At 39.4% G+C, this 142,541-nt stretch overlaps 1 protein-coding gene across 1 annotated transcript; it reads right to left on the reverse strand.

Annotated features, from left to right (window-relative positions):
• Nucleotides 1-49,613: 49,613 nt before the first annotated feature.
• DTHD1 (death domain containing 1) lies at nucleotides 49,614-111,478 on the reverse strand. The gene is made up of 10 exons (XM_080671960.1): nucleotides 111,199-111,478; nucleotides 108,421-109,027; nucleotides 103,762-104,092; nucleotides 100,801-100,980; nucleotides 98,791-99,035; nucleotides 81,443-81,607; nucleotides 79,250-79,539; nucleotides 74,412-74,656; nucleotides 56,382-56,439; nucleotides 49,614-50,653 (listed from the first exon to the last, which is right to left on the reverse strand). Exons 1-10 carry the CDS (start codon nucleotides 111,467-111,469, stop codon nucleotides 50,334-50,336), a joined length of 2,712 nt encoding a protein of 903 aa, XP_080528086.1. The 5' UTR covers nucleotides 111,470-111,478; the 3' UTR covers nucleotides 49,614-50,333.
• Nucleotides 111,479-142,541: the final 31,063 nt, after the last annotated feature.

Consider the following 142,541-nt stretch of genomic DNA (forward strand, 5'->3'; position numbering starts at 1 on the left):
TATAATTTATTATAGTTGACAAGGCACTTCCTTCAATTATCTTATTTAATCATCTAATCCTCACAGTAACCCAATAAATTAGGTACTAGGTACTATTGCCTCTATTTTTAAAAGGAAGAATTTGAATCTTTGCAAAACAAAGTTCCTCACCCAACTTCACACAGCATTTAGCTTCATTTCTTACTCACAGGTTTTTCTATTAGAATGACTTTGTCTCACAGATGATATATCATGTGTAATGCTTCTGTGTCAGTCTGCTAGGAGACCATAACAATACCATAGACGAATTGCCTTCAACAATAGAAATTTACTTTTACACAGTTCTAGAGGCCAGAAGTCCAAGATCAATATAAAGAGAGGTCCAGAGAGATAAATTAACCTATTAACATAAACCATCAAGCAATGGCGGAATTGGGACTAGAACTCTGTTTTCTGATGCTCATTGCAGTGCTCTTTCCATTAAACAATCATGTCTGACAATACTATTATTCACATACGGTTTCACTATGGAACACATAAGACAGAAAGTAGATTCAAACTCACCAATTTGGAGGGGACTTCCAAGGAAACCAGTGAATTGATCTAAGCCAACGTGGCCCCCATGATTGCTGGCTTTATTTTGGTATCATAGCCTCAGTCTTTATAGGTAGTTGAATGCTATGAGCTTTCTTCCAGAGATCTTGCAGGTATCAAAAGCAATCATTAGAATACATTCTATTCACATGCAAGGGTTTATTAGCAAACCAGACTAAGGCAATCATGCAACCTATTCCCTTAAGCTCAAGGAAATCCCAGCTCTCTGTCCTTTTAAAAGCTTTTCCCATGGTTGGCATGAAAGCTTCTCTAGAAGAAAATGTGACAATATGCTAGAGACAGGAGTCTTCTCATGTACTTGTAAGCAATGAGCAACCATATTCTTTCAAATTAGTGAATGAATACTAGACTCTTTGGGAATAAAAATTTATGAATTATCAGAACCAAATGGACTGCTAGTCTCGCTATTCGTGTAAGGGACAGTATTTCTATAGTGTTTCTAACTAATTCATAAGTCTTGGCCACCACCCACTTTATTTATTAAGCCATTTTTGTAACATCTCTTATGCTAGGTAAATACCTCGGGTTTTTATTAGAGATAAATAAAGCTCAGGCCTCCTGACAATATCTGAAACCTCAACAACCTCTTTCTTCATCACTCATTCAGTTCTTAACCCCACTAGCTTTCTTACTCTTTCTTGACTGTGCCAGAATCCTTCATATATCTATGATGGTTCTGTTTTAATGGAGAACCCTGCTACATCTCTATGTGTCCCCAAACTTTGGACAACTGTAAAGTGATATATACCTATAAGATATTACTCTTACACTATTTGTATCTCTTTGGGACAACTTCCAGTTACATTATACTATGAACTACTAGAGGAGCCCAATAGCCAATTACTTCAAGAAAAAGGCTACAGTGATGAATTTTGATCACCAGGGGGCACCACTGGCTCATTAATGGGTTCTTTAATGCTAATATATTTTATTACTTGATATGTATATAAGGTTCCTTCACTTATTCAAAGAGCATTTACTGATCACATAGTATGGACCAAGCAATGTTCTATGTCCTGGGGGATAAAGCAATGAATAAACAAAATAAGATCTCTATTACTAAGCTTGTTTAAAAACAAATAGAAAGAAATTCCATGTTCATAGATTATAATTCTTAATATTATTAAAATGTCTCTACTACCCAAATCAATGTATAGATTTCATGCAATCCCAATCAAAATCACAATGACATTTTTTACCAAAAAAAAATAAAATCTAAATTTCATATGGAACCACAAAGTACCAGGGATAATTAAATCAATCTTAAGAAAGAAAAATCCACAACTAATCTTTGACAATGGTGTCAAGAACACACAATGGGAAAAGGATAGATAGTCTCTTCAAGAAATGGTGTTGGGAAAATGAAATATCCACATTCAAAAGAAAAATTGGGCCCATACAAAAAACAAACACAACAAAACAACTCAAAAGGGATTAAAGACTTAAACATATGATCTGAAACTTTAAAACTCCTAGAAGAAAACATGAAGGAAAGCTTCGTGACATTGGTCTTGGCAATGGCTTCATTGACATGACACCAAAGCACAGACAACAAAAATAAGCAACTGAAGGAAGATGAGTCTAATCACGAAAAGGGTTTGGTATAGAATAATGGTTGCCTAGGAAAATATAGGTTTTTTTCTTCATCATAATATGTATGCTAATCCGATACCTGATTTGGAGTAACCTCATCCTTCCAACAGCCCCAAGATCAATCTAGAGCTGTAAGACTTAGGACAAGACCTGGAATGTTGCTTGCCAAAACAAAGTTAATCTCATTGGGTTTAATTAGGATGAGACAAACTTTGGGTCTGTAATCTATATAATAACAGAGGAATATGCAAATTGTCCATTACACTGTCATGTAACAACCGGATCAGCAGGCGGTGTCCTGCCCCCTGCGCTGGCCCTGGGTAGGAGCCCAAATCCTAGCCTACCTAAAATGTGGCTGTGTGCCATCATATCAGTAAGAAAGGGACATCCCACATTTCCCTGGGGCATCTAAGTCACTGGCCTAGAGAATCAGGGTTTCAGATAAGGGGATGCAGCATTCCACTGCTATCTTGACTTTGTGGTTTCCAAGGAAACAGCCAGAAGGGATGATAAACCCTCCCACAAATGGCTCAGCCTGTATAAACTGTGGCTTCATTTAAATCAAGCCTTTCCCACAGTGAATGACCCCAACCCTCCCTGGATTAGTCAGGTTCCTGTGGAGCGCAATCTTCACGCAATACAACGGAGGCCCCAGTTTCGTCCCCGGTGATCTCATAAGTGTTAGCTCAGGGCAGCGGGGAAAGAAGGGAAAAGGCATCACATGGATAGCTTGGGCGAGCAGGCAGAAGGAAACCATGTCTGGCAGACGACTCCCCTGCCACCCCCTTCAACATGTAAGAAGAACCAAATAAACCAATACAAACACCCCTCCCCTGCCCTGGGAGGGATCCGGGACTGAGGGGCATCCCTCCCAGGCATTGCATACCTGCTTCCCACCCCCTTCATCCAAATGGACAGGTTAGGGGGTTAAGGGGAGGAGGAGGAGCCTCGCAAGAAGGGGATCCCTGGAACCGCACCCCTGCCCTCCCTCCAGACCTGACCTCTTGGAGCACAGGGCCTGTCCTTGCCCCCAGCAGATTTGCATATCCCAGACCCTCCAGTGCTTCCAGGCACTGGGCATTCCCACATCTTCCCTGCCTCCCAGCTGCTGACCCTCACTGTCTCCTACTCCAGAAGCACCCTGTCCTCCCCAACTTTCGGTCTTTATAGCCTAAATGCATGGTGGGCATAGTTGCTTTTTTACGGATTATATTTGAAAAGAACCCAGTGAAGTCACTTAGCAACTGAGCTGCTCAGACTTCATCAGGGACAACGAATTACACACCTTACTTGGCTTTGAGAGCAAAGCGAACTTATTCTTTTACTAGAGGCCCAGTGCATGAAATTCATGCATGAGGGTGGGGGTGTCCCTCAGCCCAGCCTGCACCCTCTCCAATCTGGGACCCCATGAGGGATGTCCAACTGCCCGTTTAGGCCCGATCCCAGTAGGATTGGGCCTAAATGAGCAGCTGGACATCCCTCTCACAATCCAGGACTGCTGGCTCCCAACTGCTCACCTGCCTGCCTTCCTGATTGCCCCTAACCGCTTCTGCCTGCCAGCCTGATCACCCTCTAACCACTCACCTGCCAGCCTGATTGATGCCTAACTTCTCCCCTGCCAGCCTATTTGCCCCTAACTGCCCTCCCCTGCAGGCCTGGTCACCCCTAACTGTTCTTCTCTGCAGGCCCGGTCACCCCCAACTTTCTTCCTCTGCCAGCCTGGTCACCCCTAACTGCCCTCCCCTGCAGGCTTGATCACCCCCAACTGCCCTCCCTTGCAGGCCTGGTCCCTCCCAACTTCCCTTCCCTGCTGGCCTGATCGCCCACAACTGCCCTCCCTTGCAGGCCTGGTCCCTCCCAACTGCCCTCCCCTGCTGGCCATCATGTGGTGGCCATCTTGTGTCCACATGGGGGCAGTCATCTTTGACCACATGGGGGCAGCCATCTTGTGTGTTGGAGTGATGGTCAATTTGCATATTATTTTTAATTAGATAGGATTAGATAGGATAGAGGCCTGGTGCATGGGTGGGGACCAGCTGGTTTGCCCTGAAGTATGTCCCGGATCAGGGTGGGGGTTCCCTTGGGGCATAGGGTGGCCTGGGTGAGGAGCCTGTGGTGGTTTGCAGGCCGGCCATGCCCCCCAACAACCCAAGCAGAGGCCCTGGTATCTGGGATTTATTTATCTTCTATAATTGAAACTTTGTAGCCTGAAGAGGAGCCAAGCCTTCTGCTTGCTCCGTGGTGGCAGCCATTTCTGCTGGGATTTATTTATCTTCCCTAATTGAAACTTTGTAGACTTAAGCAGAGGCCAAGGCAGGCCAGGGCTGCAGAAGCTTGGCTTCCTGCATTGCTGGGGGCAACCCTAGCCTCCTGCTCTCTCCAGCTCCATGGCTGCCACCATTTTTGTTGGGATTTATTTATCTTCTATCATTGAAACTTTGTAGCATTGAGTGGAGGCCTGAGCCAGCAAGGGTAGGCAGAAAGCTTGGCTTCCTCCATTGCCGGGGAAACCCAAACCTTCCTCCTGCTCTCTCTGTGGCCAGCCATCTTGGTTGGGTTTATTTGCATATTCACTCCTGATTGGCTGGTGGCGTGGCTTGTGGCGTGGCTTATGGATGTAGCAGAGGTATGGTCAATTTGCACATTACTCTTTTATTAGATAGGCTTTTTAAAAATAGATTTTTATTGATTTCAGAGAGGAAGGGAGAGGGAGAGAGATAGAAACATCAATGATGAGAGAGAATCATTGATCAGCTGCCTCCTGCACGTGCCCTACTGGGGATCGAGCCTGCAACCCAGGCATGTGTCCTTGACCAGAATCAAACCTTGGACCCTTCAGTCCTCAGGCTGAAGCTCTAGCCACTGAGCCAAACCAGCTAGGGCAAGCAATCCTATTCTTAAAGACTTGATTTTTGTCATAAACAAGTGGATTTGAATCGTATCAAACCAATATACATTTTTTAATGAAATGTCTCTTCATTTCTACTAATGCAATTCTACCTTAAAGCTTATGTTATATAATCTATGCTAATAAAAAGCTAATATGCTAATTAGACCAGATGTCTTCCGGACATCCATCCAGACATTCTTCTGGACAAAGCCACAGTGGCGGGGGTCGTGGCAGAGGTGGTTAGGGGCGACCAGGCTAACGAGGGAGGGAAGTTAGGGGTGATCAGGCCGACAGGCAGAGGCAGTTAGGGGTGATCAGGCCAGCAGGCAGAGGTGGTTAGGGGCTATCAGGCAGGCAGGCAGAGGTGGTTAGGGGTGATCAGGGAGGCAGGCAGGTGAGCAGTTAGGAGCCAGTGGTCCCAGATTGCGAGAGGGATGTCCTGGATTGGAGAAGATGCAGGCTGGGCTGAGGGACTCCCCACCCCCCCGTGCATGAATTTTATGCACCGGGCCTCTAGTAAGTTAAATAATGATATATGTGATTCATAAACAGCCAATAAAATAAAAAATATGCCAAAAGTTCAGAACAAGATCATAACACTACACAATCAAAATTGGTTTCATTTTAAATAAGAATGGCAGTTAGCAATCCCAAAGGTACTGGAGATTAGAGTAAAGCCAACAAGAAAGCAAGATAATGCTACCAAACTGAAGGGGTTTGTTTGCCTACACACATCAGATCCCAGTCAAATGCAAACAGGAGTTTGCAGCCAAGAAAGTAAAAGTTTATTAATTAAGGAAATGATGCCACACCAAGAGTCACTGGTGACCCAGTGTTCCAAGAACTGGCTCCATAGCATATGTCTTCTAGGGGATGGCTTATATAGAGGACTAAGGGAGTAGGGTCATGTTCTCTATTGATTGGCACTAGGGCAGGGAATAGTTGATCATTACATCTGGTCCTGGTGTCAGCCATGGCATCTCTGTCTGGTTTCCTAAGTCTGTGGTTGGTGGGGCCATTGCACTTTCCTGTGTCCAGAGCTAAACAAAACTGAGGCCTAGATGTTATCTCTAGTTGCTTGAAATTCTGTTTCTGTGGTCAACAGACCTGAGGCTTTTTTCCTAAGATTATTTTATGCTGGTCAGAACTTCATTGTCCTAGGGCAGTGGTCGGCAAACTCATTAGTCAACAGAGCCAAATATCAACAGTACAACAATTGAAATTTCGAGAGCCAAATTTTTTAAACTTAAACTTCTTCTAATGCCACTTCTTCAAAATAGGCTCACCCAGGCCGTGGTATTTTGTGGAAGAGCCACACTCAAGGGGTCAATGAGCCGCATGTGGCTCGCGAGCCACAGTTTGCCGACCACGGTCCTAGGGCTTAATGATTAAGGGAGTAGACATGCAAGGGAAAAGGAGGCATGCGAGTCAGGGTGCTGGATGAGGCTACTCTGAATCAAAAGGAAAGAAATGAGAAGAGCTCAGATTAAAGAAATGAAGGTCCTGTGCAGTGACAGTCCTCTCATGAATTTGAGAGAATGAGGAATCAGAGACTTTAGGTGTATTTAGTGAGCTTCCTGAATAAAACAATTAAATTTGTTATGTTTTGTTTCTTTTTTTATATATATACCTAAGAGATCATTCTCTCTTAAGCATGAAAGTGACCATTATAAATAAAATATATAATATATATTCTTTCATTTGGCTTCCTAGGAAACTGATTTGAGAACAGAATAAAATTAAAAGAAAAATTAGAAGAAAACATAAAAGAAAGCGTTATCGTAACTAGCTAGTTATTAATATTAATAGGAAAAGAGCAAAGGAAAGGCCAGGCATTATAAGTAAGGTCATCAGGGCAGTGTCACCAGAAGCTACAACCTCACTCTCCCCAAGGAACCACCAGTCCATTCCCTGCAGATCACTGGGGGAAGGATCTAACAAATGGGAGATGGGCACATGAGCAGTGAAGTCAGGGTGACATAGGAAAGATGCTTCTTTGTCAGTCTAGCCTGGAGAACAATGGATGGGTGGGTGGAGCCAATACAAGCATGCAAAATCTTGGGAGGTCAAATCCCCCAAAGAGTTCCCTCTCTCTTGAAATCCTTGCTTCTGCTTGCTCTCGCTTGTTCCATGACCCGCACTCACCAGTCATGTGGCCTTCAGTAGCCACGTGGCGCATGGCCATGCAGATCCCACACACAGTGGACTGCAGCTGGGAACACAAGCTAAACTAACCAGATGCTGGACTGGACTGGCCTTTAATATAGAACAGAAACTCTGGACAGTGGTCTTAATCCTAGCCCTGCTAAAGTCAAGATTGGACTTCTTCCATGGTGGGACAGATGGAGATGGGACCTTGGAGGGGATCTCTCTTAATTTTACATTATCAATAAAGCTTTCCACGCTACCCCATCCTCCCATGGGTGACTCAGAAAATTCCTTTCCAGTGGTACCCCAAGAATTCCACTTTCACCAATAACTGTGGATAAAAGAGACCACATGCTCACCTGACAAGCTCAGGGAAGGCCTGCGTGGCGGTCTTGCAAAATCAAAGACCTAAAGGAACTACAAAGGATGGTCTGAAATTAAACTTTAACTAAAAGCAGTTATGGTGGGTAGTCACCTCCTAGGCTGGGTATCTTTCCTGACAAGGTTGATCTTCACCTTAACTGAGTTTATTGTCTTTTTGCATCTATGATAATATATCATTGAAATGTTGAGGTAATTTGTAACTTCCCTTTTTTCCGGACCGCTCAGGACACAACCAAATGCCTGGGTGCCAGGACAGATACCACAGATTCCTTCGTTGTTATTGTTACCATGTTAATTGTTGACTGTTAACTATCCTGTACCCACCCATGTGATGTGTCTACTAGGATCATTTTACTTTTTATCCAATCCCAGAGATTTCCCTACCCTTTGCTTTCTCCCTCCTCCCTAATCTATCACCAATGGATTTCATGTAACCCACTTACGTCTCCTCCTTTGATGTAAGGTATAAAACTAGGTGAAAAACCACCATTCTCTGGAGCATTATCCCAATCCACTGAGATTCTGCTTTCCGGCAATTATTGATAGTTTGGCTCAAATAAACTCACAAAAATTCTTTAAAGATTTGAATATTTTTACATTAATATAACAAAAGAACTTATAAGGGCAGAAGAAGAAGACCAAATAATGTAAATATGGAGATAAGGGGAATAAAATTAGTGCATGCTAATGAAGTATGGTAGCAACCATCCTTGGGTAAAAATTGCTGTTTAATATTTTAACCTTGCTGTTTTGGGTTCTGTACTCATTTAAAAGTTATTTTGATTTTCTGAACTTATGTATGATTGAATACTCCATTGATGGTGGTTTGAATATCCCATTGATTGTGATCTCACTGGTTACTGAAGCACATTCTTCTGAGAACCAGGACAGCTCAATTATCCCAAATTGTCTCAGTAGCTACAGATAACTGAGTTTCAGTTGACTCAGTGATCCCAGAATCTGGACAGCAAAATTATTCTAAATTGCCCCGGTAGTCCCAGATAATGTGTTTCTGTTGATTCAGTGATTCGTAAATACTTTAGATAACTAACTTGCTTAATTTTTGCTTCTGTAAAGAATGCTTTTCGAGAAACAGGTTCCTCATTCCAGACCCAAAGATGTAATCGATACCTTTGTGATATTCTGCATATAAGCCAGATGTGGCGAGCTTTTCGGGGCTGCGAGGTCTGGAGCACTTTTGCTCCCTCGTATGCCACCAGCTTTTAATAAATGACTCCATAATTCGACTTTTTGAGGCGTCCTTTGTAAGATGGGGGTTACACTACAACTACCAATATTTTTGTCTTTTCAGTATAGCTTCCCCCTCCTTTCTCTGGTGACCAGACTCCTCTTTTCTGGGGAAAGTTATTTCATTTGTTCTTATGGAGCTGTATGAATATTCCTGTGACTCCGGTCTAGTCAAATTAGGTCAGCAATGATCTTGTGATCCAAGCCAGGCCTTTCTGTGTATTTTCCTTCAAGGACTCTTTAGAAAGATTATCCTTCCTCTGAGGCCAGTAAGCTTGACAGATGGGGGCAGGGCTTCTGGTGGACATTTGGTAAACCAATGGAACAGAAAGGATGGGAGAGACAGAATCTGAAGGAGCCCCAGGATCTAGTCCTGCGGAAAATCAGCTACACATCATATCCCAGAAATCTCATGTGAGGCTTTTTTTTTTTTCCACTTGCATGTAAAAATAATTCTGGTTTTTAAAAAGGATATCATATATTATAGCCACTTGGTATTGTCAATGTAAGACACTTCCAAACCTGTAAGGATTTTTATGAGTTTATTTGAGACAAACTGATGACAACTGCTAGGAAGTAAAATCTCAATGGATTGAGAAAATGCTCTAGAGAAGGGCAGTGTTGCACCTTATTTTGTGCATTACAATCAGAAGAGAAGGGGCTTATGAAAGTCATTGGTGATAGATTAGGGAGGTGGGAGAAAGCAAAGTGGGGAAATCTCTAGGATTGGATAAAGAGTAAAATGAATAGACACAGGCTTCTTTTACATTCCTAGTTAAAAGATAGTTAACATAATAACAATAATAACAATGAGGGGATTTGTGGTCTCTGCTCAGGTGAGGGTGGTTGTGCTTTGAGGGTCCAGAAAAAAAAAACAATTACTTTGATATTCCAAAGATACATTATCATAGATGCAAACAAAGACAACAGAGAGACTCAGTGAAGGTAAAGATTGACCCCTTTTAGGCAAAAATACCAGACTAGGACATCACTACTTGCCATGAATTGCTTTTAGTTTTTGTTTTTGTTTTTGTTTTTGTTTTTGTTTTTGTTTTTGTTTTGTGTGTGTGTGTGTGTGTGTGTTTCTTTTGTTGTTGTTGTTAATCCTCACCCAAGGATATTTTCCCATTGATTTTTAGAAAGAGTGGAAAGGAGAGGGGAGAGACAGAGAGAGAAACATTGATGTGACAGAGACCCATAGATTGGTTGTCTCCCATACATGGCCCCACTAGGGCCAGGAATCAAGCCTGCAATCAAGGTAAGTGCCCTTGACCTGAATTGAATCAGGGACCCTTCAATCCGAGGCCCATGCTCTATCCACTGACCCAAACCAACGAGGGCTGGTTAGGAAGTTTTAATTTCACACCATCCTATGTGGTTACTTTTGGTCTTTCAGTTTGGAAGGTGGTCATGCAGGCCTCTCCTGAGCCTGTCAGGTTTATCATGTGGCCTCCTTTTTCACCTACAGTATCTACATTAAAAACAAAAACAAAAACATTTTGAATTTCAATCTTGAATATTTTGTTAAGGAATAATAAAGTCATTAATTTCTCCATTCAGAGGCAGACATGTCTAATGAATTCTGATTTGTTTATTTATTTATTTTTTGCATTGTTGTTAAAAGATATCTAAAGTAGTTCAGAAACAAAAGAGAAAAGCAGGTTTATGAGCTATCAGACTACAGGGCTTCTGAGATTATTCAACCAACACAATGGCTTGTGTTTGATTTTGAGATCATGAATCTGGTATCAAGATAAAAATACATACAGGAAATAAGGTGGATTAGTGAGTGAATGGAGAGAGACTAATTTAAAATTCATTGTAAAATTTACCCATTACTGACCTAGGACACTACACTTTCATTTATAAGTGTATCTTGATAGACTTCAAAATGAAAGTGAATTTATGACTGTTTAGCTCCCAGCATAAAGCTGTTGGAGTTGACAAGTTCATTTTTAATATTTGATTTGAAAATCTTGGTCACAGCGGTAGCAAGTTAAGATGCAAATTACCTTTTTCAGGCCATAGGAGAGGTGCACACTTTAATTGCATTTTCCATGAATAGCAATTATAAAGTCCCCTACTGGATAGAAAGAGGCATCATTGTTTCACAGCCTGAATTTTACTTTGGATGGTTTTGGAGGAAGTCTTAATGGTCTTCTCTTTTGTCTTGTTTTGTTCTCCAGTTGCATTAACAATCTCCCCTGCTGCATCAGGGTATTGTCAAGAAGGACTAGCAGGAAATGAGCTTTTTAAAAGCAGTCAGTTAGGTTCAAATGAGACAAAGTGAATGGGTTCCATGTGAGCTGGGATCAGAAGTGAATGCCTAGATAAAGGCACTTCCCTCAAGGACACCTGCCCAGAAAATAATGAGCTTGGGTTTGTATTTAAATGCAATCCACAGATTTCTCCTCTAAGACATATCAGTGAGACTGAACAAAAAATTAAATCCCTCCTCCTGTGACCAATCAAGGACAACCAGCTTTTCTCCTGATGTAGCTATAGCTCTTCACAGCTTCATGGTCAACTCTTAAGATAAACAAAGAAGCTTTAAACAATGCTGTTAGCAACTCTATTACTGTTGTAATGAATTACCATATTCTCTCGCTGGGAGACCCAGAGGCCCACATGTGATAGGCTCCCATCTCCTGTCTGTGGCTTTCCCCATAACACAATAATCATACAGATGCATAAGCATTTGCTAAGAAAAGAGCAGTAGAAGGAAAAATGACATTGGGGATTAAAATTTGAAAGGGGAAAGACTACCTTATTTCTTTCATGATGACACTGATGAGATTTTAGATTGAAGGTCCCAAAGCAATATCAAGAGAAGTTATAGGATGGGAGGTGAGGACCAGTGGCTCAGGTCCAGGGCCCAAGGCTCTCATGTTATACTGTGATAGGCAGTTAGACAGACATGAGCAGAGCAAAGACAATGGACCAGGGATAGAAGGTCATCAGGGCAGAAAGTCCTGGGTGCCTAGCAATAGACAATTGTTCCCAAGGTGACCTTTCCTCTCTTAGCATATCACTGGTCACGTAGTTTGGACCGCCTGACCTTTCATATCACTGGCCATGCGGTTTGGATAACCTGACTTTGTCCTCCCTAAAGATAACATCTAGGCCTCAGCTATGTTTCAGTTCTAGGCTCAGAAAAGCAGCAAAACCAGACAAATTATGCCACAGCTGACCTCAGGACCAGCTGCATTGAATGATAACCCTGCCCTGGCACCAACCAATCAGTGGAGACCCCCAACCCTGAAAGCACACACCTTGGAAGCTGCTGAATATTCTATTGAAATCTCCCCCTGGGACCTCCCCTAAAATCTCCACCCTTAAAACCCATAGGATGGAGGATCCAGTGGGCTCTCCCTCCTGGGAGCACCCCCTCCTCCAACCCAACCTGCCAGAAGCCACTTCCAGCATGTCAGCAGGGCTGAATCATCTGGGACTGGGACGGCTAAAAAGCATCTCCCCCAAACCTGAATAGGACACTTCCCCCAAACCTGAATAGGATTGTCTGCTGCCAGACAGCTCAGGTCATTTTATTGCCTCCTGTTGGCCAAACACCTGAACAGCTGTAGGCTATTCCCCAAACTGACAATGCTTCTGAACTCTACCCTTTGAAACCTTACCCTTTGAAGTGTATGTCTCCACCTTGCCTTAGGACAAATTGTGTTAATAAAAGCAGGGTCCTGAGTCAAGGGGTAGTCTTCTAGCTCCTTTAGCTGAAGATCCTCTGACCCCCAAAGCCTTTCAAAATTATCTTCCGTCTTTGGACTTCTTAATCATCTATGCATCAGCCCCTTTCTCCAGATTGCTGAACCCTTCGTAAGGCTGGGACAAGAACCTGGGCACCAACCCACACATCACCTTTACCTTCCCCATTTCTAAGCTCCAAGGGGCCCTTCCTTTACCTCTATAACTTGTTTCCTAAGCCCATTTCTTCTACAAATTACTTCTCCTAGCCAGAACTCAAGTACTGAGGTTGTTGAGCTCAGGTCCAGTCTGACCCCACCAGTCTAATACCTGGTGCCGTTTCCGCTGTATACAACAGTACTTGTGTAGTCCCATCCTTGCTGAGCTGGTCACCACAGTGGTAGCTGGGACAAGAGACAAGTGAGGCTGAGAGACTCCAAACAGTGCCAAAAAGTGTCTGATAAATAGTGACTAATAATAAACTTTGAGTTACACTTGTAAATAACCAGTGCAGAGAATTTATGGATTTTGTATATTAACTCCATTTGTTTTCTATTTAATTTTGGTGCTTTCCCCATACTTACTCAATTTTTTTTCTTTGCCTCGAAGCAAACAGGACTTTGCAATTATAACTAAACTTATAACCAAAAGAAAAAGAGTATTAATAGATGCTATACCATATTCATTGTATAAAGGACAGGAAAAATTCAATATTGCAAAACAAAGAGGAAATTTTACATTTTGATATGTCTGAGATAGTTGGAATTTTACTAATACAAACCTCTGACATCCGGAGCTTCCTTCCCTTCCTATAATCAAAGACATTTACTATATTGAAAATATCTTTTAGTTTTTACCTTTATATCTCATTTCTATTTTAGGTCATCTTAATTCATTAATTATTTCATTATTTCTGGAATGTCCACAATGAAATTTTTGGATATTTAGAGTATATGTGTGTATGTGCATACAGGTTATGAATGCATACACATATGTAGAGAGAGGGGACACATATACATATGAGAGGATTATATAAACTTTGTAATTTCCTACTCTGATAAAACATGAAGCTGATGTTGCTATCAATACTCTAATTGGTCTAATGCACATCTTAACATATTACAGTAAACAGAAAGTCAGTTCCACTTCAGTAATGGTACTGTTCTCATTAACAGTGATCCAGAGAAGAAATTACATTTTAACAATTTAGTCTGCAGCTTATTCCTGGGAAATTTAAGTCATTACTCTGTGTTACATTTGCATATTTAAATATTTATGATCAGTTTCTAAATATTTATACTTCTGTAGATTAACAGTAAATGAAAACCTGCTATTAATGTATACTCTAATTGAACAATTAAGCTGAATAAATGGTGAGTGATAGGTGCCAGGTTTCTCATTGTTGTAGTGGGAGGTTACAGATAAGCAAGGGGAGGAGGCTAGAATGATCCACGTGGTAGTGAGTTATATTGGATAAATTAATGTGAACTGATGTAGCTTAAGATAAATTCAAAAGCTGGAATATGGAAATAAATGTAGATATGTGTACATGCCTAGGATGGTTGCTTTGTCAGCTGAAAGGGCCTAGAAACAACTCTTTAGTGATGAGCACATCTGGTGCCCTGATCTTAGTTGCTAATTCCATTCTCTAGGGAATAGAACCCGGACTCCTCAGATCCTTGAAGGAAGGCTTGATATTATACTGGGAAAGGAATTATAAAAGACTAGAGGCCCGGTGCATGAAATTCATGCATGAGGGTGGGGGTGTCCCTCAGCCCAGCCTGCACTCTCTCCAATCTGGGACCCCATGAGGGATGTCCGACTGCCTGTTTAGGCCTGATCCCGGTAGGATCGAGCCTAAACAGGCAGTCGGACATCCCTCTCACAATCCAGAACTGCTGACTCCCAACTGCTCGCCTGCCTGCCTTCCTGATTGCTCCTAACTGCTTCTGCCTGCCAGCCTGATCACCCCCTAACCACGCTCCTGCCAGCCTGATTGATGCCTAATTTCTCCCCTGCCAGCCTGTTTGCCCCTAACTGCCCTCCCCTGCAGGCCTGGTCACCCCTAACTGCCCTCCCCTGAAAGCCTGGTCCCACCCAGCTGCTCTCCCCTGCAGGCCTGGGTCCCCCCAACTGCCCTTGCCTGTAGGCCCGGTCGCCCCCAACTTCCCTCCTCTGCTGGCCTGGTCACCCCTAACTGCCTTCCCCTGCAGGCTTGATCGCCCCCAACTGCCCTCCCTTGCAGGCATGGTCCCTCCCAACTGCCCTCCCCTGCTGGCCATCTTGTGGTGGCCATCTTGTGTCCACATGGGGGCAGTCATCTTTGACCACATGGGGGCAGCCATCTTGTGTGTTGGAGTGACAGTCAGTTTGCATATTACTCTTTTATTAGATAGGATAGAGGCCTGGTGCATGGGTGGGGGCTGGCTGGTTTGCCCTGAAGGGTGTCCCGGATCAGGTTGGGGGTTCCCTTGGGGTGTGGGGTGGCCTGGGTGAGGGGCCTGTGATGGTATGCAGGCCGGCCATGCCCCACAGCAACCCAAGCTGAGGCCTGGTATCTGGGATTTATTTATCTTCTATAATTGAAACTTTGTAGCCTTGAGCGGGAGGCAGGAAGTAGGTTTGATATCTAAATCCAGCCTAGCACCAGGAATGCTCAGGGCCTATTCAAGAATGCAAATAATCTCCTTTTGTCTTGACCTTTTGATGAAACTTCCTGGTATTTGGGATATAAAATAAACTCGCTTGACTGGCTCTGGGTCCCTGTCTCTCCATCAGAGAGGACGGTGGTCCCACCCGGTCCCAGCTTTTTTCATCTATCTTTGTGTCTTGTCTTTTTCTTTCTTTTATTTCTCAATCCCCAGCTCCTCTACTGAGGAACTGGACCCGCTCTCTTTCCGTGCTGGATGCGAAAAGAGAGAAACACCTACACAGGGCTGCCTAAGCTTGGCTTCCTCCATCACCGGGGGCAACTCAAGCCTCCTGCTCTCTCCAGCTCCGAGGCCACAGCCATTTTTGTTGGGATTTATTTATCTTCTATAATTGAAACTTTGTAGCCTTGAGCGGAGGCCTGGGCCTGCCAGGGCAGGTGGAAAGCTTGGCTTCCTCCATTGCCATGGAAACCCAAGCCTCCTGCTCTCTCTGTGACCACAGCCATCTTGGTTGGGTTAATTTGCATACTTGCTCCTGATTGGCTAGTGGGCATGGCTTGTGGATGTAGCAGAGGTATGGTCAATTTGCATATTACTCTTTTATTAAATAGGATAAGGCTAGAGCATTTTGTGATGTCAGAAATTAAGAAAGTAATAAAAAATGTTTTAATAAAAATAAAACTATGTTGATGGGAGTATGTTAAAAGGACATAAGAGACAAATGAAAGCGCTCCAAATGGCCAAAGCTAAACAACAAAGTGAAGTAGCATTGGATTTTAACCTAAAGCGTAAAGTAAGTGCCAATGAGTTCATATTAATATAAATAAATCAGGTAGACTAGAACTCCTCTCTCTTTAAGTGTGTATTGCACATAGCAGCTGTGAATGGGTGAATTGTGTCCTCCTCAAACTTCATATGTGAAGTCTTAGCAGTACCTCAGAACTAGACTTCATTTAGGTTAGGGTCATTGCAGATGTAATTAGTTAAGATGAGGCCATACTAGGGTAGCATGGGCCCCTAATCCAATAAGACTAGTATCTTTACAAAACAGAGGGGTTTGGACACAGATATAAGCACAAGGAGAACACCTAGTGTCTATGAAGGCAGAGATCTAGGTGATGTGCATACAAATCAAAGAACTCCAAAGATGTCAGCAAACCACTGGGAGCTTGGAGAAAGCACGGAGCAGAGTCCCCTTATCACCCTCAGAAGGAGCCAACTCTACCTACATCTTGATCTTAGATGTTCTTGCCTTCAGAACCATGAGATAATACATTTCTGATGTTTAAGACAGCCAGTTGGTGGTACTCTGTTATGGCAGCCCCAGAAAACTAATGCAGTGACTTCCTTTCAAATAATAGAGTATGGAAAGAGAGAAAAAAAAAAAAAAGAGTGACTTGACAGTGGAGAACTTAGACAAACACTATCTCAGCCAGATGGTCAGGGTTAACATCAACAGTGATGAGCAGCATTGATAGCATGTACCTTAATTTGATGTGCTGAAAAGAACACTGTACCTCTGTGGGTTTCCTCACAAAAACCCATAACCCCAGTCCAATTGTAAGAAAAATATCAGACAAATCCCAACTGAGGAACATTCTACAAAACACCTGACCAGAACTCCCCAAAACTATAATCAAAATCAAAGTAATTCTTAGGGACTGTCACAACCAAGAGGAGCCTAAGGAGGCATGACAGTTAAATGTAATATGATGTCCTGGATAGGGTCCAAGAACAGAAAAGAGAGAGACTGGGTTAAAAGTAAGGAAATCTGAGCAAATTAAATACCTTATTTAATATGTCAATATTGGTTAATAATGCATCATATAAAATGTTGATAATAGGGGAAAATAAGAATTCTCTGTGTTCTCAATTTTTATATAAATCCCAAACTGTTTAATAATGAAAAATTTGTTTAATAAATTAAAAATATTGGATCAGTAACCCATCTGGTAATGGACTTAAAATGCATAAAGCAAAGTACTGTGAAATATAGCTTTATTTTATAGGAAATTTAGTTTGCAATAATTCCCAAATGCTCATAAAAGCTAATGTACACATTAAATAAAAAATAGCACCACCTTAAATTATTGATATAAATTACACAGTTCTGTGAGGCAGGATGTATATTTCAAAATGGTCTCCAACAGTTCTTTTTATCCTTTTAAAACCATAACTAATAAATGTTTTTTTTCCTCTCAGTTTACTAGGAATCATAATGTATTTTGACATATCCTCTGACAGTTACATAAACAACTTGTGGTTCATTTAATTTCAGCTGAACCATTTTTTATGTTCTAAGGTAATGACTTAAGAGAAAATAAAGGAGTACAATAAAATATTTATTAGTAACTTTTTACCTTTTGAATTACATACAAAATGAAACTTGTCTGAGGGTTTGGGGCAGACTTGTTCTGTCATTCCTTTCCTTGTCAATTTCAGGCCATTGCTTGTTAAAATCAACATATGAGGCAGTAAAAATACCAAGTCATATGTGGTATATTAACTTTCCCAATAATTTTTTTCATAATTACTGTGTGTGTGTGTATGTGTGTGTGTGTGTGTGTTCACAACATTTAAGGTCTACTCTCTTAGCAATTTTCAAGTATATAATACAATTAACTACAGACACTATGCTGTACATTATCCCCAGAACTTATTCATCTTACAATTAGAAATTTGTACCCTTTGACCAACATCTCCACATTTCCCCACTACCCAGTGCCTAGCAACCACCATTCAACTCTGTTTCTATGAATTATATTTGGAATTACATTCCAAATATAAGTGTGACTATATGGTATTTATCTTTCTCTGTCTGGCTTATTTCACTTAGCACTTGCCCTCAAGGGCATTGATGTTGTCAGGAATGGCAATATTCCTTTTTTTTTTTTTTTTTTTTACTGCGGAATAACATTCCATTGTCTATGTATTCATTCATCTATTGATAGACACAAAATTTTGGCTATTGTGAATAATGCTGCAATGAATATGGGATTACAGATATCTCTTTAAGATAGAGACAATATTTCTCAAAATTAGTCTCAATTTTTACTCAGAATTCAATATCTGGAAATAAATAATTGCCATCTTGCTTTCTTTCACTAATAATTAAGATTTTTCTTTGTTGGTGAAGCCACCTAGACTTTATCAGTGAACTGTCAGTTTGAGTGTTTTGGAATAAGAGAGTTATCATAGGAAGTAGACCTTACACAATTGTTGGAAAACACAGGTTCAGAAGAGGGGTAAGACCAGAGATTGAGTCACCAACTACTCAATCAGAGAAGCCATAGATGCAGAGCCAAAAAAGGTGAGTTTCTGGAGAAGCCTGTGAGTAGCTACTGAATCAATGAATTTATAGCCAAGTGTGCGGGGAGACCCTGAGGTCACTGTTGCTCAGCATGCCAGGAGTCTGGAGGGGTAACTGGACACAGAGCAAGCACCTCTGTGCATGTCTGTCCCCATATATGGTTGGGAAAGGGCCTTCACAAAATAATGGACCCTGCTGTATTTCTGCATCTCAAGTGCACACAAATCCTTTAGACCAGTGGTCGGCAAACTCATTAGTCAACAGAGCCAAATATCAACAGTACAACGATTGAAATTTCTTTTGAGAGCCAAATTTTTTAAACTTAAACTTCTTCTAACGCCACTTCTTCAAAATAGACTCGCCCAGGCCGTGGTATTTTGTGGAAGAGCCACACTCAAGGGGCCAAAGAGCCGCATGTGGCTCGCAAGCCGCAGTTTGCCGACCACGGCTTTAGACAAACTCTGATTTGGAAGCTTATAGGGAAATGGAGCTTCCAGCCTAACCACTTTGACCACAGTGAATGTCCTATGTATGCTCCATTCTTATAAAAATCAGATAAAGCTGTGAAATGTGTCTGTGCTTGAAGGCTTAGACGAGCTATAGACCAATATGCAGGACTTGATTAGAACACACCTTTTTACCATCCTGGTACTAGAAAACATTCTTTGTTAGACAACTATATGGGCCTACATGATGATATTTTAGTGAGGTTCCTACAAATTAGGGTTTCATAAGTGCTCTCATTAGAAATATAAGAAAAGGAGCGCTTATTGGTGCTACTATGATTCTGTGTATGTCTGGGTGGAGTCAACAAATAACACCTATAAACAAGTCTATTATGGAGTGAACATATCCATGGACAGAGCAGAGGAGACAAGGCCACACTGGTACCCTGAGATTAGAATTCACAGACCACAAATGGGTATAGTAGGAGGTAACACAAATAGTGTTTAAAAGTGTTAGACCCCTAGACTTTGGAGTCAGGCAGGCCTGGGTCTGCAACCCAGCTCCCTTGTTACTGGTTCCTGGACCTGGATCAGTGACTTAGTCCTTCTAAGCCTCACTCTTTACATTCTGTAAGTGTACAGTGCTTTCCAAAGAGAAAACACCTCACTGTTGTTATGAGGAATCTATAATAATCGATAATAATAAAAGCATAATATGCTAATTAGACCGGACATCCTTCTGGACGAAGCTGGGGCTGCGAGGGAAGCCCAGGTCCCGGGTGCCAGAGGGAAGCCGGTGCCAGCAGCCGGGGGAAAGAAGGCCTCCTCTTGCACGAATTTCGTGCATCAGGCCTCTAGTAACAGTAATAAATGTCTATGCAACTCAATAATGTCTAGCACAAAGTATTTCATAATCATACATTCCATGAAGGTAGGGGTTTTTCTCTGCTTTGTTCATTGCTAGTTCCTCAGCTCCTGACACCACCTACTTACCTTTTGTATGATTAATTGATTAATTGATGGCAGCTGCTTATACTGCTGTTCTTATATTTGTTGTTAATGTAAGGTCCTGAGGTGCAGGACATTCATAAAGTGAGAGATGGGTTTATTTTAATCTTCAACTCACTTAAGCATGTATTGCCCTCAAAATGTTTAGGGAAGACAGCTTTGCTCTTGGGTTTCCAATACACCGGGGGTCTCTACATTCTGAGTTTAGCCATGAGAATCAGTCTTTTCTAACATCCTTACTGCTCAACAGCATTTCCCCAAAAAACTCTTCACATGAATGCTGTCTTAGAGGTTTATGGTGATCACTTTAGACTTTTGCTTCTGGCCTTGTGCATTGTAGCATTTCTTTGGTGAACAAAATGCTGTATTTCCCAGCTCCCAGAGGCTATTTTATGACACTTAACGTCATGTGCCATGCTGGCTCCTTTTTTCCTGTTAGTCCTAGGAGCAGCAAATGCCAGTGTTGTTTCGTGTAACCCTGGCAGTGTCTTGCTTATAAAGTGGTGACAAGAATATGCCATTTTAAAGGTTGCAGCCACTTCTAAATTCTAGGGTGAATTGGAACATCCTCCATTTGCTCTTATCGCTATCTCTTTAGTGACCCTTTCAGACATGCATATGTCAGACAGCAGAGAAATGAAAATCCAGATGCCTCAGACCAGGCTGTTGTTGCATAATTAATCGTGTAAAAGGCTTTTTATTTTGAATTGTTAGTCTTTGCAGAGATTATTATGTCCTTAACACCTATTGATTTTTCTCTGGCTGAGGGATGGTATGAGGGTGCATAAAGATTTGAGAAACAGCCCAGGCAGTGTGACTCAGTGGTTGAGCATCCACCTATGAACCAGGAGGTCATGGTTCGATTCCCAGTCAGGGCACATGCCCAGATTGCGGCTCTATCCCCAGTGTGAGGTGTGCAGGAAGCAGTCAGTTGGTGATTCTCTCTCATCAGTGATTTTTCTACATCTCTCTCCCTCTCCTGTCTTTTTCTGAAATCAATAAAAATATATATATTTTAAAAAGAGCTGATAAACAATGAATTTATCCCAAAGAAAAGAATTTAAGCCCCAGTAAGATGGAAATAAGGCCCTAACCGGTTTGGCTCAGTGGATAGAGCGTCGGCCTGCGGACTGAAGGGTCCCAGGTTCGATTCCGGTCAAGGGCATGTACCTGGGTTGCGGGCACATCCCCAGTAGGGGGCGTGCAGGAGGCAGCTGATCAATGTCTCTCTCTCATCGATGTTTCTAACTCTCTATCCCTCTCTCTTCCTCTCTGTAAAAAATCAATAAAATATATTAAAAAAAAAAAAAAAAAAAAAGATGGAAATAAGCCAGCAGCTGAGAAAGACTTGTCTAGTGGGAGAACTCAAAGAGAATGGCATGCATTAGAGGAAGAAAGCTATCAAAGAGCCGGTTTTAAACTTTTCTACATCATAATTCCCTTTTATTTAAGAGAATGAACTCTACAGCACAACTGCCTGGAATCACTTATGAGTTACATGTCTTTGGGAAACTTACATGGAAAATGAGGATAATAATAATACCTATATTATAGAATTGGTGGGATCATTAAGTGAATATATATGATCTAGTTCTTAAGTGCTTCAGATGTGATTGTATTACCAACACTATGTTTATCCCCACCCCAAGAGATAATAATACCTTAAGCATGAGAACATTGCTCTAACTGTGTTTGGGGCCTGTGTCCATGTTTTGGAGTGAAGTATGCTCAGGAGTGAGACAGTGGTGATGAGACAGCTGGAGGTGATCTGTGAGGGAGAGAAAGAAGTGACAAAGAAGATGGTGAATTTCTAGGACACAATCAGAGTAATCTCAGAACTACTTGGGAAGAGAATTAGACTTCCTGCAATCATTCAGTATGGGCGCTCAGATTATCATTGTATGTATGTTAAAAGTAATAAGTACCCTAAAGGTCCAGAGCACTTTGGGACACTGAGGTGTTAACCACTGTATTAATATCAGTTTATTTAGGTCACAGACATAATTTATTGATCACCTGTGTGATCCTAACACTTTCCTAGGTGTTGGAGATATAGCCAGAACTCACATTTTGGTTGGGGAGAAAGATCATGAACAGTACACAAACATATACAGGACAAATACAAATTGTGATGTGCTATTAAATGGGGCACAATGATACAGAGTAATTACAGAGCACATACTTTACATGAGGATATCAGGAAGGGAGTCTCTGAAAAAAAAGGTATTTAGACTGAAACCTGAAATATATAACAGAAGAAGCTGATAAAAACCCAAGAGAATAGTTGGAATAGCAAGTGCAAAAGTCCTGAGGCAGGAAAAAGCTCAATGCATTCAAGACAAAAAGGAGGTCAGTCCGGCGGGAGTTGAGTGTGGCAGGGAGTATGGTAAGAGGTGATTGCTGGCCAAATCGGCAGAATCCAGGTCATGTTCAACCTTAAAGGCAAAGGTAAAAAATTGTGGATTTTCTTCTAAAACAATGAGAAAATCATTCACAGACTTTAATGGGGAGGGGGGCAATGAAATAATATGTTTTATGACTTAAAATGTAGTAGATGAATTGTCGGTGTGTCTAAAGGGAATCTCTCCAACCATGCCCTAGATCAAGGACATGAATTTGTTCTCTGTAATGGAAATGCATAGATACGTTGTTGTTTTTTTATCATTAAAAAATTTTTTTTATTAACCCTCCTTTTTACTTTATTTGCCATCCTATTATTTGATAGACTGAGTAAAGCAGATTGCTCTTAATAATGCGGATGTGCCCTAGCTGGTTTGGCTCAGTGGGTGGAACATCAGCCTGTGGACTGGAGGGTCCTGGGTTCGATTCCGGTCAAGGGCACATGCCCGGGTTGCAAGCTTGATCCCCGGTGGGGGCGTGCAGGAGGTGGCCGATCAATGATTCTCTCTCATCAATGTTGAGATAATGTTTCTATCTCTCCTTTTCCTTTCCTCTCTGAAATAAATAAAAATATATTTAAAAAAATAATAATAATGCGGATGTGCCACACCCAATCAGTTGTTCTAACTCAGGCCTGAATAGAACAAAAAAGCTACCTCTCCTTGAATAAAAGCAAATTCCCCCTGTCTGAATGCCTTCTAGCGAGGGTATTGGCTTTTTCCTGCATTCATACTGGAACTAAAGCATCACCTTTTCCTGAAGGCCAGTGGCTAAGTCTACACCATTAGCTCTCCTTAGTTGTCAGTCCTTCCTACTTGGACTGGAAGAATGCCATCACTGTCCTAGTCTCTAGCTTGATGAATGCAGATATTGAGATACGTCAGCCTCCATAAATGCAGGATCCAATCCTTATAATAAATCTATATATAATCCCATGGGTTCTGTTTCTCTGAAGAATCCTAACTCATAAATGAAGTTCTGGCTAATGTAAGAAAAAATAATTAAAACTTATCATCCTAAATATTAGCCATCAACAATCACTACGTGCTTGGCATGAATCATGTATTCTTCTATAAATGGTTTCTTGACCCACTGGGTATAAACTGTGTGTTTCACCTTAGCTTGAGTAAAAGCATAATCTATAGTGACGCATTGTATTTTCTCCCAACTGATTATGATATGGCCACTAGGGTACCACAAAACTCAGTATGTAGCCCAATGATGTCCACCAAATTGTTAGGGATCTGGAAGAGAAAGATAATAGTAAATTGATAAAACATGTGGGTGATGAAAAGCTTGTGAATGGAGGAGAAACCAAGATAGCAGCATAGGTAAACACCTAAACTGCTGCCTCGCACAACAATTTCAAAACTACAACTAAAAGACAAAACGTCTGTCACCCAGAACCACGGGAAAGCTGGCTGAGTGGAAGTTCTACAACTAGAAGGAAAGAGAAAAGAGCATTGAAACATGCACAAGCGCTGAAAAGCTGAGGTACGGAGGCGTGTGAATTGGGCTGGCGGCAGGCGACTGGGAGCACTGCTTTTTTCAACCCAAAGGGAGACAAGCTCCCGATTACTCCATACTCCAGTTTCTGGGGAGACACTGGGGACCCAAACTCCTATGGGGAGAAGCTGGACTGTCTACCATCGGGTTGGAAAGTGAGGGTGACTTTCTTGCAGAGGTGCGCCCAGAAATCATTCTTTACTGTGCTGGGGCACGGGACGCGGGGACTTGGAAACGTGGAAACGCAGAGATGGCTGACTGGCAGCCATCGCTGTTTGCCACGCCCTAGCCTAGTGACTCCCTGAGACTCCGCCCCGCACAATCTACAAACCCACCCAAGCTCCACGCAGTGGCTTTTGCATATAAATGGCCTGCCCTATCGCAGCTTAACAAAACAAACTGCAGCTCTGGTCAGACAGCCCCAAAACCTCCAAACCCCAAGCAAAGAGGAGAAAACTGTAGTTCTCGCTGTAGCTCCTGCTGTGTGGCCTCAGACAGTAGCTGACCTGCACCCCATTGGAGATCCAGAAGCTAGTGTATCTAGTGGTTAGTGTGAGATGACACCAGATTTCAACTACTCACATCTATAAGTGACACATTCAAGAGGCAGACTCAGTGAGCACCAAAGCCCCACTGAAACAAGTCCTGCCCCATAAGCGTGTCTCCAGCGCAGCAGTTCTTCCATTATAGACACAGCTGGTCCTCACAGCCAATTGGCCTGGAGGTCAGTTCCTCCCAGTGACACCAACAACAATCAAGACTTAACTACAACAAGGCTGTACACACAGTCCACAAAGGGGTGCACCAAGAGTGTCCACCTCAGGTAACTGGGAGGCTGACCCACTGGCCCATATAGGACACCTAGCACACAAAGCCACCCTACCAACTCAGGGAAGCAACAAAAATGCAGAGACAAAGAAACAGATCACAAATGAAAGAAATGGAGGAAAACAAATGACTGGATATAAAGTTCAAAACCACGATTATAAGGTTTTTCAAGAATTTCCTAGAAAAGGCCTATAAATTTAACGAGACCCTCAAGGATATGATAAAGGACCAACTAGAAATTAAACATACACTGACTGAAATAAAAAATATTATACAGAGACCCAACAGCAGACTAGAGGAACGCAAGAATCAAGTCAAAGATTTGAAATACAAAGAAGCAAAAAACACTCAACCAGGAAAGAAAAAAGAATCCAAAAATTTGAAGATAGTGTAAGAAGTCTCTGGGACAACTTCAAGCATACCAACATCCGAATTATGGGGGTGCCAGAAGAAGAGAGAGAGCAAGATACTGAAAACCTATTTGAAGAAATAATGACTGAAAACTTCCCCCACCTGGTGAAAGAAATAGACTTACAAGTCCAGGAAGCGCACAGAACCCCAAACAAAAGGAATCCAAAGAGGACCACACCAAGACACATCATAATTAAAATGCCAAGAGCAAAAGACAAAGAGAGAATATTAAAAGCAGCAAGACAAAAACAGTTAATTACCTACAAGGGAGCACCCATACGATTGTCAGCTGATTTCTCAACAGAAACTATGTAGGCCAGATGGGGGTGGCAAGAAATATTCAAAGTGATGAATAGCAAGAACCTACAACCAAGATTACTCTACCCAGCAAAGCTATCATTCAGAATTGAAGGTCAGTTAAAGAGCTTCACAGAAAAAGCTAAAGGAGTTCATCACCACCAAACCAGTATTATATGAAATGCTGAAAGGTATTCTTTAAGAAGAGGAAGAAGAAGAAAAAAGTAAAGATAAAAATTATGAACAACAAATACATATCTATCAACAAGTGAATCTGAAAATCAAGTGAATTAAAAATCTGATGAACAGAATAAACTGGTGAATATAATAGAATCAGGGGCATAGAAAGGGAGTGGATTGATAATTCTCAGGGGGAAAGGGGTGGAGGGTACAGGAGGAGACTGGACAAAAATCGTACACCTACGGATGAGACAGGGGGGAGAGGTAAGGGCAGAGGGTGGGGTGGGAACCGGGTGGAGGAGTGTTGTGGGGGGAAAAAGGAGAAACAAATGTAATAATCTGAACAATAAAGATTTATTTAATTTTTAAAAAAAGAAAAGCTTGTGAATGATGCACCTGAGGGCAAAGGGAAAAAATGATCTCAACATATCTGAAGGGGGTCTTTTTTAGTCAGAATAAACAAATTAGGATTCAATATGAAAAAATTTCCATATTGGTATAGCATGAAATGAAAAGAAAAAAAATTCTCTTAAGATATAAGCAGTCTTAGAATAAGGTATGACTGTCTTTTTCTGGGTGAAAGTTACTCTTTTTGTGTTTAACAGGAAGATTTGGTACCCAATAATAGCATTTCTTCAGTCTAGAGCACTGTCATAAATCTATAGGACTTAGACATTGATCAAAGAAACAAAATCAATGCCAGTGAAAGGTACTCTAAATTTTCCCTGTCCTCCATACATTAAGAAACAGAACAATTAGTAAACTGTGAGGGCTTGAATACCAGTGAAGAATTACTAGAATACTTATATTTAAAGATTAAGATTTAAATGTAAGAATATCTGATCTGATTACTTCTCTTTCAGATTGCTTCTTTTCTCTCCAAGCTATTAAATATATGACTACTTCTCTTCCCCTCAAACACATTAAAACATAAGCTATTTTTTCTTAAACTTGCTATTTATTCTCAAAGAAGACAGGGATAGTTCTTGGTGTTACAAGAATTCTTTCTTGAACTTCATACGCTGTTGTTCGTCTACTGGCAATAAGCAGAAAAACATGCACAAGACTTTGCATGACATCTGCTGGTTAACGGTGTACATGATGCAAAAACTCTTCCCCCCCCCCCCAGTATATCAGTAGATAACTTTCCCAAGGCTACTCAAAGTCCACAGGCCTGGAAGGTTTCTTTCTCCCAAAGTATCTCATAGGGTCCGTTCTTTTTCCTTTTTTTAAACTCTTGTAGTCTGTGTTTATTTTCATAAAAAATATATTTTGACAGCCCTAGCCAGTTTAGCTCAGTGGATAAAGCATTGGCCTGTGGACTGAAGGGTCCCAAGTTTGATTCTGGTCAAGGGCACAAGCCCAGGTTGCGGGCTTGATCCTCAGGAGGCAAACGTCAGTGATTCTCTCTCATTGTTGGTGTTTCCACCTCTCCCTCTCCCTTTCTCTCTGAAATCAATAAAAATATATTAAAATATACACTGAGTGGCCAGATTATTATGATCTCTGAACGCATAATAATCTGGACACTCCGTGTATATCCTATATAATAAAAGGCTAATATGCAAATTGTCCCCTCGACCAGGAGTTCGACCAGCAGGCAGGCCAGCCAACTGCCCATGTCTCCTCCCCCTGGCCAAGCTGGCCAGACCCCACCCATGCACGAATTCATGCACCAGGCTTCTAATATATATATATATATATATATATATATATATATATATATATATATATATATATCCTGAGTGGCCAGATTATTATGCATTCAGAGATCATAATAATCTGGCCACTCAGTGTATATATTGACGATTTCCCCATGCCAACAGTTATTCTCCTATACCACCACATTTGACCGCAATCTGGAAAGAATTGAAAGTTACAGAAATGTACAAACAACAACCTATTAGATACCTATGCACCCACCTGTATAATTAACAACTGTTAATATTTTGTTATAGTTACAGATCCATTTAAATCGCAGTGTTTCATTTTGCACAAATACACACTAATAAATTAGAGGATAGAATCTAATTGGGATACCCTAATCCCCTCGTCGCCTATATCTGATTATTTTCTTGAGCACTAGGGCAATTCCTCTGAAACACATTAAGTTAGTAAACCAGCAAATGGAGCCAGCTTGAAAGTTGAGTTCTAGTAACACAAAGGTCTGTGGTAGGGCTGTAATTATGACAATATCTAGTCATGTGAGTGTCTCTATCCTCCAAATTAATATTTTGTTCCTGGGGGTAATTTTTGTGTATTGCTTCATTAAAACTTGAGCCCTATGAGATCATGGTAGTTGGGTTTTTGTTGTTGTTCTTGTTTTTTGACTGTTTTGTCTACTTCTAACCAAATATGTAGAATGGAATATATGTATAGTAGCTCATCAATAAGGACTTATTAAATTGAAGAAGTAATTGGATTATCATTTGAAGGCAAAAATTTAGGGGTGAACGGATGGGTGGATGGATGAATAATCATTGATTATTTAAATAATCTAATAAATTCTTAGATTATTTTATTTAATCTATTCTTAGATGCTATCTTATGAGACACAGTGATATGCACTAAGGTGCAGTCAGGAAAAATAGGGGACCCTAAAGAGATGTGCTGTGATAGAGAAGGATTCTACTTAAATACATTTAACTTACATATATTATATAGCAATAAGGAAGTACATTAAACCTCCTGGTTCTTTCAAGAACAGTTAATATATTAATTACAGCAAACATAAAGACAATTGAATCTCTATTCTATCTTTTGAATAAATTACTTAACTTCTTTATGTTCCTATTTCCTCATCTATTTAATAGGATACTGCATAATATACTGGTTAAGAGCAGTGATGTACTGGTAATAAACTGTCTCTTCAGGAAAAATAAATAAAAGCCAATTTATACCGTTTGCTGATTCCTGTGGTGTAAAGACTCACACTCAACTCCTCATATATCTATTGCTGCCATGGCAATTTCCTTCTCATAATGCATCTCTCTGACTGTGCTCCTATTTTTACATCTATTTCTCTGACTTCAGTTAGGGGAAGGTTCTTCACTTTTAAGGATACCTGTGATTAGACTGACCCACCTGGTTAATCCAAGATAATCTTCCCAGGGTCCTTAATCTTAATTGTATCTACAAAATCCCTTTGCCATGTAAAGCAACATATTTACAAGTTCCAGATATTAAGGCATTGACAACTTTGGGAAGTCATTCTTCTATCTACAACACCCCCGACAGCCAATTTCAAACTAAGACTAGGACATCGACTGGTTTATGAACCAGAAAAGAAAAACCAGTTTCTGCTATCAGAATTTAGAGCATGCGTTCCTGAGTCAGAATGCTGGATTTATCTTGATTCTGCCATATACTATGTGACCTTGAGCAAGTTACTTAATCTATATATAAGTAAAAAGTAGTATTTTTTTGGGTACTTGTGAGAATTTTTAACAGAGATAAAACATGCAAAGGAATTAGAAAAGGCAAGTCCTTATACATGTTAACCATTATTTTAATGTTTGTATCATCTTTTCTCTTTTTTTAAAAAATATTTTTATTGGTTTCAGAGAGAGGAAGGGAGAAGTAGAAAGAGATAGAAGCATCAATGATGAGAGAAAATCATTGATCAGCTGCCTCCTGCACGCACCCCATTGGGGATCAAGCCCACAACCTAGGCATGTGCCCTGACAGGGAATCAAACTATGACCTCCTGGTTCATAGGTCGATGCTCAACCATTGAGCCACACCAGCTGGGCTGTATCATCTTTTCAATTGTTATTAGGAGAAAAAAAACATTCCTTATCCCAGTACACTGAAACATTAAATTCCCATGTATTCAGCTTTTATTTAAAAGCTCAAAGCACCTGCTTTTCTCCCAAGCAACATGTAGTTTATGTTCAAAATATTTACTCTGAAAGGTTTCAAGAGGCTCATGAGCCTTCTGAAATTTTAAAAAAAGATGCAATCAGCTTTGCAGTGTTTGTGTTACTTCTAATGTGTACCAGCCACATTTTGGGATATACTGTTTAGAATATTCTGATAGCTACAAGATTGAAGCTTAAGAAGAAAAAAGGACTCTAAAGTAGGTAATAAAGTTGGAGTTAATGGTCATGCGATATAGCCTTGAAAGAGAGAAAAAAACTAATTCATTTGGAATAGTCTCCTCTCGGTTGAGACGTGAGTGAAACATGAAGGAGGGGCTGAAGGTACCAGAAGACATTGCTCTTCTGTGTTCTACAGAATTCTGACAGTCCGGAGCAAAGGCTAACTTACAACGTTTTGTGTGTTTGACAAGAGGTTGGAGAAAGTACCCTATGTCTCTTTCTCAAGCCTTTGGACCAAAGATTCCTCAAAGATTTTTCTCAAGTATCCAAAATATCCTATATCTTTGGAGCCAGAACAAGACTTCCAGTTGGGACACAATTCACTCAATCATTTATTTAATTGTTCAACAAATATTTATCATGAAAATCCAAAAAATTATTCAAAAAAGAAGCCAAAGTAGGATAAAGGATGTATGAGGCCCAGATGGGATCTGTGAGTTGGCTTGCTGCTCCAGCTACAGGATGGCTCTTGAGCACCTAAGGCCATGGAGTGTGTCAGGTACTGACTCTCTGCCTAGTCCACATGATGGATGTAGAAGTGTGTGGAAGACACATCCCTGATCCCTAAAAATTTATGAATAAGGTGGGGAAAATATGAGATATGTACACCTGGAAGAGCTAAATAATGTTAAAAGAAATGTCTAGCAATCATAAAATTTTAAAAGGTCTGTTTTGTTATTCAGTGACTCATGAACCAGGAAGCACCTGCTATAGAAAATAGAAAAGCGCTTCAAAGCGCGAGAATTTTATAGACCAACTTGAGCAGGAACGAGGACGTTATATAGGGCATTTGCTGATGGGTTAAAGCAGGCTTTCTTCTCTCATATGGAGCAAAGAGAAGTCTTGGGTCTGGGTCAGGTGATTTGTCTGAGCAGGCAAGCACGGATTGCTTGCGCTGTCTTCCTTCTCCGGAGAGCTAACCACCTTATGTGGGGCTTAGCATACATGCCTGTGTTTTGAAGCCTAGTATGGACGCTTGAACAGTAATAACAGATGAGTGATCTAAAAGAATCACAAAGCAGCATGTGGCTAAACAGAGAAGTGGGTGAGAGAGACACACACAATGAGTTCAGAGGAGAGCACTGTGGTTGGAAAAGCCACAAAGGAGGGAAGAATGGACAAATGTTTCATTTGGCTAGAGGTCTGAAGGGAAGAGTTTATTCCAGGTAGAAATAATTAGCGTGTGCAACAGGCCAGTGCTGTGTATGACATTTGGGGGATAGTGAGGAAAGCACTTGGACTGACCTCTCTTCCTTTTTAGTATTGTCCCTTTTCAACCCCATGTAAGATTTCCATTTCAGTCACCTCACCATGCTTTCCAGCTTTTCTTATGAGGAAAAATCAGAACCAACCATAAAAATAAGCCATAGTTTGTTTTTTATTTTCCTCATGTCAAGTTCTTGGCAAGGCCTCTATTCAACACCTAGAAGGCCTGGGGTGGGGCATGCAGGTTTGCCCTCCCATCTGTTACCGGTGGTCCTGGTGCCACTGTCACCGATGTACACTTGCTGACTTTTCAGCTGCCAGGGAAAGTATTTTTGCAGAGTCCAGGGAGAGATGGATGTATTTTCAAGTATGTCTCTGGTGTTCAATTGTAAGATTAATGAATGGAACAGATATTTCTACTAAGAAAAAAAAATGATAGAAAGAGTGTCCTTCTCCAAAGCAAGAAGCACATCCATCAGTCTCACACTCCAGCTGGATCTCAGGGCGAGCGCACTCCTCTTACCTGCTTGGCCTCTGCATTGATCCAGGTGCCGCCTGCTGGGTAGCAGTCATCATTCAATAGTAGTGCCCTTTGTAGTCAGCCTGTACTTTGACTCCCAATTTCCAGGATAAGCCTGCTCAAAAGTGATGTTTTTTTAAAAGATCATTGATGTTTAGATTTTTTTACTCTTCAAAAGAAAAAAAAAGTCATGGGGATGTAAAGTTCAGCATAGGAAATATAGTTAATAACATTGTAATGACTATGTATGAGGCCAAGTGGGTGCTAAATTGACCAAGGTATTCACTTTGTAAAATATATGTGTCTAATCATTATGTTGTTTACCTGAAATAATATATTATTGTATGTCAACTATAACTGAAAATACGTTTTTTAAAAAAGAAAGTAAAAAATCAATTCAAGTGATATACTAATTTCAGAAATGCTGAAATGTGAGTCTTAGAATCAGATAAATACATTATTTTTATTTTTTATTTATTTAGTTTTAAATATATTTTTATTGATTTCAGAGAGGAAAGGAGAGGGAGAGAGAGATAGAAACATCAATGATGAGAGAGAATCATTGATTAGTTGTCTCCTGCATGCCCCACACTGAAGATCCAGCCACAATCAAGGTATGTGCTCGGACCTGGAAACAAACCTTGACTTCTTGGTTCAGAGGTCAATCACTGAGCCACATCAGCTGATCACATTACTTTTAATACTGACAAAAATTGTTTCCCTGAATCCTGGGCAGATACTAATTGCACTTCTGATCTACCTACGTGTTGAGAACCAAGATCAAAGTAATTAATATAAATGTAAGAAGTCCTGTCAGAAGGCTGAACTGGGCTCTTTGATATTCACAAGGTGAATATTTGCATTTTATTACCTACTGCTGACTCAATGGCCTAAAGCAAACTCCCCCAAACCTGATAATCTTGCTGTTTACTAAACATTACCATTGATATGTCTGTTTGCATTCCTAAAAGGCAATTGTGTATTCTAGTAAATAAAAGCAGACGGACCCGAGACTCAGTGGAACTTGACTACTACAGTTAAGCTTTCCCTGGCTTCTCCCCATAATTCCAAATTAATATTTCTTACCTTGTGTGTCAATTTGTGCGTCAGCTCTTTCTCCACGCCTTTGAACCCAAAAGCCACGCTGGCCGTGGTTTTTCACATCTACAGAAAACTGACATAGAGGTATTGTATTATAATTCTTCCACACTAGAGTGTGATCTTTTTGAGGACAAAACTGATGCATTCATCTCTTTAAGCCCGCTAACAGTAGGTATTCAATAAATGTCTGTTGATTGGTATAATGGATAGATGGAGAGAGAGATGGACAGGTGAGGGCTACTTGGCTTTATTACCAGAGCCAAGTAGCCCTCAACATGGAGACGGTGTGAAGAGGTGCAATCTCACTTGACCTAAATCCCAGAGATGTAAAGTAAATAAAACATCTCTCCAATTCTCAGAGTTGGTAATCTAGCAGATAAATGATGCAATGGCGAGTTTGCTCCTTTAATTTGCCTTCTGGAAACACTTCCTAGAAGTGGAAATTCTAGCAACTTTTTGGAAATTTGTACCTGATTGGTGGTCACAGCAGCATCTTTTTAAGCCAGGAATAAGCAGGTGCCAGGTGAGGTGATATAGGGAGGTGAGTGACTGCCCTTGGCCTCAGTTGGGATGAACCATGCCTAACTTAGCTTTATATGGTAAGTCAGAGGTGACTCAGAGCTTTCCCAGAAATCATGCCTGGGACAATTGCCAGGCTGAGAAACATTTGAAAATATGATATAGTGTCTTTTAGTCTCTCCTTTTCTTAAAAAAAAAAAAAAATCCTATGCTATAAAATAAAACTTTCTACTTTTCTATGTTCATCTGAATTCATTATCTTTTTCCTTTAGTAATGAAAATAATGGTAATATATTTTACTTACACAATTTTTGTCTAAAAATTGAGTTTCATATATGTTTTATAAATGATTTTAGTGAAAATATATGAAAAACTTCCAAAAAGAGCAGCCTTACAAATAGGCAAATTTAATAACCTTTCTGGTAAAAATTGAAAGAGGCCAGGAAGGCCTCTTGCCCATCCTGCCACCTGCCACTTGCCAAAATGTCTGAATTTGTTCATAGAAATCTATATATTTTAACATTTAACTTTTTCAGGCTTTCATAGGCCCCTTATGAGACTGGTAACACACATTAGTGTCAAATAGTGGTCTTCCAATTGACCTTACCAGGCGTGTGGCACGTGACCCTCCAGGGCATCATCATTTTCTCTCCTTCACCCTTAGATTGGTCATAGCACTCATGACCTCAGACTCCTCAGGAGAGGGGAGGAATTGGCCTGGGATTGGAATTAGCCTGCCAAATGCTACCTATGGGCTCTGCCAGCTCTAAGCAGATTTCGTGAGAACTAATAGAGGTGAAGAGATTCACCTACTTGAGCTCAATCCAAGGTAATGCAAATGAGCACAGAAAAAAATGCCCAAGATAATTTTGGATTTATCAATTATCAAAATGTTGAAGTCACTCTAAAGGAAAATCAACACTTGAGAGAAATTAGTAACATAAAATTAAAGAAAAGTGCAACGAAGCTTGCATCATCATATGAATTGATTTTGTGAATAAATGCTTTATATCCATTTTAGATAGTCATATAGGACCCCAAGGGCATTGAAAAAAAGGCATATGCTCTGCACTAATGAAGCTTCCAATCAGAGGGAAAGTTATGTTGCTGAGTTATAGAGTTATAAAACACCATTAAAGAATTGCGTAAAAATGTAGACCCAGGACCAAGAAATTCAGAATTTTCTCAAATAAATTTCTAATAGCATGGCATAGTATAATCCAGGCATCCTCAAACTACGGCCCGCGGGCCACATGCGGCCCGCCGAGGACATTTATCTGGCCCTCCGGGTGCCGCTGCCAGTCCTGCTTAGCAGCCGACTCGTCCCGGGCCTGCAGTGCGCATAGGAATTTGTTCATAGTTTTTTTTTAAACTATAGTCCGGCCCTCCAATGGGCTGAGGGACAGTGAACTGGCCCCCTGTTTAAAAAGTTTGAGGACCCCTGAATCACTTAACTGTTTTTGCTGCAGTATTCCCCAAATCTCTGTATTCCCATACCACCTTCACAATTTTTATCATTTCTTCATAATACTTGTATAATTATTTAAATGATATTTAAAATCAAAATTTTTATTTTTAAATAGATGTTTTATTTTAGAATAGTTTTAGATTTATAAGAAAAATGTGAAGATGATACAGAGAGTTCCCATATACCCCACATCTGATTTCCTCTATTATTAAGACCTTACAGTATCAATCTGATGCATTTGTTACAATTAATGAACCCATACTGATATGTTATTATTAACTAAAGGCCATAATTTACTAGGATTTTTATATATTTTACTTTATGTCATTTTTTTATGTTCCAAGATCCCATTCAGGTTACTATATCACGTGTAGTCTTCATAGGCTCCTCTTGGCTGCACCAGTTTCTTAGAATTTCTTTGTTTTTGATAACATTGACAGTTGGGAAAGTAAGGGTCAGGTATTTTGTAGTCTCTCTCAGTTGGGCTTTGTTTGATATTTTCCTCATGATTAGATTGGATTTATAGGTTTTTGTAAGCAAGACCACAGAGCTTGGTCTTGCTCATCATACAGTATCAAGATTTCATACCATCAATATGACTTAGCTCTGTTGCTGTTAACGTGTTTGGTTTTCACTTCAACCTCAAATAACAAGTAGAATTCATATCACACTTTGGGTGAGCTTTTTATATTTTTCTAATTCATTTCTCACTCTTTTTTTCTCTTAGTGTTTCAGTTTCAGTGAATTCTGTTGACCTATTTTCAAGTTCACTGATTCTATCCTCTGCTCTGTTGGATGCCCTGATGAGCCCATGGAAGGAATTCTTATCTCTGTTTCTATAATTTTATATCTAGCATTTCCACTTGACTTCTTCCTATAGTTTCCATCTCTCTGCTGAAATTCTCCATCTGTTCAGCCATATTATCCAACTTTTCCACTAGAGCCTTTCATGCATTAATTGTGCTTAATTTAAATTGTCTGATGGGTCATATGTGAATATGATTTTATTTATTGTTTTGTCCATTGACGGCATGTTGTTTTTTTGTTTACTTCTTGTGTGTCTTGTAATTTTTGTTGAAAGTTTAACATTGTGTATAGGACAATGGAGGCTGAAATAATTAATATTTATGCCTGGAAGTGAGCACACCTCTTCTGCTGGTCTTTTAATGTAAGGAGGAGGAGAAATTGTTTTCCACTTTCAGTGCATTGCTGGCTGCAATTTCTTCTAGTATTACATTGTGCTTGTGGGGAGGGCTGGTTTGCTGAAGGACTTTTCATAATGTTCTGTTCCACCCTCAGCTTTAGATCTTCCTATGCACCTGTGCTTCAGAGAAGCTTCCTCTCCAAGCTTCTGTCTATCTCCCAGCAGAAGACTGCTGCTGCTTGTTACTGAGTGGTTGCTAGTCGGATGGTAGAGGGAGGCAGGTTCATTGTTGCCTTGATCCTGGCTCAATATTAGACAGACTCTCTGTATCACTGCATCTCTGGTCCTTCATTGATCTTTCCCCTCCCCCAGTGGCAGGAGACTTCATGGTCTTGGCCCAGGGGATTTCCTGCCCCTGCCAACATGTAGAGAGTATTGTCCTATTTATTTTTCTAAGCCACAGTGAGTCTTGATCTGTGACCTGGGTGTAGCAAGATTTGTTCCCCTTCTCCCAGTAACATAAGGCTTGCCCCCCGTCGTGAGGAGAGGCATCCTGGTGGACTTCCTGCCTTTCCCTAGTCGAGGCCCTTCCACTTCTCCACACCTACACCACGAGGGAAGCCTTTTCTCTTTTCTCATCTGTTCTAATCTTTCTGTGAGCAGCCAGTAGAAAGCTATGAAAAAGAGCTGTGAAAATCCCCCATCTTTTCAGCTCCTAGGGGCTCTATACTCTCACACTTGCCCCCACTTCACTTTTAGGAGCTTTTCAGTGGAGTTTTTAGCTAAGTTCTTCCTATCAACTTGTGAGGAAGACCCATCGTCCACCTGTGATCTTTCTTGTGGGTTAGTACCTATGGTCTGTCATTTCTTGGCGGATTAGATGGTGAACCTGCAACCCTGTCTCTCCGATGGATTCAAGAAAACTTTGTGGATTATCTTGCTTTTTATGATTGTTAACGTATAAACAATGCCTTTCCCAGATTTTTCTATCCTATGCAGAAGCCAGAAGTTGCCAATACATTGTAACATAATGTATAAAAAACATTACATAATAGCTTTTTAAGTATTTATCCATAATAACCTGTAATAATCTAGTTTATCACCAACATTATGTCATTCTTTTAAAAATGCTACTATGCTGGAAGATAAATAAGTTTGATATCAAGACATCAACTTCCTGGCACCAACTTATGTGCTTTATAAATTGCAATAAATGGTGTTAACTTTAGGAAGTGAGATATTAATTATCTCACATAGAGTGCGTGTGCTTTAATGGCTGAGGAGTTCATTAATTTTAGCAATTGATTGAATTATTGGCAACATGTAGACAGCGGTAACTGCACAAATTGAAAAATTGTTAAAAAGTGAGTTTTTTTCCTAAATAATACCCATGGAACTGTGCCTCAGATTTCTAAGTAGAGGTGAGTTTATAATTCACATGAAAAAATCAAATTACCCAGAATCTGAATGTTTTCTTAAAAATATATGTATTTACGTGCTCATTTGTTATTCATTTTTATACTAATAATTATTTATATTAGTCTTATCAAGATTTCAGTTTAAGTCTTGATTTAGGCATAAATAAAAATTACTTATTGAATTTTTACTATAATAAGGCAGCACAATGTTTATTATAATTTACAATAGGGGAAAATATGTGCTACCCTATTTATTCCTTGATTTGTTATCTTACAGGTCTCCAGAAGCAATATTGAATTTTTAAACTACGTTGAGTCTCCTTTTCTAGTTTTAGTTGGTAAATGTTGACATAGAATTTGTGTGAATGTCAGATGTTACATTAGAAGTAATTTTGTTTATGTAGGTGAAATACAGGCTATAATCTGACCAGATGGCTGACCTATCATACTGAACATCTAATGCTCCAGGCTGATGGACAGGGTGGCTTCTAGGTGAAATGTGAGGTACAGATCCCTCGGTTCCAAAAGCAGACTCAGACTCTAGGTCCTTCCAAATGTGCTGGTCCCCATCCCCTCCCCTCCCCTTTGTGCTGCCGTGTCAAACCCAATCCAATTTTTTGAGTACACACTGCACAAAACAGCAAGCACAATGATACAGAGAGGCATATGAAAATGTGAGTAAGACAGTTTTTGCTTTTAATATGTTTACAATTTCAGGGAAAACAAAGACAAGAATTCAACCTGGTAAAAATGAGTGTCAAACCCAATCCAGACAAGTTCTGTATACTTTCAAATAGTGTACCATGCATTTTTGTAGTGCTTTATAGCCAGTGATTCTATAACCAACCGATTGTCAGAATTACCTAGTAACCTACTGAATTGAAATCACCAGAGCTACTGAAAGTTTGAGGGACACCACCACCATCACTTTTTGAGAACCATTGTACTGACAGTTAAACTAAAAAAATGTATCGGTGACAGCTCTCTGTAGCACAATTTAGAGTAGCAAAATGACATGAGAAGGTAAAATTTAATGTGTATTTTCATTTGTCCATTCATGTAGCTTGGTGTTTACCTGCTCAGTTGCAAAGGTAATTAGAGATAAACTTGACTAACACCTCCAGTGCTGTTGCTACCAGACCTCGACAGTGTTCGCACAACCAGAATGGTCCTGGTGGGTGGAATATGCCCTGATCTTAAAACCTTTATTATACCCATCCTTCGGGGAGAAAGTTCATATCTCCTGCCATGAATCCTCCTGGCAGATAGAGGAAGCCTATAAATTCTATTCAGAAGAATGTTTTCCATGTTTAATATAAAATACATAAAATTACAGAGGAGAAATTATATTGAAATACAGGCCACATTATATTTTAAATTAAGATTAATATGTGTTCTCATAAAATAAAATCTAACAAGATGAAAATAACCAATATTAGTGATATGGATCAAACACATGTCAAAATATCTGAAACAAGTGTGCAGTGTTATGAAAATATCTCTGATTTTTATTGTGGCAAAGTCAGGTACTACTAATATTTCTTGTTTGTTGCCTACATTCAGAGTAAAAATAAGGATACGATTTTTTAACCCATCTTTTTTATTTTTTGCAAAGTCTCTGAATTCTATCCATAGATGCCTTTGAGATCTATGAACTCTAGACTAAGGAATCTTCTCCTAGAGAGCAATGGCTCTCCAGATGCGATCCTTAGACCAGCAACATCACAATCACCTGGGATTGTTGTTAGACATACAAATTCACAGGTCCTACCCCAGACCTAATGAGTCAGTAACTGGGGGTGAGGCCCAGAAATCTATGTTTCATCAGATGTGGAAGCACTCACGTTTAGGAACCACTGTGCAGCAGTCAATTCTACTCAGAAAAAAAGAAAAGAAAAGAAAGAACTTCCGGAATTAAGGAAAGGGAAGCCAAGCAAGATACATAGTCAAGACCTGGAGCAAAATGGAGCCTTCTTAGAGTTTCATGCAAAATTCCTTGTACAGGAAGATGCATGCAAGAATTATTGAACAACAGAAAAAGAAGATTTGGAGACCTTCTATCCCAGAAGCAGTTCATGTTAAACAATAACATAACAATGTTAATAATTATATTGAAATCTGTTGACTTTAAGAAAAAGGGTTTTGATTGCATTTGAATATGTGAATGAACGAATTGTGTCATTATCAACTTTGTGTTATGGATGTATGTACAGCTGGAAGAAGAATAACATCCCTCACACAGCATATATGCTATTCCAAATATATCCAATTCTTCATCTTCAAATGGAAAAATAATGAGAGAGGGATATTAAGGTACATGCCAGAAGTTAACAGTGAATTAGTTTCAGATCCTGAACTAGACAGACATTCTATAGACATCTGACACATAATCTAATATGGAAACTTTCACCTATGTCACAGCCCAGTCTATGCAATTTTCATACACTCTAACCCAGACTCTCTTCAAAAAGCAGAATTGTTCCTCTGCAAGAGTTTGCAAACTAGGTAAATAATGCCCTTAGTGAGTAGGTAAACTCAATGATTAGAAGCAGGAATTTAACTTCTTTACATGTTATTCAAAACAGGCAAGTCACAAACATGCATGACATAAATGATTTTCTTTCAGGAAGACAACTTGAGACATTAATTGAAACAATGCTACTGAATCCAAAGGTAAGTACATTCACAAATACACAGGAAGAACAAAGAAGAAGGGGGTTCTTTTCTTGAATGGAGACATATAATTCAATGTAACAAGTCAAAATGAAAGAAAAGGAAATTGATCCTGGCTAGAGGGTATCCTGACAGTACATACGAATGAATAATGCAGCACACTTGGAGGGAGACACTAGAAGAAGACTCATTATACTTCGGTAGCACAGAATAGTTTCTCATGGCAAGGTGTTACTTCATAAAGCTGTTGGTTGGATGACCAATTTGTTACTTTTGTGCCCAATTTTTGCATTTTGTGAATTTAGCAAACTTTCAAGATCATGCTGCATAAACACTTTATACAGCTTGTTGTCTAAACCCCTCTAGTAATTCCAAGTAACATTTCACATAGATCTTTAAATAGGAAATAATTCTCTTAAAATAAAGGTCATTTATTTCCCATGTATTTTATTTGACATTTTATTATAGAAATGTATTATAAATAGAAAAAAGTAAAATTATTCATGAAGCTATTGCTACAGAAAATTGCTAAGGTTAAATAAAGACCATCTTGCATAAAAATTATGGGGACTTGTAAAAAATATGTCAACTATTCAAAGAATATTTAACCTATGAGACACAGATAAAAACAGAGGAAAAGAATAAATGAGGGGAGATCAAGGCTGTTGTAGGAACTATGGGCATTGAAGTAAAAGACTATGATAATAAAAGTGCTCATAAATTTGCTCACACTATTCTCGTGGGAAAGCTTTTGAACAGACCTGAGTCTCACATAGAAGGAAGAATGAAGACTTCTAGTTCAACTGCTGCAGAGACTTGCATAGTCATAACAATTTTGTTAAATGAAAATGTTTAAATTAAATGACTCATGGCCATGACAAATATTTCATGTTCCAAGTCCCATATTATGGGTGAACTACTAGTGCCACAAACCTTTACCCAGATTCAACAGCTCATAAGATTAGGTCTCCTTATTCTAAAGTTAGTTGTGTCATATAGCATAACCAAATCCTGGGAGTTAAATTAATTATATCCATAGTCCTGTGGATTATTCAGGGTATATATGAGTGGGAAATCCTGGAGGTTATCTTAGAATTCTACCCAGTACAGACTTCTATGGAATGGTGAGAACATAGACGTGGAAATCTGACAGAAAGAAGTTAAGAACCTAACTTTACCCATCTGGTGTATCATAGGTGCTTAATTAATACTTGTTGACTGAATTGTGAATAAGTGAACAAGTGAACAGGGAATGTATATATGAATGAGGTGAACATTTCAAACGTGTGTTATCATCTAAGAAAGAAAAATAATAGCATCTAATTAAAGGATAGCTATAAGAATGAAAGGAAATGATACATAAAAAGTGCTTGGCACATGTGACATTCAGTACATTGGTATCTATTATTAATCTTTCTACTTGGCATAACATCTGGACATACCATTTCATAATGACCTTTACCCCCCTCCCCCAACCCCATTTTCTGTAGCCGTCTGCTGTTAACAGTGATTCTGCCACTCTTCTTACCACTTTTTCTTCTTTTTGCCTTATTTATAGAGCCCATGGCTCTACTCTTTTTTATAAGTCTGATAGCATTGGGAGCCAATTCTTTCTTATGCTTGGTAAATTAATTGTATCAATCAGGAAAACAGAGTTATAGCAAGAAAAAAGAATAGTCTTCACATATATTTTTCATGCTGTGTGCCTCAAGTAGGCTGTGGACCTCTCCCACGTTCCCAGATCCAGACAATGAACCAGCCTTCTATGGGCCATTGCTGGTCTCAACGCAGAGAGAGAAGACACATGGGGAGCTACTCACTGGCTTGTAAACACTCTGTTCGATCATGGTGCTCATTTTCCTGGGGACCCTAAATCTCATGACCAGGGGTAGCATCCATGTGACAGGACTGTACAGTCCTCTCTGAAAGAGGAGCAGCACATGTTTTAATGCACTCGGCCAGCGTGCATCTTTGCATATTCTGCTACTCTCAGGCGTGCTGCTCATTTCTGCTTGACTTTTAAGTGTTGCTCTATTGCCAGCCCAATCGTTGGTTTGTGTTTTGTGATTCTTTGTGAAAGGGAAAATATCTTCTTTTAGAATTTTTCTCAGGAAACATTATTTTAGTAAAACACAATTAAAAATAATATTCTGAAAAATATTACTTGATTGTTTTTAAATACCATAATTTAGAGATCCATTTTAATGTATGTTAGCCATTTTTTATTTATTGATAAGCACAGCAATACTCCATTCAGAACTTTTCAAAAATTAGAAATTGTTTGAAAATCACAGCAGTCAATAACATTTATTGGAAAGTGAGGTGGGTCAAAAGTGCATTTATTCTACAGTATTGTCTATAATTTATACTCTCAATTTCTACTTCCAGACAATTTCAAAGAAATTTTACTTATCAGTTTCAATGATTAATAACAGATTGTATTATTATTTCTATTATTTTGACTGAAGAAACAGAATGTACAATATAATGTAAAGGCCAGGATAAATACAGCATTTTCTATATCCTTGGTTTCTTGTCAATTGGGAATCAGACATTTCAGAATATTAGAGAAGTTATAATTTTTTTACATTAACAATATATTAACCACAAGTCAAATTATGCCTCTTTACCCTAAAACAACTTTTTGAAAGAATCATGTAGAACAGTTCTTTGAAAACGTAAGAGAATTTCTCTGTAGTCTTGAAAGTTTTCTTCACTTTATCTGAGACACAAGTGCCCTCTTGTGGTATTTTGTAGACATTTGCAGTGACTCTTTTAATATGTTTCATTTTATTTTTTTATCTTTACTGTTGAGAATATAACAGATGTCTCCCCTTCCCCCCTCCCATTGCCTCCCTCCACCTGGTTCCCACCCCGCCCCAGGCCTTCACCACCTTATTGTCTGTGTCCATGGGCTGTGCATATATGCATATAAATTATTTGGTTAATCTCTTCCCTCTGAAATTCAGTGGCAAGTTGTCTGGCACAGAGACAGCCTTCCAGGTGGAGCAAGGGGTGCACCACTCAATCCTTCAGGCCCTCAGCAGATGCAAAAATTATCAAAAAGGAGTCTGAAGGGAAATAACAAAGCACAATGCATTTCTAAAAATTGTAGCACACAAAAATGCAATGGAACATAAATCTGTTCTTTAAAATGAGAGAAAATTTTAAGAAATGTTATTTGCAGCATATGATTGGGTATGTAGTCTATTAATGGGACCAGATGGAAAATATACAATAATCAGCTTCCAGGGAAGTCAGTTCATCTTTATGATTGTGGCACAGCTCTTCTCCTCAAGAGAGTAATAAAACTCTATATTTGGTTCCTCTGTTACAAGGAGGCCAGGGTCAAGGGTTCCTCCTTCGGAACTATCCCAGTTCCTGGCCTCAGCTCCTGACCCCACCCTGCTTAGTCTTGTGAACAGATAAATTGACTCAAAAGACAACTATAAACTAAGAGAAAAAAGCCTTTTACATTCATCACAGCACAGAGCCTGCTCTGTTTCCTTCTGTTTCTTTCCTGTGTTACTCTTGGTTCTGTGCTAACCATGAAAAATAAAAATAAAAATTGAGAGAGTGCTTTGGACAGGAAGTAGGCAGTCCCCTAAAACCTCCGGGTATATAAGCATCACTTCAAGTATTCACCAAGAGTACAGATTCCTCACGTCTGTAGCCATAGTTTCTGATTTAGAGAATTGAGTTGCCGTTCTATAAAACTGATTTTTTAAAATAATTTTTATTGATTTTTTACAGAGAGGAAGGGAGAGGGAAAGTTAGAAACATCAATGAGAGAGAAACATCAATCAGCTGCCTCCTGCACACCCCCTACTGGGCATGTGCCCACAACCAAGATACATGCCCTTGATTGGAATCGAACCTGGGACCCTTGAGTCCGCAGGCCCACGCTCTGTCCACTGAGCCAAACCAGTTAGGGCTATAAAACTGATTTTTAACATCCACTTCAGGTTATTTCTGGGTCCATTTGGCTACAGGCATAATTCTTAGACCTGGCTGCAGAACCAACTGGGGAGCTTTACAAGGCTGGCTCCCAGGATCCGCCCTAGAGCATGTCAATCAGAATCTCTCAGAACAAGTCCAGGCACCCCCTTGCTGGTTCTAACCTGCAGCCCATCTGAGAGCCACTGGGTTGGAGAGCACACAAGCCTTGGCGCCTGAGCCCAGCCGGCTTAAGGCCACCAGGGACACACCTAAAGTTCAACAAGGTCAGGTTTATTGATTGTGCAATGCGGGAGACTGCATGCCACAGGAACAGCGATGTCTCACTAAACAAAGGCAAAGACAGAGCTATTTTAGGACAGAGGAGTTGGGTGGAGCTGGGTTTGGATGGGCTGGAAAGAAAACAGAGCTGTGTAGGCATCAGCTTTAGGTCTGCCTGCAAAGTACCCAGAGCCCTGCTTTCTTGGAGCGTCGTTGTTGAGATGAGTGTGCAATGTTGCATCCAGAAACCGTGTAGCAGACGTTCGGCCTGTGGCTTGTCAATCAAGACTGCTGTTCTGTGTCAAGGTGACTTGGACAAGAGAGGGATATTAAATTCTTACTGATATAATTTCAAACAGCGACGTTTCTCATAGCCTGTGATTTTGGAGAACAAAGTTTTTCAGTGTATAAAAAAGAGCAGCAGTCACTCAAAGAAGGGGACGCATTACAGCTGCAGAGGTGTTTGGGGGGCAGGGAATATTGTATCCAGTTAACTTTGCAGCTGGCTTCCTCTGTGTCTGTTATTCCAGTCTGATAAATGGAAGGACAGATGTTTGAAATCCAAGCTAATTTTTACCTTTTGAAAAATAACCATGGGTTTTTTTTCCAGAAGGAAGAAGAAAAAATAGGAAAAGAGGGTCCTAGCATGTGAGCACATAGATATTATTCATGCATTTATTTAACAGAAACTTATTGGGTGCCTACTAAGTGCTAGGTCCTGTGTTGGGGTCCTGGAAATTTAGTAATGAACAGAAATCACTCTACCATCAAGAAACTTACACACTATACTGGTTAGAGAAAAACACAGATAAGTAGGTGATTACAGCAGGGTATAAAAGTACTATAACTTGAAAATAAAGCACTATAACATGCTTAAGAATAGGTGCCATGGACAATTAACCCAGCCGTGGGTATTCAGGGAACTGGGAAAATGTGACATGAGGTTATGGAAGAGTGAGGAGTAAGGTGGAGGGGAGGAGGAGCCAAGGGCAGGAATTTGGAAGTAGAGGAAGAAGAACTTTAAAAAACAGAATCATCTGAGTTCTCATCCAGGCTGTACCCACGGGTGAGTACCACTGTAACTCTGAGCTGCAGTTTTCTCACTTGTCAGATAAATATAACAAAACAAAGAAACATTCATGGGTGACAGGAATGTTTCTAAGTGATAGGATTGCATCAGTGAATACAAGATAGAAGCTTCCTAGCCCTTATATAGCATGCACCAAGGCAGGGGATTACCAAATAAATAATAATTACAATTAAAATGTAAAGTACTTATGTGTGCTATGTAATAAATGCAGAATGGGGGAAATTGGAAGTGCCAGGGGAGGAAACCTGGGAGAAGTACTGAGTTGAGGATTAAAAGAAGTGACATCTGTCATAACACCTAGACTTGGCACAGGGACATGCTGATGAGGTCAGACTGGTACAGGCAACTCTCTCAGACACAGGAAAGGTGTTATATGGGACAGCCACCTGAGTTAGAGGGAGAGGGCCGTCCCTACCTCAGTTCATGTCTTCTCACATGAATGAATTCATATGAGTGACTCGAGATGTTTGCATTGTGATAAAGCCACTTCATTAAGAAAGCAATTTATTGAGAAAGCAAAACATACAAGTTTATTAAAGAAGCAAGGCAAGCAAATCTATAATCGGGCATAATGCACGGATGGGCTCTCAGCTAATCTGAAGAGCGAGTAGAGTGGGTTTTTTTTTTCCTTATATATTTTTCTATCTATAGATCTTTAAATTCCTCTGCCAAATGAATATCTTGGAACAGATCGATTTTCTTTTTTCTTTTCTGGTGGTAAGCATTTTATGTTTCTTATTTATTTAAAAAAAAAAAACAACCCTTTATTGTTGAAAGTTTTACATGTGTCCCTTTCCCCCCCACCTCCAATTGACCTCTTCTGCCAAGCCTTCCCCTCCCCCTCCCCCCCCCCCCCCCCCCCCCCCCCGCCAGGCCTTCACCATCCTACTGTCTGTGTCCACAGGTTTCTATGTATGCATATAAATTCTTTGGTTGATCTCTTCCCACCCACCCACCTCCCTGGTCTGGAACAGCTCAATTTTCAAGGTCCCTCTTTTACTTTGTTGTGGCTTTCCCAGAATGTGTGAGCAGCACCTGGCAATTTTATCTTGCCAAGCCCCAAGACTGGTGGCTTTTCTGTTTAGTGCGTGGGATGAGATAGGACTGTGCTCTTCATCCCCTTCCTCCCCCTCTGCTGTCTTTGGAGAGACATTAACCATTTGCTTTCAAGTGTCCTTGGTTGGGGAAGGTAAGGGCTTGCTATTTACAAGCTAGCTGCAGGCTGCCAAACTGGCCTTGTTTAATTCTTTTTGTTTGTTTGTTTGTTTGTTTGTTTTGTTTCAGTTTCTCTATTCCTCCTGCCTTGGGATTTTTCTAGCTTCTCACTATCCTGTAAGAAAATCACAGAAGCATGCGTGTTTGGCTAAGCTACGGGGAACTAGAGAACCTGCAATAGCCACTATTTTGACCTAACCCAGTATTTTCCTTTTCCTCTGAACTATTTGCTCTTTGAACCCCAAGGAGCCTGCTCTGACCCTTAGACAAACTTCTCGTTCTATACCACAACTCTGGATTATAACTCAGAGGGGATCCTCATGGAGAATATTCCTGGGCAAGTCATCAGACAGCAGTTGACTTTGCTTGCAAACAGTGACAGCAGTTGGAGAGTTTAAGGTAGGGCCCTCCTTTGCTTATAATGTTCTTAGTTTCTCTTAATGTATTCTCCCTCTCCTCCTCCCCCCCTTATATTATGCTCTGCTTCAAACCAAAAGTTGACTAAAACAGTGATTCCCAACACCCTCCCTTAAGGTCCATGGAACCCTATTCTTAGTCCAGTTATAGCATTTCTGTGCTCCCAACCCACCCCCCTCATAACTAGAAATGTGTGGAAAGAGTTTTGTTTCTCGCACTTACTATGGGAGTGAGAGGCTCTGTCCATATGGTGAACAGAAGTCAGGGATGCTGAGTGCCCTGCAACGCAGGCACCAACTCAGGTTTTTACGTAAAAAATATCCCATTCAAAATGCCAATGACACCTCCATTGAGAAACACTGAGTTAGGAAAATGGAACTTTCCCCACAAAATGTAGCTGTTTTGAAAGTTGGATTATGATGCCGTCAAAGTCTCCCTCACTTGTTAAGGTGCTTCTATTTCACTCTAAAATGCTTCAGAATATACAATGTGATAGTGTGTATGTGTCCATTTCAGCTGCATTTTTTTTTTTAGGAATAGTCAATTGTTTTTCATCATAAATGTACACTGCAGATATGGTAAGCATTGGTGAAGGTAACTATGGTTTACCATCACAGGTTTTGTTCATTAGAATAATATACATTAGATCTACTTTATTTGTAAAATTTGGTGTTTAATAATTAGCAAAAGGGTGGTTGTAAAGGCTTTTCATTAATGAAATTCTTGTTATTCAAGATACAGATATGTAGATTGGCTCTCTATATAGTAAAAGCATTCTTACCCTCTGGTATAAAACAGGCACCTCAGTAACAAGGTATAAGGCTTAATTGCTAAATGGTCCTATTTTATAGCCACTGTTTTGAAGGGCTTTTGATGTACCTGAATAGTCAAGTTGTGGCAAAGTAGCTCTAATTATTGGTGACTACTGTTATCTGCTGGAAAAAAAAACACCACACAGTATTTATGCACCACCAATTTATGATTAAGTCAATTTTCAATATTGCCCTAACCTGTCAGTCCCTTAAACAATTAAGAACATTTAACCAATTGAGTTGGGACAAATATCAAGGATGTCAACATCACACTCCCCTCCCATCACCTCGCCCTCCCCCATCCGCATCCTCAAAACTTCTACCTATTTGTACCAATGATATGAATTAGAAATGTTGTTTTGCAAAATGAGAAGTAGAAATATAGAATGTTTAGGATAATGGGGAAAAATATATATCCTTTTCCTTTCTTCTTTTTAATTTGGTGGCAGCATGCATTTGAATCCTGGTTATGTCACTCACTTACTTGTGATTTTAGGCAAAGCACTTAATCTCTCCAATCTCCAGTTTCCTCTCATAGAATAAGGCAGTGTACCTACTTCACAGGAAGTTAGGAGGATTAAATGAATGAATCCCTGTAAAGAGCTAAACATAAAGAGCCTGGTTCATTACAGGCAATAACAGCATGTTGGTCTCATTCATTCACTCTTCCTTTAAACAAAAACATATCCCGAGACTGTCTCTTACTTGTTTTTGTTCTCCTAGCATAGAATAGATTTCCTGACCCAGAATTTGTGTTCAACATATATCCGTTGAATAAATGAATTTAACATCTTTTCATTGGAATTTGCTATTTTTTGATACCATAGCTCTCTGACATCCTGGGAAATCTGTCCACATGTCTGCTATATTCTTCTTCTTTCTGATACTTTTTGAAATGGCAATGCCAATGAAAAATACTCCATTCATTGGTAGAGGAGATGCTGCAAAAGATTTAAGTCAATATCTTTTTTCCTCAATAAAGCAATTGAAGACAATCCAGGCTTACCTGGGATGTAGGATTTCATATTATGTGCTTCAGTTTGATTCATTTATATATATATTTGAAAATACTGTTTTTCTAAGAATCTTCATAACCTGATGATTAGAATATAAAGTGGCAATGTGTCAATTTGTATAAAGAGCCTTAAAAATGTTCCTAGCAGGCAATCCCATTTCTAAAGGTTTAGCCCAAAGAAATAAATAGTTCACATGCATATGTAGAAAAGTGGTCATTGTAGTGTTATTTTTATGAAAAGAAGGAAGTCACCTAAATCCTATATAATAAAAGCCTAATATGCTAAGTGTTCGACCATTTGTTTGACCATTCGACCAGTTCCTATGGCGCACACTGACCACCAGGGGGCAGACGCTTCAACTGGTAGGTTAGCTTGCTGCTGAGGTCCAGCCAGTCAGGACTGGACAAGATGGGCCAGACATGCCCTGGAGCCCTCCCGTGGCCCCTCCCTGACCCCCAATCCTGCACCGTTGGGGTCCCTTGGCCTGGTGTGTGACTCTTGCAATCTGCAGGCCAGGCCGCGGGACCCCACCAGTGCACAAAACCAATCTTATACAATAAGAGGGGAAAGGTTAAGTTAATTATGATAACCACTTACTATGCTCTCAGCTACATACTGAGGAGAAATAACTATATATATTCACTAAAGGTAGGTACAGATGTTCACAAAAACACTGTTTATAATAGCTCCAAACAGAAATTTACTGAAATGCTATCTACAGTGAAATAGGCACTTATTTGTAGTATATGCATATAATGGAATATTATATATTAATGAGAAGGAACAAACTATTGCCAAGCAAGATGGATGAATTTCAACAACATAAAGTTGAATAAAAAAAGCCAGAAATAAAAAAAGTACTACATCATTACATTTTTCAAAACAGGTAATACTAAAATTAATATGGCAATGCTATGAAATGAGATTTTATGCAACCATTAAAATATTCAAAGACATAATGTCCCTTTCATTTCATGCTGTTCAGGGAGCAAAGGGGCTTTAGGTTTTTCAAAGTCTCAGAGCTTATGCATCAGACATTAACAGAGATTATCAGTGACGAAGGGGCTTAGATCATTACTATTTTTGTCTTTTAGTTTGTGGAGTTTTTTTTTTTTTAACCTTTTTAATAGGGCTCATGTAATAAGGTTTTTCTCAAACTGATTTATAAGCAGAGCTTTTTCCTAAGTAGGTGAATTCTTTCAGATCCTCTGCACTTCCCTCATCCCACTAGTAATAAAGCATGAGGTTTTCCCTATTCCAGGCTACATTTTAGTAAAAGAAAGGTTTGTGGCAGTAAATGAATGAAGTTTTCTGAAAGTGATTTGCTACCATCTATGTCAGGTCTCCGCAGCCCAATTTATTTGGCATTGTTACCTATGGGCTCCACCACATCACGTAATGAAGATTAGTTGCTTGGAATCCTGGATAACTATTTTACTTTTATGTATGTAGCTAGATAACAGTGTATTGTTGTCTATGTTGTTATTGTTAAAACAATAAAAAGGGATTCTATATATCATATATTTCCTTTACACTTAGAAAGCAACTTCACCTATTAACATGTGAGCAGAGCAAACTGTATTGCAAATGCCATTAAGTTTGGCTGGACCCAAGACGGTCATGCTTGCACAGCACATGTCACTGACCCACGAAGGAGCACTCAGACCTAGAAATCTTTTCATTGTCTGACTAGTGCTTTGCCCCTTGTCCCAGTAACACATTTACCAAACAGATTCACTTCAAACATTTCCAGGAGCCCCTAGGAAAATGTTGAAAGAAACCATCTTACCACCAACTCTGACCCAAAGGAAGAGCAACCCGCTTTACTCTGCCACATCAAACCTATGCTGTGGATCGGTGAACACTTTATTTTCCCACTTGAACTTGAGCTCTTCCGAAAGATCGCTCCTGCCGATCTTGCGGAGATGGCGAGCCAGAAGGCGAAGTTTATCGGTGGAATTCGGGAGTGATTTTTTCCAGGAGCAAAGAAGTTCGTGGATCTGCTCTGTGAGATCATTGGGGTTCTTCAGCTTGATGAGCTGGATGGTGCTGCGGCGAAGAGGGAGGGACGAGGAGAGACTCGTGGCATTTTCTTCTGAGAGCTCCTCAGCCAACCAGTAGAGCGAGTTATCCCACAGGGCTTCTGTGGGGCACACGGGGTACAGTGTTAGGACTCTTTCCTGGGGGATGTGCTCAGCTAATCCTCCATCCCTGCTCACAGGAATCTAAGTGCTCTCTGGTTTTCCTCTGAGCAGCAGAAAGATTTGGGAACACCCAGTTGGACCATTGAGAATTTCTGGGGTCTTCTCCTGCAGAGGGTTGAAAATGCTTCTCACATTGTAACTTTCCTAAGAGCCAAGTGGGCTTGTTCAATGGTTTGTCACCCTGCCTCAGAGAGTCTACTGAAATAGGATGAGGAGGGGGGGCAAAACTTGGCATTTTTAACAAGCCCCCAACCCTACTATAAGTAGCATGTGTGGTAAAGGATATTTTTAGGTTCAAAAAATACTTCCCTTAATTAGTACTAATCTGATGCATAAGTGTTAGAAGCATCTGGACAGCCCTAAACGGTTTGGCTCAGTGGATAGAGCGTCAGACTGCGGACTGAAGGGTCACAGGTTCGATTCCAGTCAAGGGCATGTACCTTGGTTGCGGGCACATCCCCAGTGGGGAGTGTGCAGGAGGCAGCTGATCGATGTTTCTCTCTCATCGATGTTTCTAACTCTCTATCCCTCTCCCTTCCTCTCTGTAAGAAAATTAATAAAATATTTTTTTTTAAAAAAAGAAGCATCTGGACAACGGTCACACACAGCCCAAATACAGACACCCACAAACTCACCAAGATCCACTACCCACAGATCAGTTCTGTGGAAGGTTCTCCACACCAACATTTCCCCTGGCCCCCGGACTAGTATTCAGAACCACAAACATCTCCTTTGACTAGATCCTGTGTGCTCAACATACTTCTTCCCTTACCCTGTGACTCTCATCCACCATCTAACTCACGATTCATTTTTCTGTTGTTATTTTCTTCATTGTGTAACTCAGACCCATCACTCTCAGTAATACCCCCAACCCTACTATCTCTCTCCTTCCATGTCCAGCACTAGCCTGCCTCACAGTCACTTTCCCACTCATGCTCACCCCCGCACCATTTTCCCTGGTCTTGTGCCACCTTTTACTCAAGTATTCCTTCCCATTGGCCTGCTCACTCAAACACACCTGATTTTACACTGTGAGTCATTCCACTTTTCTGTGAAGGCTACCAGGAAGTGGAGTCAACACATCCTTGCTCTCCATTGTCACTTTCAAACGAGCATTCTGCAGTGTATGGATTTTGATGTCCATTCTACAGGCCTTCCTCTCCCTGTCCAAGTCATCTGTCCGTTGCCATCAGCAGGCAGAATTACCAGCAACTGTGTTGGCCATCAGTACCATCACTGACCACATAGTTCCTAATCTTGTCAGCATCAATGATTTGCGTGTGACTCCATGTTAGATACTGACTCTCATGGCCAGTTTCATCATCAACCAGAATTATTCCACCTCCCGGGCCTCAGCTTCTCCATATTACTGCCCACCAATACCTCCTAAACTTCCACAGCCTCTGTTTCATTGCTCCTGCTTCATATTCTTCTTGCCCCCATCACTACTAATATAGCCATTTCTTTGATGTCATTCAGTCAAACCTCCTGGGTGTCACATGCTGCTTCTCTATGTACATCACGAAGGGTCTTGCATCTTCCTTAAAATATGCTGTCCTCTTTAGCTTTCATTGTTCTCAACTTGTCCATCCCCAATCCTGCTTGACTCACATTACATTTAACTATCAGCTGCCCAGGGTTATGAACCTATGGTGAATGTGATCAAGAAACTCTATGTTTTTTCCACTATTTAAGCCCTTAGAACTGTGGTTCTCAACCTTACTAATGCCGCGACCCTTTCATACAGTTCCTCATGTTGTGGTGATCCCCAACCATAAAATTATTTTCGTTGCTACTTCATAACTGTAATTTTGCTACTGTTAATGAATGATAATGTAAATATCTGTGTTTTCCGATGGTCTTAGGCTCTACAGCAGTGGTTCTCAACCTGTGGGTCATGACCCACAGGTTGAGAACCACTAGCAGGGTCACCTAAGACCATCGGAAAACACAGATATTTACATTATCATTCATTAACAGTAGCAAAATTACAGTTATGAAGTAGCAACGAAAATAATTTTATGGTTGGGGGTCACCACAACATGAGGAACTGTATGAAAGGGTCGCGGCATTAAAAAGGTTGAGAACCACTGCCTTAGAAGCTTACAAGTCCATTAAAAAATCTTCTTCCTGAACTCCATTTAAAGTTTTTCAGAGCAATGACCCAAATCTCTTCTACCATCCTTAAGCCCCAAGCTCACGCACATTCTGTTTCACTCAGCCAAGTGTCTGTTTCTCCTACTTTACCCAAAGCCATTTGACCTAAGTTCTCATAGCCAAGTGTCTGTTTCTCCTACTTTACCCAAAGCCATTTGACCTAAGTTCTCATAACCTTATTTTCATTTCAAAATAATTTTCTTACAAAATCTAACTCCTCGTGTTTGCCACATTCCATCTATCACACTGTTTTTCATCATCATTTCCCTTCACACCTGTTCCTTAATCTCCTTCTCACCACAGGTTCTTGCCATACTTCTTACAAACACTCTCAAGCCTCCTATTTCCCTACTTTTGCTACTCTTTCAACCTACTGAGCTATCTCTTCCTTCCCTTACCATAAAATATTTTATGCTTTTTTTCAGAGCTAAAGGACAAGGATCTTTATTTCATCTTTTTTTTTTTTTACTTTTAATATTATTTTATATTGGTTTCAGGTGTACAGCATAGGGGTTAGGCAATCACATACTTTACAAAGTGTTCTCCCTGGATATTGCCAGTATGCACCTGGCACCATTCATAGTTATTGCAATATTATTGACTATATTCCCTATACTGTGGTTTCTCTTCAGATTGTATAAAGGTTACACATTTTACCATAAAATCTTTTAATGCCTAATGTAAACTTGATGCCTTGAGTTCATCACTGCCAACTCACTCCTTAAACCCTTGCTTTAGGGATTCTGAACCCTCTTTTAAAACTCTACTGAAGCCTTTCCAATCTTCCCAGAACCCTCCTAATTACTCCTTACCACAGCTGATTCTCAGTCTGTCTTGTCTGACTTCACAAGGCATTTTACCGCTTCCCCTGGGTTCCCTCTTCTGCCACATGGCTCTTTCTGCGTTGCTGAGTCTCTTCCTCCTGATACAGCTGAATTAGTGCTTCCTGTCTTGGGCCTCTTCTATTTCTATTATCTCCCCTCAATGAATTCATCAACTCTTATCGCCTCAGCCATCTACTCCTTGTGAAACAGTCCAGATCTACTAGATCTTCACCTGTGGCTTTGTTTTCCTAGATCCTGGTATAACATATGCAATGTTCATCTCCCAATTATCTTTACCAGGATATACCACAGGCAATTCAAACTCTATATTTCTCAAATCAAAATCAGTTTTGGCCTTTCTTTCTCTCCACCTGATCCTTCATTCTATCAACTTTTTCAATACATGTGACCACTCAATTGAGTAAGCTAAAACATGTAATAGTATTCTAATTTCTCAAAGCCTATTTCTTATCCCCTGTACCGAAGTCCAACCAGCCCTAACTCTAAACATGTCTCAGCTATTTCCCCCAGTTTTCGGCCTTACTGACCCACTCTTGGTCATGACCTATCTCTCTTTTCTGGAGAATTGTAGGAACCTGGGTTCTAATTCATATCCCTGCTATCAGTTTTGCCTAACTTTAGTCTTCCATACAACTAATGAAGTTTTAGGTCTAATCAGATCTTATTTGTTCCTTGTTACTAAATCTCTTATAAAGTATTGTCTGAACGCCATAACTAACTTAGTATTTAAAAAGCTTTTTATAGTTTAATCCTGCTCTCACCTCATCTACCATCACCCTTCCTGCAGCGGCTCAGATGGTAGTGGTCCTGTAAGACCACATAGTGTAACAACCTAGGACTTCCTGGTGCAGGTAGGGAAGAGCGGGGCACCCTGTGCTCTCCCGTGGTTGTGACAATGGTAGTGAGAGTTATTTGAACATCAGATTCTTCAAAAGTTAACAAACTTCCTGGGCTTTCATCTACTGCTGTTGTTTTTCATTTGGTTTGGTTTGGTTTCTTGTTTGGCGGAGGTGTGTGTGTGTGGGGGGGGGGAGTGGGTTTGGTGTTTTTTGTTTTGTTTTTGCTGTATCACCTGCTGTCTCTTTGAAAGCAGTCTTAGTGCCTCTAAGAGGATATGTAGCAATAAGGTTTATTCCCAGCCTACTTTCTTCACGTGTAATTCCGGAAAGCCTGGACGTTTTCTGTACAGATCCATAAAGGTAACCCCTGAAGGGAAGGCTTTGCCATCAGCGGTGGGTTTAACACAGAAGCAAAACACACTCCTGTTTTCTGGAGACCAATAAATGATTAAAGTCACTATTAACATCACAAAATGAATTGTTTCAAAGCCTGAAATAGAATAAAACTGTCCAATTCTACCCTGCAATCCCCATCATTGTTATGTAAGTGATTTATGTATAACCACGATAAAAAGCACAGGTTTCTGTTGTGGTTTCACACCAATATACCTCCATTTAAAGTCTATTGCCCTCAAATGTAGATACGAGGTGACCAAACTTTAAGACTCACAATTAATAGTCAGCATTTCAGAAAATACTGCACTGGTCAACTTACCGAACTAAGCAATTACTAGTTATCTTAGTAAAATATTACTTAGTAGACTTCATATTTCTTGTAGATTTTAATATAAATTTAACTATGTCTACATATGAGTATGCTTTGAATTAAACATGCATGACTTCCAAAGGAAAACATTTATTAGGGTGATAAACTTAATGATTATTGAACTGCAAAGTTCTCTATTCTTTTTTATAAAAGGATTCACATAAAATATCCTATATGATAAAAGCCTAATATGCAAATTGACCAAACAACAGAATGACCAGTTGCTATGATAAACACTGACCACCAGGGGCCGATGCTCAATGCAGGAAGGAGCTTCCCCCAGCCTGCAGGCCTCAGGCCAGCCAAGGCGGGTGTGAACAGGGCCCCTGCCCCCCATCACTCCACTGGTCACCACACAGAGGGAGGCAACCAGTGGCATTTGTGGTGGGGGGTGAGGCCAGCGAGAAGGCGGTGCCAGGGCAGCCAAGGCAGGTGGCAGTGGGGGCCCCCCGATTGCCCCACCAGTTGCCCCACTGATCAGCCCTGATTGCTGGCCAGGCCTAGGGACCCTTCCCTATATATTGGGAACAGTCTCTTAGATTTAAAAATTAAAACCTGGCAAGGCTACTCTAACACTGATAAAACAGGATGATGCAGCGATGACACGCATGGACTCTGGCTTGCACATTTTGTGGTCAGCCCTGGTTCTGACATTTATAACTGTGTGACAAGGCCAATTACTTAACTTCTCTCTGCTTCAGTTTTTCCACCCATAAGATGGAAAAAATGATACTACTGCCTCAGAAGGATCATGTTATGTACTACTTTTTATAATCAGGGCAAAAAATGTAGCTGTCCATACAACAGCAAGATGCCTTTCACCTGTATGAAAAGTATGGTCACTGGTGCATGCAGCATCCTGGATTGCGAGAGGGATGTCCGACTGCTGGTTTAGGCCCATAAATCGGCAGTCAGACATCCCCCGAGGGGTCCCGCATTGCAAGAGGGTGCAGGCCAAGCTGAGGAACCTCCCCCACCCCCACATGCATGAATTTCATGCACCGGGCCTCTAGTGTAATATAAGAGAGAAAAAGCAGCTCTGTAGTGAGGGCACTCTTACCTAGAGGATCTGTAGAAATTCTTTTGGTACTCTGTGGCCGGTTGATTAATTTTTCATGCTATTGGGGGAAAGAGACATAGACTAAGTAGAAGAAATCATTAATTTGTGAGCAAGCCACAAATAAAAATCCAGCTGAACCTCACCCATATTTGAAAGCAGTATTGAATTGCATACCTTGCAAATTAGATTGTGTATTTGTGCATGCATACTCAGCAATTGCTTTCCTCAGATGAGGCAAAATACATTAACCCAAATCTTTCAAAAAATTTAAATCTGGGAATACACATTTAGCTCTGGCCGGTGTGACTCCATTGGTTGGGCATTATCTCATGCACCTAAAGGTCAGGGTACATGCCCCGGTTGCAGCCTCAATCCCCAGTATGGGGTTGTGCAGGAAGCTGCTGATGATGTTTCTCTCTCTCCATCTCTCTCCAAAAATCAATATAAAAATTTAAAAAAAGAACACAGGTTTAACTATTGTTATAGCAGTTATCTGTGATAAACATTTTTCCAAGTATAATTTAAAACTATTAAACCAGCAAGCTACCTCTGTGCTATAAACATAGTATTTTTGAAAGGACCTCATGGGGTGGGCACTTGTTTTGACACACAGGACCTGGCATTTAATGGCACTAAAACAATAGTGTTAAGGAATAAATGAGTGAATCCATGTGCATACAGGATGCTAAAAACTATCAAGTGTTTGAGCAGATACTATTCTAAAACCAATAGTTTATCAAGATGTAATAAAAAATATAATCATTACTTTTCTACACTGTCTGTAGAACAGTTTGTTTTCATTTAATCTGGGATCATTAGAAACAGCACAGGAAATAAAGTAAAAACATCTGGATTTGGAAACCTGTTCTGTGCTCCAGACACTTTATCTCCTTTATCTCAGCTCTGAAAAGTAATTTATATATTTTTTAAAAACACACATCACAAAAATCTGTACACAATGTTCATAGCATTGTAATAGCCAGAAAACTGAAAACAGCACATATTTTCTGCCATGGGTGAACGAAGTATGATACATCTACCTGGTGGGATACTTTCCAGCAATGAAAAGGACAAGTCACTGATACATGCAACAACTTGCATGGACCTCAGAGAACTCAGCTGAGTGAAAAGGTCACCCATTCCCTGGTTTCATTTACATGACATTCTTGAAATTACAGGCTTATAAAGATGTAGAACAGATTAATGATTGCCAGGCATTAGGGATGGTGGGGATGACCGTACGCGGAAGCACAAGGGAGATCTTTGTGGTGGATAGAATAGTTCTGTATCTTGAGTGCAGTGGTTCCACAAATCTCACACGTGATAACATGACGTAGAAGTGTGTGTGCACTTCAATGACAACTTACTGGTTTGATGTCATACTCTAGTTACGTAAGATGTAACCACTGAGGACAACTGGGTGAGGACTACATGGGACCTCTCTGTACTATTTATTTTTTTTGCAAATTTCTGCGAATGTATAATTATTTCAAAATATTTTTAAAAGCCTAATTTACAGCGATGATACAAGGAGGATGGAAATTCTCTATGCAAATGAGTAGAACACTGTCTAAATCAGAATGAGCGCTCAATACAAGTTGGTTAAATCTGAATATAATTTTGTTGAGATTCTTGTCATCGCCATTACATAAACTTTATATAAAGTTTTATATATATAAAACTCCCATTAAGAAATTTTAATCGGCCCTAGCCAGTTTGGCTCAGTGGATAGAGCATGTGGACTGAAGGGTCCTGGGTTCTATTCCCATAAAGGGCATATGCTCGAGTTCAGGGTTCGATCCCCAGTGTGGGGCATGCAGGAGGCAGCTGGTCAATGATTCTTTCTCATCATTGATGTTTCTATCTCTCTCTTCCTCTCTGAAATCAATAAAAATATTTTTTTAAAAAAGAAATTTTATCAGAGGCAATTAAGAAACAACATAAGAAGAAGCTTAAGTTCAAATATACTAATACTGTAGCACTGCAAAATACATAGAATTTTCAAGACTGTGTTCTTAAAACTCTAAGAACAAGAAGAGAAATGCCAAATTAAATAGTGCAGCAAATTCTACCATACCCATCAAAGGGCACATGGACTTGATTGATTCCAGGATAAGAGATACATCTTGCATTTTTTCTTCTCTTCACACCAATAATTCTCTCCTCAGTCATTTTTTATTTCTTCAGAGATATCCCCTAGCATCTTGATGCATTCAGAGTGATTCTAGTATTTAAATATATGTATTTTCACATGCATGAAAATGCAAGCCAAGCCCTTCATCTGGCACAGAACCATGGAGGCGGCGGAGTGCGGCAGAGCAGCACAGGACACCCTGGCTCTTTAAGACGTCTGGGCACTGCTAGCCTCACACATGACCTCTTGGTCAGGGAAGTTCAATGACCCCTCCCCTTTCCCTCCTGTTTCCTTGTATTGCTGGATTTTTATCTGTGCATTATTTTTGCCTTGCACAGTACTTTTTAAATCTCACTGGTGCTCAGGGTCAGCTCCAAGGCAAACCAGGAAGCCTTTGCTTGTCCTATACACTATCCCCTCCCACAGATCCCCAGCATCTACACGTGGTTCCCTAGGTGACTCCCTTGGTGGGACTGGCTCTAACAATTCCCTACTTTCCTCTCCCAACCAAAAGGTGCTATCCTGTTGTATCTTCTCAGGTTCCACTATTTGCTGAAAGAAGGTTTGTTATTTCTCTGAGGTAACCTGCTTTTATGTTGATGCTCCCCAGAATTTTACACATATTTTTTTAAAATATATTTTATTGAATTTTTACAGAGAGGAAGGGAGAGGGATAGAGAGCTAGAAACATCGATGAGAGAGAAACATCAATCAGCTGCTTCCTGCCCATACTGGGGATGTGCCCGCAACCAAGGTACATGCCCTTGACCAGAATCAAACCTGGGACCCTTCAGTCCGTAGGCCGACACTCTATCCACTGAGCCAAACCGGTCAGGGCTTACACATATTTTAAAGCACTAAGTGGTAATAATGACATAAAATTATCTCTTCGAATCTGATGGCAATATCCCATTTTAAATGGTAACTTGGGTGCTCACTAATTCCAAGGATACCCACAATACTGTTGCCATTTAGCAAATATAGAAATAATAAGTGGTAGAGAGCTCTTCCCTTTAATTTCCACTTGTCTACAAGTTCTTCGGTGTCTACTGCAGAGCCAGAGTTTGTGTAGTAACGTGCTAAGGATTTTAAGACCCTGAAAGCTCCCTCTAACATGGATATCACAGAGCAGGACAGCTAATGTCAGTGCAATGCAACCAGCAACAACGATAACAAAAAAATGTCATGCTGATGTTATTATTCTTTTCATTTACCCTTAGGCACTTATGCATGAAGAGAATTTCACAAGTAGTTATTATAATATCATGTGGCAACCACTCCTCCATGCAGCCTTAACCCTCACATTCTTCCCACCCCCACACACTTATTGCAGATTTTTCTGGTAAATAGGTCATTTCTTTTGTCTATCATTTCTGGTAAATAGGTCATTTCTTTTGTATATCATTTTTTTAGAAGATACACAAGTGAAAGTGATATGAATAATAGTAGATTGAGGAAGTGTATGTAATCATTATATGTCTGTGTATCTTTAACATGGATTTTACCATAAGCCTTTTAGATGCCATGACTAAGTACCGGTTTTCACTGCTTATTGTATTCTGTATTTATTTTGCATAGAGGCCTCTTCAACTAAGTAATAGCTGCTATTTGCTTAACTTGAGTTCATCTATTGCTTCATAATAGTAAACATTTATATTCTCAATCTTTATAATGTACAAATTCTATAGAATCGCCATGGTGAATAAGTTAGAATATTCATCAAATAAATAATCTGGTCAAAAGAGTGATGTTAGCATAAAAAGTTTGTGCTGCCGGCATGGTCATGGGTTCAACTACAAATCAAATAAAAGCTTCCTTCAGAGTTGAGTGAAGACAAACTGGTGTGGATTGGGCTAAACTTCTGGTTTCCAGTAATGCATGTAAGAAGCGGGAAGCTGCTACTCTGTCCTAACAACAAGGAAAAAGCTGAACAGACGGAAAAAAATCAACAACTCTCTTTATATCTGTAAGAGAAGTAAGGTCACAGGGCAAACCTCTGTCCCAATTGGAAAAGACTAACAGTTAAATATAGAGAATGGTGACTTTCCGAAGCCGAAACCCACAAGCACTGACAGGCAGGAACTAGGGCCCCTGCAAGGAAACCTGAACTGCAATTGACAAGTTGCTGGAGGCTCAGTGTCCACACAAGAATGGCAGTTACAAACTCCAAGGGACCCCTCAAGGATGCTCCCACACTTTTGTGAATGTCACCTCCAGGAGCTCAACCAGGTTCTCACAGTGACTATCTGAAAAAAATCCCCTTGCCCCGTCTGGCAGGGAGAGGGCAAAAGGAACCATTTTCAAATACACCACAGCATTCTGTTCTCCTTAAAAAGGTCGGCACCTAACTAACCCGAGGGAGGGGAGATACGTCACTTCAGGGTCTAGATTTGCCAGACACCCTGAGGGGCAAAGGATATGAGAAGCAATGGCACAGAGTTAAGAGTGGCAGATGTGAAGTAAGCAGGGGTCTGACTTACTCCAGGAAGAAGGGATAGACAGCATAAAAGAGGAATGACTTTGAAGTCTGGGTCCCAGGATACACAGCCTTTGCCTGTGAAGTCATGCAAGCTGAGGCAAGCCGTCCAAACATTCTTACTAAACTCCAGCTGGTGAAACAGAGATGATGGGCCCGACCTCGGAAGTATGCTGTGAGGTGGATTGAGACGCTGTCTGTAAAGGACGCAACCCACACTGGCAGTTCCACAAATGGTGGCAGAGACACACAATCCGGATACAACGTGTGGGCATTTTTAGAACCCTAGGACCCTATGGTGTGTTTTTTACAAATTAACCATAAAAAAAAAAAAAGAGTAAGTCAGTGAATATAGCACACGCTGAACAGTAGATACTATTAAATAATAATAGCTCATTTAATGTATTACATTCTTATCTCTTAAAGACACATACAGAATTATTTACAAGTGATATAGTAGCTGTGATTTGCTTTAAAATACTCAAACAAACAAACATACCCGGGGGTATTAGATAAAACAAGAATGGCAGAAAATGATGGGTGATGGGTCCATGTAGGTTCATTGTATATTTTCTCTATTTTTGTCTGCCTCTGAAAATTTCCACACAAACATGCTAGTATATGCACCAAAAAAAGAAACAACACACACACACACACACACACACACACACACACACACACACAAAAAAAAAAAAAAAAACACCTTTAGAATAAACAAATTAAAAGAGAGCAGTATCAGTTAATCAATATCCTATTGCTTTCCTCGTGGATTTATTCTAATTGCACACTCACTGTAGAAGCTCCTGACGGCTTGGACAGAAATGCGAAGTGCTTTTACATAGAGAGATGTGAAGACCAGAATAAACCCACAGAGAAATAAGATTACTGTGCCGGTGAGGGGGGTGGGGGGGTGGGGTAGAAATGGGAACCAAGTTGAGAGCAATAAGAGCTGACCCAAAGTGGTTTCAGTGGAGATAAATCTAGGAATTATGGGGTTTTTTTGGACATGAAATCAGGCTGCTGTCAATACTTAAAATAATGAAGTTTTATATCTTTGCTTAATTTGGATCTTTCTTGGTTTTAACCCCTGTAGTCAAACTTAGGTTCTGTTTCTTCATTATTTTTTTTCTCAATTGCTTCTCTGAAAGTGATCTTTTTTAAGGCTTCACTCTGATTATGGTTTTGTCAAGAGGAAAGGATTAACTATCTCTCAGCCTTTGAAGAAGCTAGTCACAAAAGGAGAAACCTTAGATCACTAGTAAACAGAGAGCAATTCAAGAAACTCAACTGACCTATAGAGTTGGGCCAGTCAGAATAAAGGGGATGGCTGCAAATATTAATGAGCCATAGTCCTGGATAATTCAGGATATCTATATGGAATATGCATGGAGACAGTATAGTTTTCAAAAGTAGTCTAGAATAGGTAAAGCAATTCAAACATATCTAGAATTTAGCAATAAAGTGCTGACTATTGTTAATACGCTTTTCATTTTTCTCATTGTTCAAAGCAAGTCTGGCAAAGGCACATGCCCTTGATCCATAAATGCAGCTATGTGGGAGATACTATTGATTTGAAAAGTAGCTCAGCAAATCAAAGATGCACAACACTGTTAGAACTCGCATCAATTTCCACCTCTGCTTTTTACTGTTTCGCTTTTAAATTAGAATTGCAACAAGTTTTTATCAATCCCAAAGACTTGTCAAGGTACCCATTCAACTTGGAATATAATTCTTTCTAGAATATTCTACTATATATATATTTTTAATTCCCTGAATTTTTGTTTTGTTTTTGTTTGTTTGGATTATAGACAGAAATAGCTTTTCAAACAGAAAGTATGATATGAATATTGCTGGGAAAGGCCTGGATAGCTATATCTTCCCAGGCCTTGTCACAGTGTGTGTATATCCTCACGTTAGTCACTCCTTCGAAGGTATGAAAAGCTTTTGCTCCATGTAGCTGCTAGCTGGGGAAGGATAGAGGTAAAGCTTTTGTCAGTCACTGACTCCACCTTCAACCACTTTATCAGTTCCCAGGCATGCATTCATCTAGGAATTAAATCAACAAATCATCACTGAATGCATAGTAGGAGATGGAATTACAAAATTGAATGAGCTATGCTCCAAGCACAGAGAAATTCAGTCCCAAAAGCAGAGAGCAGGGTAATGGTACCACCGGAATCAGACAAACTTTGTTCACACAGTAACTACCATTCTCTAGCTATTTCCCCTTGAACAAGCCTCTCAGTGCCTCAGTTTCTTCAACCACCTATCCTTTCAGCAAAGGTTAATATGGGTAAATGCTTTATCAAGTTACTAGCAGGGAATAACTTGATAAACTGTAGTTATTACAGTGTTGTACCTAATTCTGCCTGGGAATTTGAAAGGCTTCTTCTAAAAAGATAATAACAGAATGAAGTGTGGAGTCAATGCTGTCACAAGGACAGCTGTAAAATGTCTCTGAGGCAGTTAAAATCATCATGTGTCAAAGGAGTGAGACTAAAGCAGAAGATGTTAGTTGGGTAGATGTTATATGAAGGGGTTGTGGGGATAAGATATGGGGGGTTATGAAGGGCCTTATAACAGGGTAAATGGCTTGGACTTTGATTAATAGATATAAAATGTCAACTGAGAAGTTTTAGAAGAGTGATAAAATGTAATTGTTTTTTGAGATAATCCACCCCGCCAGTTGTGTGGCCTAGAGCGGAAAAGGGGGCTGGCGATAGGCCTTCAAAGAGAAAGTGGCAATATTTGGGAGAATAAAGATGAAACTCAAGTTTAAGCACAATTCCAAAGTAAAGTCCATAAAACACTATGTTTTATCATAGAACAATAGCTCAAATCAGTGTTCAGGGGGCCACCCTAGGAAGCCCGTTCCCACAGCTATCTCTATCTCCCAATGTCTTCCTAGCCTATGACCCACACACACATTCACCTTAAGGCCAAGTCCAGTTGGTTCCAAATCCTAAATCTCTCCGGCTCTGTTCTCTACTTGCCATCCTTACTATCATGCTCTTACATTCGTTCATCACCATCCCTTCCATGACTCCTTCATTAGCCCTTATTTTACTGTTAAGTTCATCTCTTTCTAATTTATCCTTATCAGCTGTCACAGTGATATGGCTAACAAAATTTGATTATGTAAGCTGCCTGGTCAAAATTTACTGATGGTTTGCCATTACTCAGAGGATAAAAGAAAAGCTTACTTATAAACTAACTAGATGCCTACTTCTCTCAGTTATGGCCACGCTCATTGCAACAGTACCAGTGGCTGAGAGATTTTTTGTTTACTCATACACTAAGGACCTCTGATTTGAATCTGTCTTGATCTCTATGTCATGAAATGCCACATACTTTTGACAAATCTTGACAGAAAGCCCCACCTATAACAATTTCACAGAGACATTTGGTAGACCTAAACAAAGCCTTCAAAGCCCTCCATTAGCCTTTCCCCAACTTATTTCCAATCTGATTCTTCCACATCTTCTACACAAGCCACAGAAGTCATTTCCTGAAACACCTGTGCTTTGCAACTTCAGAGTTTCAGCTCATACCATCGCTTTGTGTGGAAACCACTGCCTCTTTCTCTCTTCCCCTTTAGAACCTGAAGATTCTCTACATCTGTCTTGTTTTGTGACATGTCCCCAGGCCACCTCAAACCACAGGAATCACTCCCTTCTCTGAAATGCCCTAGCACTTACCGTCTTGGTCATTCATTCGCAATTAATCATCAGTTCCTGTCTTGCCATATTACTGTATTGTTGCACTATCTCTTGCATTGTTTTATAACTCTTAAAGTGTTTATGCTTTCTTTCCTGAACTGGATTGAAACTTCCTTGAAAGCTTGGACTTTGACCTGTACCACTATTATTTTTAGGCTCTACATAATATCTCATATCAAATAGGCACTTAATTAGTACTTGTTAATTGGCATGTTGACTGGTAAATATACCAAAAAAAAAAAAAAAGGAAATAGTTGGAATTTGTGAACTAGAAAATTGTTTGAACTGATGAACATCATTGTATACTTTTAGATATTTCAATTTTAAGAGAGTAATACAAGTATCAATTACCTATTTATTTTATTTTCTCAGATAGGCAAGAATATATGTACTTTTTTTGGTAAACAAATTATTGAAAGCCATATGACAACATAGTGCTCAATTTCTGGTTTAGTTACACTGCCCGCTCAGCAGAGCAAACTTTCCCCTTCATGGACAGAGGGTGAAGGAGGAAGAAAGAAAAAGAGGAATGATAAGGGACAGAGAAGGAAGAGGGGTGAAATAAGGGAAAAAGGAAGAGTCAGGGGAATTGATAGGAGGAGAGGGGAGAGGGAAAAGAAATGGGAGGGAGAAGATGAAAAGGAAGGAGGGGGGAAGGAGAAGGGAAAGATGCTCTTCTGATTACATTGGTGGGTAAAACACTTTCTAAAAAACAGTGAGGATCCTATTTCTGACTAACCCAATTTTGCTCATTTTCACATGTCACATATCCTAATATGTAAAAAGCCAGGCCGTCATGACTGAAACAACCAGACGGACAACTGAACACAGGCTGTGTGGGGCGACAAGGCCGGAAGGGGGGTTAATGAGGGACAACCAAACAACTGAACAGCAGGCTGCGTGAGGTGACCAGGCCGGCAGGGAGGGCAGTTGGGGGTGGCCAGGACGGCAGGGAGGGCAGTTGGGGGCAATCAGGCCAGCAGGCAGAGGCTGTTAGGGGTGATCAGGAGTGATCAGGTTGGCAGGGGGGACAGTTAGGGGTAATCAGGCAGGCAGGCAGGCGAGCAGTTAGGAGCCAGCAGTCCCAGATTGTGAGAGGGATGTCCAACTGCCGGTTTAGGCCTAATCCTTGGGATCGGGCCTAAACGGGCAGTTGGATATCCCCTGAGGGGTCCCGGATTGGAGAGGGTGCAGGCTGGGCTGAGGGGAACCCCCCACCCCATGCACGAATTTCGTGCACCAGGCCTCTAGTACAATATAAAGTCAATTTTCAGTGACTTAGTCAAAATTGGGTCTTTCAAGGTCATTCTGATGACTTAGAGGAAGGTTAGACTGCTGGCCTGGAGGATATCAAGGAAGAGCAAGGGGGGCCAAACTGAAACACTGAAAAGGGTGATAAGGTTTTTGAAAACTTTCACAGGTTAAAAAAATATTGACATGCTCTCTCTACTTACCAAGACTCTTGTGACTCCCCTCTACCATTGGTAGGGGGTGGAGCATGAAGCAACATAGTATATGTCATTGGAATTAAGTCTAGTGTAGAAAGCATGAAACTAAGTTAGAGAAAACTTTAAAATCACCATTTACTAGTAGTCCACTATTCCCCCTCCATACATGCACGGGTGGGGTCCCTCGGCCTGGCCTGCGGGGATCGGGCCAAAACCGATTTCTGGGTCCAGGGTGCGGGTGAAACAGATTCGGGGCTGACAGTGCCCCAGCAGCAACTTAACCCATGGTTGATTCTGCAAGGAATTGGGCTCCCTCCTCTACTGGTCAGAGCATCTGCCCCCTGGTGGTCATTACATATCATAGCTACCGGGCAAACAGTCTAACGGGTGAACAGGAGAATGGTCAGAAGATTGCTTAGGTTTTTATATATAGAGATATGCTTTTTCTAATCTGCTTTCTTCATTTCATTTCATTTCATTTCATTTCATTTCATTCTTGAACCTTAAGATAATTTTGTAAATTATTACAACTAAGTACCCTAAGTAGAATTGAAGTGCCTACAAATGTAAAAATTTCAATAGCTTAGAATCTTCTCATTTATTTAGTCAAGATTGTTCTTTGGTATTTCATGTAGTTACCAAAAAAAAAAAAAAAAATTATACAGAAGAAAAATCATGCCCAGCAGGGCATGCCCACCACTGCCTCACCACTTGGCTGTGAACCATGCCAAGTGGTGAGGCAGTGGTGGTTCAGATGAAATGAATGTTGCACTAGCCTCTGCAAGCTTCCTCCCTCTGACAGAGAGAGTTATTTAATGAGCTGAGAAAGTAAGTGTTGAGGCAGTATCATTATTTACTAGAAATCACATGTCGTGAGTTCAGTTTTTTAAAAAAGGAAGTTCAGGCCAAGCAAAACTCGGTCAGCAGAAGGCTTACGGAAATGTGTAGGTGAGGTCTGTCTGCAGCCTCCCACAGGCTTCGGCAGAAACAGCCACCAGGCCTGGAGCCCTTCTCTCTGTCAAAGCTAAGCCTCCTGGTCAGGAAGAGTAAAGGACAGTCACAACTCAAGCACAAATGACCAGATGGCACAGACAGGCCTCTGTGTGACATTGTTTCAGAAGCTCACACACTACTTCCTTCCACCCAAAAATAAGCATGGAGAGTTTTGAAATTTGCTTCTGCCAAACCACACATAGACACAGTGTGAACTGAGTTTACTCGAGTATTTTGTCAAAGGAGGAAGTTAGAAGCACAACTTTGGGAAGATTTAGAGACAAATCATTGTTCTTCGCAGCCATACATCTTCACAAGTATTGATTTGGAGACCATTTTCAGAAGATCTGATTGAAATGTGAACTGTCACCAGGACCTCTTTTTCTTTCACACCTCATCACCGTTCTCTGCCCATCACATGCGCATTTGCCCTGATGGTCTTCTAGCCTTGACTAGAAGCTCACGCCTAGTGCCATCTTGGTACTTGCTGTTCTCCTCACCTTTGTGCTCTCCTGGCCACACAGGACGGTGCGCTTCTTTCACTATTGCTTCTCAGCACAGAAGACCCCTCCACAATGAAATCTTCAGTGGCCACCCCATCTGTAATAATCACTGCCAATTCTGTCAACACCTGATGCTAATTTATTTTCCTGCTTGACACTTCCAACTTTCCCCTTCCCACTTTGGTATTAAAATGCAAGTTCTTTCTATGAATTCATTCATTCAACAAACATGTTTTGAGCACCTAGCATATGCCAGGCACTATTCCAGGTCTTTGTGATTTACAGCGAACAAAACACATACAGGGGCTTGCCCTCAAGGAACTCATGTCCTTGTTGTGGAGTGGAGGATTTTCTAAATAAACATAATAAATGAGGACATACATGTTTGAAAGTAATGATGCTAGAGGAAAGAAAATAAATCAGGGGAAGTTAAGGAGGATCAGGAGTGTCGGGTTGTGTGGGTAGGAAGAGATGGCAATAAAATGTAGAATCAGGAATGGTCTCAGAGAAAAGGTGACATCTGAGCAAAGAGTTGAAGGAGGTGATTCTCTTAGCCATTCAGGTATCTGATGGATGGAAGAACATTCCAGGCAGGGGAAACCACTAACACAAAGACCTAAAGCATGTGTGGAAATTTCCCATAACAGTAAGAGAGTCATTGTGGCTAGAGTTCAGTAAGTGAAGAGGATAGGAAAGAAGGTCTTAGAGTCAGTAGGGGCCAAGTTCATACAGAGTTGTTCTCTCTGAGTGAAACCAGGAACCATTCAGTGTGGAGTAAAGGCAAGAAATGATCTAACAGTTTGGAGATGCACTATGAGTTAAGAATAGTCTGCAAAGTGGCCAGGAAAGAATGAGACCATATATACAGGAATAGCATGTATGTCTTCCTGATGGGATACAAGCAGTGTTTGTCAAATTAACATATGAATAAATACACTATAGTGGCTGAAGGATAAGATACACAGAGATCCTCATGGGCATGAAGTAATGGGTGTATGTTTTCACATCTTTGGGAATCAGGGGTACTATATTAGCATTACATCTTATGTTTATGTGTCATATGAATATGTTTGTGTTTAGATCTAAATATATACATATAAACATTTACTGCCTGTCTTCTCTGTGGAAAGCACTTTTACTTTTGACAAATGACTTCACTTAGTTTATGCTACATGTATAAATGTATGCATAATATAGTAGTGACTAATGCCAAGCTCTATATAAAAAGGCTACATTCATTTCCTCACAAACAGCCCATTCTAGCTGAGGTTGATTTTTTTTAAATTTTGAACTTTACGGAAGAAACCTGTTCTTTTAAAAATAATGGTCATAGTTTCAGTTCCCATTCAGGTACATTAGTTTGAAAAGATGGAAAACTTTTCCACAGCCACAGGTTCTTCCTCAATCCCAAGAACATGTTGTAAAGACTGTATTTGGGCATAAGAAAGAGTGACGCTGAATGGCCCAGTGCAAACGCCCCTGGGAGAGGAGGTTAGGACAGGGGGCACATTGGCATTAGATACACATATGAAAGGCAGCAGATATTTAAAATGTACTATTTTTAAATACATCTCTATAGTTTCAATAATCAACATCCAGGTTGGACAATTTTAAGGTTTGAAGAAATTGTTCCATTCAGCTAGTCATTCCCAAATGTTTGTCAAGCACATGTATGTGTGTGTGGCACTGATGATACAAAGTGAGCAGGACAAAAGTTTACTCTTTTAATGTGTAAAACATATATATCTTATAAAATATGCATATTGTATGAAATATGTATTTATATTTATGTACTCTATATGTATATATACACACAGTACATAGACAGACACACATAATATCTGTGATATGAAAATGTAATGGAGAAGACTGGTTAGGGGAAAAGGTATCTAAAAAGGTTCCTTAGGGTGGCAAAAACAAACAAAAAAGATTGAGAAACATTTGTCTACTGGAAAACCAGTGATTATAGTGAAATATGGTAATTACAGTGATAGGGAAAATACAGGATGTTATGGGAACACCGGACTAGGCATGGAGGAGGAGGTCAGGGAAGGCTTCCTGGGAGAAACCACGCCTCAGCAGAGCTGTGAGGGGTGGTCACTAGGAATTGCTCAGGCAAGTGGGTAGGGAATGTGGTGCTAGAATCAAGATAGAGGCAGAGCTTAGGCAAAAGACCTGGACGATCACTAACATGGACTTGCATTGAAACAAATCTCTATAAATCCCTAAATTAGCTAGCTTGGCTAATTTAGCTAATTAATTCATGACATTAGGCCACAGAGAAAACACTGCAAACCAAAAGCTGTATCTGTGTCATGTTTTGGACCTCAAGCCTGTCCTCTCTTACATCATGGCCTTTCGTTCCATTGTCGGCCATCATCACAGCGAGGCCCTCACTACCTCCTGGTAGAGAAGTCTGACAGCCCTCTTACTTGTCTCCCTCTGGTCACCCCGTAGCAGCAGAGCCACATAGTGATCTTAGGAAGTAATGTGCTAAATCGAGCTATTGGGAGACGCCCTGATGTGTCATTCCTCTGCTCTCAAATCTTTGTGTCGATCCAAATCAATGCCTTAGCCTGTGGCGTAAGTATTTGTGCAGTCAGACTCTAAACTGCTGACCTAAGGCAGTTCAAGACTCTTTAAGACCAGGGGTGGGGAATGTCTGTATAAGGCCCGCAAGATCATTTGGTCTGGCCCTGCCATGGCATGAGGGGTGAGTTAGTTAAATGTTTGACCAAATAGATCAAGCTAATTTGTAAGTTGATAATTTTGTATGGCCCGTGGATGATGTTCTAAATATCCAAATGGCTCTTGGCAGAAAAAAGGTCCCCCACCCTTGCAAGTCAAGTTCCTAAACTTTTAGGAGTAGGCAAGGGCTTTCACCCATGAAGCTTTCTCAAGGAGCAAAGGCAAATAGAAAATAAGTAGACACAAATAAGTCTAATAATTTCAATTAAGGGTAAGTGTTAAAAAGGGAATGGGTTAAAGTGGTTTTAGATAAGGGGATGGGGACATCAGGATAAGAAAAGTGATATCTGAGCTGAGACCTGAATGTTAACCAGCCATGTGACTGAGAGAGGACAGCCCCAAACATAGAAAGTAGCAAGTGGGAAGGCCCCAGGTGGAAATGAAAGTGAACAGAGGGAAACTGGGAGTGGGTACACATCTAAAAGGCTATACTGTTCTTAACATACACTTTTCAGTATCAGTAGCTTAATAGATTCTTCCACCCTACACATAATTCCCAGGAACCCCAGGACCTCCTGAAAACTAGTAAGTAAAGTGCTAATGTCACTACGGATGCTGCACTTTGCTCAAATGGCTATTTTCAGTTTGAATGAGCAGAAACCATGTCATATCGTTAGTTATATAATTTTAATATCACCTCCACACTAAACATAGTATACACTAGAGGCCCGGTGCACAAAATTCGTGCATGGGGGGGGTGTCCCTCAGCCCAGCCTGCACCCCCTCCAATCTGGGACCCCTCGAGGGATGTCCGACTGCCCGTTTAGGTCCGATCCTACTGGGATCGGGCCTAAACGGGCAGTTGGACATCCCTCTCACAATCCAGGACTGCTGGCTCCCAACTGCTCACCTGCCTGCCTTCCTGATTGCCCCTAACCGCTTCTGCCTGCCAGCCTGATCACCCCCTAACCACTCCCTTGCCAGCCTGATTGATGCCTAACTGCTCTCCCCTGCAGGCCTTGTCACCCCTAACTGCCCTCCCCTGCAGGCCTGTGTCCCCCCTAACTGCCCTTGCCTGCAGGCCCGGTCGCCCCCAACTTCCCTCCTCTGCTGGCCTGGTCACCCCTAACTGCCTTCCCTTGCAGGCTTGATTGCCCCCAACTGCCCTTCCTTGAAGACCTGGTCCCTCCCAACTGCCTCCCCTGCAGGCCATCTTGTGGCAGCCATCTTGTGTCCACATTGTGCAGTCATCTTTGACCACATGGGGGCAGCCATCTTGTGTGTTGGAGTGACAGTCAATTTGCATATTATTCTTTTATTAGATAGGATTAGATAGGATAGAGGCCTGGTGCACTGGTGGGGGCCAGCTGGTTTGCCCTAAAGGGTATCTCGGATCAGGATGGCGGTTCCCTTGGGGCGTGGGGCGGCCTGGGCGAGGGGCCTGTGGTGGTTTGCAGGCTGGCCACACCCCCTGGCGACCGAAGTGGAGGCCCTGGTATCTGGGGTTTATTTATCTCCTGTAATTGAAACTTTGTAGCCTTCAGCAGAGTCAAGCCTCCTGCTCGCTCTGTAACCGCAGCCATTTTTGTTGGGATTTATTTATCTTCTATAGTTGAAACTTTGTAGCCTTAAATGGAGGCCAAGCAGGCCAGGGCTGCCTAAGCTTGGCTTCTTCTATCGCTGGGGGCAATTCAAGCCTCCTGCTCTTTCCAGCTCCGTGGCTGCCACCATTTTTGTTGGGATTTATTTATCTTCTATAATTGAAACTTTGTAGCCTTGAGCAGAGGCCTGGGCCTGCCAGGGCAGGCGGGTAGCTTGGCTTCCTCCATTGCCAGGGAAACCCAAGCCTCTTGCTCTCTCCGTGGCCGCATCCATCTTGGTTGGGTTAATTTGCATACTCGCTCCTGATTGGCTGGTGGGCATGGCTTGCAGGTGTAGCAGAGGTATGGTCAATTTGCATATTACTCTTTTATTAGATAGGATGATATTGCCATACAACTTCAAGGGTGAACCTGGCCATCATAAAATCCATCTCTAAGAATCCTAGCTTTCTCTGCCAAAGAGGCATCAGCGGACAGTTTTCTGGGTTAGCATCCCAGCTCTGACACTTACCTAGCTATGGGACCTTGGGCAAGTTACCTAACATTTCTGTGCTTCAGTTTCCTATAAAATGAGAACAGTGATAATGGCTCCTAGGATTTTTTGTGAGAATTTAATTACATTGTGTTTTAAAGCTCTTGGGAGACTTTTAACTCATTCAAAATATTATGATGGTTATTATATGGCTTATGAATTCCTGCTAAGCCATGCTTACCATCCCCACTCAAATTCATTCCACTTCCTCATCCTAGCGTACTTTGTTCTTCATTTCCAAAGGCCAAATTTCTACAAACTTACATGGTTCAGATAAAATGCCACAACCACCATGAAACTTCTGATTTCAGCTTCCAGGAACATCAGTTCCCGCTTCTGGGCAACTGTTACTACTGCCTTTTACACCATTAGCTTAATCTGTTACTCCCTTCCAAGGTGATTTGTACACTTGTTTTGTATACCCCGCTAGATTATAAATCACTTACAGCAATGCTGTCCCATAGAAATATAGCTTGAGACACATAAAGTAATTTTATTTATTTTATTTTAGTCACATACATTTTTTAAAAAACAGATGAGATTAATTTTAATAATATATTTTGTTTAATCTCATACCCAAAGTATTATAGTATTATATAATTAACATAAACAAATTATGAATGAAATATTTTACATTTCTTTGTACTGAGACTTTGAAATCCAGCATATATTTCACACCTACAACACATCTCAATTTGGACGAGCCATATTTCAAGTGCTCCATAGACATGTATGGATAGTGGCTACCAGTCAGGACAAGGCCGCTTTAGGCATGAAGTACCCTCTATAGCTCTGTATTTGTCATCCTGTCTAGCATGGCACATGCCCTATTTCCAAAGTTCCATGAATATTTGTCAAAGTAATTACTTACTTTACTGATTTATTTAAAATCATTACAAAATCTAACCCAATGGAAAATATATTCCTGGTAGTCATAACACACACACACAAAAAAAGATGGAAAAATAATTTTGGCATCTTTAAAGAATAAGTTTTTTCTTCCTCTAGAGTGATAAAACAACTTTTTCAGTTATTTCCTCATTAATAATATTTTTTAGAAGGACTAAGTCATGGGTCATTAAAAGAAATAGTATGTATGGCAATAAAATTTTTTGTTGTTTGATACATTTGGAGAAACAACTCAATCTTACTTTCCTGATAAGAGTAAGAATCCTATTTAATATAAGGCTAATATGCAAATCAACCAAACAGTGGAACGACCGGTTGCTATGATGCGCACTTTCCATCCGCGGGCAGACACTCAACGCAGGAGCTGCCCCGGGTCCGTCAGTGTGCTCCCACAGGGAGCGCACCACTCAGCCAGAAGCTGGGCTCATGGCTGGCGAGCACAATGGCGGTGGCAGGAGCCTCTCCTGCTTCCGTGGAAGCGCTAAGGATGTCTGACTGACAGCTCCAGGACTGTGAGAGGGTGTAGGCCAGGCTGAGGGACCACCCCCCCCAAGTGCATGAATTTCATGCACTGGGCCTCTAGTTTTAAATAAGAGTAATTAACTCTTAAAACAAATGTGCAGGATTGGTAAATCTTGGTGAAAATATTTTGATGTCATTAGGGGTCATGCTCACCACATGATTTTTCCTCAAAGGGTTGTGCTCCAAAATATATCCAATGTTTTCATAATGATCTCCCAGTCACTCAAATGCAGTTACAGAAAATGAATGACATTATTTCCATAGTCATTAACTACATACTGTAAGAATCAACCCAACTTGAATTGTCCGTTAGAAAGTTTATATGAAAGTAGAAACCCTGATATGTATTCTAAACTCTAAAATTGTTGCTACCCACTTCTTCTTTATCAACTTTATTATTACTTTTCCTTTTAACTTCAAGTATCTGTGTGCAGAAGTTTTGATTGTGGTAGAGCATTACCAAGAATTAATAAAATATGGTAATTAGGGAAGTAAAAGAACTCACCTTTGGTAGTCTCAATGGTAATTTGCACACTGGCAACTGATAATGGTTTTCATTAAGTATAAGAGATTGGTCCAAGTTGTGGGCTGTCTTTTGTTTAGGTAATTTGTAAACTACAACAGTGCCCTTATAATGCGAGCAGCTGTAGTTGCCAAATTCATCCACCTCTTTGATTTGGAGGTCCAGCGTGGGTTTTCTTTGTAAGTGAAAAATAAGCTTGTAGTCTTTTCCATAATCCTCCCCATTGCCTACAGAGAAGTAAAATGCACTTGTTATTAGTAAGATATACCACTTTGTCTTCATTTTTAAAAATCCAAATAATTGTGTAATCCTTTAATGCACTTAAAGTGTTTTTGGTGTCATTGCCTCTTGTCAAAATATATCCTGACAAAGCAGTAGCAATAGGCCTTGAGACTGTGTAGATTACTCAAAAGATTTCTTATCTGTAATTGGACCAAAGACTCTCCACCTGCTTCTAGGTCTAACAATCTTTCATTTTCTATTCCATTTTGCTATACCAAGAAACTATTGGAAATATTCAGCTCACTCTGTGTTTAAAAAATTATTTTCACCTTTCAAGAATTGTTATTTTTTTTTCTTTCCCCTTTCTATATCATAGTGCACACTATCATGACCTCATAGTGACACTCCAGATCTGCCCTCTCCTATATGGGTGCCACTTAGCAACTTGTGGCTTTTTAAATTAAAGTTACAATTAATTAAAATTAAAATGCAATTCTTTAATCACTCTAACCACATTTCAAATGTTCACTAGCCAAAATTGTCCAGTAGCTACATTACTGGGCAGTGAAGAGGTAAAATATTTCCATCATCACAGAAGTAGGCAGTGCGGTTTGAAAACTTCTACATGAAATAGTTACTAGATTCACATTACTGGAATTTCTATTAAAACCTGGTGAATTCCCCCAAACAATGATATGTCAAAGTTTTCACATTGCACACTGAAAAATAATGAAGCTTTAGTAAATATAACCTTTCGCCCATGGGGGTTTTACCATGACAATCAGGATATTTTGCTTCATCACAGCAACCATAAAGCAGATCCTACCATGTTCCTTAAGGCATGTCTGCATGACCCTTAGCTAGGTATAATGCAGCAGTTATAATATGTTTCTGACGTAAAGATATAAATCCCAGTCCAGCCTCTACTACTTTCGTACACTGTCATATTTATCCAGTTCTTTCACATCCCTGAGCTTCTTCGAGATTTACTTAACATTCTTATCTTTAAAAAGGGAGAAATAAAACTTACCTCCTAGGTTTGTTCTGGGAATAAAGCGAGATAATATGGATAAAAAATATTTGGCATAGGGCCTTGCATATAATGTGCTCAATAAATGATAAGAAGCAGAATTTTTCCATTGTTTTGGATTTGTATGACAGAAGTAATCCACTTAAATTTGGTCTGCCCATTTCCCAGCACTTTCTGGATTTTGTAAGTACCGGGGGCTTCCATGTCATTCAATAAAAAGCTTACATGCCGAATTGACAGCTCCAACCGAGACAATGCTCACTAGCTTATGTGCAGAAGAATGCCAAAGGTCAATATAAAGACCATATTTTTCTCTTAGAAGTGAAATAAAATCCATGCCCCATGGTCCTCACTCAACGAAGTCATCTCTATTTTATGTAATGAATATAGAGATTTTGACATTTCTCAGAGAGCAGTCATCTAAATGTATTAAAGTTTTAAACACTTAATTGCACAATGCTGTTGTGTTAAGTCCTTTCAAACGTTTTTGTCTTCATTCTTCCAACAAATACTCAATAAACTCCTTCTAACTGTCAGGCACCGTCCTAGGTGCTGGAGATTGAATGGTACTTGATAACAAGACACACCCTCCCTTCATGAGACTGTAGTCAGAGAAATGGTCATTGACCAACAATTAAATGAATAAACAGAAGATTGCATCTATGACAAGGTCCATAAGAAAAGACGCACATAGACTCTGAAGAAATAAAATAAGGACTGGCATAATCAGGAAGGAAGTTGTCTCTGAACATGATCATCAAGGTGAGATAAGAAGATACAGTCAGAGATAGTTGCAGGTGGGGGTGGGGGTGGGGGGTGGGGAGGAGAACCCTAGGCAGACGGCCTCTGACTTCATGAGATTCACAGAAAGGATCCAGGCCCTAATGCAAGGATGAATATCAATTCTTTACTGCTGGCTTCTCTTAAATAGAGAAAAAAACAACAGTGAGACTCCAGAGCTGAACATGGGTTCCTAGAAAAGACAAAGCAGAAATGATTCTGACATCCTGCCTGACTCATTTTCCTTGAGTGAAGATGAGCTCTTGTCTGTTCCTCATTCGGGGGAATTGTACACACAATGGCTGTCTTCAGGAACTCTTGTTTTAGCATATGCTCCCTGGCATTACAGGCAAAAGTACACTCAGTGGGACTGCCCATCAGAAGCACAGTAGCTCACTCCTGTTTAGGGCAGTAGGTAAACACAGCTGCTTTCCCAAGTATTACAGGAAGATCATTTGCATCATTCATTTGGGTGGGGCACTTCCAGTTTTTGACTATCTATTCTTAGAGAGATTGTCCCATGGTGGACACCATGATTTCTGCTCCTGCAGCCAAGTAGGAAGAAGGGTTTCTTCCACCCTTCCTTCCTCCCCCTCTTCTCCCTCCCTTTTCCCTTTTCTGACATCCTTGACACTCACTAAGTCCTGGCAGCTGACTCAGATGGCTGAGACTCTGAATGTGAGAGTGGAAGAGATATTTCAAATTGGGCCACTTTGGGTCTCATTTACATCAGAGACACCAGAAAAATAACAGCCTCAGCTTCAAGCTGCATCATTTTTGATGCAACAAAGAGCCCATGGGGCTTGCAATAATTTCCAGAATCAGAGAAAAAAATAGGCAGCATTAAAAATCAATGGGATCACCCTAGCCGGTTTGGCTCACTGGATAGAGCGTCGGCCTGGGGACTGAAGGGTCCTAGGTTCGATTCCGGTCAAGGGCATGTACCTTGGTTGCGGGCACATCCCCAGTGGGGGGTGTGCAGGAGGCAGCTGATCGATGTTTCTCTCTCATCGATGTTTCTAACTCTCTATCCCCCTTCCTCTCTGTAAAAAATCAATAAAAATATATATAAAAAAAATAAATAAAAAATAAAATAAAAATCAATGGGATCTATATTAATTTATAAGTCAACAGAGAATATTACTCCAAGTCATATCTATTACAAGACTGTTGGCCCAGAAGCCTATCCCTGAGTTCTCCCTCACACCTCATCTTTTTTTTTTAATATTTTTTATTGAGTTCAGAGAGGAAGGGAGAGGGAGAGAGATAGAAACATCAATGATGAGAATAATTGATCAGCTGCCTCCTGCATGCCCCCGACTGGGGAATGAGCCCACAACATGGCCATGTGTCCTCAACCAGAATCGAACCTGGGACCATTCAGTCCGCAGGCCAACACTCTATCCACTGAGCCAAACCAGCTAGAGCTCACACCTCATCTTTATGTGCATACCTGTTCGATACTATTCCACTTCAAAGAAAGGAGTTAGAGAAGGGAAGGGGCTGAATTAATAAAAAGGAAATTTCTGTGATGGCAGCTCCCCCCGAATCTTTTTCTCTTCTCTTATTCAGCTGTTTTCTCTTTGTTCTCCTTTTTCTTCCTTTTCTCATTCTCTTCATTTCCTTTTCTCTATTCTTTCTCATTGATTCCCTCACTTCTCCCACCTCTCCTGCCCCCTCTCAGATTCACACACCCTATTTGTTTTTTCTCAGCATCATCACATTTATTGAAAGCCTTTGGTGAACTAGGACACAGCATAAGCATATGAATGAAACATAAGTAAATAATTAAATAAATAAAATAATTCCAATTTGTGGTAAGATTTATAGTGGAAACAAAAAGCACTAGATAAAAAAAAAAAAGCACTAGATCAATATGAGGATCAGCAGGAAGCAGGGTGTGTCACCAGATCACAGGTTCCAGCCCACTTTTGTGCCATGGACCCTTTTTTTTTTTTTTTAATATTTTATTGATATTTTACAGAGAGGAAGGGAGAGGGATAGAGAGTTAGAAACATCGATGAGAGAGAGACATCGATCAGCTGCCTTCTGCACACCTCCCACTGGGGATGTGCCCGCAACCAAGGAACGTGCCCTTGACCGGAATCGAACCTGGGACCTTTCAGTCTGCAGGCTGATGCTCTATCCACTGAGCCAAACCGGTTTCGGCACCATGGACCCTTTTGGACTTTGGTGAAACCTGTTGATTCCTTCTCAGAGCAGTCTTTTATTTTATTTTATGTAAAATAAAGTAAGTGGAATTATAAATAAGACAATTGTACTGGAATGTAGTTCTATCCACACATCTCTTAGGAGTCTGCTGACCCCAGGTTAGATTGTGTAAGTCAACAAGAGTTTGGGTATTATTTTAAGTAGAATAAGAGGTAATCATAAGGTTTTAATCAGGAGAGTAATAAAGTATTATTTATAAGAGATCACTGTTGTTACAATATGGAAATGGATTTCCTGTGACTAATAGTGGAGAAAAAGGAGTATTTAGGAGGCAACTGCTTTGGCGTAGGAAAGAGATGATCCTAGCTTGGATTCAGAAAGTAATCATAGAGAAGGCGATTTCTAAGAGTGTCCCTTAGACTCTGCCCATAAAGGAAATGCATCCCCTAAAAAGCAAAGGAAGAGACTGGAAAGAAAGAAGTAAATGAGTTTTTCTCCCTGCTCTTCAGAAGCCCCTCAGTCTTCAGTTTTCCTAGGAATACAAGTTGAGCAAACTCCTTCTGAAGTTTGTGGCTGATAGCCCATAGAATATGCAAAAGGATGTCTTTATACTTACTTGAAGCAAATATGTTTCCGGTAAACCTTAAAAGAAGTTGTTCTCCTTCTTTCACCTGGAAATGGCGAGACAGCTCTGGAGGACCACTGCAGGCTTCCAAGCGCAAGCTCCTAAGCTCCTGGTTTAAATCTTTAGAAGGCACCACGGAAATAACCACTCTGTGTGGATTGTCTTTCCGGTGATACAGTACAATGCAGGCACTGGTGCTGAGCATGGCTTCCTCTAAAGATCTCACAAAAGAAACCAAATGGCTATTGTCCACAATGGAAGACAGGTGGACCACAATAAACCTGCATGGGAGAGAACAGGCATGACCGAAGGGAAACTTACAGTCTCAAAAATATAACTGATGACTAATAACACCCAGGAAAGGAACCATTGTCATCTAAATTTCCTTTAAAATAAAGCATTCTTTTTTTTTAATTTTTAAAAAATATGTATTTATTGATTTCAGAGAGGAAGGGAGAGGGAAAGGAAGAGAGGAACATCAATGATGAGAGAGAATCATTGATCAGCTGCCTCCTGCATACCCCTCACTGGGAATCAAGCCTGCAACCCAGACATTTGCCCTTGACCAGAATCGAACCTGGGACCCTTCAGTGTACGGCTCTATCCACTGAGCTAAACCAGCTAGGGAAAAATCAAGCATTCTGATGACCAACTGGTTAGATTCATGAATGACTTTAATGAAACTCTGGGCAGTCAGAAAACCATCTCAAATCAAACCAAATTCTAAAACAAATGTTCTTAAAGAAATTTTGTAGTCTCAGCTCAGCTCTAAATATGGCAGAATGTTTTAAATTATATTTTAATTAGCATTACTAACAAGTATTATTTCAAAATATAGAAAAGAATGATTATCAAAATAATCCATTTACTAGCAATAAGATTCCAAATATATATATCATTAACTAGGGGTTGAAATATTCTTCTCTGTCATGTGTTATATGGATTATTACGATGGATTGAATTATTATGGGTTGAATTGTGTCCCCTCCACCCAAATCCACATGTTTAAGTCCTAAAACTCGTTACCTCAGAATGTGACCTTATTTGGGGATAGGGTCTTTACAGAGGTGAAGTTAATGTGAGGTCATTAAGGTGGGCCCCAATCCGATATGATGGGTGACATACAAAAAGGAATTTTGGGCACAAAGATATGCATACAGAATAAATGCCTGGTGGACATAACAACAGCAATCTATAAGCCAAAGAGAGCACCTTGGAATGGGTTCTTCTTCCACAGTCCTCAGAAGGAATGAACCTTGCTAACAACACCTTGACTTTGGACTTCTAATGTCCAGAACTAAGGCAATAAATTTCTGTTGTTTAAGTTTCTCAGTTTTTGCTACTTTATTCTGGGAGTCTAGGAAATAAATACAGACCCCTCCCCTTGGTTGGATCATCCATCATCCAGCCCTTCTCCAGAGAACTGCCCGGCAGGAACCCCCAATCCAAGGCAGCCCCACTCCCAGAGACAAGGACTGACTGATGCAGGGGTGTAAAGCCAGACAGACACCTTGGTATTCACACTGCAAAGCCTCGTTGCTTCTTTCATTCTTTTTCAAGATTCACCGGAAGGCCCTTTTTCAATAAATCATTTGCATTTACATCTTAGACTCTTTTTTTTTTTTTTTTTAGGGAACCTGACCCAAGACGATTGTAGACGCAAAACGTTCCATTATGAAATAAAGGCTATCTTTGGGCATATGATTGCCCTCTCTTTATGAATGTCTACTTCTCATCAACCTTAAAGTGGTCTAAAACTCTTCTCATAATGAGCTGTCTAGAAAGCATGGAAATGAGAAAGCAAAATGAGGACACTGAAATAACAAATTTAGTTTATATATACATAGTTATGAGATGAGCATACTATGAACAGTTAATTACTATCGTCATGCAATTTCAGAAATGAAGGTGCTATTTTAAAACTATTTTGGAGTTAGAAACAACCTGTAAAAATAAATCTAAGTTATGAGTGGTTTCCAAAAGCAGTTATTAAACTATCATAAATGAAATTACAGATAGCATATTCATGTCAGTTCTGGTTTGCATTTTAAGCACACCCCAAGGGACTATTCATATTCCTATCTGAAGAATAAAAATTTAATCCTATGATCCCATTTCTGTAAAACCAATAATAAATCATTGGGATAGAACACCATCAGCTTTTATTGTTTACTATTGTATTACCTCTCTAAGTGTTCACACAATTCAAATGATATCAAGCCACTCTGCATGTTTCTCACCGCAACACCATCAAGCCCAAACCAACCACTGTCTCGGCTTCTGAATCCCAGTAATTTCAAAGATTCACAGGCATTGTTCCCAGGTTTTCTTATAGAAGCACTTTTTGTCCTGTGTAATGATAGCAGAAGAGAAATTGGTAAAATCTGTACAGCATAAATCGTAGTTAGTGCATTTGTTTTTCATTAAGTGAATAATTTAATAACAATTCATTAAGTATATACTATGTGCCACTAATCATACTGTGTACCAGGAATATAAAGATAAGAAACATATCATCCTTGCTCTACAGAACCTCATAGTATTATAATATTATTCCATTACAGGACAAGGTAATCTGTGTGGTAACTAAGGTAATCAGTGCATGGTGGTTTAGCAGCAGAAGGAAGGTGCTCAGAGAAGCTCACAAAGTGAAAATACTGACATTCCTGATATTCGACATGAGTTTTGGAGAATGAGAAGCATTTTACTACTGGCAAAAGAGTTAAGTGAACAGCCCCCAAAACATTAATAAACTCTCTGATGTAAACTTGGATGCTTTAGGATAGTAGAGTAGTAGTATAGCATGAAAGGTAAGACCTCAGACTCTGAACAAGACTGCCTACTTTTAGTAACTGCATGACCATTGGCAAGTTTTTTTTTAAATCTCTCTGTATCTCAGTTTTCTTATCTATAATATGAGACCCATCAGAGTATCTGCATTACAGGATTCAATAAGTCAATTTTTAAAGCACTTATAATTGCAGTAACCATAAGTGGTATTAAATTTGCATCCTAATTCCTACAGTAGTAATAGCCAGTTAACTTTCTGTACAATTCTTCTTGCTTACCTGGCCCCACCCACAGCCCCGAAAGAAGCAGTGATATGTACCATGTGATTCTTCCCCCACAATCGGAACTGATTTGACTAATGTAGACCAGTTTCTAACACCCAGGGAATTAGATTCTTTTTCTTGGGAATTTAACTAAGAGGCCCAGAGATTGTAACTTGTCATTGTCCTTTGGTTGTCATGCCCTGGGCTAGGAAAGTGAATGAGCAGAGAAATCATTATGGAAGAAAATGGAAGGTCAGATGCTAAGGAAGAAAAGGAGAAAAATGAAGATGAAAAAAAATCAGCATAGTCCTAGAGATGGAGAAAGCAGAGATTACCTATTGTAGCCTTGCAGTAGATTCCTCTTTTTTAAATTCACTTAAATGGATATCTGTTCTTCATAACCAAAGGAAGAAAAACTTTGATACTGAATTCTTGCAGGAAAAATAAAATCCCCAATCTAATGATGCTGTAACTACAAGGGAAAGAACCATTCTAGCTGGGTACTAAAAATGAAAACCCAGTGTGACTCACACATCTTTATTTTTTAACTAGAGGCCCAGTGCACAAAATTCATGCATGGGAGGGGGGTGTCCCTCAGCCCGGCCTGCACTCTCTCTAATCCGGGACCCCTCAGGGGATGTGTGACTGCCTAAACCTGCAATCAGATATCCTTCTCACAATCTGGGACCACTGGCTCCTAACTGCTTGCCTGCTTGATCCCCTTAACTGCCCTCCCCAGCCAGCCTGATCCCCCTAACTGCTCCTCCCCTCCCTCTGCTGACCTGATCCCCCTAACTGCTCTCCCCCACTGGCCTGATCCCCCTAACTGCTCTCCCCTGCTGGCCTGATCCCCCTAACTGCTCTCCCCTGCTGGCCTAATCACCAGTAACTGCCTCTGCCTTGGACCTGCCACCATGGCTTTGTCCAGAAGGATGTCTGGTCTAATTAGCATATTATCCTTTTATTAGTATAGATAGAATTAGTTATGGGTTTAAAACTACGTTAATGTCACAGGTTGAGCTGTTTATGACCTATAACTTAGCAACTGAACTAGATTTAAAATGTCTACTGTGAAAACTTTAGACTGTATTGATCCTTCAGGGGTCAACCAGATTAGAATCAGGAGGATGGGGAGAAAATTACATTTAGTTTTTGGCTTTTGGTTTATAACTCTTCATGTTAATAATTCACTAGCATAGGAAAATACACTCATACTGAATCCAAAACTTTGCTCATTTACTAGAAACTGACTTAATTAAATGTTATATTGGGTTTTTTTGGTTTTGTTTTCTGATGGCAACTTTTACTTTTTTCTACCAATCGACTAAATTTTCTGTGAGGACATATAGGGTCTCAATTGCAGTGGGGCTGACTATGCTCCCAGGTCTAGGTGGGTATATAACCTGAGCCAAATAGTGAATTAGGTATTTATTAATGCTGTTTGGCAAAAAAACAAACAAACACAATTTTCCCATTCTGAGTACATGGTAGGATTGTACTTCCTTGTCCCCAAGGCTTGTGACTGTTCTGTCTGGTTAATGAATAGTGAATAAAGGAAGTACATGTCACTGTGAGGTGAAGCATATGATTGCTAATGTGGGTCCAGCCAAACTCTTTCTTCTGCCACCATGACAGCAGCAGACAGTGGTTGCCCTTTAGTGTGAGTCCGGGAGTGAGGATGACCAAGAAGCACCCTGCCTCTGATAGCCACATAGCCTGTGAGAGACATAAGGACTGTTGTTATAAGCCATTGGGATATTAGATTTTTGCTTATCATGCCATAACCTAGGCCAGTGGTCAGCAAACTCATTAGTCAACAGAGCCAAATATCAACAGTACAACGATTGAAATTTCTTTTGAGAGCCACATTTTTTAAACTTAAACTTCTTCGAATGCCACTTCTTTAAAATAGACTTGCCCAGGCCGTGGTATTTTGTGGAAGAGCCACACTCAAGGGGCCAAAGAGCCGCATGTGGCTCGCGAGCCGCAGTTTGCCGATCATGGACCTAGGCTAACCTGCCCTGTATATTAGATCGTCCTGTGGGCCCAGTGGTCTGTTCAGTGATGGGTTTGTGACAGATTTATATTTAGAATAACACTCTGGATCTTTATGTTTAATGCCAGGGATAAGAACTTCCTCTTTTCTACTGATCTTGGAATTATGAAGATGTAGCCACATTGCAGTATAAAGGTCGAGCATGACAGAGAATGGAATTGGCACGGGGAAGACAGAGAAGTGAAACATTGAGTTCATTCTGGTTCAAGAAATACATAAAAATAAATATAATCCCAGATTTTTAATGATATGCATCAAAGAATTCTATTTTAAAAAAATCTTTATTTTTTTCTATCACTTAAAATCAAGAGTCCTGAATGATATAAAAATCAAATTTAGACTTCATCTTTCCAGCTTTCTTGGGATATAATTGACATATAACATTGTGTAAGTTAAAGGTGTACAATGTGATGATTTGATGCATATATTTATCGTGACATGACTACCACAATAAAGTTAGTTAACACATCCATCACCCCAAAATTAGACTTAACTATTATAGATATAGTTTATATTGAAATGAAATGATTTGATGGCATTCTTACTTATCCCAGCTGTTCTGAACTCTACAAATAAATGCTTCCATTTATATATGGGTGTGGCAAATGTAGGTTTACAGTTGGGAGTATACAAAACATAGAGATTCTTGTATTATTATTCATTACTGTATTATTTTCCACATAAACAACTGTAAACCTACTTTTGCTCCACCCTGTATGCTATTAGCAAATTTTGACAACTAGTATAGCACAACAGTGATAGCACTTGACCCTACTCAGAGATAAGATAACATTCTGATGTACTAAGAATTCTATGAAACATAATCAACCTCTATTAATTGAATTTGTTTATTTAAAAATAACTGACCTTGTTATTTCTTGAGTTCAAGACTCTTCCTATGTCCTAAATTCCAGGCATTTAGGGGATCATAATTGGCCCATTTGGGGTCAAGTGCTCAATTATAATGAACAGGGTCATTGAAAAATATGAAAGATCCCATTAAATCCACATAGATACAAAGGACAGTTTCTAGAATTTGTGATATAATTCCTCCAAAATAAAGTGGCAGGGTAGACAAAGCAACAGGTGTCAACTCCAGGCTGCCTTTCTGACCCCGATAAATGCCTAATGCCTCACAATTAAAGGACACTCCGGAGATTTTTCTCAGAAAAGACCTGCTCCAAAGTACCTCATTATTTTGTTTCCTCAAGTAGATCTAGACATTACTGGGAACTTTTCCAGGACAATTTCTTTTACATTTTTTACACTTTATTTTTTTAGAACAGTTTTAGGTTCATAGAAAAATTGAGAAGAAGATATAGAGTTTCCTTATATCTCTCGGGCCCACACATGCATAGCCTTCTCCATTATCAACATCCCCCACCAGAGTGGTGTGTTTGTATCAACTGGTTGACCTACATTGACACATCATAATCATCCTAAGTACATAGTGTTGTCCGTTCTGTGATTTGGAAAAATGTATAATGACATATATCCATCATTATGTATCATACAGATATTTTCACCACCCTCGAAAACCTCTATGCTTTGTCTGTTCATCCCTCCCCCACCCCAAACTCTGGCAGTTGCTGATCTTTGTACTGTCTCCATAGTTTAGCCTTTTCCAAAATATCATATAGCATTTCCAGTTTAGGTTCTTTCACTTAGCAACATGCTTTTAAGATTCCTCTCTGCCTTTCTGTGGCTTGATAATTCATTAGTTTTGGGCACTGACTAATATTATTGTACAGTTATTATTTATCCATTCACCTACTGAATGACACCTTAGTTACTTCCAAGTTTGGGCAATTATGAATAAAGCTGTGATAAGATCTTTGTGCAGGTTTTTGTGTCAACATAGTATTCTACTCCCTTGGGTCAATACCAAGGAGTGCTATTGCTGGATTTTGTGGAAAGCATATGTTTAGTTTTGTAAGAACCCAACAAACTGTCTTCCAAAGTAGCTATACCATTTTGCATCCATACAAGCAACAAGTGAGAATTCTTGCTGCTCTACATCCTCACCAGCATTTGAGCTTGTCAGTGTTCTGGATTTTGGCCATTCTAATAAATATGTCATGATACCTCAATGTCGTTTAATTTGCTTCTCACTGGTGACATATGATATAGAGTCTTCCCATATGCTTATTTTCCAACTGTTAACTTCTTTAGTGACCTCTCCATTAAGGTCTTTGGCCCATTTTAAAAATCAGGTTCTTTGTTTTCTTATTGATGAATTTTAAGAGTTCTTTGTATATTTTGGACAATAGTCCTTTATCAGATGTGTCTTTTGCAAATAATTTCTCCCAGTCTGTGGCTCATCTTCTCATTCTGTTTACATTGTCTTTCCTAGAGCATAAGTGTTTCATTTAATAAAGTCCAGCATATCAATTTTTTTATGGATTATACCTATGGTGTTATATCTAAGAAGTCATCACCATACCAAGGATCATCTAGATTTTTACCTATGTTATTATATTCTAGGAATTTTATAGTTTTGCATTTTACATTTACTTTATAATCAATTTGAGTTATTTTATGAAAGATATAAGGTCTGTGTCTAGATGTCCACTTGTTCCAGCACCATTTGTTGAAAAGCCACCTTTAAGAAAGATCAATTGATTATATTTATGTGGATCTATTGCTAGATTCTCTGTTTCATTGATCTACTTGTCTATTCTTTCAGCAATACCACTCTGTCTTGATTGGTGTAGGTTCATAGTAAGTCTTGTAGTCAGGTAGTATCAGTCCTCCAGCTTTGTTCTTCTCCTTTAATGTTGTGTTGGGTATTTTGAGTGATAGTTTCTTTTTTATTTGAAAAAAAATTAAATTCTTTCTCATGTGTTTTTTTTAAAACCACAGGTAATATTATATATTTTTAAGTACAATGGTATACAATAAATTCAAAATATTTCCAGTATACTACCTCCAAGTTTAATAAATGTGAAATGTCATATTTGCTCAGTAAGCATTTGCTTCAGAATTTTGCTGAAATCATTTCACTTTATTAAAAGTCAACCTGTGTTGACAATATAGTACTGGCCGTTGAGTACAAAGGAAAATAAGGCATGTGTGATGTTACCATTTATAAAATTACCATTTCTTAATGTAAAAACATGGTGACTACAGTTGACAATACTGTATTATATAATTGAAATTTGCTAAGAAGGTATAATTTAAATGTTCTCACCAAAATAAATAAATAAATAAATAAATGAGATAAATATGTGAGGTGATGTATGTGTTAACTAACTAGATGGGAATAATCCTTTTACAATGTGTACACATTTAAAAATCACCATGATGTATGTTTTAAATATCTTACCATTGTATTAGTCAATAAATAAAAAATAATTCTTTCTGTGTAGTTTGAATCTCTAATACATTATAAATTTAACACACAAAACCCAGGATTATAAATAATAAATTGAGAATAAGTACTCTGTGACCTCTCCTCCCCCCCTAATTCTAAAGAAACTAGGTCCTGATAAACCTGCTTTATAATATACTAGAGGCCTGTTGCACAAATTTGTGCATGGGTAGGGTCCGGCCACCCACCCTGATGAGGGCCAATCGGGGCCGGGCCAGTGAGGGAGAGGGGCCATGGGTGGTTTGGGGGGTGATTGGGGTCCTGATCGGGCCAGTTGGCCGCCGCAGTGTACGTTATAGCGACTGGTCATTCTGGTCGTTCCTTCGTCCCTGTCGCTTGGCATATATATATATATTTGGACTTGCATAAGCAGAAGGAATCATAAAGGAATGTCCAAAACTCCCCTCCAAAGAATGTATGAAGATAGGGTTGAAGATGAAGGGGCAATTGGACAGGGATGATGGATTACTAGGAGGACAGATTTCTTTCTAATAATATAGTTATGGGAGAAGAAAAGAGTAAGTGATAATCATGTGAGCAGAGCAAGGAACTGTGATCCTTGGGATTCCATCCATAAAAGGTCAACTCAAGACCTTAACCAGGATTCTCAAGGAGGCTAATGCAGTCTCAAGGAAGTAGCACCTGGTTCTCAGCAGAGACAGGAACAGATGTCATCTGGAGAAAAACAGCTCCATTCATGCTGCAGAATTCTCATCCACGCATGCTCAGAAACAAAGTCCCAACCACAAGGAGGTAAATACCTCGAGTGACAGCAAAAACAACTGGCAACATCCTCAAAGACTACTGATTTCAGAATTAGCAGATACAGAATAAAAACAACTATATATGAAAACCTTAACGAGATAAAGGACAGTATCATAAAAACAAGCAGGCTGCAAGAGACTGCCAAGAATGACTGGGGAGATTTGGATAAAAGCTAAATAGAATCTTAATGCATAACATGTATAATTGCTGGAAATTATAACTCAATGATAGATTAAAAGTCTACTTTAAAAGTATACATGTTTGTGGCATTTGAACTGGATTGTGAAGAAATTACTTTGGATATAGTACACAGAGAAAGGAAAATGGGAGAGAAGAAAGGAAATATGGAATTTAGAAAGAGATGGCCTAATATACATCTAATTGGAAACCCAGAAGTACCGAATAGATAAAATGGACGAGAGGCAATATTTGATTAGAAAACATATAAGGATTTTTTAGAAAAGTAAAAACACAGAAATTCATTCTTCAAGAAGTACAATGTTTTGCATTCAGAAAACTTTTAAAATTCATATCTAGATACATAATAGAAAAATGCAGAACATCAAATACCAAGAAGAGATCTGAAAAGCAGCCAGCAGGATAAAGCAGATCACCCATAAAGTCATGAAAATGGAATTCACTGTAGTCTTTACAACATCTATTTTTTTTTTAAATCCATAAACAGTGGCACAATATCCCCCAAAGAAATGAGAAAAAAAAATCAATGTAAATCTAGTATCTTATGCCTTAGCTGGTCTCCAAAGAGCAAAACATACCTCTCAGTTTTCATGCCCTTGTGTAGCACTCTCCCACAATGACCCAGAGTTCCCTCTGTGACTCACTTAAACCAGTAGAAAGTTACAGAACTGATGATATGATAATTCCAGACTCCAAAATTAAGAAATACTAGTAGCATCAGCTTCTGTGCTTTTTCAATCCCTGATATTCCATGTAAGTAGCCCAGCTATACTTCTGGAAAGAACCCATGGCAGAAATAGGCCATATGGAGAAGACAGATGGAAGAAAAAGGCCTTGGAATTACATGGAGAGAGAAAAAAGCCCAACCATTTCTGCATATCAGCTGATCCCAGGCTTCCAGCTATCACTGTCAAGGCTCCGGATATGTGAATAATGCCATCTTGGATTCCCCACCCTCAGACACTGAAATATCTGAAATGCTTAACAAACCCCAAGCAAGATCAACAAAAGAACCACTCTGTTGAGACCCCAAATAACCCACAGAATCATGAGAAATAATAAAATAGTTGTTGTATAGAGTAGTTTGATATGCAGAAATAGGTAACTGAAGCACCCAGCAAAATTCTAAGAAAATGTATACACAGACAAAGGGAAAGACATCCATGCTCATGGATTGTAAGAATTAATATTACTAAAATGTCCATATGCCCAAAGTGATCTGTAGATTCAATACAACTCTCTAAAATTCCCAAAGGCATTATTTACAGAAATAGAAAAAAGAATCCTAAAATGCATTTAGAACCAAAAGAGAACCCGACTAGCCAAAGTAATCATAAGCAAGAAAAACAAAGCTTGTAAGCATCACACTTCCTGATTTCAAAATATATTGCAAAGCTATAATAATAATAACAGTATGATACTGACATAAAAACAGACATATAGACCAATTGGAACGGAATCGAGAGCCTAGAAACAAGTCCACACTTCTATAATTGACTGATCTTTGGCAAGGATGCCAAAAACACAATAGAAAAAGGATACTCTGTTTACTAAATGGTTTTGGGAAAACTGGACATAAACATGCAGAAGAATGAAATTGTACTGCTTTTTGAAATATACAAAAATTAATTCAACATGGATTAAAGACTTAAATGTGATGACTGGAAGGGAGAACAAAACTGTCATTGCCTGAGGATGATGTAAAAGCTTAACATACAAAACTTGAAGGAATTCTCAAAAAAATATTAGAAATAATGAGAGGGTTTAGAAAGATGCTGCTTCAATACCATTGTAGAAAATCCACTATATTCATCTATAAACATATCTCCAACAAGTAAAAAGCAAAAATTTTAAATGCTATTTTTAATAGCAGCCTAAACTATCAAGTATCTAGGAATGTCTAGCAAAGCCTGTGTAGTACATATATGGCAACTTTTCTAACACTTCATTGGAAAACAGAGAACTACACAAACAGAACATATACTGGTATTATTGTAATAGTTAGAAAGACTCAATATAGTAAATATTTTATTTTCCCCCAAAATTGGCCTATAGGTCAGAGGCAATTACAATAAAAATCCCAATATTTGTTCTGTGGACCTTGACAAACTGATTCTATTTTACATAAATGGCAACATTACCAAAAAATAATCCTCCTAAAGAATAATATAATATGATTTCACTACCAGATATCAACTTATAAAGCTGTAATTATTAAAACAGTATTAGATTTGCTTAAAACTATGTTAAAATACTGTTCCATGAATAGCTCAGAATAAGGAAATTTGTTATATGACAGAGGAAGCATTGCAGATTGTTGGTGAAAGGAAGAACCATTCAATAGCAATGCTGGGAGAATATGTTGGCCACATGGAAAATTAAATTCCTACATCACACTGTATGTAAAAATCATCAATTTCAGATGAATTGCAGACATATAAAATTCAAACCTTTAAAGTTATGTGATAACAAAGATGAACATTTTTGTAATTTCAGGATATGGAAAATTTTAGCAGCAGGACAAAAAGCACTAATCCTTAAAGAAAATATAATAACTTTGGCACATAAATATGAAAATACAGGCCACAAAATGACAACGGATTAGCATTGAAATATGGTAAGAAACACTACTAACCAAGGTAAACATTTTAAGATGAGCAAACAAATTAACAGATAGTTCACATATAAGAAAACACAGATGTCTAACCAACAAAATTCTGAAAGACATCGTTTTCATTATAATCAAAACAGTGCAGTTTAAAACCACATGAGATTCATTTTACACCTGTTAAATTTTCAAAATTATAATCTGACAATATGCAAGGCTGGAGAAGATGAGGAGCAATGGGAGGAGGCTGTAATTTCGTTCTACCATTTGGTAAAACTTGTAAAATCGAACATGTGCACACCCTATGACTCAACAATTCATTTTCTAGGTATTTACTATGAAGAAGTACTTGCTCAAATATACTTTGAGTCAAGAATAGATATAACAGCACTATTTGTATTAGCAAACAAACAAACAAAAACCCAAACAAATAAAACTGATAATTGAAAGAACCTAAATGTCCCTCAGTAGGAAAGTAGATAAATAAAATAGCAGTTATTCAATAGAATTTTATAAAGATGTGAAAATGAATGTACACAACTCTAAATGAGAAAGCAAGACCATGAGACTATGCACAGTAGGATACCATTTTTACTTTTATCAAGCATAGACAAAGCCAAATAAGACACTGTATAGAGATGAATAAAAATATGTGATAAAACTAACATAAATATAAGCAAAAGAATGATTACAGATTTTCAAATGTGTTTAACTTTGGTATGAATGAGGAGCAATTATGTAGCAAGGCTGAGGATGAAATAGGAGAGCGGCAAGTAAGGAGACACAATTGTATGGGTAATATCTAATTTCTTTAGTTATGTGGTAGCTTTACCAGTTTGTCCATTTTATTATTACACTAGAGGCCCGGTGCACGAAATTTGTGCTTTGGGGGGTGGGGGTCCCCTCAGCCTAGCCTGCATCCTCTCCAATCTGGGACCTCTCAGGGGATGTCCGACTGTGGGTTTAAGTGCAATCCTGGGGATCGAGTCTAAACTGGCAGTCAGACATCCCTCTCACAACCCGGGACCGCTGGCTCCTAACCACTCACCTGCCTGCCTACCTGATTGCCCCCAACTGCCCCCCCCCCCTGCTGGCCTGGTCACCCCTAACTGCCCCCCTCACCAACCTGGTCACCCCACACAGCCTGCTAGTCAGTCCTTTCGTCATCCCTCACTAACCCCCCTGCCTGCCTGTTCACGCCATGCAATTGCTGTGTGGTTGTTACGGTTCAGTTGTCCCGTCTGGTCATGAGGGCCCTGGCTTTTTATATATATTAGGATGATTTGACATATATTTTACAAATATTTTTGTGTATGATTTACATATTACATTTGAATAAGATAATCTTGAATCCAATAGCATTATATAGAAATGACCTTTTTTTTTTTTTTATGAGCTACTCTTCCCTTGTAACTCTTTAATATTTCTTGGATAGTGTGGAATGTTTCTATTTAATAAATTTCCCCTTTCATTACTGTCAATAAATCTTTTCTGGCTCACAATGAAATGACTTTCATCTTTTCCCCAGAAATCATTCAGACATGCAGGAATGTAAAGCAATAAAGACCTTTAATTTTCATAGTCAGACTGTTTTGGCCTCAACCAGTTTTTATCTTTTTAAGTTATGAGGCATGGATTTCTTCACTTTGTTTCTGTTTCCATAGAAAATGTTCAACTGGCTTTCACCCTTTGAGGAATGCATGTTAGATAAACAGTGATATAGATTCTCATTTGATTATTTTATGCTCCACTAGATGGAGAAAAATGCATCTACCATATCTAGCACTGACAATAATTATGTCAATTTAGCATTGTCAACAGTACAGAGAAATTAGCCTGGCTGTCATGGCTCAATGGTTGAGCATCAACCTATGAACCAGGAGGTCATGGTTCAATTCCTGGTAAGGGCATATGCCCATGGCCAGTGTGGGGCATGTAGGAGGCAATCAATCAATGATTCTCTCTCTCATCATTGATGTTTCTATCTCTCTCTCCCTTCCTCTCTGAAACCAATAAAAATATATATATTTTAAAAATGTATTGCTTTTAAAAAATAGTACAGAGAAATTAATTATATAATTTACATTTCCAAAAATTTGTTCATTAATTTTGTTTCACTTAACATTTTTTGAGTACGTACTAAGTTATATTTTTGCTGACTGATGATAAATGAAAAAAAGAACTTGATAGTACAGTGAGATATAGGATATGCATAAAGAATGGGGCTGACACAGAGGTGCAATCAGTCCCTCTGGAGGAAATGGAAATCTTGGTGGGGGGGAATATCCTAGATATGAAAACAAGTAAAAAAGAATCTAAAAATGCTAGAATGTTCTTATCTCCCCAGGGAACATAAGAAACTGATTCTATTGATATTTTCACCCTGGTGAGCCTCCCCCTCCCCACCAACCAGGTGTGTGGGGGCTGATGCTTAACATATATTGAGACACATTAGATACAGCCTCCAGCTGTTAGCTGGAACTAAGTCATAAAATTGGAATCCCAAAAGGGCAGCATTGTCCATGAAATGAGAAACAACAAAAACAACCTAAACTTCTTTGAACATTGGTGCAAGAAAGCAACAAAGAAGCACATAAAGACTGCTCCCCATGGACGGGAAATGAAGAAAATTTGATCTGATTAAAAATTATCTATACAGGCAGTCCTCAGGTTACGTTGGACATGACGTACATCGTTTTGTGGTTACAATGCCATCTCCCATTTATTTATTAAAAAATAATTTCCATCATTTTGACGTATGTATGTATGTGATTTATGTTTTTTATTATTTATTTACCACAAGTAAATGTCAGGAATTGTTATCTTTCTTTTAATTTTTTTTTACTGTTTCACTTCATTACTGCTGTGTATGTGCTCCATGTGAGTGACATAGGTGTTTATGTAGGTGGGTTCCGACTTATGGTGAAAAACGCGTTACTTCGCACCATAGGATCTCCGATGTAACCCAAGGACCTACTGTATATATAAAACCCTAATATGCAAATAGACCGAACAGTGGAACAACTGAACAACTGGTCACTATGACATGCACTGACCACCAGGGGGCACGCGTGGAACATGGTGGGCATCGGCAGCAGGTGGCAGTGTGGAACATGGTGGGTGTTGGCTGCGGCAGGATGGTGGAACAGGTGAGCAGGGGCACCAGATCAAGGTGGGGCGCCTGTTGCTGTCACTGGGGCAAGCCTCTGGTGGTTACCGAAAATTCTTTGCTCCCATATGCCGCGGTCCGGCCAGGCACTCACACCTGCTGCCAGCACCAGAGCCTCTGCTCGCACCCATTGCCGGCGCCAGCCCCACTCGCAGCTGCTGCTGGTGCCAGCCCCAATCGCTCTGTGCCTTCAGCGGTGCAAGCAGGGCCAGCGCCACCAGCACATGGGAGCGGCGGTGGCAGGAGCGGGGCTGCTGGCAGACAGGGGAATGGGGCCATGGCAGGAGGGGCCAGGCAAGGCGTGGAGGATGGGCCAAGACCCGCCCCTGTGCCCACAGCGGCCCCGCGGCCCACAGTTCCTTTCAATGTGTACAAATTTGTGCACTGGGCCCCTAGTAACCAATATTTGGAAGGGAATTTCTAAGGGTAAGAGAATGCAATTAGTATGAGAGACAATGTACTGGATTATAGCATGCTAATAGATATTACAGTAATCATTATGCTAGTAGGTGATAGAATAATCTGAGATCATAAAATGAATATCTTTACAATGACTAAAGTTTTAAAGGAATACATAGAAAGCATAATTTTAAAAAAAGAGGAGCTTGAAAAAAAAAAAGATCTTTTAAATTTAGCAACCATCTTTTTAAATGAGAATTATAATGATTAAAATGAACAGTTTAAACAACTGTTGAGAAAATTGGTAATATATATGATCAATCTACACAAATTACCCCAAATGCAACATATAAAATATTAAAGATTAAGATTAAGATATTATATTTAACACATTTATATTTACTTAATATAATTGCTGATTTTATTTACATCAACTTTTCTCTTTAATGTCACTGTGCTACTTTCTTTTTTTCTTTGTTATCTCTTTACTATAATAATTTTTTTCTTTTGCTTTTATATTTATATTCAATACCAGATTTTTTTACCTTTTTAAATATATTTTATTGATTTTTTTACAGAGAGGAAGGGAGAGGGATAGAGAGTTAGAAACATTGATGAGAGAGAAACATCAGTCAGCTGCCTCCTGCACACCCCCTACTGGGGATGTGCCTGTAACCAAGGTACATGCCCTTGACCAGAATCGAACCTGGGACCCTTCAGTCCGCAGGCCGACGCTCTATCCACTGAGCCAAACCAGTTAGGGCAATACCAGATTTTTTTTTTTAAATCTCTTACATTTTATTTTATCAAGTCAGTTAATTAATTTTAACTATTTATTTTGTTAAGAATATGCGAGTAGTACATTTTTGTGAGCCCTTATATTTTAAAAAAGGGAAAAACTTCTTTGTTGGTGATAACCCTGATTCCACAACATCTTCCCTTCAAAATTTTGAAAGTTTTAGTCCATTTTTTCCCCTTGGTATTTAGTGTGACAAAGAATGAGACCGAGGCTACACTGATTTTATTCCTTCTTTCATTATATAGAATTATATTTTATTTAAACAGACATTTCTGTTTTTCATGTTATGTCTTTTCTTTTTCATAAATTTTGCCTAGTAATCATTCAGTACTTTCTAACTCAAGGTTTTAATCAGCATCAGAAAACTAAGTTTCACTCTGCCTTTGATTAATCCTTTTGTGGCTGCTTGGATATCTTCTTGGATTGTACCTTTAATTATTAGGTTACATCACTTCAAATGGTTTCTTATCATACCTTTGTCCCTTTTCATCTCAGTTTATCATCTTTGTATCTCAGCCTGTTGTTTTTTCTTTTTTATTTTACTTTTAATTACAGTTTACATTCAATATTATCTTATATTTCATCCTGTTGTCCTTTCATCTTCTCCTGGTCTATTCCGATTGTCTGTTTCTTGGAAATTTTGCTTCCTGGATACTACTAAACTTACAAAATAGAATTCTCTGATATTCTTCAGGTAACTGTAATTCTCGCTATGTGAAAGCCAGGATGATGCTTTTTCTTCGTTTCTGTTTTTGTTTGTTTGTTTCTTCTTTTAAAATCTTGGTATTGATTGGTTTGTTTGTTTTTTCTCTTAAGAAACCAAGTAGGATTTTGTTTTTTTTATCTTTGGATGAATATTTGTCTACTCACTTTCAATTCAATAGCCATTTGAATCTCTTAGATTCGGATGGCAGATCCATGTGCATAATTTTTAACCCAAGTTTCAGTGTTTAGTCATTTTTACTGAGTATAATTTTTCTGGACCAATGTGTAGCCTCCTGTTACCTGTGCTAACTGGATTTCCACTGCTTTGAATCAACTGAGTGTATGAAATGTGCCACCCTCAGCATGCATTTCTGTTAGGGCTCTTATTGCCTCTATCTTTATCCGTGTGCTTGTGGGAATTTCATTTTTGACAATGCAACAGGCTGCCTCCAATTTCTCTCTACATTCTGTTCTATTGTTTCCGAGGGAAGTGGAAATATAACCAAGGACGGGCAAAGTAACATTGATCTAATCACTTCCAAAAATTATATGTGTATTACAGAGATAAATGTATATTTTCATTGGTATGTATAGACTATGGAATCAGATAATAGGGGGCAAGCAAACTATTACTTCTGTCATCTTTCTGGCAAATGGTATTGCTTTGTTTTATAATGTAAAGTACATGTCGGTCACAAATTATTTTTATTAATCCTTTGCTGTGTACTCTACAGATGGTATAAATACCCTAGCAATAAATTACTAGTCAGAATCAATTTCTATGGACAAGATTTGTATTTGAAATAGATAAATATATATGTATATATGTTATATATGTATTTTAGGGAATATTTAAAAGGGAATGTCAATCTATTAGACTGATACATTTTAAAATAGAAGTTTCTGGATAGATCTGCTTAAAATCCTACTTTACTATGACATATAGGTACATGGGTTAACTAAGTTGCCACTGGGATATAGTATATGTGTTATACATATTTCTGGCAAATGAAGCTTATACACATATATATCCCAAGTAATAAAAATATGTATAACCAGATTGTGCCTATACATCTATGCTCTCTCTCGCATATCTAGCACTAGGGAAAGTTTGATTTATTCTCCCAGCCAAAACCCAACATTCCACTATTGCCAACACAGTGGAAAGAACAAATGACCCATTTCTCCATTTCTAGCCTTACATCTTTAAACTAAATAAATAATGGCTACATGGAGTCATGACTACAAGTAGAGCAATCTAGGCCCACACCAGGTTGCACTACTTCATAGGCATAGCTAGTTTGTACAAGTGCTTAATCTCGGTCTTCTCACTAATAAACTGAAGATGAGATGGTGAGGAGATAAGGGACCTGGCACATACTAGTTTCTCAATTAATAGTAGTGGTTTCTATTAAATGTCTGAAATTGTGTCTCTTGTTTTTTTAAAAAATTCTTTTTTAGAACTAGATAATAGAAACATTCCCTTCTACCTTTTTTCATTAGGAAAAAAAATAAGTATTAAAGGAAAGACAGGAATTTAGATCAGGATTACTGTTATTCAGCATACCCTATTCAGTGTTAGCATGTCATTTGCAATTTCATTTCTGGCTGGTAGCTCAATAGTATATATTTGTCTTATTGGTGGGGATTTTGTTTCATTTATAAACATCAGGAGAGGAAGGAAGCCACCTATATGGTAAATATAGACTCAAATTTAATTTGTTGAAAAAGGTCAAGTTAATCTTTTTCCTATATTAACAGAATACTCTTAAATACAGAAATTAAAATCACCATACCACATCTTTGTAATTAACTATATCAAATTCTCTGAAAGCCAGGACTAATTTTGCCTGTTTTGTATTGTATAGAATACTTTTGGGCCATTACAGCATAAAATCATTACCCTTTATGGATCCACATTTTATTTCTATACTAGAGGTGTATGAAATTCGTGCATGGAGAGTGGAGGGTACCTCAGCCTGGCTTGCACCCTCTCACAATCCAAGACCCCTCGGGGGATGTCCAACTGCTGGTTTAGGCCTGATCTGATCGGTTCTAAACTGGCAATCAGACATCCCTCTCACAATCCGGGACTGGTGGCTCCTAACTGCTCACCTGCCTGCCTCATCGCCCCTAACCACTCTCCTGCCTGCCTGCCTGATTGCCCCTAACCACCTCTGCCTCGGCCCCCACTGCCATGGCTTCGTCCAGAAGGAAACCCGGAATGATGTCTGGAAGGTCATTTGGCTGTCTGGTCTTATAGCATATTATACTTTTATTATTATATATTAAAAATATCATACTATTTTAATGCTGATATTTAAATATAAGACATTTGATTACATTTTTCAAGCATTTATGTTTCTTTGTTTATCATCAAGTCAGTTAGAGATATGAGGATCTAACTCACCGGTTGAAGTATAAAGGTACCATCCTTTTCGTTGTGGTAGTGGCTCTTCTATTATGATCTACCTCAGACCCCAAATTTTTTTTATCAGGGTGTGAAGAACAAGGTAGGCATACAGTGACTGGCTTCTGGAAAGGATGTGTGGATGGGTGCTGCACATGAATCAGAGGGCTGGTGGATAGTACCGAGTAGGAAGTATCTTGCTGTGTTTTTAAATATGCCACCAGAGATGGGTCAACTGGTTGGATCTAAACAAACAAAAATATATATAGTTTGTCTCCCAAAAAATGTATACACAGTTTAACAACTGATAATTCAATTTTCACTCCATTTCAGGTTTAACTGATTTGAAATAATGGGTGAAGCCAGACTAAGCTTTGGACAAAGAAAATTTATCCTAAAGTGCCTTTAGACTTTTTTTATGGGGATACATAAAAGATAAAGTTTACGGTACAAAACCAGCAAAAGTCCACAAATTGAGGGCACACAAATACCAAATGAAGTGATTCCTGATGTTTGTGATTCCATTGCTTCACTTTATCATCAGTGCCTCGACCAGAATGGTCATCAGTTGAAAACAGGCACTAACAAAAATAATTATTCATTTCTATAAATTCTTTTAAATTTTGAAAATGAACTATCCTATATAATAAAGGCTAATATGCAAATTGTCCCCTTGACCAGGAGTTCGACCAGGGGGCAGTGCCAGCTGGCCAACCGCCCTCAGTCCCTCCCCCCTCTAGCCCCACCCCTAATTGCCCCCCACCCCAATCTGGGGTGGGGCTGGCCGGCCCACGGCCCCTACCCCTGGCTGGCCTGGCCTGATCAGCCCCGATCGGGGTGGGCCAGTAGGACCCCACCCATGCATAAATTCATGCACTGGGCCTCTAGTATGTTAATAAGCACTTTATAATCATTCAAAGTGTGTATACATTTTGGGGGACACCCTGTGTACATATATATTCATATATTTAATTAGCAAAAGATGTAAAGTATCAGCATATTTATAAACCAGTTTTCTGAAACTTGGAAGAAATGTAGTTTTAATATATTTCTCTATATATTGCTGGCTGAATCAATACTGCATTAATTTATAAAAAAGCACAACAGTTAGTCCCTTTTTACAAAGTCTTTGTGAAATCTAGGTTCCCTGTTCTTTTTTATAAAGAACTGAGAAACACTCTTAATTGTAGGCAACAAAATGACCTAGAAAACAAAATAGGCATTTTATGTAATTTCTAATTAAAACTATTGTTACATCAAGTGATCCTTAGGAACTAGAAAAACAAGACTATATTTACTGAAGTGTTTTCTCTCACATAAGAAAACACTGCTTTAGCTAATAATAAAAATAGCTAACATAATTCCAAAATTTCAAAGCTTATGAAAAATATTTATAAAAATTAATTATTCGTAATAGCTTTTATTTAAAACTTTTCTTCTTTGTTTTCCTTTTATGGTAACAACTGGGAGAAATAGAAGCACCTGGAAAAAGTTGAGGCCAGAAGTACAGGGAAAACTGAGGAAATATATCTTCTAAAATGTACATTGATATATCATTGCTCACCTTTGTATATATTGAATTCTTTAAAAATTTCTTCCCAAGAATGACTGTTTTATAATTACATATAACCAGACTTTCAAAATTATAAATATTTTAATGGACTAGCTTCTCAGGTGGAAATCTTGAATCATATGAATGTCCAGTGCCTGGCATCAATTCTGTCATACTCAACATATATTTTTGTTCATAAACAAAACAATACAAAAACTAGCTAGAAAAAAATATTTCAAATAAAGTGATAAAGTAGAGATTCATTTTGCAGTGAGATTCAGTATGTTCCAAATCATCACTTTATTACTAAAAATACTAAAATCATCACTTTATTAATAAAAGTATCAGAGAAGAATTCATTTACTGTGCTATTACATATTTTGATCTTCATCTTTTAGGACCATGTTTGATGACTCACACAATCTATAAGAAGGAAATCACCAGTTATTAATATTTACCTTTAATTGCACAAGGACGGGTGAGCCGAAAACTCCTGGAGGGTAATGCAGGGATATCCGCGAATCCATGCTTGGCTTGAGAGTGAGGCCTTTCTTTGTTACTGTGAAGGACTCTTTCTTTAAACAGGACATGACAGAAAAGATACCCAACTTATAAACTTTCACTTCAGCACAGGTCCCCTGTGTGAATTGGAAGATATTAAGACAAGGACATTAGCACAGCACTGTTCTTACATGCTCTGTGGCTGTGAAAAAAATCTGCATGCTGTCCCTGTAATCCCCCACAACTGAACATAGGTAACCAGGAATTTCTCAATTTTGAGCTATATAACAGAAAAGAGAAGATGTCAGTTTATTTTTTAATTTAAAATAAATGTCAAAGAGAAAAATTATATGTACAATGAGCAATCACATTCAGTATTTTTAACAAATATTAATTACTTCTGGAATCCCATCCTCCTTAAGTTTACCAGAATAAACTTTAAATATTGGCCTTTATCCAGAAGATTCAACCCTGCTTTAGGACTGAAATTTCATTGGGTAGTTTCCGTACACATTATAGAACCTGTACTGTCAGCAGATTCTTCCTTCTGACAACTCACAATCTCTTAGTGAAGTCATTTCTCTACTTCTGTCCTCCATGCAGTAGGAGCAGTTGACTACAAAGAGACATTTGTGTTTCATTTTTATATAGTGATATTTAAATTTCAAGCCTTTTTTATCACATAAAAGGAGCTGTACATAAATTAAAACAGAATTATCTACTCATATAATCTCCAGCGCTTAGAATGAGAAGGAAGACAGAAGCAATTTGATCTATTCATGCTTTCCTGAGCACTAGCCGGGCTCCGCCTGGTATGAGCGGATAATCACGCAGACACACAAACATTTCAGGGACAATCACAATGCAAACTAATCTATCATTTGAAAACTGACTAAGGAAAATATTTCACAATATCACTGCATGACTCCGTCGCTGGGAAAATTCAGGGCATGGTGAATGTCCCTAATTGGCTGGAGGGAAAATGGTGAAAGGTAAGAACGTGTTCTGGGAACCAGTGGTGGTTGGCCTGTATCTCAGGCACATCTGGCAGATGCTGGGAAACAGGAAAGGTTGTTAATCAGGGGAGTGTCATGAAGAGAGCTCTGATGGCAGTTCGTCTGACTCCAGAATTAGAATTCTTAAATGTCGTATGAGCCACGTAAACATTTGGAAGGAATCCAGAGTTTAAATTGTCTTGAGCTAAAAATAGAGATAACTACTATTAGAATATTCTAAAGAGAAAAGTATATGCTTTTATTTTTTTCCTAGTAGACAATGGTGTTCCCCACCTCTCCCTCTCTCTCTCTCTCTCTCTCTCTCTCTCTCTCTCTCTCTCTCTCTCATTATTCTTGCTAAACATCTTGTGTACCCACTTTGTGAAAAGCATCTGTACCTGAGCACTTTTTGTTTCTATGTCAGGCAGAATGGCCAAGATTAAAAAGCCCCAATCAAGAGCTGCTATACTTACATGCTTCCTAGACTAAATATATCATGTATTAGTTGCATGAATTGGAGTAAATAATGAGAACAGGCTTAGCTCTCATATTTAACTGTATAACCTTATTTGTAAATCAGAAAAGACCAAACCAGAAAAAGTAGAGATGTGTTCGAAAGAATTTCTTGTATACATGGAATGTTTTCACATTTATGCCCTGCCCTCCTCTTCAAATAATGACAATTTACATAAAGCGAAAAAAGACAAATATTTAAATTGTTTCAAAGTAAGTTCACTAGCCCACAGAAGTACCTTAAATTTTTGTTCCCATCAAATCTATGCAAAGTTTAGTAATTGTGTATATTCTTTCTTCAAAACATCTGGATGTGTGACCATAGGGGTCCTCAGAATTAGACAGTAAAGTGTACCATGAGGAAAAAATGATCATTTTTAACTGCTAACATGTGTTTTTAGGCTTCCTTTTATCTTTTTAAGTGTACAATAGCTTTTCATTTTGTCCTTATGACCCTATCAGGTAGATGCTATTATTTGTTCATTTTTCAGATGAAGAAGTTGAGTCATAGCAAGGTTACATAATTTACCAAAGTTCACATAGCAAGAAAGTATATGAACCACATTTGAATCCTTCACAATCCACATCCTAACAACCACATATACTGTCTTTCATGTATGAACTAAATATGATTTATAGACTTAATAACTATTTTAAAGCATACACACACACGCACAGTTGTTCATTTTAACATATTTTCCAACCCATGAGTGATAATAAAGCTACTATCAGCTGGGAACATTCTTAAATTTTGCAGAGATCCATCACAGTGAAAATGTTAGTCTAAAGCCCGGCTGGCATGGCTAAGTGGTTGAATGTCGTCCTATGAACCAGGAGGTCACTGTTTGATTCCTGGTAGGGGCACATGCCCAGGTTGCAGGCTTGATTCCCAGTGTGGGGCATGTAGGAGGCAGCGGATCAATGATTCTCTCTCATCATTGATGTTTCTCTCTCTCTCTCCCTTTCCCTTCCTCTCTGAAATCAGTAAAAATATATTTTTTTAAAAAATGTTAGTCTAAAGCTAGTCTAACAAAGACATGAAGTTAATTAAGCCATGGTGTTGGTTTTGTTAACTGCGTAAAAACATTTGCTGTGTCCTAGACCCAAGTTCTCCATCCCTCTATTTGGCCAGTAATTTCTGTTCTTTGATCTTCGTGACCTTAGAGATCCTCAGAATTATACAGTAAAGTGTACCATGGAAAAATTATAATTTTTAACTCCCAGCATGTGTAATTTCCGTTCTTTCTGATCTTTGTGGCAAAAAAAAGAGTGAATGCACTAGAAAAAATCTATGAGCCCTTTCATTTGCTACTAATGAGTAATTATATCTATTCCACAATCTGGTAGTGTAAGCAATATTTAGAGGAGGAACCAAACAGCAAGTGTAGATGTAGCCAATGATTTACCAACCTTGTAACTTCCTCTTATTCCTTCCAGGGAACTTGGGGTTAGGTAACTGGACTGAAGGTTTATGTCAGACATTTTCACTAGGATGTCTTTGTAATTCCCCCTGTAACGTGCAGTAAAGGGAATTGCAATGCATATTGGAAATGGAATCCTTATTTCCATATCTGAGCACTCAATAGTGATGACATTGCTGACCAACTCTTCATTATCACTCACTATTAAAGAACTCATGCTGTTAATTATTCGGCATTCTAGATGTTGTAGAAGGTATGAAGGCGCTGTGATGTAACAAGACACTTGAGGGCCCCTCTCATCACTCAGCACATCAAGATACCTGCAGGGGTGAGAAAGGACATAGTTTTCAGAAATATTTGATTTATGAATTGTATGGGTACATATAGAAGAGCCTGAGCTCTAGGGTCACATTTTCTTTTTGTGAACCCGGTTCTCTGACTTACTGATGCTGTGACCTTGGGCAATATACTGAACCTCTCTGTGCCTCAGTTTCCTCAATAATAACTGACTTCATAGGAAGGCTTTGAAGATTAAATGAACTACTATATGTTAAGTAATGAAAAAGTTGTGCCTAGCGCTGGCCAGTGTGGCTCAGTTGGTTGGGCACCATCCCAAGTACTGAAAGGTTGCCCTTTGGATTCCCAGTAGGGGGATGTGTTGGAGGCAGTAGATCGAATTTTCGCTCTCACATAGATGTTTCTTTCTCTCTCCCCCTCTCCCTTCCTCTCTCTCTAAAAATCAATAAAAGTATTTTTAGTCTGTACTTAGAACATAGTATTACATATGTTATTTATTATTATTGTTACTATTTTCATTGGCATTATTATTTAAGTGATTGATTCATCCCTCAGTTTTGTTCACGTCACAATATGAATCTGAAGATTGCTGAAGCTTCTTGATAAACCAAATACTAACACCTGAGAAGTTTCTTAAGTTATGAGGGGAGTAAATGTATATGTGGTATTGGAATTGTCTAAACACATTAAATCAAATTATGATGTTAATTCCATTTTTTGGAAAAACTGAGAGAGGTCCAAAAGTACTGTGAAATTATGACTAATCAAGGTAATTAGAAACAGAAACCGAATATTTAAAATCCTCAAAGAATCAATCCAAAAGCATATTTTGACAGAAAGTTTATTTTAACTATGTGTGTTACTCTTAATTTTATACCATCACCTTTGCCAAAGATTTTAGAGTCTTATAGCCTCAAATTCAAATTTGAGATCAGTCACTTGCTATATGTTTAACCTTAAACATCAATAATTAGTATTAAAATTGCTAATATTCTAGCTTTTCCTATGGGCTAGGTATTAGGCTATACATTATTTCATTTAATCCTCACACTATGAGGTCAGGTAAACATATCATCACCCTCTATCCTATATAATAAAGAGTTAATATGCAAATTGACCGCCATTCCCTCACACAAGATGGCCACCCCCATGTGGTCAAAAGATGGCTGCCACAAGATGGCCAGCAGGGGAGGGCAGTTGTGGGTGATCAGGCCAGCAAGGGAGGGCAGTTAGGGGTGACCAGGCCAACAGAGGAGGGCAGTTGGGGGGACAAGGCCTGCAGGGGAGGACAGTTGGGGGAGACCAGGCCAGCAAGGGAGGGAAGTTGGGAGCAATTGGGCTGGCAGGGGAGCAGTTAGGTGTCAATCAGGCTGGCAGGGGAGTGGTTAGGGGGTGATCAGGCTGGTAGGCAGAAGCATTTAGGGGCAATCAGGCAGACAGGCAGGCAAGCGGTTAAGAGCCAGCAGTCCTGGATTGTGAGAGGGATGTCCGACTTCCGCAGTCAGACATCCCTCGAGGGGTCCCAGATTGGAGAGGGTGCAGGGTGGGCTGAGGGGCACCCCCACACACAGTGCATGAATTTCATGCACCGGGTCTCTAGTATATATATAAAAGCCTAAGTGACCCTTACAACTGGACAACTGGCCAGTAGCTATGACATGCACTGACCACCAGGCGGCAGATGCTCAATGCAGGAGCTGCTCCCTGGTGGTCAGTGCGCTACCACAGCCAACTTCCTGCAGCCAGCCAACCTCCCACAGTCCCTCCCCCTGCCTGACTGGTCCCCATCGGCCCAACTAGCCCAATAGCTGGCCAGGCAGAGTGACCCCACCCATAAACAAATCCATGCACCAGGCCTCTAGTTTTACAGATAAGGAAAGTGAGGTCTAAAATTTTTAACTTCCTGAAGATTACACTGATGGTAAGCTGTAGAATCAGTAATTTAATCCATTCATCTTGAACACAAAAGCTCAAACTTTCTAATTTAATATCATATTTTCTCAAATCATTCTAAAGTCCTGAGATTTTTATGCCTTACATACTGAAACTAATATCTAATTCACAATAGTGTGAAGATTAAATGAAATAAAATTGAAATATTTTTAGAGAAATTAGAGGAGATACATAAAATATAACATTAATAATCAGTTTTAAGAGAAACCCACAACCTGAAACCTACATGCTCATGCTGACCAATGTCACCTCAAGAAATTTAATTAAAAATAATCAGTTTTAGAATTACCATGTCTTAACTATTTTTCAGTTCTTAGTAACTTAAATTTTATAGTGTACTTGAACATAGACATCTAGAAATATATGTTGAAATTGCAGAGAAGGTTATTTATTTGTATTTATAATTCTGAACCCATAAAGCTAGAAGAAGTAGAAAATTACCCAGCCCATTGGTATGTAGAAGTATTCTCTGATGATGGTGATTATGGTAATTCAGAAAATGAGAAACGTTGTCTAGTAGAGGATTCAATGACCCAGCCTTCAAGAATGACTTCAAGAAGAATGACTTCAAGAATGACTCTTTTGTGCCCCAGAAGAAGTAAGGTGAGGCGACCTGTAAATTTGTTCATTTACCCTAACTCTAGTCAAAGAGGCAAGGTCTCTCGAAAATAATCACATGGGTTTATTCCAGTTTGTTTCCCTTTCAGTCTGTACATACAAGGACAACTACAGTAGAAAAGATAGACTTTTTTTATTCCCCCCAAAAGAAACTATTCAGAGAGGACTATTCAGATTCTGTGGTAGGTGTTTGTTTTTTTTTTTATAACACTCATCTTTTATGTGTCAAGAGGGCCTTGTAGCCTGAGAGATCGCAATGAGTAGTCATCTTCTTAAATATGCAAGCCAAGCACAACTGGTTTGTAGGCTGCGAAGAGGAAACCAGCCACTAGAAAACACCTAAAGGAGTGAGAGGGAGTAATTCAGCAATGACTCATTAGCGGATGCTTTGAGTCATTTCTGAATGTGAGGATCCTGAAGTGTTAATGTTTTTCTCAAGTGAAATGGGCAGCCACTTTTTGACTACTTCAACAGTTGTTTTGCAGGGGCGCTAATTCTTTCGAACCATGGGGGTCTTTCATGCACTGAATGTACTTCTGGGACACCTATAGAATTTATTAGATTTTTCAGACCTATAGCGTCCTCACAGCAAAACTAGCTCAACCTCTTCATTTTATAAATGAGATGACTAAAGTCAAAGTGAGCAAGAATGACTTGCCTGTGATCACAGACTCATTTGTGGTGTTGTCCTGAAATGGTACCTTGCATCTGAAAGAGCATAACACCTGGTGGCAGCGAGGGGACAAGAGAAGGTTGGTCGTGTCGGGGAGAACGTGAGGCTTGTTGGGGTGAAATAAATGAACACACTAACATTTAGCTTAGCATGAACTCCTGCAAAGTAACATGGGGCTAGGACCTTCACATGATTTTCTCATTTGACCTAATTGAGTAATCCCAGAAAATAGATACAATTTCCTACAAAGAGGGCTCAGGAATGAAGCAAGTTGCCCAGGGTCATAGAACTAGTTTGTAAAAAAACAGGAGATAAAATGTAAGTCTATCTGACTCAGAAGCCAATTATACTTATTTTATTTTATTTTTATTTTCACTATTCCACATTGCCTTCTAAGGGTGTTATTTTTGCTGGAAAAAAATATAGCTTGTAAGTAGTTTATTTGAACAAATAGGGATAATTACCTAACTTGTGTCGGGGAGATAATTCACACACACAAAAAAAGATCAGTCTTACACACTTTTTGAAGTCACAGTTTCTTTGAGAATGTTATGGAAGCTCTGGACCAAGGACTTAATTGGTATGAAAATATGCATTCAGTTTTAAGAACCTCCCATAGCCCTTCCAGGATCCCTTGGAGCTCTGCTGACAGGAATTCATGATTATTTATAAATAAAATAAACCTGAGAATTTACTGAGGAATGTAAATAAAATAAACCTGACGTTGGGAAATTCTCTCCTAAATTTTGAACACTTTGCAGCCCCTAATGTTTTCATATTATAATTGAAAAAACAGTGATTATAACGTGTCTCTATTCTGGATATTGATACAGTTTAACTACTTTCTCATATCATCAATTTCTTCCTCCTTTAAAAAGTATTATGTTTGTCTCCTAAAGCCATCAGAAACAAGCAATATTAGTAATAGTAGCCATACAAATTTTTATAGAAGTAATTTAAACTGAATTACTGATTTACAATATCTTTTGGAGATATTAAATATAAATATAAAATTTTATTTATGTATAAATGCTATGACCGCTAACCACAGAAATACATATGAATAGGCATATATAAGAATCTCTCACATTGATTACATTTACTTACTCCTTTTCCATTATGTTATCTTTTTGCTTTAGACTCTTTGAATCATTGAGAAGAAGGCTATTTGCACATTTATTGGCCGTATCGCATGATGTGGGAGTCTCTTCTCTTTGGTTTTCTGAGCTCTCTTGAATGTCTCTTTCTGTTGTCTGGGTGATGTTATGTGTCTCATCCCTGTTGCCATTCGTGTTTTCAGCAGTCACGTGTGCTATTTGTTTATCATCTTCATTTTCTGCATTATCTGGGAACATTTCGTTCTGTGCCTCTTCTTGCCCTGTGACATCTCCGTTCATTGATGTATTGTTTTCTTTCTCCACTGATTCCAAACTCATGTGTGTTTTATTTTTCTTTAATCTGTCCTGGTGCATGTCATGACTTTCCTCCCCATTTGTGGGAGAAAGAGTAGCTGTTTCTATGACATTTTGTTCCCCTCTTGCAGCAATGTCTGTTGCTTTGATATCCTGAATGGCAGGCATTGTCTGCAGTGGAGTACATTCATCACACATGCCGCATAAATTACACATCTGCTTTTCTTCTTCCTTTAGAAGTGTAGCAGTGCTCCCCAAATATTCATTTATTTTCATGAGGCAGTCTATGAAAGTAATGATTTCTACGCACACATACACACAGAGAAACACATAAAAAGAAATGCAAAACGAAACCAAATTATGTTTCTCCACTGACATGTAATGAGTTATGGCAAGATAACCTTAGAAACCCTACAAAGGCCCATACTGGGCATTAAGCCAATCTCCCTCCTGAGGGAGAAGTCATTTGTACAACTGTCATTCTCTTAACACATCTAGGAATGGGGACAAATTGCTTTTAATCTAGTAGTAAATCAAATCCTTTTTGTTGTGAAAATTCTTTGAATATTGAAGGACATATATTCCAGCCTCCCCATAGACTGTTCAATTGAAGTCAGCTATGCCTTATTAGGTAAATTTTGAGACTTATTCTTTCTCTTTTGAATGTACTATATCAATTATCCATTTATAATTATTTGCCTAAAATTCAGCAAACACTCTAGATGAGACTTGGGTAGAGGTATACCATAGCAACATTATTTCTGTGGGTGTGGATGCTATATTGAGTATTTTGTTTGCTGTTATGAGAATTGGATTAGGTTGGCACTATTTCTCCTGCTGAGCTTGTGATCCTTGGCAATTTGCAAATTAGTCTTTCAAAGAATAGCTCTAATTATACTGATTCTCTGATTGGAAGCTGCAATGGCTATTGAAACACCACTAAACAAAGTCAAGTCTCTTCAACCCTCATCATGATCCCATTGCTTACCATTCTCCTTTTCATTTCTCCTCCCCTCATAGTGGGGTCACCTGATGCCTTCTTGCAGTCTTAGTAACTCTCCCGTCTTCAGAATTCAATTCTGAAGTATGGAATCTGATATATAAGACCCCATAGCTCTGTGTTTTCAGAATCATCAATAAATCATCCTTTTACTAGTCTAAACTTAACTTTGGGATCCAGTTCTGACAACTTGTTTTTTTGTCTTGTATCTGAGACCGCGTTTTTATTTTGAATTTCTTTTCTGATAGCTGAGTCCTTATCATTTTCTAAGAATAACAATTTGACTTAATATGTTGCCTAGGAGCACATTGAGTTCTCTGCAGAGATTTGAATCCTGGCTATGAGTTCCAGCTGATAGTCTCTGGGTCAGTTATCTTTGGACAGATTTTCACAGGTGCCCACCATTGCCCTTCAGACTGGATTTCTTAACATCATTGGCCCTAGATTCCTGAGTGATAAGACCTGCCCACTTGCCTTGACACTATATGATTTAGCATTGGATTTTATAATTCCCCCGTCTTTTAATCTAGAGTAATTATTGTTATCTGAGGTCATATTCGTCATTCCTGCTGTACTATACTTCTCAGCATCCATAACTGGGCCTATTCCCAGGAATCTGAACACAGAGGGGGAGGGGGAATCCAATTCCATAACCCAGATAACCCTAGCCTTTTCAATTTTTTTCAACTGAAGGTTCAAACTCAAATAAGTCTGAAAATAGAATATCACATTCCAATGTAGAAAAACGGCTTGTTCTTCCTCAAAGTAAGCCTATATTTTCTTACTTCTGAGTCTTGGATCCTGCTGATAATATCTCTGCCTGGAATGCTCTTTCTTTCTTTTTTTTTTAAATTTAAAGTGATGTACTTTTTTAAAATTTGTATTTATTTTTTAGTCCTCTCCCAAGGATATTTCTCCATTGACTTTTTTTTTTTTTTTTGAGAGATTGTGGAAGAGAGAGGGAAATACAGAGAGAAATATTGATGTGAGAGAACCATTGATTGGTTGCGCCCTGATCAGAGCCTGGGCCCAGGAGGAGCCTGCAACAGAGGTGCATGCCCTTGACCAGAATCGAACCCAGGACCCCTCGGTCCACAGGCCGATGCTCTATTCTCTGAGCCAAACTGGCAAGGGCTGCCTGAAATGCTCCTTCAAGATTCCCAGTTTCTGTTCCTTAGGCTTCAGTTTAAATATAACATTTATTTAGCGACATTCCCAAATCCTCACTCTAAAAATGGGACCTCACCTGCTTCTGTAGCCTTAACACACTTTATTTGTATGTTTCAAATGGAACTGGCCTCAATCCTCTTTGCATTTTGGGGGGTTGTCTAGTCTTACTCCCCCCTATTACGTTGTTTGTCCCTTGTGGACAGAGACTCTATCTTAACCTTCTTTGTATGCCCCTTAACCCTTCTCAGAGTGGCTACCCAATCAATATTTCTTACAGAAATAATGAATAAAATAAATACTTGCCTTGTCTCCAGGTACATTGATTCTCCTTGTCAAGCAGGACACGCAGCTGCTGGCAGGTGGAACGCAGTGTGCCTGCTGTGTGCTCCAAGAGCTGCTGAAGGGCCCCACTGAGCTCTTGACCCAGAAAGACCACTGTGGCTGTCCAAGTGGCCCCACCGGCCCCTTCACCATGGTCATGGCCCAGGAGTGCCTGCTTCAGCATCAGGTTCTGTCTCCAAATATGCTTCAATATTTGGCCTAATTTACCTGAGCCCATATCTTCTGTATCCATTTTATGCTTCAAGAGGGGAATGCTTCTTTCCTGCCAGCAAAGCCTAAAGGTTTAGCAAATTCAAACTTGGCAATGGTTATTTCTCCTAAAATCTAGGCGGTGATCCAAGTCAGCTAGCCAAGCACTTTCGCGAAACATAATAGTTTATTCAGCTTCTTGTTGACCAGTGTGATGTTACTAGGTGACCAAAGGAGGGGCGTTCTGCACCCTGGGTGCCATTGTGTACAGAACAGATCAATCACAGGGATGGAGCTAGCTCACACAACCCCATTCTCCGTGTAAGTTTCACACATTCAGTGCCCATAGACTTCAAGGTTCAAGGGAACAAAATACAGATTCCGTGGAAAGATGAGAAGTTTATTATAAAGGTAACTTGTTTGAACAATACTGCTAATAAGATTCCTATGTGATACTTAAAAATGCTTATGAGTGAAATAATACGGTATTTTAATTTCCTCAACATAATCTGGGCGTATGGGGGTGGTGTATAGATGAAATAAGACTAGCTGTAAGTTAATCATTGTTGAACCTAGATAAGATTACACATGGGGCCCTTCTAATTAGCATATATTTATAATTTTTAAATAATGAGTAATTTAAAAAAAATATTCCTTTGCTGGGTAGAGTCTATGACCATTGCATAGGTACGTTTAATTAGTACCTTCTTCTATGCACATCTGCTATCAGATTGAGGTAGATACTTGGCTTCTTTACTCTCTGATAATTTCCCTCTACGTGGATAAAATGCCCCCTCACTAAAATAAAGCCAACCTGAAAAGTGGCTTTCTCTGAACTAACAAGGAGACTTCACCATGTTTAATAGATAAAAATTCAGATTCCACAAGTTCTCACCACGCTGGCCCCAAAGTTGGCGCATTGTATGTGACGATACCGGGGAGGGGGAAACCTGGGGATTTGCAGAGGAACCCAGAGCACCCTGCTTCCTCCTTTCCAACCCCCCTTCTCTAAGCAGGGAGAACACGGCGCCTAGGGAGAGGACCATGCATTCCAGACAGGCTCCTTCTCTCAGAGGCACGGGGAGGAAATGAAAGCCCTCCAGAGGAAGCTGAAATGCTTCCTCCCGCAGGCGTTGCCTTATCTCATCTGAGGCACTGGAGTTCTTAGAGCTACACTCAGGACACCTGGAACGCAAGATGGGGAAACTCAAACCTAGTGCCTAAGTATAAGAATGCATGCCACAGGTCTAAGTACTACCCAAGCTGCTGTGGTGGGAAGAGCCCGAAAGAAAAGGGAAGGAGTAGTATGAGGAGTGGTGGCTAGAATTCTCTAGAAGAAATCAGATTTTTAAGTGACCTGATTTATTCATGATATGAGTCCATATCACATCATGAATCACATTGTTTTAATACTTTTCACCCTCTTCCAAATATAAAAGACTTTCTGGTTCAATTTTCTTTTTAACTCCTGAAATATGTATGTGTGACTCTCAATAATAAATTCATACATGGCTTTAATTCAATGCCAGTTCTGAAAACTTTCTATATCATTTACTGTATCTAATCGCTGGGAATAGGACTTATTAGGACTTTGGAGAGAGGCAGACACATGAACAAATTATTAAAATACAGCTTAGGCTGTGTTGAAAGCTACAGCAGAAGAATGTATAAACAGAACCATACTAGTAAAAGCTTTGAGGAGTAAAGCTTGAGTTCCGATTAGAAGCCTGGGAGATGTTTGAATTAGGAGCTAAAGGATGATCAGGATGTGAGCATGCCAGATAAGGGAGTGAAGAAACACTCCAGCATAGGAAATATGATCGAAGGCATGGGGGCATGAAATGTCAGTGTGATCAAATAAGGGAAAATGTGGCTTTAGAAGAGGGTTCAGTCAAGGAGTCAGGGAATTGGCGAGAGCAGAGTGTACTAATTGTGGGGAGTCAAGAGAAGTTGGAATATTCTTTTGCAGATAAAAAAAGAGAAACTAAATATTCTTGGACCAAGTTAAAATAGGATCAAACTTTTGCTGGAGGAATGAAAATGGTTTAGATAGTTAACTGTGAAGACTGTTGAGGGCTATATGAGACCAGCGACAGTGCAGGCCAGGGAAGGGGATGCTTTGAGAGGGGATTTGAAGCAGAGTGAATAGAACTTGCTGACCCACTGGTGAAAGGGAGATGAATAGAAAGCATTGAAAATCCATCCATTCATTTATTTGAGAAACAGTTATTGGTTGCTGGTGCAAGAACTGTACTGGTAGTGGACTATGACTACAATTTTTAGTTTAGGTGGCTGAACATATGGTAAAACAAATAATTGAAGTAAGGAATTTAGAAAAAAGAGGCTTAGTAGGTAGATAATTTGATTAATTTTGGGTTTGTTGAATTTGAGATAACTCGGGAAATTTTTTTGAAATGTGTTAGAAAATTAGAAGAAAAGTCAGAATATTGGCCTATTTGACTATCAGTAGTGAGTGGGTGGCGAATGATCCCTGAAAGTGGAAGACACCATTGGAGATCATTTTAAGCATTGAATAAAACTTAAAATAAAATGCTAAATCATTGGACCAATGTACATTTTTTTCCCTTTTGATATGTAGAAAACTTCTTTCTCAGGGCAGGGGGAAAAAAAACGCAAAATATTTCTCCTTAGCCTCATTGACATTCATTCTTCTCAAGTCCAAACTTGTTCTCTGTCTGGCTTCCCAAGAACATGTAACATTTGCAAAGTGAGACCTTCCACAAGCCACGCTGCATCTACTTGTTAAAACAGGCATCTGTATGCTCCTGCATCTTGTTTTTCAATCAACTGATGTCACTAACCACGGAAAGAACCAACATTTGCAGGCAACATTTGTGATACCCACAGAAGTTGTTTGTAAAAATTTATCTTGATAGATTTAACATTTGATTAACACCTTCACCGTGGCTATTAGTTAGTATGACCTTTAATCCTTTCTTATACTTTTTTTTTAAAACTAAGAATTCTGTTCTTCCACTAACATTAAAGGAATTAGTATGCAGTCTTGAATATATGATACGTTATGTAGTTGAAAAGACAACTGTTCTTTTTGATATTAAAAAAGCAAAACGAATAGAGACCAAATTCAAGTAAGTTGGATAGTTGCTTGTTTATCCTCTCAGGCAGAAGATGAGTGGAATAACTCAACACAGGAAAAGAAAAACCTATCAGCAGTGAAACTTTTAGTGTCCCTCCCCCCACCCCCTACCCCAAAGAGCTCTCCCTGACCCTGCCAGATATCAACAATGAAGCACCGAGTCATAAGCCCAATCTAAGTATATGAACCTCCAATACCTAACTTTCAAGTATAAGGTAACAGTCAAGGAAGGCAGGCATTTGAGAAAGACTCTAATGTAATGCTAGAGAGTAAAGAAACATAAATAAAGGACTTGAAAAAAATAGAGGCAACACAAGGAAGAGTAGAAAATATATAAATCTATAATTGACATTCTTAGAGTCTGGGACAAGAGAGGATAATACGCCCACAAAATAAGAAACAATTTTCTTAAAAAGGGAGCTTTCAGACAATAAGGAAGACCACACTGAAATTAAAATATGATAACATGCATTTTTTAAACTGGTGTAAGGGTAGGAAGAAGCAGTTGAGGAGTTCTCCCAGAAGGTCAAACAAAAAGGCAAAGAAATGATAGGGAAAAAAGGAGGTTAAAAATATTAATGATTCAATGCAGGCGGTCAACTAGTATGAGAGAGAACAGAATAAAAGAAATAGTATTACAAAATTTCCCAGAATAGAAGGACCTGAAATATCAGACTGTAAGGCCCAGAACAATACATTCAAAGAAAGAAAACAACAGTATAACTGGTCATAGTATCATGAGTATTCAAAATACCAAGGACAACAAAAGTCCTAATAGCCTCCAAAAAGGGAGAAAAATTCACATTTAATGAGTAGGCATTTGATGTCTCAACAACAACCACTGAGACCTAGGAAAAAACAGAGTTGTGACTTCAATATTCTGAGGGAAACCTCTTTGGAATTTAGAATTCTGACTCCTCCAAAGCCTCATTCAACTGATGTGAGAGAGAGGGGGCGTTTTCAGGTATGCATATAAAAACATTGGCCTCCTGTGTCTTTTCTTGAAAAGCCATTAAGGGATATATTCTAACAAAAGCAACAGAGTAACAGAAGAAAAAAAGTCAGGAAATAGAAAATCCAGCAAAGGAGAGACAGTTCAGATGCCTGAAATGAAGTCCTAGGTGACAATAATGCCATAGGCCTCAAGAGCTCTAGCGCAGGGGATAGCAGCCACTTGAGCAACCCAGGAGGGCTGGAGAACTCCCTGATGTTTAACCATTTTAAGAGAACGTTTGCAATCCCATTGGAGATTTCTGGGAAGAATTATTGATAACTGAGCAAATGCAATAAAATGAGATAACTGATCAACTAAATTCTAAAGGAAAGGGGATGCTTTGAGAGGGAATCTATAGTCATAGTATACTACCCTTGCTATGCATAATATTTACATAGCCATAATAACAAAATATTTATAATTACTTTAACTAAAACTGGTGATATAAGTCCATTACCAGGACCTGTGGCCTTTGGCTGGGTGCAGAGGTGTGTATGTGGAGAATGAGTATAGTAGTATGGGTATGAGAGCAAGAGGCTTATTTCTACAAAGGAAAGCCACTCCTGACCTCTAAGAACTAGTCTAGAGCTATCTGCAAGACCTTGGTGTCCACCTGTTAAACATGAAGAATTTCACAGAATATCAACATCAGACAAGGCCACTCAGTGACCATGACTGATCAAGGCAAAATGAAAACCACTCCATAATCATATCCAAACACAGACAAGATATGAACATTGTCCTAGCCACAAAATACCAAACATATCTTCCTCTTCCAGTTACATGAGTGAGGGCTGCTTTCTACTGAATGTAGCGTTAGCATCTTTCTAGTCTGACCTCCCCATTTACAAATTATTGAGATACTCAGTCATGGAATTGTCCCCACTTTTATTTATTTTTATTTTTTTATTGTTTAAAGTATTACAAATAGTAGTACATATGTCTCCTTTTATTTTTCCCCAATTGACCTTCCCCCAGCCTCCCCCTGGCACATGCCCTCACCCCCCTCCCAGTGTCTTACGTCCATTGGTTATGCTTATATGCATGCATACAAGTCCTTCGGTTGATCTCCTACCTCCCCTCTGCCCCCCAACCCTCCCCAGCCTTCCCGTTGTCCCCACTTTTAAACAGCATCCAATCCAGAGAAGGAAACTTTCCCAAAATTACACAACCAAAGCCCAATCCTATAATACATTTAACACTCTTTAACTGAGATGCTCCACGGCTTCCCATGGTTTAAGTTTTTTATTTCCTCACTGAAATGAGTGATAAGCCCATCCTATTCAATTACAGGTGTGTTTCTGTGCTCTTTGGCTGGAGGTCACTGACAGATACTTGGACACTTGGGTTGGGAGGCGGATAAGGACCAAGTATCTATTGTTTTTCTCAGAGTTGTCATATCTTTGATTCTTTAAAAACACTAAACATGTATTACTTTGAAACAAGCTAAATGCACATATTAAAAAAGAACTATGGCTAAATGTTACATTCACTACAGATCCCTTGACGATGAGATTGAAATTGACATAGCATATCACCTCATGTGGGCTACTTAAGAATAGCTAACACATACTCTGTTAACCTTATAAAGAGTAATTTATCATTTTAAATGCTTGGAATTCAGTGGCAAGTGTACAAGAATGAACTTAAATTATAAGTAGTCATTGGGCTGGGCATGATCTTCAAGCAGCGGTGGGATAATCACCACCTGGCCATGGCCCAATATAAAATAATTTATCTGGAGCACAGAGGTCTGGATCTATTGGAAGGTCAACAAATGTTTGATGATTAAGACAATAATGAAATGTAATAAACAATCCACACGTTCCTTTAAAAAATCAACATACTGTTTTCTTAAAAACATAATTTAAAAAAATTTCTTCATGTCAAATACTTGGGCAAGGTTCAAATTTCCAATTGTCTCATAAAAGTCACAAATGCCCTGCTTTTTAAAAAAGCACACATTTTAAAAAGCGGGCTCTAAATAAGGTCCACACAAGCAACTAACTCACTCCTTGTTATTGATTTTCATATGAATTAAAACAACTGAAAACTCATTTTCAAAACAGCAACTTATGCCAACAAAAATGGTGATGGAGCAGTTTAACTATAGATTTGAAATGTCTTTTATTTTTGTCATTTTCATGTGTTGATGAGAAGCAGTGGTAAATTGATTCAGACTAAGTCCTCAGATTTGAAAACGAAAGCAGACAATTTTGCAGGGATAGTTTCAGTCCATTGAGGTTAAGCACATTCTTGAATCTTTACTAGTCAATGACAGTGAGTATTGATTTTTGAAATGTTTTGTCATACCTTGGACTTCAGTAGTGAAAGTTCTTATGGGCAAGTTTGCAGTCACTGTGGAAAGAGCATGGTTGTTCAGGATGTAAGAACTCTGTTAGAACTGAAAAGTAGGCCCTGGCCGGGTCGCTCAGTTGGCTAGAGTGTTGTTCCAATAAACCAAGGTGGCTGGTTCAATCTCTGGTCAGGACACAGACAAAAATCAGCCAATGAATGCTTAAATAAGTGGAACAACAAGCTGATGTTTCTCTCTGTCTCTCTCTCTCTCTCTCTCTCTCTCTCTCTCTCAAATCAATAAATAAAATTAAAAAAATTAAATAAACGTAATTAAGAGTATTTCATTAATTGGATAGCAAGCCCTCTTTTTTAAACAGCATTAATGGCCTCTGGAATGAATATCAGTGTTTTGGATAAAGGCTTTGCAACACTTCTCTATTGAGTCATTCATTGTGTTTGTAGAGATTATGACTCATTATACAGTCATGGGCCTATGATTTAAAAGCAATGAAGTAAATTTTAGTGTGAAATGAAAATTAGACAGTTTTCTGCTCTGCCAGACTTCTGAGACAGATTTTTCAAATGAGGGTGTGCCAGGGGCACTCCTACATGACATCCAGGATTTAGAAGATCTTTCTGTACCTTCCTCATGCTTGACTTCTACCAGGGCATGGTCCGAGATTTGAGACACAGTTCTGTCAAAAATAAAGAAGAAATAGTTTTTTAAAAGGAGAAAAAGAAAGGGTGTAATATGTTCTGACACTAGGTATTCCTCCAAGTTCATGTCTAGGTTCCTTCCTTCCCTCAGGGCAGGAAATCCAGTGAAATACAACTATATTCTAGATCTCTCCTCCATAGAATGTCCATTCTACCTACACACTATCACATCTCTTAGCAACCTTATGTCTAGACTTATCAGACAAGGACGCCTCTGAAAGGGGAGTTGTCATCAGTAGTCTTATTCCTCACACTGCAAAAAAAAAAAATCTGAAAGAAACAAATTCTTCTGCATAAACTATACCCTTAACATCATGGAAACTTTTTTGAAGTGAAAAAGGATGCTGAGGGATGCCCATCTGGAGGCTTTTCAGAAATAATTGAAGGTTTCCAACTAAATTTGGAAGGGCTGAGATCCCCCATTTAAACCCCCCCCCTTGTCCTTCATTACTAGAAGAACAATATTGTACACATTGAATCCTCAAATGTCTTTGTTTCTCAGAAATAAAATTCATTATAAATAAAGTATTAAGTTCCTCAGAATCACAACTTTCTTCCTCCCTTAGATCATTATCTTGCCACATTTGATCTTATACTTACCAACTGCTGTCTCAAATTTCTTATTAACCAGATGTTAACCATAGTCAATATCAGAAAAAAATACTAGCAATCTTTGGTTTTTGCTTTACTTTCCCTCTTCAGTGCTCTCAGCACCCCATTCAGGGCCATCCTAGGACCTCGGTGAGTGGGAATGGGTGGGAGGACCCGCCAAAGCTGGCCCAAGGCAAGCATTTTCATTGGAAATGATCACTGACATCTTTCTGGACTTGTTTTCCACCCATCTCTCCCTTTCAGCATATCTTCTGTGTTGTTCTTTCTCTCCTGCTAGCTTGAGTCATCTGCCAAAAATCATTTGGATAAACCCATTTGCACTAGAGTCTTGGCAGGTCTGTGAGTTTCCTCACCAACCTTACTTGAATTTCTTTATGAATCTGTAATGGTAAAATTGAAGCTTCTGTGCGATGTCTTTCCAGGTACCTCTAAGCCTACGTGTTAAGCCTGCAAGTGAAGTGATATCACTTGGAACATTTTTTTCTTTCTGTTATTTTGAGCACTATCAGAAATGCATGGTTTTTTTACTGGTCCATTTCTTAATTCAGAATTACTTAAAAAATGTTAAGAGAACCTCATTTGATTTTTAATTTTTTAACTCTTTGTGAGAAAAGTGAGAATGTGAATGAATGAATGAATTTCTATTGTCATGAAGGGATTCAATTATTGTTAGCGCACAGGTGATCCAAGAATGTGCCACCTTTTAAAGATGCTGTTACAGTTGCTGGTAGACCCAGATAACAGCGCCAGTGTAATCCCTGGTTCCCATATTGAATTAAATCTGCTTTGGGTTATTTAGGTCGCATACTGCATAGATGCCCTCTCTGTGTCATTTCTCTGTAACAAGTGAGTGTGCTCAGATTTTCTCTATAATATATGTTTATTTTGGGAGCTCATTAAACGGCTCAGAAAATTTAAATAGGTCTAGCGAGTAGACAGAAGCTAAAGCTGAAGTTAGAAATACTCTGTGGTATTATCTAACACAAGACGAGGATCCTTTTTAACTCTTGGCTGCTACCTACAAAGGAACTGAGAAAGCGATGTGAAAATCAGGTCTACACTTCTTTTATATATATTTATTGTTATTGCTTAAGAATATTAGTTTTGTTTTAAAAGGAGAAATCCAAATAAATCATGAATGCTCTAACCCATTTTGTCCATGTGGGGGTGAAAGAAAGAAAATTCTAGATTAAATAGTAGAGTCCAATTTGTCCTCCCCACCCCACCCTTCATGCTGCCTTTTGTTATAAATACATGGTTGTAATCCCTCCTTAATCTTAAATTGGCTTGTATTTTTCTAAAGTCTAAGATCACTCCAGAAAAATAAAACTTGGTGCTTAGGGATGAATGATTTAATTGCATTTCAGTAAAGGTGCCAATGGATTCATTTGATTACACAGGATGGTACAGTTAGTCTGCACCTCTGCATGGGAAGTGGCTAACTTGTGTTTTGAAGGAGTTAATCCCCTCAGTGCCTTATTTATATCCTAAGAAGGAGAAACAGGCCAGAATGTTCAATACCAGAAGACTTCTCTTGTTTCAAATGTACAGGAGAAATAATATATTCATCCAAGGGAAGAACTGACTCCTCTGTTTGGGAACGCTTAAAAACCACAATTTCATCCATTAAAGTTTCAAAATTTTAATGATAGTTTAAAGTAGTAAAAGAATTGATAATTACTAATTTAATAAGTAGAAGTGTAAGGAGTTTACATAGTGTGATAAGCTATAAGATTTTAAATAGGAATTTTTCACATATTCAAAATATTCTCATTAAGAAATTCTAGATTTTTTTAAAGTACCCGGCTCTCAAATATTTTCTTGTACTTTGTTCGTTCTCATTTCAACAAGCTCTAAACTTAATATGTGGAAAACAATGTCAACATTCTTAAGGACCCAGAAAGTGGAGTACTTTAAGGATGGATAGCAGAGGACATGCTAGGAATTAAAACAACACGAAACATTTTCTATATGCTTTTGAGAAGAAGAGGTGATCCACAGGATAGCTATTTGGGAGGATATAGAAGTGTTTTGAGGATTTTTTACAGTTGAAATCCTTATTTTTGTACAAAAAAGGAAATAGCGGTGTGTTTGCATGACCTTGAAGACTGATATTTTCAGCCATTACTTAATTCAGCAGCTCTGGCAATGCCCTTTTATATTATACAAAATAAATAAAGAAGCAGAATATAAGAAGGCAGTGAATTCCTGAGAAATTTTGCTATGTGGATACAGCTTCAGCTTCTATGCACTGCTGTTTCAACATGATTACCATGATATCCTTCCTACAGCATTCCTGTGAGAATTGGGCCAATAATAGATATTGCAACTCATTTGGAGACAACTTTAAAATATATTTTAATTGATTTCAGAGAGGAAGGGAGAGGGAGAGAGAGAGAGAAGCATCAATGATGAGAGAGAATCATTGATTGGCTGTCTCCTGCACACCCCCCACTGGGGATTGATCCCACAACCCAGGCATGTGCCCTGACCAGGAATTGAACCATGATCTCCTGGTTCATAGGTCAGCACTCAATCACTGAGGCATGCTGGTTGGGCCATTTGGGGACAACTTTAATCAATGTCACCTGAGAACCATGACTAGACCAAACAGCAAGATTACATCATCTGTAATAACCTACTCAAGTGAAGGACAATTTTTATCACCAAATCTCTGCTAAATAAAGTGGGGACAACTGACCCGTGCACATACAAATTACAGAAACAGGGGCCCAGATGTGAGACATTTGCCGACCAGGCAATGTATGTTTGGGTTTATTGTGTGCTAAGCACTGTCCTAATATGTAAATGGCTTAAAAGAAATAGTACTAGGTCCTTGTGGATCTAATATAGTTGGAGTGACTAAACATTAAATTTAGTAATGATCATAGGAAACCAAAAATTTATATAAAAAAAGCAAATTAGCCATGTATTAAACAGGGTTTTTAAAGAAAGAGTGCTGTAGATTAGATAAGGAAAGCAAAGAGAAGAGACAGCAAGTAGCACAGGCAGGCAAATGGAGTGGTAGATGTTAAATATAAATAACTTCAGACATCCTCAAGTGCAACTGCAAACCTGTTGGAAAGTCCCAGATTTGTAGAAAACAGCAGATGAACCATGTGTGTGGCAGTCAGGAGAGCTAAATGGTGAAACCATCCCCAGGGATGCTGCATCATCGAGTTATACCAAGCACATCCTGTTGCCGTGGGGACAAGAATTGTAAAGCAGCCAACATCTTGAACTTGAAAAAAAAAGAAAAAAAAACCCTCTAGGTTATATACCAATTTATTTTTTAACAATGACATTTTTATGCTCAATCCTTGAATCTCTCAAGCTGATATATAATTAAATTTGGTTGGCCCAGAGAAAACTTGGTGGACGTGAGTTTGAATGAAATTTAAGCATTGTTTGTTTGTGTGTGTGTGTGTGTGTGTGTGTGTGTGTGTGTGTGTGTGTTTCTTAACCTACAATATATAAGGCACTGAAAGAAATAGTTTACTCACACCTGCTTCCTCTCTAGGATATCCTGGGATTTTTACCACTACTCTATGTTAATTGCCAGTATGACTTTTCCCCCCTATGTTTACTCTTAATTGATGTTCAGGGACACAAAAATGGTAAACCAATGGAAGCATCCAATAGCCCGTAATTATTTCTAGCCCCTGTCAGCTGAAAATTGAGAGTTAAAACCTTTGGATCTCTTATGAGCCTTCAGGAAAGTGCTGTTTTGTGCTGTAGCTGATTGCATCTGCTACATAAAATATAGTTTCCTTTGAGGTTTTGAAAGATATATCCTTTGGAAAGCCTCAATACCATGATAAAATCGAGCTTATAACACTTTGTCAGCTCAGACTCAAGGGATTTTCCACAAGTAGAGAGTTCATGTTTAATATTTAGAAGAAAACAATAGCAACCACCTCAAACAGTTGTGTCCTATACCAGAAATGTAAGTGGCATCTGAATATAGATACATGTTTACACGTACATTCTAAAATGTGTTCCATGTGTTGTGAAGAAATGAAATCCATCCATTTTGGTGAGCGGTAATCATTTCAATTTTAAGCCCTAAACTGAGCGAGATAACTTACAAATATGTTCATTCATTATGAATGTTGACTAAGCACCTACTGTGTGTCAGGAGCCCTTTAAGCACTGAGGACACAAGTCCCATTCCTCATGGAGCTGTATATCAGAGTGGGTGACTGATCCTGTTTGTGTAGTTTAGCCTACCAGCAGAGGCTAGCTAGCCAACTATTGCAGACAGACTTAAATAAACAATCTCTAAATGCTATGTAATCTGAATGTATTATATATTTTTGTTTGGTATTTATATTAGTGCTACAGGTAAAAGAGCTGTTCTCAACATGTTGCAGCGTGTAAAGATTATCTGATATTTCACAACAAAGTTAAAACCAGATGCTTTCAGATCTGATTGTTTTGTTTATCTTGACTGTTAGAGTAAAGTAATTATTAACAATTATGCTTGAAGCAAAGCAAACTGCTCTGTTTCACATAGTTACCAAGACTATTCCCCATTGTTATCAAGTATTGTGCCTGCTTTATTCACTATTTACTTAAAAAAACAACAACACAGTGTTTTAAAGTTGGTTATAGGTGCACAAAATTACTATAATGACTAAGAAATTGTAGATATTTTTAGGATCATTTCCCCCCTATAATGAACTAGCTCTTTTGACTGGTTGAGGATCCATTTTCATGAGGTCAGATCACTGGATGGAATTTTGAGTTCCTGGAACTTCAAAAGGCTCATTATGTGATACAACATTCAAATTTAATTTGAGAGGAAATGCTTCACTAGAATCCATTTCCTGACTGTGTCTTTGTAAACAAAAGTGTTTGGAAAGTTCCTCTAGCCAATGCCACCTCTTTTTTGTCATTCCTGTTTGTGCTCTTTTGTGATAATTAGATATTTAAATGTTGAAATTGATTAAGCTTAAATGTATAAGGTACATACAATTCCAGAGCTGGGAATGATTCCTTAGGCCCTCCTATCCCGCCTCCTTGTTTTATGATTGAGGACACTGAGGATGAACAGTGATGAGGTTTCACTGCAGAGCTACATCCGCTAGCAATCAGTTCCATATTCCAGTTCCAGTACCTGACTTGGGTGAAAAGGAAAGATTTATTCTTTTAAATAAAAGAGTTACATGTAAGCTTTACACACTCACCTGAATTGGAACTGTTAAACTGTTCATGACTCACTTAAATATTTCTTTCTGTAGGTGAGGAAAATGGTTCTTTTCTTCCCTTCTCTTCTTTATATAGAGGAGGGAATTGGAAAAGGCTTGAGACTTTGGGTGAAGAAGAGAGAAAGAGAAGGAAGGAAGGAAGGAAGGAAGGAAGGAAGGAAGGAAGGAAGGAAGGAAGGAAGGAAGGAAGGAAGGAGGGAGGGAGGGAGGGAGGGAGGGAGGGAGGGAGGGAGGGAGGGAGGGAGGGAAGGAGGGAAGGAAGAAAGGAGGGAAGGAAGAAAGGAGGGAAGGAGGAAAGGAAGGAAGGAAGGAAGGAAGGAAGGAAGGAAGGAAGGAAGGAAGGGAAAAAAAGGGAAAAGAGGAGAGATTTTATTTATTTATTTATTTATTTATTTATTTATTTTATTTGTTGTTGTTTCTTGCTTTATTGATTAAGGTATTTCATATGTGTCCTTATCCCCCAATTACCCCCTGACCCCACTCCCGTTCATGCCCTCATCCCCCTGGTGTCTGTATCCATTGGTTAGGCTTATATGTGTGCATACAAGTCCTTTGGTTGATCTCTCTCCCTTACCCCCACACTCCCCTACCTTCCCTCTGAGGTTTGAGCATCTGATCTATGCTTCTCTGTCTCTGGATCTGTTTTTGTCCATCAGTTTATATTGTTCATTATAATCCACAAATGAGTGAGATTTTAGATGGACCTGGCTGTTCTAAGGAAAATTCAGCATTGCCATCCGGGAGTGTTACAGCATTTACCAGGAGACTGAAAAATACACAGGAGTACCCAGAGATACAGCAAAAACCCATTTATTTCCAGATGTACTAGTACCGTGACTCAGGGGAGCCTTTTTCCAAATCCTGAGTAAACCAATATGAAGGAAGCTTTCTCTTTATACCCTTTGGTTTCCTTGTCCCCCAAATATGGATCATACTTCCAGAACTTTCACAGGCTTTGCAAAAAGCCCTGTGTGTTGGGATGGGGGCCTTGAGACTACACCTAAAGGCCTGGTCTGGCACCAGCGCTAATAACCCCCTCCTGGGGTTATGTAATGTTCATGGTTTATGGTCTCTGTAAAATGGGAGTATTTAGGTAAACAGGTCTTGTAAGACCAGATCATTAAGGAAAAGGCAGTGACTAGACCAGCCGTGGGCAAACTACGGCCCACGGGCCAGATCCGGCCCGCGGAGCCGAAAGAGCAGAGGGTTCTCTTCCTCTCCCCTCCGCTCCTTTACTTTGAATTTATATTAGTTCACACAAACACTCCATCCATGCTTTTGTTCCGGGCCTCCGGTCCAGTTTAAGAACCCATTGTGGCCCTCGAGTCAAAAAGTTTGCCCACCCCTGGATAGGCTAACAGGAATGTGCATTAGGGATACAGAGTCAGGCTGCTAGCACCCCCGCCCTCCCCCCACAAATTCTTATTTTCCTCATCAGGAGGTCTTACTCCAAAGTCTCCACTACTAGAGAAATCCCAGGTTTCCCAGAAACTGTCCTGTCCTAGTATCACTGCCAGACCCAGTCACCAATGGGAAGGTGTGGCCCTAGCACATTGAGGTGGTGGGTTCCAGAGCTTAGCAACTGGGACATTAGTTAGTTACAACTCTCAGCAGTCAGACAGAGACCTCAGAGACACATTCCTTTTTTTTTTTTAATCCTCACCTGAGGACATGTTTTTATTGATTTTAGAGATGAGGAAGAGAGAGAGAAATATCAATGTGAGAGAGAAACATCATTTGGTTGCTTCCTGTATGTGCTCCATCCTGACCAAGGATTGAACCTGAAACCTAGGTATGTGCCCTGGGAATTGAACCCAAAACTTTTTGGTGTGCAGGATAATGCTCCTAGCAATTGAGCCACCTGGCCAGGGCAAGACATATTCTTATAACCACCTTAATTTACCTTGTACATATTATGGCCTTAATTTACCTTGAGCAGAGTACTTCCCATTTTTGTTAGTCTATTTAATATATAATAATAAAAGCCGTTTTTGAGTGTTTACCATGTTGTAGACACTTAAAATCTTAACCTGCATTATGCCATTTCATCTTCACAATCACCGCATTATTATTATTCCCATTTTACAGAAGATTACTTAGTAAGGTTTTTGCACAGACAGGCTGTGATGGACTATTATGTCATCTTGGTTAAACTGAGAACTGTTTCCCAGAATCTCCTCTCCTATATGGTTCCCCTCCTATTGAGCTTATCAAAAGAAGAACTTGCAAAAAGTTTGACAACTGGAAGTAACGTGGCAGACATTACTCTCTGAAAGTTGTTTTGCAGCCAGAGTAGATGATGGACAGGTGAAGTGGTGATCACTGGGTTCTGCATGTCTTAGTTCTCCTTTGCTCTGCTGGTAGGTCTTCTCCCAGCCTGCGGGCCCTGATGGTCAACAGAGGCCTCCTGTACACCCCTGGGTGATTCGCGGTGGTCCCAGAGAGTGGGGAGTGGTTAGGGGGTGATCAGGCTGCAGAAACTTGCCTAGCAATGCAATTACTCCCTGAAGTGATTGTTCCCACTGCTTTTAGCATTTCCAGAACAAGTCTCAGCAGATGCCTTCGAGAAACCAGCACCAGCCAGGTGGGACCCCTGATCAAAAGTCTGAGCCTCAGCTCTGTAGGCCCCTCCTCTAAGCTGCTACTCCAGTAAATTCCATTTTCCATTTCGTTCGCACAGCCCTTGGGGAAGTCATCGTTTATTCTCTTAGCTCTGGCTTTACTCTAGTGTTCCCACAACTGTGTCACCTTCGCATTTTAAACCCTCTGTGGAAACACTCCATGTGAAATCTGCTTTCCTGAAAAACCTGGTTGGATAGTCTCACTATTATATGACTTTTAACAAATAAAAGGGGATTGAGATCTTCCCTGCCTCCTTCTTCCTCTCAACTATTGTTGAGTGTTTCTAAGGTATGTCTTACATGGCTTCAAGAAACATCCTATCAGCTACCATGTGCATCTGCAGTTTTCCTTCTTCCTGATTCCTTGTGACATCTGTTGCCAAGGCCTTGAAAGCTATAAAACTCAGGTTCTGCTAATAGGCATCAAGGGTGAGATCTTGCCTGGAAGTCCAAATACAGACCTTTCCTCATTCTGCTGCTCAATCTACTGTGGCCTCTTCTTGCTCCAAAAAAAATCCATCATAATATAACCTCTACTTTCCAGAGCTGCTTTCTTTGAGGTACTTTGCATATGAATTTTTTGTTGGGCTCTCAGTATCTTTTAGACAAGGAGACAACAGCTTTTACTTTTAGTTATTTTATTACAAGTCCTACTCCAGGGCAGAGGTCTAAGTCACAGGGCGGAGGGAGCTGCAGGGCAACCTGGGTCACTGATAGAATGAAGTACTTAAAGTTACCCATGATCCCACAGAGGTGAAGAGATCCCACCCCATGCCTGTCCTGTATCAACCAGATTATCACCAGTTTCATCTGTTTTATTTTCATTTCCTTTGAAGATTTCATTTGAACAAAGGAGTCTTCTGCTATAAATATATTTTCAAAGCTGCTAGCATAGGACCTCCAGATGTGCCCAGATCCTAAATCCAAAGATAAAAATGCCCAAGTTTCAAGCTGAGACCATCACTATAAATGTAAAAAAATATTTACATGGCTCATGATTCTTAGGATTCAATATATAAATTTCTCCCAAGTTTTATAACATTGAATGAAGAATAAATTCTTCCTTTATTTGTTGAAGAATATTGATGTGTGTACATAATCTTCCTTCTTTGAGGAGACTCAAAGCTTACTTTCCTTGAAATTGTATTTGAGGGTTCAAAGAAGTTATTGGAAAAGATGTGGTAGTTACACTTAGTGCTTTGGAGGCTCCAGAGTACAAGAAAAACTCCCATAAATTAAAAAGATCATAAATCAGAACCTGTGAATTTCACTAGTTAAACAAGAGAAAATGAAGGAATGTGTTGAGCTTTGGAGATCTCTAATAACACATAGCACCTTGTATTAATATGCATTAGTTTCAAGAAGTAAATGAAATTTTCATAGGAAAGCTATAAAGTACTAACAAAAGTGAGGTGTAGGTATTTGTAGTACTCTCCTCAATAAAAGTCAATACTTAGTCAAATATTTGAAAAGGCAAAAAAGAAAAGAAAGGGAAATGAAAATACAGAAATTTAAAAGAAATCAGAAGTCTATATAGTGGAAGCCATTAAAAACAGACGTATTTCTGTCATTGTGATAACACTATATGTTAGTTTTTATTAGTCAAAATTATCAAAATGTAAAAAAAATAGTTCTCAAACATTGGGTCATGTACTTGTGATATTTTCAATAATTTCTGTGTGATTCCATAGATTTTTCATATTGTTTTGCAAAGGAAAATGGGTCCCAATAGACAGTTCTATAGAATTGTTTGATGTGTTCTGTCCTTATGGATTTTGGAATGGGGATTGCTCTACTGTAGATTTTTCTCTCTTGTGTTCTCCAAGTTAATTTCATAGATAGCTCAGTGGTTTTCACAGTGTATTTAATTAGGATAAATATTCTTTACTGCCTATGATGTGAGTTTTAATTGGTGAGTAATACATATTCATGTTTAGTTTTCTTATTTATGATCCATTTAATCCAGTAGGAATAAATGAGACTGTTAATAGCTTTAGTGATTAATCCTTGAGCTTTGTGGACATGTATCATTCATGGACTCAACTGCATGAGCTCAATGTTGATCCTTTATGCTTTTATTCAATCTACATCTTAACAGCATCATAGAGACACAGCAAATATTTTTTTAAATATATTTTTATTGATTTCAGAGAGGAAGGGAGGAGAGAGAAATAGAAACATCAATGATGAGAGAGAGTCACCAATTGGCTGCCAACTGCACATCCCCCACTGGAGATTCAGCTCACAACCTGGGCATGTGTCGTGACCCAGAATTAAACTGTGACCTCCTGGTTCAGAGGTTGACGCTCAACTACTGAGCCACACCGGCCAGGCACAGCAAGTGTTTTTTTATCTCTAGGTTGGTCAGACAATGCTTTCCAATGATTTTATAATAATTTTGGATAAGTTAGTTGTATCTTCCATTAGAAAGATCAATATATTCCCATCCTTATGAAGAAAGAAACTTTTGTTGACTCAGACTTCACATACCATTCCAGCCAACTAGCCCTGGTATTCAATTTCTAGCAGAAAAAAATTAGCTAATACAAACATTCTAAAGCTAAAACATTATTTTTGGTAGGAATCTCTAACTAGCCTGTAGCCAATGACTCAGAGACAAAACTGCTAGTTTTCCTTAAAAGACATTCGCCCTTCATTCTTTTAGTACCGGAACCCTGGGATTTTAACTGAGCACATGATTGCCCAGAATAAAGATTTCATTTCTCAGCCGCCCGTAAAGCTAGGTGTAGCCATTTGTTTACATTCTAGCCCATAAGATATGCGTAAAAGAAATGGCAACTTCAGATATGGACTACAAAAGAGTATATTGTGCCCTTTCTTCTTCTTCCTTTCCCTTTTCCCTCTAGCATAGATGTGGGTGTGATGGTGAGAACTATAGTAGCCGTCTTTATCCATGAGATATGCACCACATGTTGATATAGATGGAAAGAGCTTAACCCATTTCTGAACTACTTTTACATGAGTTAAGAGAGGAATAAATTTCTATCTTATTTAAGTTGACTTTTAATTTTGCCTTTGTTCTAACATCTAAACAAGTATCCTAAGTCATAAAAACTCAAATACATTAAAATCCTATAATAGGCTCTTGAATAGAGTGGGTAATTCTGGCTCAACCACTTATTACCAGTATGCATTTGAGCAAATTAGTTAAAGTCTCTTATCTTCAAATTCCCTTTTCTTCTAAAAAATATGGGTTGCTATGAGGATTAACATAGTTAGGCCATGTAATTGCTCACGTTGGTACTTACCACAAAATAAGCCTTCAAAACTATTAGCTAACATTATTATTAAAGCAGTTTGCCAACCCATTTAGGTATATGGATGTGTTTTTGGCAAATAACAATTTCAATTGTTTCTTTGGAAATAATATAACCAAGCTAGTTAAACAAGTTATTTATTGTAAGGATACTTTAGTAAGATCTTTTAGGGTTTATATCACCATTTTTTTAAAATCATAAATTCACAAATTTTCTGGGTTAAATTTTTCTATGGTATGGAACTTTATGATATTTATTACTTTTAAGCTATGGGTTGGATTATATTCAGGACTTATTTTTAAGTAAAATCTTACCTTTACACACAGAGACATCTTCTTTCTTTTTTCCATGAAGAGGTAGACTGATCTATTGCTGCTCATGTCCCAGAGGTTCTGTAATTCTCATTGGCGTTTGCCAGCCCTATCTCCAGCTTGATGCCTATGAAACTTGAACAGACTATCTGCATGCTGGCAACATTTTAAAGATTAGGTCCTTAAACTATGCCCACCAAAACATTCTCAATAGCGTTGTTGTAAGAAGTTATAGTTATTCATCTTCTTTGAAGGACTGATTTTTAGGGTCTGTGGTTCCCCAATTACACTGGATCAGCTCTTCTGAAAGTGTGGTTCAGTAATCTAAATGTGTTGCACAAAAAGATGATTTCCTTATCAAATAAATCTAAACAAGGTTCAAAATGTTTTTGGTGTTTGTTTTTTTTTTTCTGCAGGACTCCTGTGAAGACTTTAATATGATAAATATGCCATAAATCTCTAGGAGAGAGTATTAATTGTAGAATTTTTCAGGACTTACTTGATCAAGCAGTGTTTGCTTTTTATAAAGCATTATGTGGACCTAATATGAAACCCTAGTTTTGAAATGCTAATTTTTTTGGTTGGCTTAAGTATGGTCATTGGAGAGCTGCATGATCATATGGGTTCTCTGTTGGCATAACCATCCCATCAAGTTCAACTGTTAGTCAAATGCTTTACTGGATCTGTCCCTTCCTCCTTAAACTCCTTGAGACACTATGCATTAAAATAATGACCATTCCCAGGGGCTGTCCTCAGGTTTGAATCTTGGCTTTCTCTTCCTTCTTGATTCTTGCCACTGAGGTCCCTGTAGGCCTACTAGCCAAGAACTTTTTATTTTTCAAGACTTTGAAGTGCTGTCTTGTCTATTAAGCAAACCCATCTGCTCTGAATTCACAATGATACCCATGTGGCTTGTGGATGACCCACCTGCTAATGTTATTGACTGAACCCATTATTTTCCTCACAAACTATTATAAGTAATAAGATTATTTTCAATAATCAAAGATGCCACAAGGAACCTGTAAGCTGAAATTCAAAATGAATAGCTAGACTCCTAGAAATAATAACTAAATAAACTATAAATTTCATTAACTGTAAGAAGGAAGTTGAATCAGAACATTGTTGATTGTACTCTTGATACAATATACTAGATGATATTTGAGGGAGTGGATGGATGACTCTGCAGACTTGGTGTTATTGTTTTGTATTGTTTAATAGGAAGATTATAGTCTTGTACAGGCCTATACCTGGGACACGCCTTGCTCGATGAAAGATTTCTATCAGCAACACAGAGATGAAAGCTGCCGTTACAGTTTGTTATCTGGGTAAACCTTTGGCTAAAGATGCAAGAACCCATTTAAGTAGCCTAACTGCCGTCACTACTTATACTAATAACACTTTGGTTCCAAGGAGAGGTGGCCTGATGTTGTAATTATGGTGAAGTTGGCCTATGCCTCTGACAGTGGTACTAAGCTTGAATTCCAGATACTGTATACCATTACCAAGGTGTGTGGCCTTGGGCAAGTTACTTAAACTCTTAAACCTCTAAGTATCCTCATCTATTAAGTGAGACTAATAACAGAATCTAATTAATAGAGTTGCTTGGGGATGGAGGGAGATAGTTTATGTGCTGAGCTTGTATATTAGTAACAAGCATTTAGTAAATACGACCACCCACACATGCAGGCACTCCTACAAATATGAAAGACTCCAGCTTGGTGGATGTAGTGACACGTTCTTTTTATAATCTGTGTCTACCAAATGATATACTTAGCCCTAGGCTGTTATTCAATATCTTAGTCAGGTTAGATGTAGTACGTAAAGCAGCTTGAGGGTCAGCTGTGAAGAAGGTAGACAACAGTTGGTACCTCTGCAATAATGACGGCAATGTATCTTGGACCTTGGTGAAGGCTGTGGCATGTACGTGAGAAGTCAGGGTAGGCACTCAATTTGTTGAGAGAAAGCAACTTAATATACCCAAAAGGGGGCTGAGGAAAGGCATCAAGAGCTGGCTGAGAGGAAGTATTCGAAAAATCTTAGGAGCATCCAAGTCAACAGGTAGACTCCAACAGTGGTTTTTTGGGGGATAGTGGAGACAGAGTTGGGGAGAACTAGGAGAAAAAGAGCTAGAAAATTACAGCTGCATGCACTACTTAAGAGACTACCCTTCCTCTCAATCTCCATTTCCCGTTGAACACAACCTTGAGGGGGGGTTCTGATGCAGTGAATGAGGGAAGAGGTGAGCAGGTGAGAGAAGAAAGTTTAGCTCTCTGATTCCACTCACCACTCAAGGAAGGCTTCCTGACCTGAAGCAGGCTTGTAGGAAAGGGGTTGGTGATTAGGCTGTTTTGCTAAATCATTCTGGACATTTTTGTCATATAATTTAGATTGTTCTTGTCATTGACACAGAACAGAAAATCTAAGGAACCCATCCTATATTTCATTCAGGGGCAGGAGAAGAGGTAAGTTCAAAAGCACAGTTTGGAAGGAACGATGAAAGAAAGACTGAAGTTCTTTTTTATTTATTTTCTTTATCCATTTATTTATTGGCAGATACTTAGGTTGTTTCTATGTCTTGGCAACCGGATGCAGATATCTTTTTGAGTTAGTGGGTTTTGTTTTTGCTATTAATTTTTTTTAATTATAATTTGCTTTCAATATTATTCTGTATTAGTTGCAGATGTACAGCATAGTGGTTTACAGAGAGGTCCCCTGCTCTTGCAAATACCCACCTGGCTCCCTACATAGTTATTACAATATTATTAACTATATTCCCTATGCTGTAATTTATATCTCTGTGACTATTCTGTGTGTTTTTTTTCTTTATTTGTTGACGGTATTACATATGTCCCAGCTGGCTGAATAAGACATTTACCAATCTAATGATTGTATGAATGTCTTGCTTCTTATTTGAAAGTGCACTCTGCACTTTATGAAGATAATCTAATGAGTTAAATTGGTATATGTTTTTTATTATTATTACTGCTTCAGTAAAAACTGTCCACACCCAGGGCATAAAGAAAAGGGACAGATTTCAGTGCTGTTTTCTTTTCTTTTTGGAAATGAATAATAAAAAAAAAACAACCCTCCTTTTTTAGTGGCCTAGTAACTGTAATGAAAACGCCAAGCATTCGTGGCTGAATGAATGCATGAGCAGCAGTTCCTTTACAAGTGAGAGAAAGGAAAGTTCAGTCAAGCATGACTGCCACGGTCTCCTTAATACGCTTGCAAAATGTACAAGCAGACACCATGTATTCTGATTGCTAACCCAGATTGAAGTTGAAGTATTGTGGGTAAGAGTTTCCACAGGAAAAAATATCAAACCATTACACAGGATGCCTCAGAAGCCATGTGGAGTGAAGGAAATGCAAACTTGAGAGCTGGGTCTTTGAAGGGCTGTGCACCTGCTGTGCAGCGTTACTGAGGTGGTATGTCATATTTCACACATAGAAAATGATCAAATGGCAGATGGATATCTTTTCTAAAAGTGTGTTTTAAAAAATGGAGAATACGATCTTTCCAGACAGAGACAGGCTATATGGAACTTTGTCTCTAAAGTAAGAACAGACATTGATGGCATAGGAGTTACTAGTACAATGTACAAACGACCTGCAGTCAATGATGAATGAACTTTTAAATCACGTGTCCATTTCTGGCATTCTTAGATACAGAGAGATTAACTTGGTAAGTATCTTCATTCTCAAAATCTACTGCAACTTTTTCATCAAGTGCTGGCATATTCTTATCTTCTATTTCCCTTCCTCTAATCTATTTTGATTACCTGCTTTAGGGAAAAATTATTGAATTTGTTTACATAACACAAAAGAGGTACTTCACAGTTAAAAAGTTAAATTTCCCCTAATATTGGAATTCTACAGTAGAAACTGGAATGATGAATTGACTTTGTTGTCCATTTTATTTCCCTAAACATAGAGGTATCAAATGACAAATACCAAATAATTTTTATAAATCACTCAAAAAATGGTGAGTTAGTCATATCTATTATTTGTAAGTCATAGTCTACAAATGCATATGCCCTGAAATTTTCACTGATTAGACTTTAGAATCTTTTGGGTAGGTACAACAGAGAGTGATTAAAAGGATGGTCCCTGGCATCATATATATGTTCCATCAAGTAGTAACATTTGCAATTTAACCTCTCTGCATCTTAAGTTATTCAGCTGATATATAGGCATCATCATAATAATGTCTTCCATCAAGAGATATTTTGAAGACTATATAAGATAAGAATATAGTTATATTCTTCTCTGCTTTAGTCCCTTTGATGACTTCCCATTCCCTTCTGATAAAATCCCCATAAGGCCTTACATAATGTACCTGCGTGTCCTTCCAGCTTTATCTTGTTCTATTCTATTCACTACCCAGCTGATAGACCTTCTTTCAGTTCCTCCAAAACAAATGCTCTTTACAAATGATCTTCTTTGCCTGGAATATATCTCCATCCTCACCCCTCACCCCCGCCCCCCACACACAGCACATGCAGCTGACTCCCAACCAGCCTTCCCTTCCCAGTTTAAACGTCACTTATTTAAAAAGGACTCCTTTGATTTATCCATTATAAACCATTCCTTCCCCTATTATTCTCAGGCATAAAATCATGTTCATTTCTAATAAAACAACTGTTAGGTACCTTGTTTGAAATGAATGGAAAGATAGGAATCAGGCAGATGAAGAAGGAATTATTACTTTTAATAATTACCTCTAAACAAATGTCAGACTCTGTAAGCCATGCATAGATTCAAACTTCTATCCATGGTTTACAGCTTGGAAGAGCAACACAGAATGTGTGAGTTGTAAGAATGAGGGAATGAAAGAGCAGGTCTCATGGGGCCAGTTCCTCCTTTCAAATAAACAAGTTACCACAGTATCACACATGACAGTGAGTGTGTGTGTGTGTGTGTGTGTGTGTGTGTGTGTGTGTGGTTGGGGGTGGGAGTGGAAACAGGGGCAAAGAGAGGTCAGGGGGGGTTAGAAAATCCTTCTACATGAAGTAAAGATTGGGAGTAGGGGAAAAACATTTTCTCAATTCCCAATTAAACTGAATAAATTTGAACCCTATACATAACCATTTTTGAAGTTAATATCAGCAAATTCAAATGGTTTAAACATAATCATGCATGTATATGTTCTATACACATGAAATATATAGATATGTTTGCATGTATAGATATATTGTGTATGTAATATATGTGTCAATGCATATAGTATTCAGGCATACCTCGTTTTGTTGTGCTTCATTTTATGCACATTATAGGCATTTTGCTTTTTACCAATGAAAGGCAAGACCCTCCACCAACAAAAAGAGTCTAGCTCACTTTATTGTGGCACTTACTTTGTTACGGTGGTCTGAAACAGAGTTTGCACTATCTCTGAGGTATGCCTGTCTACTATACGTTATATGCACATGTCATACATATATCTGCATGAGATTCCTATACCAGTGGCTTGATGCACAGATTTGTGCACATTGAAAGGAAAATAATTAAAATAAATATTTTAATATTGCTGTTTGCCCTTTCTCCCTCAGCACTTGGGAGCCGTGCAGCAGCCCCGCCCCCCACGGTCACCGCTGTTCACCGTCTGCAAGGAGGGAGAGACAGAAACATCAATGATGAGAGAGAATCACTGATTGCCTCCTGCATGGTTCCTACTGGGGATGGAGCCCACAATCCAGGCATGTGCCCTGACCAGGAATTGAACCATGACTTCCTTGTTCATAGGTCAAGGCTCAGCCACTGAGTGCACCAGCTGGGCTTGACTGATTTTTAGAACTCAGTAGATACTAGCTATTGTGATGATCACACTGCTACTGCTTCTGCTGAGAAAACATCCTTAATATTTGTATGTTAATTTTTGATCTGGGCTGTATAAGTCTAAGACTTCCATTTCACAAGTCCATAACCTTGCCTCAAGATTCCCTCATATAGTTTATCTCTCACGGAGCATATTTTCAGGTGATGTCCCATGGTTGCAACCTCCACAGCTCCTAAGGCATAACCTCAAGGAGAGTAGGGTGAGTAGCGACGATGGAAAACTCGAGAGTGTACATCCTGTCCAAAAAGGGCAGCCAGTTTTTCAATCCCTTCAAACTTGCTTTGTGAAAATGTGATGTTAGTGCTGTCAGATATTGATTTTTTTCAAGAGGAGCTGGAAATCCATATCTACATATATAAAAGCCTATGCAACCGAATGACCTAGTGACTGGAACGACCAGAACTACCGGTCGCTATGATGCGCACTGACCAGCAGGGAGCTGATACTCAATGCAGGAGCTGCCCCCTGGTGGTCAGTGCACTCCCACAGCAGGAGCACTGCTCAGCTGACCGACCATCCTCTAGGGCCACCCCGACTGGCATCTAGCAACCAGTGACGTTATGTGGAGTCCTGACATCACTGCTGTGTGGAGGCGGAGCAGAGGTCGGAGTGAGCAGTGAGCGCGGGGTGGGAGAGAGGAGGAGACTTTCGCAGATGCGTGTAGAAGAACAGGGGGATTAGAGCGGACGGGACGCAGCGAAGGTGGTGAGTGCTGGTCTGTCTCTGGTGACACTACCTGATGCTCGCGGCCGCCTTCATGATGACTGAAGGTTCTCAGTCAGTGGCAGACCCTGCTCCAGCCCAGATCCAGGCCCCAGCAAGCCCAGTGACAGTCCCCAGGCAGGCCCCAGGGGGTAAATGTCTGATAAAGGGGTAGGGGGGATGTCTGGTGAAGGTGTTCAGTGGCACAGGGGTGGGGGGAGGGGGATCACTTAAAATGACACAGGAAGATCAGAGGGGGCAATCAAAATGACACAGGAGGATCAAAAGGGGTTACTAAAATGGTAATCCCCCCTTTGATTCTCCTGTGCCATTTTGATTCCCCCTTCTGATCCCCCCTGTGTCATTCTGAGTGATCCCCCTCCCCCCACCTTGATACCCCAATTCCTTTTTTTGTACCCCTAGAAATGAGTGCAAAAAGAAAAAGCTACTCCGTGGAGTACAAGAAAGGAATCGTGGAAGACTCTTGGGGCCAAAATCTTACTGCTTTCTGCAAAGAGAAGATGTTGAGTATCCGATTGGTCCGAAAATGGCGAGCAGAGTATGGTAACCTCATTGAACAAGTAGACAAGGGAAATGCTAAAAAGCGCAAGTGTGGATCAGGTCGGCAACCATTATTTTCCGAGCTGGAAGACCTGATCTGTGAATGGGTTGTTGACAGGAGAGCAAAGGCTTTGTTGTGAATAGGGCTCAGATTCAAGAATTTGCCCTTGCAATGGCACCACAGTTTGACATAGCCCCCAAAGACTTCAAAGCATCACAACACTGGCTGGATAATTTCCTTCAGCGAAGTGAACTGTCTTTAAGAAGATCTACAACATTGTTTAGGTTGGAAGATACTCAAGTTATGAAGCGAGCACTTGCATTCAAGTCCTTTATTGATGATGCTGACTTCTCTAAATACAATCTTTCCAACATGATTGCTATAGATGAAACTGCAGTGTTTATGGGCCAATCATCTCAAACAACAATTGAACAGCGGGGTGCCTCCTTAGCGTACATTCCCTCCACTGCTTACGAAAGTGCACGTGTTTCCTATATTTTGGCAATTCGTCTGGATGGCACTAAAATCCCACCTTTAATCATTTCTAAGGGCAAGAAGGAAAAGATTGAACGTGTTTTGGGCGTTTTTATTCTTGAAACTGAAAAAGCCTGGGCCATACAAGCAGTTATAAGGAAGTGGGTCGATTTAATGCTGCTGCTTGTTATGCGAGGGAGCCAAAGAGGTCTGCTAGTCTGGGATGCAGCCAGCACTCACCGCGCTAAAGACATGAAGACATTTCTTCTTCATGAAAGAAAAATAGATCAGATAATGATTCCCGCAGGAATGACGGCCTATCTCCAGACTCTTGCTATTGCAATAAACAAGCCATTCAAAGACAATTTGCGCATGGAAATTAATGACTACATTGAAAATAGAATGGAGAGAAATCAGCGTGGAAACTTTGTGAAACCTAAACTGCAAGAAGTTGTGACTTGGGTGAAGAATTCATGGGAGAAAGTCACTGACAGTTGCATTGCAAATGCACTGCGAGCAGGCTACCTTGACAAGAAGTACTCATTTAAAGACAGTGCTATTGCTAAACATGAGAGATTTGGTCCACTGATTCTGAAAGAAATGGAGTCACAAGAAATTCACCAGGAAATTCAGGAATTGGATTGTTATGATGATGTTCCAGAAGATGATGACATGATTGTCATTGAATAAATGAGTAAATTCTTGATACTGGAGGATTCACAGTTTGTCTGGTTTGTGTTGACAACTACCGTACTACCATACCGTATACAGGTAATAAATTTCCTTTATTTTCATTTAACAATAAATGTGTACCGTATTCTTCTTCATGGAAAAATAAGACATCCCCTGAAAATAAGACCTAGCGTGTCTTTGGGGGCAAAAATTAATATAAGACACTGTCTTATTTTCGGGGAAACATGGTATTTCATCTGTAAACCCATTGGGCAATAGTTAGGCTTTCTCTTAAAAATGATTTTTCCTTAAATCATAGAAAAACAAAATTAGCTTTTTATGTTAGCAGTGGTAGAAACTACTGGATGTCAACAGTGCTAAAATGCAATCAAATTTCATATACGTGAATATATTCCAAACTATGAGAAAAAAAAATACCACTGTGGCCTAAACTGTGTCAGAACACTATTCACTTAGAATTTTTATTATGTATTATATATTAATGAAAATGCTTTGAGAATTATTTAGACATAGATTTTTACCAAATATCACATTGTTCTGTTTCCTTGCCTTTCTTCAAAAGCCTAGTATAACACTTTTGAGGACATTTCAAATGATAATTAAACTCAGCATGTATATCACTGTCAATGCAAGTAACTTAAGTGAAGTGACTTGGTCAACATCTGTGACCAAGTTCATGAACATGTAAGACAATCACAACTATGTCAGAACTGCTGCCTGGTCAACAGCAATTCTCTTTAAGATAAATCCCCATTTCAGAAGTAAATTCTAAAAATATGTGTTTCAACATCAATGAAATATTCTAATCTCGAGTGCCTCAGTGAGTTTCTAAAATATTAGTTTTATAGGAAAACTTAAGTTCACTTTTTTTCTGAATATCACTTAATGCTTTCTGAAAAAACTTGTATTTTAAAATAAATTAATTCCAGAATACCACCAAATTTTAGTCAATAATTCAATTGATGGAATATTTTATACTGCTCCTTTGTCGGTTTCACAGCAGACTTCCACTAAGCCTGTGGTCGGCAAACTGCGGCTCGCGAGCCAATGCGGCTCTTTGGCCCCTTGAGTGTGGCTCTTCCACAAAATACCACGGCCTGGGCAAGTCTATTTTGAAGAAGTGGCGTTAGAAGAAGTTTAAGTTTAAAAAATTTGGCTCTCAAAAGAAATTTCAATCGTTGTACTGTTGATATTTGGCTCTGTTGACTAATGAGTTTGCCGACCACTGCACTAAGCTGTTTCCTTGTGGTGAAAAAGAGTTAAAGAGGAAAATCTTTCAAAACAACTCTTAAAACTTATAACAGAGTACCAAAAGGAGTCACCCTAATGAATATAAGTATTTCAATTTAATAAAACAAACATTTATCTAAGGCCTTATGATAGGTACTTCAGAAAATTAAAATAGTAATAAAGATTCCAAGTACCCATGCAAGGCAGACTGATCAGAGTACTCTAATAGAGGTAATGGTATACAAATAGTAATAAGGAAATATTCTCAACATCCACAATGCAAAGCCCACTGACAAGCCAAATAACAGTAAAATCAAAGGGCAATGGGAAAATCCAAGAGAGAGCATAATATGTGCCTGAATATAAAGCACATACATCATTTTCACCCCAAAATTAGGCATCTGAAAAGCGGTCCTTGTGGGCAAAACTTCAGGTCTTCTCAGAGGCATCACAGTAGAATGCTTAAGGTGTAAACCAGGGGTCCCCAAACTTTTTAAACAGGGGGCCAGTTCACTGTCCCTCAGGCCGTTGGAGGGCCAGACTATAGCTTAAAAAAAAAACTATGAACAAATTCCTATGTGCATTGCGGGCCCGGGACAAGTCGGCTGCTAAGCAGGACAGGCAGCGGCACCCAGCGGGCTGGATAAATGTCCTCGGTGGGCCGCATGTGGCCTGCGGGCCGTAGTTTGAGGACGCCTGGCATAGACTTTGGATCCACCTTATCTGGGTTCAAATCTGATGTCTTGGGTTCTTTACTGGCTAAGGAAGGACATAATGATCACTCCTACTTCCCAGCCCTGTTGAGAGGATTAAGAGTTCATCATGTGTAACTATGCTTGATATACACAATCTACATCACAGGATATCTACCTGTCTTCAGGGTTGGGGAGTGTAGTATGAAATATCCTTAATCAGTGCTAGTGTAGGATCTATACAAAGGTCATCTGACAAAATTGGTTTAAAATACAAGGAGGCAGAAACCAAGATGGCGGCATCGGTAAGCACCTACACTGCTGCGTCGCACAACAATTTCAAAACTACAGCTAAAAGACAAAACATACATCATCCAAAATCATAGGAAAGCTGGCTGAGTGGAAATTCTACAACTAGAGGAAAGAGAAAAGCACACTGAGACTCAGAGGAGCTGCAGGAGGCAGAGGTAGGGAGATGCGCACGTGTGGAGAGGACTGACTGCTGAGTGCGTGGCTGGCTTTCTCAAGCTGGAGGGAGATGGAAGCTCCTGACAGCGCTGAACTCCAGTTCCGGGCGAGACTCTGGGGACCCAGACTCATTTGGGGAGAAACTGGACTGTCTGGCAGCGGGCGAAACTCGAGGGTGGCTTTCTCTCAGAGGTGCTTGCAGTGATTACCGAGGGACACTGAGACCCAGGGGCCTCATAGGGCAGGGCTGACGGGAAGCCAAGGCTGTCTGCTCCACCCTGAGACTCTGCCCCATCCAAGCTGAGCACAGAGGCTTTTGCAATTTTGCAAGTCTTGTCTCAGAAGGGTGTCTCCAGCACAGAAGTTCTCCCAGCGTAGACACAGCTGATCCTCACAGCCAATTGGCCTGGAGGTCAATTCCTCCCAGTGATACCAACAACAATCAAGACTTAACTACAACAAGGCTGTGCACACAGTCCACAAAGGGGTGCACCAGAAGTGTCCACCTCAGGTAACTGGGGACGCTGAGCCTATAGGACACCTAGCACACAAAGCTACTCTACCAACTCAGGGAATTAGTGAAAATGCAGAGACAAAGAAACAGATCACAAATGAAAGAAATGGGGGAAAGCAAACGACTGGATATAGAGTTCAAAACCATGGTTATAAGGTTTTTCAAGAATTTCCTAGAAAAGGCTGATAAATTTAGCGAGACCCTCGAGGATATGAAAAAGGACCAACTAGAAATTAAACATACACTGAATGAAATAAAAAATATTATACAGAGACCTAACAGCAGACTAGAGGACCACAAGAATCAAGTCAAAGATTTGAAATACAAAGAAACAAAAAACACTCAACCGGAAAAGCAAAAAGAAAAAAGAATCCAAAAATTTGAAGATAGTGTAAGGAGCCCCTGGGACAACCTCAAGTGTACCAACATCCGAATTATGGGGGTGCCAGAAGAAGAGAGAGAACAAGATACTGAAAACCTATTTGAAGAAATAATGACTGAAAACTTCCCCCACCTGGTGAAAGAAATAGACTTACAACTCCAGGAAGTGCACAGAACCCCAAACAAAAGGAATCCAAAGAGGACCACACCAAGACACATCATAATTAAAATGCCAAGAGCAAAAGACAAAGAGAGAATATTAAAAGCAGCAAGACAAAAACAGTTAATTACCTACAAGGGAGCAGCCATAGGATTGTCAGCTGATTTCTCAACAGAAACTATGCAGGCCAGACGGGAGTGGCAAGAAATATTCAAAGTGATGAATAGCAAGAACCTACAACCAAG

The sequence above is a fragment of the Plecotus auritus genome, assembly GCF_963455305.1.
Source record: "Plecotus auritus genome assembly, chromosome: 1".
Taxonomy (NCBI): domain Eukaryota; kingdom Metazoa; phylum Chordata; class Mammalia; order Chiroptera; family Vespertilionidae; genus Plecotus; species Plecotus auritus.

Excerpts from the sequence above, each read along its gene's own strand:
- DTHD1 (XM_080671960.1), bottom strand. The coding sequence starts at position 111,469 with ATGGATACAGAAGATATGGGCTCAGGTAAATTAGGCCAAATATTGAAG. Across the intron at positions 81,608-98,790 it reads GTACCTTTATACTTCAACCG|GACAAAAAGTGCTTCTATAA; the intron begins GTGAGTTAGATC and ends ATCATTACACAG. Across the intron at positions 79,540-81,442 it reads TTGTGTGAACACTTAGAGAG|GTTTATTGTGGTCCACCTGT; the intron begins GTAATACAATAG and ends TCTCCCATGCAG.